The 142899-nt window shown below is 47.8% G+C and overlaps 2 protein-coding genes, 2 non-coding genes and 1 pseudogene across 5 annotated transcripts; 3 read left to right on the top strand and 2 right to left on the bottom strand.

The window, feature by feature from the left end:
• Positions 1 to 6659: 6659 nt before the first annotated feature.
• Positions 6660 to 6732, top strand: TRNAK-UUU (transfer RNA lysine (anticodon UUU)). The gene has a single exon. It is a non-coding gene; the product is annotated as a tRNA-Lys (tRNA).
• A 254-nt stretch (positions 6733 to 6986) lies between these two features.
• Positions 6987 to 7059, bottom strand: TRNAK-UUU (transfer RNA lysine (anticodon UUU)). Its single transcript has one exon. It is a non-coding gene; the product is annotated as a tRNA-Lys (tRNA).
• Positions 7060 to 13005: 5946 nt separating this feature from the next.
• LOC142424178 (protein Mdm4-like) lies at positions 13006 to 50395 on the top strand. 2 transcript variants are annotated; one of them, XM_075529291.1, is made up of 7 exons: positions 13006 to 13114; positions 26746 to 26855; positions 31348 to 31422; positions 39328 to 39461; positions 40409 to 40464; positions 46750 to 46849; positions 50366 to 50395. In XM_075529291.1, the coding sequence occupies exons 2-6, from the start codon at positions 26781 to 26783 to the stop codon at positions 46755 to 46757; spliced, it is 348 nt and encodes a 115-aa protein (XP_075385406.1). In that variant the 5' UTR covers positions 13006 to 13114; positions 26746 to 26780; the 3' UTR covers positions 46758 to 46849; positions 50366 to 50395. The 2 variants fall into 2 exon arrangements, with proteins under 2 accessions (XP_075385406.1, XP_075385399.1); XM_075529284.1 differs by lacking the exons at positions 46750 to 46849; positions 50366 to 50395 and having other exon boundaries at positions 40409 to 44489.
• Positions 44707 to 71100, top strand: LOC142424170 (protein Mdm4-like). Its single transcript, XM_075529274.1, has 6 exons — positions 44707 to 46046; positions 46750 to 46849; positions 50366 to 50526; positions 53830 to 53976; positions 55810 to 55890; positions 62565 to 71100. The coding sequence occupies exons 1-6, from the start codon at positions 46017 to 46019 to the stop codon at positions 63135 to 63137; spliced, it is 1092 nt and encodes a 363-aa protein (XP_075385389.1). The 5' UTR covers positions 44707 to 46016; the 3' UTR covers positions 63138 to 71100.
• A 19632-nt stretch (positions 71101 to 90732) lies between these two features.
• LOC142439670 (ferritin light chain 1-like) lies at positions 90733 to 91131 on the bottom strand (annotated as a pseudogene).
• Between the last annotated feature and the right edge of the window lie 51768 nt (positions 91132 to 142899).

The raw sequence follows: 142899 nt of genomic DNA on the forward strand, positions 1-142899 counted from the left end.
ACAGTGGATTCTTGCCACCACAAAGGAATGAATGCAGTCCTGCTGACACCTTGATTTGGGCCCTCGTAAAACCCACGAGGGACATAGAATATACAGACTCTCAGAGAATAAATGTGCGTTGTTTGAACTTACTGCATTTGTGGTCATTTGTTACTCTAGCAACAGACGATGACTATGCAATACCATAGAAACTCTCTCGGAGACATGATGGTGTAGCGCTGGGCTGCGATCCACAAGGTCCACCACCAGCATGCTCCCGGGGAGAAAGATGCGGCTCTCTTTCTACTCCTGTAAAGAGTCCCAGCCCCGGAAATTCACAGGGGCAGTTCTGCCCTGTCCTCTAGGGTCACTATGAATTGTCACTGACTTGATGGCTGTGAATTTGCGTTTGCTTGTTTTTTTAATAGGCATTCTCTAGAGAGCTTCTCTTGGGTACATTCAGTGAATGTGGAGGCATACCTGATGGTTTCCTGGATCGGAACACTAATCACAAGCATTGCGGTTGTTTGTTTACTTCTCTGTCTGGTTTGGGGAGTAGGCAGGAAGAAAGGGGGGGGGCAATTAGACTATAAACTCCTTAAGGACAGGGTAACCTTCATTGTGTTTGTCTGTGAATTTCTAGACCCAGCCTATTCCCTGGCCTGAAGCTGGCACTTGATATATAGTTGGTGAATGAGTGGATGAAGGACCTGAACCTAGTTTAAAGGAAGAAGGCGAGCTGAATGCTGGGAGCTTAAGATTTCAGTGGTAATGACAAGAACTAGGTGACTGGTCAGGGAGGGAGCAAGTGGCTGAAGTCATGAGGAGTTAGGTCACTGGGATCTGTTCCCCTGTGTCCTAGTCTCCAAGGGCCTTTATCCGCAATCTGGATTTGAAGACAAATGGAAAAAGACCATGTTCATAACATTTTTATTTTAAAATCCTTGGGTAGAGTTTTTGAAAGATGAATGGGTATTGGAGGTGGGGTAGGAGTACTTTACAATTATTTGGTGAGTGGATTGTGGCCTTTCATCCCAATGATTGGGTGTCAGCTTTGAAATCAGTCCCTTCTAAACTTCCTCAAGGATGCAGGCTGTGGGAGGGCTTTCTTGCTCAGATAGTATTCTTCCCAGTGTCTGAGCCCTTGGTGTCGGTCAGGCAAGGTCCTTGGCTGCCTGCCCCTCTGGATTCACAGAGAAGAGGGTGAAAGGACAGAGGTTGGAGGGGCCGTCAGAAACCAAGGCTGCTATTGGTTTGGAATAGTTGGACTGAAAACATAAATGAAAACTTTTCGTTTTAATTTTATTTAATTTATAATCCTTTCTCTCTTAAAAAATCATTTTATTGGGGGTTCTTACAGTTCTTATCCATCCATCCATCCATCCACTCATCCATCCATCCATCGTGTCAAGCACATTTGTACCTAAGTGGCCATCGCCATTTTCAAAACATTTTCTTTCTACTTGAGCCCTTGGTATCAGCTCTTCCCCCCACCCAATCACTCATAAACCCTGGATAATTTATAAATTAGTATTTTTTTCATGATTTACACTGACCGCGGTCTCCCTTCACACACGGTTTTGTTGTCCGTCCTCCTGTCCTCCTGGGAGGGGGTTATACCTCGATCTTTGTGATCAGCTCCCCCTTTCTCTCCTCACCTTCCCCTTCCCCTCCTGGACAAGGCTTTTCATAAGGATTGCTCAGACCCACTCATCTCCCCAGGCTACTGCTGACAGTTTCAACCCCAGAGATGCCAGAAGGCTGAATCCCTGAGTTGTAGGCTGACTTGAGGACCTTTGGGAAACCCCCCTTGAAGTAAACGATTTCCTCACTGGCCTAACATTCCACCGTTTGGGATGTGTTTTCTGGTTCTTCTGTATAATTATATTTGACTCACGATGACTGTATCTCCTTTTTGTTGTTCGGTTGGTTCTCAACCAGGAACCCATGTCGGGGACCACAAAGTGAGGGAAGATCCTACAGCCGAGCAGGTGCCCCCACTCGTGGGATAACGCAAGTAAGGCTTCCAAGGTGCAATGACCTAAACCAACACAGGCCAGTTGGGGAGGACGGTACCACCTGAGAGCCCTGCCACCCTGAGGGCCAGTAGGTGGGCAAGAAGGTCGGGGTGGCCGGGATTAAGCCTTCTCGCTCCACTTTTGCAAGCTCTGGTGTAGAGCTGCTGGTGGTTTCCAAAGGCAAATAGTCTAAGGAAGAGGGCAACCATTCACGTAAAAATGAGAGGGGAAAAGATACAACCAAGAAATAGAAAATCTGTGAGTTTAGCGTGCCCTCTACTGGAGAAATTAAGCCCAACAGCCGGCGTGAACCGAAAGCCTGCGGAGAGCGTTCTGGGAGCGCTGGATGCTCAACTAGGGACCAGCTAGCACACTTGCTGCTGTTTCCCCGCGCAACACAGAGGGAATTGATTCCATTCCCTTTTCTCTGGGAGAGAGTTTTGCAATGCTAGCCAGGCAAACTTTCGATAGGAGCACCTGCCCCTGCAGTGTCCTTGCAGCCCTACAGGACAGAGTGAAACGGATGGGCTTGGGAACTGCCAAATTGGGGGGGGGGGGGGCGCTGTGGTGGATTCAAAGGTTTCACCTTTCCCAGAGCGGCGGGGTGCTTTAATGGTGTGCCACCAAGGTTCTCTTAAACTTCCACTGCCTTCCGATGCATTAGTAAAATGAAATTATTCACTTTAGCCCCAAATAAGGTTGGTTGCCTCTCTCTTCTGACCTCACTCCTCTCCACCTCCCTCCATTCCAGTCAGAATCATTCACTTATTTTCGCCCAAACACAAGTATTCCACTCCTTTCAACGAATATTTCCTTTCCCTTTGTGGTTTTAGCTCACTGTGGCGGAAATATCACAACATGTTGTTTGGTTAATCTCACTCACCAATTGTAGATAATCGGTTTATTACCCGAGAAGGAATAACTGTGGAATAACAAAGCTGTTTGTCCATTTAAAAAAAGTCCAGACTCCTTTACCTATTCATTAGGGAACTCTTGACACTGTGGGTTAAGTGTTGGAAAGGTCAGAGGTTCAAACCCACTAGCGGCTTTGCAGAAGAAAGATGAGGCTGTCTGCTCTGGTAATGCTTCATGGTCCTGGAAACTCCACAGAAGAGTTCTCAACTCCTGCTTACATCACTATGAGTTTGGATCAACTGGATGGCTGTGGATTGGGTTTGGGGTTTTGGACAGATACTTCAGTGTCTCTAACATTTTTTAAAAAGTATAATTCAGTTATAATCATATAATGAAATCTGTAATGATATATTCAGTATGATATAACAATACTGTTCCACATGTCACTCATTAAAGTGTTCTTTTCTCTAGCAAAGTGAATGCTCAAGATCAAGGTTCAAATAAATAACTGAGTGTTTCTGCCACACTCACTGCCCTGCTTTCCTGCATGCCTGTGAAACAGTGCCTGGCTCCATCTCTCATCATGTGACTTCCCTGCTAAAAACCCCAGGACTTTCCACCCTCGTTTATAGCCTCTGCCTCTCAGTCTATCCTTATCTTCTGTTGCTCCTTTAATTTTCTGCATCGATTACTCTGTGACTGTGTGTTTATTTGTCCACCTTCCTGTGAGACTGTGAACAGGGGCCTGCTTGATGCACCTCTGACTCTAGAACTAGCACAGCACCTAAGCCACGGTGGTGGTGGAGGTGGTGATGGTGGTGGCGGTGGTGGTATGTGATGGCAGTGGTGGAGGTAGAGGTGGTGGTGGTGGTATGGTATGTGATGACGGTGGTGGAGGAGGAGGTGTTGATGGTGGTGGTGGAGGTGATGGTGGTGGTGGTGGAGGTGGTGGTGGTGGTATGTGATGGCGGTGGTAGAGGTGGAGGAGGAGGTGTTGATCGTGGTGGTGGTGGTGGTGGTGGTGGTGGTGGAGGTGGTGGTGGAGGAGGTGGTGGTGGTGTTAGGTGCCATCTAGTCTGTTCCAGCTCGTAGAGACCCCATGTACAACAGAAGGAAGCACTGCCCGGTCCTGACCATCCCCACACTGGTTCTTATGCTACAGCCACTGTGCCGATGTATCTCGTCCAGGGCCTTCCACTTTCCCCTGCATGCCCACTTTACCAGGCATGCTGTCCTTCTCCAGGGACCGGCCTCTCTTGACGACACATCCAAATACGTGCAACAATGTCTTGCCATCTGGCCTCTAAGGAGCATGCTGACCGTACTTTCAGATAAAAAAGTGTCCGCTGAACTTTAATCACTGCTTCATGTTGTACTTTAAAAAAGGATTTCATTTTACTTTATTTTCTCCTCCAATACTCTTCATGGCTTTAGGTAGATCTGAATTCTGACCTGTATCCTTTACGTTTTTCCAGAACTTCTTTTCATTAGAAAACTTCAAAGAAATGTTCATTTCTTGCAGGGTGATCTTCTGGTAATAAATCCATTTATGTTTGATAATATCTTTATTTCTCCTCTTTTGAAGGGTAATTTCACTAGCTATCATATTCCAGGTTGGTGCTTTATCTATTTTGTTTTGTTTTATTAAAACAATTTTCAGCACTTTTACTCCATTTTGTGCTTGTGTACATGGTTTTTGAAGCGAATCGAGTGTAATTCTTTTTTTAGAAAATAGTTTTATGGACAAAGAAGCTACACGTCCTGTAAGTCAACAGTGCAATCCCATTCAAAAGGGCTGTGCGGTCACCACCAACCGCTGACCTCGGGGCATTTCCCTCTGTCTTGTGTTCACTGTAATGCAATCCTTATCGTTGTTTCTGTGTCGACAGAGACATTTTGTTTTCTGTTGAATTTCCTTTAACAATCTCTTGCTGTTTGCTATTTTTCAGTGTGATGTGATATGCCTGAGTGCAGCCAGGACTCCACCTGCTCCCCTCCGCCCTTAAACTTATGAACTTGTTTGGTGTTCTCTGTGCCTCTTCATGCGTGGAATTTATTTGAGAAAATTCTTGGCCACTGACACTCTGAATGCTTACTCTGTTTCTTCTCCTGATGACACTCAAATTGCACGCCTGTGTAAATATTTAAAATTCTCCTGTTGTCGGATTTCCCCGCTTTATTTCTTTTCTCTTTTCATTTTAGTTTGGCTAAATTCTATCGACATAACTTCAAGTTCATGGACTCTCTAGCTGTGTCTCATCTACTGACCCCTCTTCAAAGGCATTCATTTCTGTTACCGTTTTTATGAATTCTAGCACGCCTCTTACAACCTATCTTTGAGTTCCCAGCTCTGCTTCATTACACGTCCATTTGCCCGCGTGTCCTACTGTTTCCTCTCAGAGCCCTGAGACGTCAGCATCTCGCTGTGCTTGTCAGCCCCGAGTCCTGGCACCCTTATGTAATGTCAATGCCACAAAATACTGCCTGTCCCACTTCAGTCTCAATTCTCCAGCACGCTAAAGCCCCACGTTGCCGCTGTCATGCTAACACAGCTCACGCGTCCTTGTTGGGCCTCAACTTGACCGCACGTGCTGTGTCCTCCAGCATTTGGTCCCTGGGATGACAGCCCCAAAGGAAATGAGTTGTTGAGCAGTGTGCTGTTGTCAGTCTTAAGGTTTCCCTTGGTTAATTTTTCAGAAGTAAATTGTCTGGTCACAACTTCCCCTGTGGCATCTGAGCCATTCTTTCTAATCGTACTCCCGGCCGGAGAAATAACGAGGGTGGCTAAATTTAGGCGTGTTTTTGAGATCATCACATCCACTTACCCTATGGCACGGCCCGGGCAGTGTTTTGTTCTGTTGTGCACAGGGTCACCCGCTATGGGTCAGAGCGGCCTCCAGGACGCCTAACAATAAGAACAAGAACAACAACAACATTGTTATAGGAACCCGGGCCCACTCAGGATTACACAAGCATGTTGGCCTTTGTTAAAAGAATGAGATCATAATAGGAAAAGAAAAAAAATCCTCCAAGTGAGGCTGAGATGGTTGCTGTTCATCGTGTCCAGAAACCTCAAATTCCCAGAAACAAATATGGGATTTCGTAATCCTGTCCTCCACACCCGCCATACAGCAGGGTTGATGGCACTGACATCAGGCAGAACTGGACTGGGAGATTCTAGTTCTTCGTAAGGTGCTTACTGATGGTGTTTTGGGTATTTGCCTTTGGATCCTGTCTTTCAGAGTATAGGTTGGCTGGAAGGAGGGGAAAAGCACAAATTCAATCAGAACGTGAATGAAAAGTCTAACCCCACTTGCCTACCATCCACGTTGAGAGTCGCCTTTGCACAATCCCTCCTATTTACCGAGTCGCTCCTCCACTCAGAACTGAAGGTTTCCTTCCTTTTTGTACTAAGAATGCTTATCTAACGAGCCAGCTGGCCCGGTAAGTGGGAATTTATTTTTCATAAATGGGAAAAATGGTTAATCTGCTTCAGTGGAAAAAACTAAAATTAAGCGGTCTTATCAGGGAAACGGTAGAGAATTGTAATGCGGTGTATGAATTTTGAATGTTATCTTGGATGCTCGTTATTGACTGCCAGACTTATTTTTAGAGTTTAGTGCATATTGGTCATTTATTGAGCAGGAAATATGGAGAAGTTTGAACAATATATGTCTAAGAGAAAAGCAAAAAACACGAAGAATTAGAATATAGTTTACATTGTGAGGGGACAAAAAAGTTTGAATGGACATAAGCAACTTATTAGAATTACATCAAGTAAACAGAAGAACACAGGCTTGTTTGAGTGCCCGGATAGCTCAGTCGGTAGAGCATCAGACTTTTAATCTGAGGGTCCAGGGTTCAAGTCCCTGTTCGGGTGTTTCAGGTTTTTATCTTCTCTGTGTTGCCTAAAATTGTATCACGTAACAGGAATCAACTGTTTCTTCTGGCTTTAATTTTAACGAAACGTTTTTTATCTGTTTAAAAACATGCTAGATAAACAGCTTTTCAACGAGAAAAATTAAAGGGTGAGCAATTTAGGTTAGTTTCTCGGTTATGATTAAGGATTTGCCTTGTGATTTTGCGTGGAGAAAGAATTTTTTGTGTCAACTTGAGGGGGCGAGGAAAAAGAGGCGCCCGAACAGGGACTTGAACCCTGGACCCTCAGATTAAAAGTCTGATGCTCTACCGACTGAGCTATCCGGGCTCTCAATGGATCAGAGCTGTTCTACACTCTCTTACATAAGAATGAGAACGTTTGCGCACGCGAGTCCAGCCCGCGCTTTGGGAAAGTCCTTTAAAGCGAAGAACAAGAAGTACAGGAAGGAGGAGCTGAAGATAAACCAGGAATGCAAGGTCTGCACCTTCCACCAACATTTCCGGCTAATTCACAATTGTTAGATGGATTTATCTGCTGACTAACCATTCTTAGATAGTCGCCTGATTTGTAATCAGTTCAGGATTAAGACAATGGTGACGCATCCCTGTGGTAGCGCTGTAATGACAGACATCTGGTCTATTTTACGGTGGCTAGATCTGACCCACGACAGACAAAAAGAGACTATTTGAGAGCGAGCATTCACATTCTTGTTCTGACCTTACTAGGTTTAGCGGTGTGGTGGGAAGTGGGAGGTAGCATCCTGCGAAGCGGTAGGGGGTCCCCACACCTTGAGGAAGTTGTCAGAGGCGAATTGGAGGGGAAAAGTCCCACTAAACCAGACAACCAGGTCAAAAGTCTGTAGATTAAAAAAGAAATTTTGTTGGACCTCTAATGTTTATTATTCAGCTGAAAAAAAGGGATCACTGTGCTACAACAAGCAGACAAAAAACCAATTACCAGTAGGTTAAAGTCTAAATTTGAAAAACCATTTTTAGAAGAAAACATACATGTATATCTTTACGACTCCAGAGTAGTGAGGAATCTCTTAATAATAAAAGCAAAAGATAAACATGATCGATTTGATTCCATTAAAAAAAGACTCTTAGTGAAAAGATAACATTTAAAAGTAAACTACAGAAACTTCAGATTTAAAGCTGTTATTTTAATGCATGTAACCAACTGGGATAACATCTAGATTATATAACAATTTCTATAAACTCATAAGAAAAAAAAATGGACAAACTCAGTTCCAAAGGAATTAGAAGTCAATGTTTTTGGTTTGTATAGTCGTTCCTTAAATATTATGAACTACTCCGACATTCAAAGTACAGTAGAATACATCGTTTTATCCCATATATTTAAAAAAAATTTAAACATAAGTATTTTTTAGGAATTACACACACATAGGACTCCTAAAGTCCTAGGAAGTGCATGAGGGGTAAGCACCCAGTTTAGTAGAGGAGTCCTTTAAGGTAGAAGTGCACCTGGGGAGAAGGGGATACTGGGAACTTCTTTGAAGATCAAAGAAAAGAGCCGTCAGAATGGATTACACCTAGGTGTAAAGACACCCAAAGCCTCACAAGTGAACCAATGGACCACATCAAGACAAACTGAGAAAATTGAACTTGTGAAAGATTTTATCTGACTTGAATCCACCCAAAAAGCTCACATAAGCAGCCATCAAGAAATTAAACAATGGTCTGGGAGGCTGGCCCCAGCACCATAAATGAAGTGGATTCCTGCCCCTCCCCCGAAAAGAATTTGTTCCAAAGGACTACATTGACTCTGCAGCTCCGGGAGATGGACATATCTGATCAGAGCACAAGGGAGCATATGAAGGGGCAGGAGGAGAGAGTGGAACACAGCCTGGCCCACCAGGCCATGAGGATGATGTTCCTGAGTAGAGCAGTCAGTCCACAGAGAGAACAACATGGCTGGCCCCACTATGAGACATGATGCCCCTCAGTGACTAAGGGCGATACAGGGAACAGCACCGGAGACACAGTGTGGGAATTGCACCAGACCTGATCCCACCACACCGAGGCAAAGCACTTAGGGAGTGCAGCGGAACAGCAAGGGAATGGAGTGGCAAGGTCCCCAGGGGATGCTGAAAGTGGACTTTGGGGCCAGGGCATGGTGCCCCAACAGGCTGGACTGGAAAACGCTCCTAAGGGCCAGCAAACGATCCCTGAACTAACTACAAGCTTTTCTCTTGTGAAAGTGTTCTGTTTTGTCCTTTGTCAGTGGTTTGTTTTTATTGTTTTGTTGTCATCTTATACTGTTGCTTTGTTTTCCTCTGTCTTGTTTTCGTGCATGTTAGTGTCTCCACAGGGCTGTCTGAATAGGACAGGCTGGATGAACTATCTGGAGGAAAAACAATGGGACCGACAGTTCCGGGGGGGGGGGGGGGGGGCTTGGGGTGGGGGGGGGTAAGGAAGTGGGGTTAACAAACACAGGGACAAGTGAACAACATGGGACCCCAAATGGTAGAGAGGGGGGAATGGCAGGCCTGGTGGGGAATGATCAAGGGTAAGGTTGCGTAGAGAAGAGGTATGCTTTAGCCCAGGTGGCGACGAAGCATGGTAGTAGGGCAGGAGGAAAGTCAAGGGAGATGGAGGAAAGAGCTAGGAGTCAAAGGGCATTTATGGAGGTCTAGACAAAGACAAGTACATGCAAATATATATAGGAGGATGGGGAAATCGATCGATGTGTCTATATTTATAGGTTAAGCATTAAGGTGGCGGAAGGACCTTGGGCCTCTACTCAAACACTCCCTCAATGCATGAATACTTTCTTTTATTAAATTGGAACTCTATGATGCTCACTCTCCCGACACAACGGCTGGAGCCAAAGTGGGTGAACAAGTAAATGTGGTGAAGAAAGCTGATGGTGCCCGGCTATCAAGAGAGATAGTGACTGGGGTCTTAAAGGCTTGAAGATAAACAAGCGGCCATCTAGCTCAGAAGCAACAAAGTCCACATGGAAGAACACACCAGCCTGTGTGATCGAGTGATCCCGAAGGGATCAGTTATCAGGCAACAAAGAACAAAACAATCATATCATTGACTGCTCCATGATAGGATCGCTGAAGACAAACGGGTGCATAAGCAAATGTGGTGAAGAAAACTGATGGTGCCCGGCTATCAAAAGAGATAGTGTCTGGGGTCTTAAAGGCTTGAAGGTGAACAAGCGGCCATCTAGCTCAGAAGCAAAAAAGCCCACATGGAAGAAGCACACCGGCCAGTGCGATCACGAGGTGCCAAAGGGACCAGGTATAAGGCATCATGCAAAAAAAAAAAAGATATATGTGTGTATATGTATGGATGTGTATGTATATATGTGTATATGTATGTGTGTGTGTATATATATATATAAATATATATATATATATACCATATTGAACGAAGGGGGAAGTGCAGAGTAGAGACCCAAGGCCCAAGTGTCGGCCACTGGAGATCCCCTCACAGAGGGGTTCAGGAGAGGAGATGGGTAAATTAGGGTGCAAGGTAGTACCGATGAAGAACACAGCTTTCCCCCAGATCCTGGATGCTTCCTCCCCCCAACTACCATCATCCGAATTCTACCTTGCAGGGCTGGATAGGGCAGAGGTTGTACACTGGTACATATGAGGGCTGGAGGCACAGGGAATCTAGGGTGGATGATACCTTCAGGACCAAGGATGTGAGGGGCGATGCTGGGAGAGTGGAGGGCGAGTGGGTTGGAAAGGGGGAACTGATTACAAGGATCCACATGTGACCTCCTTCCTGGGAGAGGGATGGCAGGGAAGCGGGGGAAGGGAGACTCCGGATAGGGCAAGATATGACAAAATAACGATGTATAAATTACCAAGGGCACATGAGGGAGGGGGTAGCGGGGAGGGAGGGGGAAAAAAAAAGAGGACCTGATGCAAAGGGCTTAAGTGGAGAGCAAATGCTTTGAGAATGATTGGGGCAGGGAATGTATGGATGTGCTTTATACAATTGATGTATGTATATGTATGGATTGTGATAAGAGTTGTATGAGTCCCTAATAAAATGTAAAAAAAGAAAAGAGGAGGAAAAAAAAGAAAATGATTAGGGCAAAGAATGTACAGATGTGCTTTATACAATTGATGTATGTATATGTATGGACTGTGATAAGACTTGTATGAGCCCCTGATAAATTGTTTAAAAAAAAAAGAAATTAAACAATGGATTGCCTAGGGAAATCTGCTACAGAAGACCTTGGGAGTGTTTTTAAGACTTTAAAGTGTTCAAAGACAAAGCTCTCACCTTGAGGACTAAGAGGCTCCTGTGTCTTCAATGGCGTTCTATGCACATCAGAGTTGGACTGTGAATAAGAAAGGCCACAGTCCGAATTGCTGCATCTAAATCGTGTTGGCAAAGAACACCTGAAAACTGGACAGCCTGATGGAAGAACAGTGTGTCTTGGAAGAAGTACAATCAGATTGCTTCTTAAAGCAGCAGGGATGGTGAGAACAACAACAAACTATTGTGAGTTAGACAAAAGTTTACAGAGATACACTTTCATACACATGCTGATCCAACTCATTGCAAACCCCTTCACCGGCGCACTTCCTCCCTGTGTTTCCTGTTTCTGTTCCTCCTTTACAAACCCTTGGAACTTGTCCTTGGGTAAGTAAATGCTGCTTACCCCTTCCCCACACCTCCCTTGAAGGTTATAGGGTTGATTAATGTGGGGGTGAGTTCCTTCGCAGGCCTGAAGGGCAAAGGGAGGGGATGGGTCCCACGTGGTCTCTTTTAAGATTTTGAATTCTGTTCCAGTTTTCTTCCACTCTATTTAGAACCTTCCAATGTGCCCCTTGTCAGGGTAGTTGACAGTGGCAGCCTGGCACCATCTAGTTCTTCTTGTCTCGGGTTCTGAGAAGTGATGTTTGCGAGGTCTGTAATTGTTTCTACTTGTGTTCCAATTTGCCTCTCTCTCAAAGAGCAGTAGCTGCACCTTGGATGAGCTTTTGAGCCTGCAGTCAATGCTCCCCAAAGTGGCACCTAGAACATTGCCTTTGTGACTCTCACGTGCTTTGGTCACGTTAACTGCGACTTTCCTGAAGAAGGGCATCATGCTTGGCATGGTGGAGGCTCAGCAGGAGAGAAAGACTCTCCAGACAATGGATTAGCGCAGGGGCTGCAGCAGTGGACGCAAACATAAGTAGCGAGGGTCGTGCCGGACCTGGCAGGGTTTTGTTCTGTTTTGCCCTGAGTTGCTGAGTTAGAACTGACTAGGCGGCACCTACAACAGCGCTCGAGGGCATCATGACTTCTTCTGTAATCTCCTCCTCTGAGAAAACACTGAGATGCTTTCCATTGTTTGCTAGTGCAAACAGTGTGGCTGTCCATACCCCTGTATGCCTCTCCATGAGCACTTGAAGAAACGGAATGATTAAGTCACAGGCTGTTTACATACTCAATAGTAGATCTATCTCAGGGTGTTAATATGCGTTCCTGCCCTCCTGATTCCACGTTCCTCTCTAGGCAGCCCAGTTTCTCGGATTATGTGCTCAGCACAGACTTTAATAAACACGGTGGAAGGACACATACAAGGCCAACGCACACCTGTCCTGCATTTAAAGTCCGCACTAAGCCCTGGGTCCAGGCCGGGTCCGGGTCCACGTACAGGCTCTGCCGGAGCGGAAAGAATGCCCGTCCGCAGTGCAGCTTGTCCATCTGCACGCCCAGCCCACGCTCTAGGCCTAGGCTTCCGTCGGAGTGAAGGAAGCCATGTGTTCGCTGAGGCGCTCGGTCTACGTAGGCCCTGGCAATGCGGAGCCGACGGCCCGGGAGGCTTAGCGAAGGCGCTCAGTGCTTGGAACGAGTAGGCTAAATGACGGATGGGGTGATCCTCAGCGCGCCCTGTCGCACCCGTTTTCGCACGTCTCACATCCCATCTCGTGTGCACCCTGGTCTGGTCTCAGGAGACCGAGTGTGTCACGCTGAGGCCGGGTCAACACTTTAGAACAACGCCGTTTTTCAGCGGGTTGAACGCTGCCTATGAAGATGTTCTCTCCGCCCGATTTTCTGACCTCGTGCGAGCCTATCTGTAGACACCACAACCCGCTGCGATTTCTCGCAACTTTTTTTTCTCCTTGTTGAACCCCTAACTCTTAGTCCTCCAGGTCGCGCGGTTGGCTCTCTTTCCCCGAACGAGGCTCGGCTCTATGGTAGGGGCAGGCCAGCCTTTCTAGCCCGCCAGCCCATCTCTATGGTTTCCGGACTGCGCGACCGGAAGCGCTCGTTGGCGTAGGCTCCGAGAAGCCGGAAGTTGCGCCTACTTTCCTCGCCGTTTCAAAATGCTGCCGAGGCCTTCGGCTCTGTGAGTGACGCCCCGGGCGCGGCTGGGGAGCGACTCATGGAGCAGCCGTAAGGTGTGGCTCGCGGGGGCCCTCCGCGGGCCGTCGGGAGTGTGGGGCCGGGGAGCCGCGCTCCTGCGTGGGGCGGCGGCGGCGGGCGGGCGGCGAGCGCGGCGTGGGTGGCGGGGGCGGGCGGCCGAGCGGGGCCAGGGTTCCTGCAGGGGCCGCGCGGAAGAGAAAATGGAAGTTTTAGGGACGTGCCTCTGCCGACCAGAGACACACGCAACACCCAAGGAGTTGGATGGACGCTGTGTAAGTGGGACACGCCAGGGCCTGAGCGAAAAGGATGGGAGCGCTTGAAAGGGAGACTTGATTTCGGTGCCTGGTGAATTTGGGAAACGCTTAAAAAACGCTCCCACACACATACCGCCACGGTCGATTCCGCCTCCTAACTCCCACTAACTGCCCCTGGGTTTCCGGGACGGTAGAATCCTAGACGCGGAGAGCCACATCTTTCCTCCCGGGGCCGCCGCGGATGCTCGCTTGCGGTTAGCTGCCTGCTAGGCGGTCGCTGCGCCACTAAGGCTGGCCCACGGCGTACTTGAGACTCCTGTGAAAATACCCATTTTAGGAGTCGCGTCCAGCCCCCCCGAAACAGCTGTTAAGTAGCTGGGACTCGGGAATATGGATTTGAGTCAGCACACCCCGTCATGTTTCTTGAACACCTGGAAGGTTGGAGACAGTGCCGTTCCCTTCCTGCACCACAAAGGTCCCTGTGAGTTAGGAAGTGGCAGGTGGGTGCGCGGAAGAAATAAACTGTCAAAGACGTTTGAAGCCTTTAGGTATTAACTAGTATTAACCTCTCCCCCTTGTTTCTGATATGACAAGGTAATTTAGGCATGAGTAATTACTACACAAATTTTTGATCTCACAACATTGGCTAGGATCACAACTTGTTGTATTACAGTTAAAAACCAAATAGGACATCTCTGTCGACCTCACCTTGCTTTGTCTCTGTTTGGTCAGGGGACACCTGCAGCATAAGCAAGAAGAAATGTTGAGTGACTCTGATACAGAGGCAGAAGAGGTGGTTTACCTAAACTGAGTGTGTGTGTGTACACGTGTGAGTACACGTGTATACGAGTGCGCCTTGTAAGTGAGTGGTGGGTACATTTTAAAAATGAAAACAAAACTTGTGTAAAGCCAAGAGTTTTGCTTGCCTGCTCAGACTGGCTACAGTCATTGCTTGAAGTTATAAGTCCACCTTGATTTCCTGCAGTCCCACATTTGCAAAAACCAGTGGAATCAGTTTGTTCGTGTTGTGTGTCACCTTTAGCTCAAATAACCATATCGACAGCTTTTCATTAAGTATATTCTCCTCTGATTTTTTAATTATGTAAAAAAATCCACATCCAAACACCAAGTACTCCCACATTTGCATCTCGGTGATGTTGATTACATTTTTCCTGTACCTATAACCTTTGTACCATTTTCTGTATCCTCATTCAAAACATTTCAGCTCTGCTAACAACAAAAGCGAACTCTTTTCCTTTCCCTCTACCTTTGGTTAACAGGAGTAATCTTTGGTGTCTCTAGTTTTGCGTAGTTCATATAAGCAAGATCATGCCGTGTCTCCTTTTACGGCTTATTCCATCAGTTTTCAAGGTGGATCATGTTGCAGTATGAGCACTTTCTTTTCAAGACTCGAATAGCTTTGTAATATAGAGTGTGCAACCCTTTTTCACTCATTGCCAATGCGTGAACTTTTATATGGTTTCTTGGAATTGTGTGTTTCACAAACTGCTGTAGTAAACGCTGCTGTGCACCTTTAGTAGAGATGCAGAAGGCCTAGTAAGAACTGAAACAATGAATAATAGTTTAATTTTTCAAAATAAAAAGTTGCTTTATTTCTCTTAAGTAGCTGAAAAAGAATTGAAAAAAAAAAACCAAACACAAACGAACCCCACTGCCTTTGAACTGGTTCCTACTAGCGTTTCTGGGGCTATAAATCTTTTCAGGAGTGGGCACCTCATCTTTCTCCCTCAAAGTGGCTGGTGGGTTAGAAGTCAGCCTTGTGGTTAGTAGTCCTGTGCTCACGCCACTGCGCCTTTTGTGTCACTTCCATCCCCTTACCGCTGCTGTCCATTAGCGCTGGTTTGAGAGGCCATGACACACTGTAGGAATATTTTTAAAATGAGGTCAACTGCCCTAGCGAGAACACAATGCTTAGAAACATGGTTCTGCTTTCCACTGTCGTGCTCATTTCTTTCCTTGCACGGAAACCCAGCTCATTCCGGCAGATAAGGTCTGGATTCCCCCCTGTGCTTTGTCTGTTGTAGCTGATGTCCCCAGGGGATGGGGGACACAGACAGTTAATGTGGAGGAAAACAACATACAGGCTGCACTGGAACAGATGTATTTAAAGTTAAACGGACGCAAGTCAAAACAAAGTAAACTGCTGAATGCTGCTGCCTACAAGTCAAAATATGCAGTGTTGTATAGTAAAGTTTTTAGATAGTGCAGTACAATACGTACATAAGCCAGTAAAACACACCATTCATATTTGTTTATTATTATCAAGACATATATTACATGCTTTATATATGTTTGTGTGTATATGTATATACATAAAGAGATATAAATGTGTGTGTACTGTAATGTACACCTGGCAGCACATTCTCTTTGTATACAAGAGACACAGCTACTTTTGTTTCAGTCCTTAGTGTATTCCCTATGTCCCATTTACTGGTTGGAATTTTGAACTCAGTGATAAATGAATGGAGCCAAGGCTGGACATGCAATTGATAGTACCCCTTAGCCATTATTTGACACACGACTGACTGCTATTCGTTCCTGGTCCCAACCTCCTGACCTTTCAATCACTGTGACGACGGCACACGGAATGTGATAGTAATGTACTGCCCTATTTTATCCTTCCTACCCTGTTACCTTTTCTCTGAAGTACTGGAATATTGCAGAAGTGCCTAACAGAGAGGAACGTAACAGGTGGAGGCTAGTTGACCTCAGACAGTTAGTCCCCTGCCTTTTATCCTCTTGCTAAATCCCTGTCATAATGTAGCATATTTCTGGGAAACAAACTGAAAATGAGCAGGAGGAAATATTAGAAGAGCTAACAAAAATATTTCAGCTTTTAGAATTAAAAAGATGATAGTTTCAGATCACAGTGGCCTTTAGAGTACTACAGATAAGAAATCAGGGAACATTTCACAGATGTAAGTAGAGGTTAAGTGAAAGAACAGGTCACTTACAAAAGAGCGAAAATTGAAATAGGCTATTTCAACAGTAGGACTATATGCAAAATGACAAACAGGCTGGGCTCTGAACTGATTTTTCCTGGCTCAGTCATGGCCAACATAGTGAAACCGGAGTGAATCTGTAAAATGTAGATAAACTGCAATGAAAACCAGTATGGGGAAACTTAGAGGTTGACCCCCTAATAGAAATTAATCTCCCTCTTAGAAGCTAGAGGCTGTACTTGAGTTGCTTAGATTTGACCAGCAGAGTCAAAAGTAGTGCCCTGTTCAAAAATGTGACCAACTGCAGTTTTGAATGTGTATTCTCCACCAAAAGAAACAAACCCATTGCCAACGAGTCAATTGCAGCTCACAGTGACCCACCCCATAGGCCAACGTGGGTTTCCAAGATCTTAACCCTCTCTTTTCCCCCTCCAAATTGCAGGCTTTAATGGCAGTTGTGTACAAGCTCACTCTTGTATCTTCTCAAGTGAATCTTTGTATTTACGCTTTTCCTTTCCTGCTCAGTGAGAGTTACCGTCTCTGTCCAGTTTGGAGCCTCATGATAACCACCTCGCGGGGGTGAAACCCACATGGACAGTTGTGCCGGTAGCTTGTTCTCGCTGCACCTGTTCAGTGTAGATGACCTTCTTGTAAACCTGAATCACTTTGCCAATTTGCTGACCTTTATAGTCTCCTTGTACAATCTGAACTCCATCATCCTTGCAGATGGGCATGGACCAAACATTGCATTTCTGTCTCAGTTCCGTGGAAAGAGGGAACACATAATAATCTTCCTGTAAATGTGGGAAGGTGCAGAAATGTCGTTTCCTGGTTTTGGTCCCATGTCACAAAGAGATTGAATTTCATTTTGGCTGCTGCTGCTGCTTCAGTGATGGCCCCAAAAGGGAAAAGCAGAGTTTTAACACTTAGAAATAGGAAGCTTCATCTTTCACGCACAGGACAGCTGGTGGTTTTGAACTGCTGGCCTTGCAGTGTGCCGTGCAGCTCGTAACCACTGTGCCACAAGGGCTTCTGTGAGCCGGCAAGAACCCAGTGCCGTGTGTCAGGCTCCTGGAAGGGCTGAATGTGCGCCTTCAAAGTCCCTATTCCTGGATTTCGCCTGTGCTTGCCATTCTGGTTTTAGGTTCACTTCCTTCCAAAGTGAGAATTTGTATCTTTCTGCTTCGTTGGCGGTGACTGAACACATTGGAAGCACTGCAGAGGAGTTCCCTCCCCCCAAAAAATATTGAGAAAGAATACATAGCCCAGAATTTCCTAAAACTTTATTGTGATTGGGATATATTTTGTTCCAAGTCATCTATTGCAATCTTACTGTATCGTCCATTTACTCCCTGCATTTCCTGGCTACATTCCTCCTCCTTTCCTGACACTGGCTTTTGTCCTTGGGGAAATGCTGCCCTTTTGAGTTTTTCTTTCCTTCCCTTTTTAAAAACTGCTGTGACTTAGGTAAGGTTTTCAGAGCAGATAGTGACTTTTACTTTCAACAGTTTATATACTTTTAGTTTCTCCTCATCCACTTTGATCTCCTCAGTGTACCATTTCTTATTCTACTTCCTTCCAGAGTTCTCGGTTTCATTCCTCCTCCTTTCTTAACCTTTTGTCCCTTGGTAAATGCTGCCTTTTTATTGTAAATGATTGATGATTATTACTTGGGCGCCAGTTCAGGTCCATATTTGCAAGGTGACTTAGGACCCTTGTCTTGGGAGTCTTACCAGCTATTATCCGACCTTACAGTACACCTTGTCTCTCTATATTTTGAGTTCTGTGTCACATTTTTCTCCCACTCTGTTCTGCCATCAAGTCAATGCTGATTCATAGTAACCCCCTGTGGATTTCCGAGACTAACTGTATTGAAGTAGAACCTCCCTTGGAGCCAAGCTGCTTGGTTTAGAGCTGCCAGTGATAATGGGTTGCAGCCCAACTCATAACCACTGCACTACCAGGGCTCTCCCACTCTTAAGACCATCATGCCATCCGGTGGTAGTAGCGGGACACCATCTAGTTCTTCTGGTCTCAAGATTGTGGAGACTGATGTTTTGGGGGTTCATGAGTTCCTTGGGCCAGTTGTTTCCTTATGTCCTTTGATTTTCATCACTCTTTCCTCTGGATAGGGAGACACAAGTAGTTGCACATTAGAGGACCACAGGAGCTATTTACCAAAGTAAGATGTTGAACATTGTCTCTGTGAAGTGTGTGAAGCTCATTGATCTTGGTGTACCCCTAGATAATAGTCCTGAGACCCCCCCCAGGGGCTCTTTCCCCGTAGGTGTTTGGTTATGTCTAAGAAGTTTTCATAGCTTTGTGGCTTCTGTGTTCCATCACGCTCATGGGTATGTTTGCAGTGAAAGTGAATATGCATGTACAGTTGTCCTCTGTCTGTATATACCTGGGTAAATTCCCATTTTATGTCTCACCTTCTCAGCCTGCGTGTCTATTCAAGCATCAACACAAAGATCTCCACTGTTGTAGGATTGTGTATATAACAGCATTTGCGTTTGTTACCTTTAACTTTTGCAAACCTCCCCGTGTCTTCCCTCTCCATCATTTTTTACCTACCTCCCTCTTACTTTATACCTCCTTCTCCTTCACCTATGAGATTCAAATCCAAGACATGACATATGAAGTCAGTCTACACATCTACCATTGAGTCAATTCTCTACTCGTAGCTTGACCTTGTATAGGGTTTCTCGTGCTGTAAATATGGCCAGGAACAATAGGAGAAAAAAACAAAAATGCAGAACTCCTTAGGAGGCATTGAGTTGATGTTAACAGTGGTGGGATAATTTGGGAAAGAATATCAATGGCTGCACAACCCAAAGAGTATAATCAATTATACATCTTGCAGAGTTGGAGGATATTTTGTTTTGTATATTTTTGCCACAATTAAAAAATTACACTAATTACAGTGAGTACAAGGAAAAAGAAATGTTCTAAAATTAATTCTGATAATGATCATGCAACTCTTTAATGGGATCGAACTGTTGAATTGTATATGTGGAAGAAATGCCAATAACACAAAAGACAGAATTCAAAGCGTTTTAAGACCTCTGCACTTTTAGCAAAGCAGGGTTGTGTCATTTGCATGTCATAGGTTGTTAATAAGTATGTCCTCCATTCCTGATGCCACATGCTTCATGTAATCCAATTTCTCTGATGATTGCTCAGCATACAGATTCATTAACTGTGGTGAAAGGAACCGAGCTTGCCACACACCTTTCCTGAGTTTAAACCATGCAGTATTCCTCGCAGTCCTGTTCCTTCAGCTGCCTCAACCCATGTACAGATTCCACAAGAGCACAAGGAAAGGTTCTGGAATTGCCATTCTTTTTATTTTTTTAAATCATTTTATTGGGGGCTCATATAGCTCTTATCACAATCCATCCATCCATCCATTGTGTCCAGCACATTTGCACATTTGTTGCCATCAGCATTCTCAAACCATTGTCTTTTTTTGAATTAAGTTGAACTTTCTTTTCTTTTTTTACATTTTATTAGGGACTCATACAACTCTTACCACAATCCATACATATACATACATCAATTGTATAAAGCACATCCATACATTCCCTGCCCCAATCATTCTCAAAGCATTTGCTCTCCACTTAAGCCCTTTGCATCAGGTCCTCTTTTTTTTCCCCCCTCCCTCCTCAAACCATTTTCTTTCTACTTGAGCCCTTGGTTTCAGCTCCTTGTTTTATTCCCTCCCACCCCCCTTCACTCATGAACCCTTGACAACTTATCAATTATTTTGCCACGTCTTAACAACTGTCCGACTCTTCACCCACGTTTCTGTTGTCCATCACCCAGGGAGGGGGTTATATTTAGATCCTTGTAATCAGCTCCTCCTTTCTACCCAACCTGCCCTCCACCCTCCCAGTATCGCCACTCTCAACACTGGTCCTGAGGGGTTCATCTGTCTTAGATTCCCTGTATTTCCTGCTCTGATCTGTACCAGTGTACATCCTCTGGTCTTGCCAGATTTGGGATCATGATGGCGGGGGAGCATTTAAGAATTAGAGGAAAGTTGTATGTTTCATCTTTGCTACATTGCACCCTGATTGACTCATCTGCTCCCTGAGACTCTTCTCTAAGGGGATGCCCAGTTGCCTGCAGATGGGCTTTGGGTCCCCATTCTGCATTCCCCTTCATTCACAATTATATGATTTTTTGTTCTTTGGTGCCTGATATCTGATTCCATTGACACCTTGTGATCACACAGGCTGGCATGCTTCTTCCATGTGGGCTTTGTTGCTTCTGAGCTAGATGGCCGCTTATTTATCTTCAAGCCTTTAAGACCCCAGATGCTAGCTGGGCACCATCAACTTTCTTCACCACATTTGCTTATGCACCCTCTTTGTCTTCTTCAGTGATCCTGTCGGGAAGGTGAGCATCATGGAGGAATTCCCATTCTTAAGGCTATCCATAGTTTGTTAGATCCATACAATTGAAAGTTTCGGCATAGTCAGTGAAATACAAGTAAACATCTTTGTGGTGTTCTCTGCTTAGAGCCATGATCCATCTATCATCAGCAAAGATATTCCTTGTTCTGTCTGTCCTCTTCTGAATTCTTCCTGAACCTCTGACAGCTCCCGGGTAGTGTTCTGCTGCAACCGAAGTTGGATGATCTTCAGCAAAATTATACTTGCCTGTGGTATTAATGATACTGTTCTGTAGTTATGTTTCTTTGAAATGGGCACAAATAAGGATCTTTCCCAGTCAGTTGGCCAAGTAGCTATCTTCTGAATTTCTTGGCATAGAACTGTTTCTGCCTCATCAGATGTTTAAAACATTGCATTTGGTTTTCCATCAGTTCCTGGAGCCTAGTTGTTTACTAATGCATTCAGTGCAGCTTGCACTTCTCTCAGTACTGCTGGTTCTTGCTTATGTGCTGCCTCTTGACGTTGTTGAATGGCGACTGGTCTTTTTGGTACAGTGACTGTGTGTTCATTCCATCTGCTTTTGATGCTCCCTGAATTATTATTTGCCCATAAAATTTTCCAATATTCCAACTGAGGGCTTGAGTTTTCTTTTGAGATCTTTCAGTTTAAGATATACTGAGTAGCACCCCAAATTCTATCTAGGGCCTACCCAGACAAGTCCCTGAGAGGGTAGGCAGGCTGAGGGCAAAGGGTGTCACAATTCAGGTCAGTGGTCAGAAAGAAGTCAATGGAGGTGAATCTCTGGAGACTCAAAAATGGATGTAGTGCCCTCATGCAAACTGTAGCCATCTGCAAACCTGGTGCTCAGAATTAAAACTTATATAATATGAGGTCAAAGTTAAAAGAGATACTATCAACAAAGTGCTAGCAATTTAAAAACAAAATAGAAGATGAAATAAAAAGCTTAAATAGTAATTATTGAAGAAATTGAAGAAGCAGTGATTAGCACCATTAGCAATAATGTCAGAAATATTACTTTTACAAGCAACTAGAGAGAATAATGGGACATGTTTTACAATTCCCTAAGTGAGGCCTTGGGCATCAAGACAAGACAAAAACAAGGGAAATTACAGATCTGTTCTCATTAACACAGTAGACTTTAAAACTTAAAATGTTAGTACATGAAAACCCAACAATGTAAAAAGAGAAAACCAACACTGTACAAAAAAAGGATTATTATTATTCCTTAAAGTAGTTTTTCCCATTTTACAAATGAAGAAATTGAGGCCCAGAGCGTGTCGTACTCATTCAGCTGATAATAAGTGGCAGAAGGACCAGTAGAACTGATTGGACTTTATTGAGAGATATATAATTAATAGAGGAATGTATCAAAATAACAGATTAGAAAATTTCTTGTTATAGTCAATGTCATTTCATTCCGAATCCCAGTGGGGCGCTCATGATATTTGATATACTAAAATTTTTATGGATTCAAGGGCCAAGGATATCAGGACATTTCTTAAAAAGAGTGGGGTGTGAGGACTTATTCTACCAGATACAAGACTTACTATAAGTCAGAGGAGATAAGACAGCGTGAAATTGCACAAACATGGAAAAATTGGATAATGGCATAGAATAGAGAACCCAGAAGTACTCTTGCATGTAAGGGAATTTGATACATTACACAAGTGGCTGTCTAGAAAACCATGTTTAATAATTGTGCTCTGAACACCATTTATGCATGTGAAAAAGTAAATCTCACACAGGTGTGCATGTTTGCTCGTGTAGGCACCAACATCAGATGTTTTCAGTATACCTAATGCTTTTATAGAATGCCCCCCTACACACACAGTAAAAAAGAAAGCTCGGTAGATAGAATAGGTGACTGAGAGACCTTGAGAAGTACAGGATTGCACAGATGCAGTTACTTGACTGCAAAAGAAAAGACTGATAAAAGTAAATTTGTACCAATAAGATAAAAGCACAATAGAAGTCAAGAAAACAAATGGCGGGGGAGGATAGCTGCAAGACACCCAGTTGACAAAGGGCCAGTATTCAGACTATCTGCCCTAAAGAACGAAGGAGAAATACACAACAGACATTAACTTTTCACAGAAACATGGTCAATTAGCTTATGAAGAGATATTCAGCGTCAATCAGGATTAGAGAAATGCAAAGCAAGCCCATGACTTACCCATTTGATTGGCAAGATTCAAAAAGTCTCAGGACATCAAATGTTGGAGAGGAAGTGGGTCCATAGGATTGCTTACGCATTGCTGATGGGATTGTAATTTGTTACAAATAACTCTTGAAAACTAATTTGGTGTCAGATCTTAAGTTGATTTTCTATTGTAATTATACTGAAGAGACTGTCTTGCAAAGGTCCGACAGGTGACATGTCCAGGAACGTTAAATCAGTGCACTCATCACAGTGTACAACCTGAGCAGCCACTTGAGTGCCTGGCACCAGAAAAGCAGAGGATTGAACTATGGGGAACACTGAATTGTAGTCATCAAGTGAAAAGTGAAGTAAAGTGACATAGAACCGATAAATCTATGTTAGTGAAACAAAAATCCCCCGATAAATAACCTATCTGCTTTCTAAAGGTAAAAACTAAACCAAAAAATTGGTGCTTTTTAGGACTCCCTTGTTTTAATTGTGAAAATACAAGTGAAGGTGCTTCAAAGGTTTGTGGAAAATTCATTGTTTCTTAATTGTTTTTGCCCAACAAACCCCTTCTTATAACACATTTCAAGTTCAAGATTTTTCAGGTGTACAATTCAGGGATCCATTCTGATGTTAAGTGAGCCACAGGCAGGCGAAGGAAGGAACACAGGATTCAAGGTGACGCTTGGGGGCGGAGGGAAATGGGTGTAGATATAAATGGCCTGGGTGCTTCCTGCAGGATTGAATTGCCAACATTGTGGTTAACAGCCCAATTGTGGATCACTACACACACCACCAGGGTTCCTTGACATTTGTTATTAAAATAATCAACCAAATAAAACTGGGCCATAAACAGGCGAATGAGAGTGTTTTGAATGAAGGGGTTATGGTGACTTTAAATCTGTGCACTTGAAGTATGTGACTTGAGATGTGTGTGGGGGTGAATCTTGACTCCACAACTCATTGTGTGATCTTGAGCCAATAATGAACTTCTTTGTGCTCCTCTTTGGGGCTACTTATGGGTTAAATGGGTTAATTCTTGTATATGTGACTGGTACAGAGTAAGCTCTGTAGGTATTATTTGTTTTAAATATCTATTGCTGTATAGCAAACCACTACAAAATTGAGTAAGTTAAAACATTTCATTATTTTTCATGATGCTGTTGGCTAACTGGATGTGGCTAGTTGGGTGACTCCTCTAGGCAGCTCTCACTTGGGGTCTGCCCTGCAGTAGGTCAGGTGGAGCTGGGGCTGGAGTGCCCCAAGATGCTTGATGCCTTGAGGCTATGGCTAGAAGGCTGGCTTCAGCTGGGCCTCCCCTTCTTCATGTGGTTTCCAGAGGGGTAGCTAGATTTCAAGGATTTCCCAAACTAGAATTGAAGCTGCTGGTCTTCAAGTTGACACATCGTTAACTTCTGCTGGAGGCTGTTGCTTAAAGTATGTCACAGGGCCAATTACAGGGCCCCTTGGAGCTTATGTTCTACAAAATGGATCGCTGAAGTAGTGTCAGTTCATAGTAAAGACTAAGGAAAAAAGTAAGATGAGGAAGAGGATGGGGAGTGCTGGGGCTCGTTGCTCCTTTAGAAGTTGGTGCTCCCCTGAAAAAGACCACTGGAAGGTTTTAGGTAGTTGAACTCTTCTCACTGACCTTTTCAACCGGTTCAGGTTAGACATACAGCGTTTACCCAAGAGCAAGGTAGAGAGGAAAGCCGAGAAATGGACGCTGCTCTTGCTTTTCTAGGCTCCTTTCACCGTGTCTCTAATACGGCTCATGGATGAATTGAATCAGAAGTTCAATGATTCATAATGGCTCGTTACACATACATTCCACGAGCTGATGGCCACTCGTTACTTTTCTAAAAATGCTAGGACATTTATTTAAATTTTTATTTCTTCCCTATCACTTTTTTTAAAGGATTTCTGTAAACCTTTTCAATTCACACTAGTCTTAAGTGAAAGTAGAACTCAGTACTCATGGAAAGACTGACCTCTGAATAACTAGCTACTGATGGAGGACGCTGAGAACTAGGAAAGGTACGGAAGCCAGCAAATCGTTCTTTATTTTTCATAGTTAAATTGCTTTTAAAAAGAGTTGTATTACACATCGCCACAACCGGTTCTAATGCTCCTTCCCAAGAAAGTCTTTAGGAGACTAATAAAATGATTCAGTCGAGAGGTGCTTGGCTTGATGGGAATGTTGAAAAGGGGTTGGAAAATCAAAACTGAACCCACCGCTTCCATTAAGTCCAGGTGATAGCCACATTATACAGGGTTTCTGAGGCTGTAAATCTTTACAGGGAACAGGTAGCCTCAGCTTTCTCCCATTGAGTGGCTGGTAGATTTGAACCATTGTCCTGACCTATAGAGGGGCTTCAGAAAGTTTTGGGGGAAATTCCATTATATTTGAATAACATTTTTGCATGAAGTCTCATATTAGGGGGCTATCATTTTGGCATTTGTTTATATTTGTACGGTTTGAAATGCCAGTGAAAAGTCAGTTGTTTAACTGTGGAAGTGTGTGAGAGGGGAATTTTATATGAAGAAAACTAATTTAAAAAAAGAAGCCATAGTTCATCAATGGTTATCATGGTTGAAGGAGGGAGAGCTTTTACATAGGGGGCACTGAGCTTATGTTAATAGTGGTAGGATAATTTGTAAAAGGATATCAATATTGTTTGCACAAGATGAAAAATATAATCAATGACACTGAATTATCTAGAAGTTGTTGAATTGGAGAATGTTTTGTTATGTATATTTTTGCCACAATTAAAAAAATTACAGTAATATAAGGAAGAGGAAAATGTTTTAAAATTGATTGTGGTAATGATTGTACATCTCTTCTTGATATGATTGAACTATTGTATCATATGCATACAAAGTACCAATTAAACTGTTTAAAACAACAAAAAATAGTCAATTGAAAGTTGTGTTTGTACCCTATTATATTTTCTACTTCATAGCAAGGGAAGCTGTTGGCAAGCAGGAAACAGGAGTTCATATTTTGTTAGAGTCAGTCACTAAACCTTCTCAAAAGAGTGAGAGTCTTTTAAGTGACTGCAGGCAGCCCAGCTATCTGCTCTTGCTTTTCTAGGCAATTTTCAGTGTCTCTAATATGGCTCGTTACACATACATTCCACGAGCTGATGGCCACTCGTTACTTTTCTAAAAATGCTAGGACATTTATTTAAATTTTTATTTCTTCCCTATCACTTTTTTTTGGTGGAAAAATAGGGGTAAAGAAAACAAATAGAACTATACTTGATCTTAATGTGCAGATACCTTTTTCCTGGTGATGTGTGTTCCTTCGGGTCTGACCCATTTTGGAGGTGTCACGGCTCTTTCTAGGTTTGGTACCAGCTTAAAAACTAGTTTTAAACTGATGGTTGAGAATTTAGACTCTTTTTTTTCTAGTGTCTCTTTTTTTCTAAGACATGTTGTGACATGTTGAGGTTTCCTTGTACTCTTGGAATCTTATCTTTATCTTGGTAATTCCCTTAACCTCCCACTTGTTTTCCAAGGGTGGGAGTGGTCCTCTTTAGAGAGCCAGAGATACTGAAGAACTAGTCTGTCTGCTTGGGGAGGTAAGGCTTGTGACTTGTATCTTCCACTGGCTTGATAGACACGTTCATGTCGGTGGCGGTCAGAGCATGCCCGGACGTGTTTGCTTCCAGCTTCACCTGAGGAAAGCAAGCATAGGTGATGGTGGCTCCTAGTTCACCACTTCAGTTTTGGCAGCACCTGACCTGGATGGAAAGTGACCAAGGAGGTCTTGGGAATCTGGAGTGTATTGCATTTACTTCAGCAGGTCTGCCTGCTTTTTTTAAATGCCAAAGAGAATTTTCTACTTTATGGTATAATTGATGATTTCTTTTTACTTTTTAGTTTTATCAGCAAACTTCAAGTTCTTCACTGCCAAAATGACATCACTTTCCACCTCTGCCCAGTGTTCAACTGATAGTGCTTGCAGGGTCTCTACAGACCAGATCACTCAGGTAAGTGACTGGTAGCCATTCTGATTTTTCTTCAAGTTTCAGACAGTAGGATCTTAGTGAGAAAAAAGTGACGGAAACCTATAAACAAGTACCACTGCTCAAATTTGAATTGATCATTGACTAAATTACCATAGGCTTTTAAAGATTGCCCCAAAGTATTCATCTTGAATGCTAATGTACTCTTGGTTGGGAATGACCAGTGGAGAAATTTTGGGCTGGGTTAAGTAAGTATATTTTCTGGCCCCTGGCATGGTTGTAACTAGTTTGTTTTCTTTCAATAGAAAATTTAGTCTTATGAAAAAAATCCAAACTTTCTAATATGTTGTTCTATAAAGGCTTTGTTGACCAGCTCTCTTAACACATACATATGATTATAAAAATATATAATCTTGTGTTTTCATAAGTAGTCCAGAATATGTAGGGTTCTATAAAGCCATATATGAAAATAAGGAATTTGGATTTGGTGGGGAAATGTGGCCTATATAAATAAATGGTTTGGACATAATTAGTCACACTGGAAGGAAACAAATGGCCTTAGACTTTGTAAAAAAACAAATTCCAGTTCTGAAATTGATTGTGGTGATGATTGCACAAATCTTATTAATACGATTGAACTATTAAATCGTATAGGTGAATTATATGCCACAAACTATTTTTAAAGCATCCCCTTAAATCAAAGATTTACTTAACTAGCCCCAAATGGTACTGGATAAGGAGGTGCCTTTAATGGAGAACCTTTCCTTCCTATGTGTGGCTCCCTTTTAGCATTTCTGGATGGCAGGCCAAAAAACTCACACCAGTTGGCGTGGAGTGGTTCTGAAAGGTCATAATCCCATGTATGTCAGAGTAGAATTGTGCATCCTTAGGAGGACTTTTGTGGTTGAGTGTTTAGGACTAGATCAGCACGCCTTTCTCCTGGAAGGCCCCAGGGTGGCCTTGACACTCTCTCTACCTTTTGAGTAGCAGCCCAGCACCTAGTCAGTTTCACCCTTCCCTGTTATAGGGTCACTCGGAGTAGGAATCTACTGGATAGCAGTGCGTTTGGGGTTCTTTTGGGTAGGGGTGGGGGGAGGGGTGCAGAACAGGTCTAGTGTTAGCAAATTATCCCAGTTTTTATTTCTTGAAGATTGTCTTAATTTTGCTATTATTTTTCAGTGACAATTTTTCCAAGTCTATTATTATTTTCTCCTCAGCACTTTAATCAGTTATCTCATTGCTTTTCTACCTCCCTGGTTTCTGAAAAGATAAAGATTTATACGTAAAAAAAAAAAATCAAGTCATTAAAAAAATAGTAGAAGAAATTTTAGCCATCATTTATAACACCTGAGATTGAGAGCAACCTCACACATGATGAAACCTAGTAGAGAGGCAAATATGACTATATATATTTTAAATGATGTGCCTAAAGACAGTACAAGTAGAGTCGACATATAACAAACTAAAAACAAATTTTCCCTTTTATACCCAGAACTATGCCTTGATAAGGAAAAGTGTTAGCTAGCCTGAGAGAGAAGGTGCACACTGGCTTTATTTAAAGTAGTTTGTGTTGTACTAACTATTTAGGTCAATTGTACTTCCCATGATGTCCTTTGATCCAGAGATACATTTGAACAGTGCAAATTACATGAACTAGAGTTTTCTTCCAGTATCACTTCTCTTTTATTAGAAACTGAATCGTAGGTAGTTCCCATCTGTTATCTTAAAACAGTACCAGAAATGTTACTCAAAAAAAGAAAAGAAATAAGAGTTACTGTACAGTAAATAAGGATCCTTGATGGTGTTGTGGGTTATGTGTTTAACTGTTAACCACAACGTCAGCTATTCAAGACCACCAGTCCTTCTGCAAGAGAAAGACCAGACTTTCTGCCCTGATACAGATTTGCAACTTCAGAATCCCGTAGACGTTCCACTCTGACCTGTAGGGTTGCTGGGAGTTGTAATCGACAGACTGGTAGCGAGTTTGGTACAATAGAGTTTGAAATGTTCTGTTACCCAAGATGGCTCCATTGGAGTTCAAACTCCTTTGTTAAATTTAAAATGTTCCAGTCTTGTTGTTATAAGATGACACAACTTCACCTGTGCACACAACCTCTTAGAATTTTTCTTAAAAAGAAGCTTGAAGTCAACCTCACTTCTGAAACATTTAACCTGAATTACCCATTGACTTCTATATGTTAAAATGTGTTCTTGAAATGTCTATCGCATAATTTGAGGAACAAAATTAGATCTTCTAAATATTTATGATAATTGCTATGAAGTCTTAGCATTTCAAACCTCTAAATTGCCCTCATACCTTCCATATATGTTCCTTTTCAGTTTTCTTTTTTCTTTCCCACCTTTCTCAATCTGTGTCATGGTCTTGCAGTATTCAGCTTGTCGTCTCTGTATGTATTGCACAGCCTCCCATACCAAAAAGAAAAATCCGCTGCCGTCTCGTTGATTCGAATTCACAGTGAGCCTGTACAACAGAGGAGAACAGACTCGTTACAGGCTGCAGTGAGTTCGAACCACTGACCTGAGGATTGGCACCTCAGTGTATAACCAGCTAGCCACAGTAGGTCCATATATAGTTACCCTTGGAAGTTCCAAGTATTTACCTTTTTTTTTGGTCTTATCCTCTAATTTGTTGGTCTGAATTCTCATATTTAAAACTTAGGTAATAAATTCCTATAGCTCAATAGCTGTAAATATTGTGGAACACGATATAGAAGAAATTAGAATGCCGTCCATTGAATACAGTTTTTTGAATCAGCACCCCAAAGAACCCCAGGAACAGGCTTGAAAACCACGACACCAAGGAAAAAAATTTGTTGTTATTGGGCTGTGAAATAGATGAAAGAGTGGAAGTATATTTAAGGAGAGAAAATGCCAGGGTACACTAAGCATACCCTGTGGAGATTCATATAGTGCCTTGTCAGGGCATACTGTACATAGAAAATTGTTGACTTTAAATTTGATTTGTAAAATTGTAGGTCCCCCCCCCCCAAAACCAGAATGATTTAACTGTTTGATATTTTATTGATGTCATTGACTTAATGAGATTAGATTACATAGGAAATTGCTTTTTTTATTCTTTTGCCAAAAAGAGTTAACTAATATTAAAAAACAACATTATAACAAGAATGATGAAAATGTTCAAAAACTGATTGTTTTGATGATTGCACAACTCTTGTTGCGATAGAACTAGTCAATTGTATGATACGTTAATTATATGCCAATAAAACTATTGGTGGGGAGTATATATAGCACCTCTTTGGAGACTAATATTTGAAAAAAAGATCTATGTTATGTGTTAGTCTGGGTACTTTAGAGAAACAAATCCACAGAAACTCATGTATAAGAGAATTTTATGTAAAGATTAAGTGCACATCAAGAAAACGTCCCAACCCAGTGCTGCCCAAACCCACAAGTCCATCATTAACCCATTAACCCATATGTCCAACACCAGTCCACAAAGCCCTCCTCCATCTCACAGAACATACACTATGATGCAAACTGCAGGAGGAAAGCCAAATCAGTGAACGTGTAAGCATCTCAGCGCTGGCAGGGGTCTCCACACGGCTGCTCCAGCACCCAGGGCTGCATCTGGGTAGGTCCATGTGATTTCTCCTCAGGGATGTCTTGGCAGGAAGTGAGCCTTGCCAGCTGAAGCAGGGAACTAGCTAAGGCAGCTACACCCTGATCTGACTATTGCAAAGCAAGAGACCCGAGAACTAGAAAACTGAGGCTGACCAAGCCATTTATCCCTCTGCCCTTCAATTAACCCCACATGTGTGTATCTGCCAGGTTGGCACAATAAACTAACTATATCATGTTAAAATGTGAAAACTAACACATTTAGCAGTAGCTTTTACGAATTTAGTTTTTAGAAAATACTGACCATAAATTAAGGAAAACATTTTCTCTGAATTAGGTGCTTATATGCAGTAATGCCATTTGGTGGGGAGTCGATTAAAAAGGTTTATTTATTTATTGTTAATCATTTTGGGGGGAGGCTCATACAACTCTTAATCAGAATCCATACATCCATCCATTGTGTCGAGCACATTTGTTAATAAGGTATATTTAAAATAAATATTCAAAAAAATAAATGTTCAAGAACAGTTACCAGTCACTATAATATTTACATAGTACCTATGTGCCAGGCCTGTTCTTAAAGATTTACATAAATAAACTCTTTTTTACTCCTGAGGGGGAAATTGAAGTAGGCTGTTTACCCATGTCACATGGGTAAACAGTAAGTAGCGAGACCAGGATTCATTCCTGGGCAATTTGGCTTAAAACCCTGAAAATGGGATTTTTCAGGAGGGCAACAAGTAGTATGATTGGCTGCAAAGTTACTTTATGCATTGGATTATTGGTTGTATTAGATAATAAGTAAAATGCTAGGGTTTGTTTAAAAGTTTTTTAATGACGTTCTCTTAGATGTTTAAGGTTGCCTAGGCATATCTCTGAAATGTAAATTAGAAGGTGTATTTTATGTTGGCATTAGGTACGACCCAAACTGCCACTTTTGAAGATTTTGCAAGCAGCGGGTGCACAAGGTGAAACATTCACTGTTAAAGAGGTAAGTCACCAGAGAAGGGTTTCCGGGGAGACTGTGACTAAATGTTTTAAGAACATCTGAGAAACAGAAGTGTGTCGTTCTGTACTTCAGTTGCTGATAGTGGTGTGAATCCTCTGGAGAGCTTCTTCTTTCTTCTCTGTATTCTAGCTTTTATGTTTCAGCCTAAAATCGGAAATTCTACTCCTGACTATTGGATGGCCAAGCAACTTTCCCCCCGTTTTTAAAATTGAGCTCAAGTTGAACTTAATATTTCCTTTCATTTTAAAATTTGTACTTGGTTGGTTGCTGAGATTATACACAGCAAAACATAACCAATCCCCCTGTTTCTTCAGCCGACGAATTCTAGGAGTTGTGTAACTATTCTCCCCTTACTTTGTGTTGCTGCTCCACCCTCATTCAGCATGAATTTACTGCCCTGATAGTTCCTGTTTGCTCTTTTGAGTTGCTTTTGTCAGTTTGATTCCATATAGATAGGTCTTAAAAGAGCATAATGCTCAGGGCAGACGTTGTTTACTAGTTGAGCTAGACTTTTGTTTTTAAGAAGATAAAGGGGATCTGACTAATTTAAAGTTAAAACTTAGAGCAGTTGTTGCAGGGGTTCTAATCTCTGGCTCCAGGAAATTTGGACTCTGAGAATTTGAAGATCTTTTCTGTATTTCCCTGCTTTTGGTCTGGATCCTTCTATAATCCCTTTGATTAGAATGCTCAGCAGTGGTCCCTGGGGACAGTCCAGTTCCTGTGATCTCTGGGAAGAGAAGGCCTTTGTTCCTGGAGACAATCAGCCCCACCTTCCACTTCCTCTTTTTACTCTTGCTTCTCTGCTCTGTCTGTTGCTCCGGGAAAACACACTGGATGGCCAGGCCGCAGCTTTTAAGATCCCAGGCCCTACGTGCTACCAGCTGCTGGATAGAACAGAAGCAATAAACACGGGTTTATGAAACCATGGCCCCAGACTTTCAAACCAGTGAACCAAATCCCGTGAGGGTTTTATACATAAGCAGCTTTGGGCAGCTGCTCTTTCTGGTCATTGTAAACTTATCATACAACTTTTGTTAATTCAACTCTTGACACAGCAGTTACAGTAATCAGCTGTACAACCCATACCTTAATCGACATAATATGTCCTTTGCCATTAACCTCAGTCCCTCGCCCTTTGCGCCTTGTAACAACTAATAAACTTTAGTCTCTGTGCCTGTGGTTCTGAACCTTCCTACTGCCGTGACCCTTTAATACAGTTCCCCATGTTGTGGTCACCCCTTATGTGGGCGTATCTGCATGTGGGCAGACCCCCCTGGAAGACGGATAGAGGAGAGGTGTCTCGTTCCTGAGACCATCAGAAATGTGGTCGTAGGCCACTCCTGTCATAGGGTCTTCAGTACCTTTCCCGTCTATCTTTTTATGCAGGTGAAGCCAGGCAGTATTTAGCCTTTCATTTTGCTCATCGTAAGGCCTGCATGCTCCTTCCATGCTGTTGCAGCTATCAAGACGTCATGTCTCCTGCTGATTGAGTAGTGTTCCACAGTGCCAAGTTTTGTTTGTTCATTCATCTGTGGATTGACATTTAGCTTGTTGCTGTCTTTCGGTTATTGTAGAAATAGTGCTTCAGTGAACCTTAGTCTACAAGTCTTATTGTGAGTTTCCGCTTTCAAATTTTGGGGTGTATGAGAAGCCTTCAAAAGTTTGTGGAGGAAAAAAAATCGATTATCTCTCTTTTTTAAGTTTTTGGGTTTTTTTTACAATTTCACTGGCAAACAATTCACATATCATGCACTTCAGTAGTTCAGTCACATTCTTAAGAGTTATGCAAATACTAATAATAAGCAGTAATAAAACTTCCATGATAATGCCTCTTAAAAAAAAGGTTGTGAAACCATCACCACAATCAATTCCAAGACATTTCTTCTGCCTTGTACTTGCTGTCAGCTCCCCATCTCCTGCCAGCCTCCTTGTCATGTCCCTTTGAATCTATTGAATCAGTTGTCTGTATAGGTTTACCTAGTCTGAGTCTCATATACAGAAAATCATTTAAAATTAAGACAGCACAAACGGTCCAACAATGACACTGTGAAATCAAAGAAAAACTTCAAATTGAAAACAAAGCAGAAAATATTAAAAACCAGAGCAATTATACATAAAGTGGGTCAAGAGAGACATCAGTGACGAGATGTCACATTTTGGCCCATCTACAATTATAGTAATCCACCATGCAGGGTCCCCTCTCTGGTCCATAGGCAGAAGGGAGTCTCCAGACACTTAATTTGCATGGAGGAGCCTGCAAGGGGGTTGGGGCTTGGGCTTTCACTATCATCTGCAGTCTTCTGCAAACTGTATGTTTAGAATTTAAACTCAACACCATTACCTCCTCTGGGTTTGGATTTTATTATTATTATTATTATTTTTATTTGGATTTTATTATTTAAAATTCGTGGATCACACATGCTAGTGTGCTTCTTCCATGTGGACTTAAGTCTGCGCCTCTGATGGCTGTTTAAGACAAGCCTTTAATACCCCAGATGCTATTCTTTCTGAATAGCGGGTACCATCTGCTTTCTTCACCACACTTTGCTATAGGACCCATATCTTCAGTGATCACTGAAGATCAGTGGGAGTAGGTATTGAACAGAACCATGTCATAAGAATTAGGTGTTCTTAGATTGGGGCTACAATTAAGTTAGAGGTAAAAATCTGTTTTATGCACATATGTCCCTGTTTTACTTGAAAGACATCATTATTTTATTGAAAGGTATTATAAATCATCCCTTTGGGCATATGGTAGTTTTTTTGATAATACTGTTAATTTGGCTACTGGTACAGAATTAAAACACTCAAAAAAGAAAGCATACATTATAGGAGAGTATTTTAGACTAAAATACATGGATTGGTGATTTATAAAGATTAACCGTTTAGGTCACTGGACACTATTTAATGATGAGAGTTGGAGATAGGGCAAACCTTTTAGTAATGCTCTTTCATAGCGACAGGACTGGGCTAAGCCTGTCATAAAACGGCAGAGATGGTGTGAAGTAGCACATGTGTGGTAGTCTTGAGTTGCCACTTACTGGGCACCCTCAAGGCAGTGACTTCCACCTCCGTCTCCTTGTCCTTTGCTTACTCTCACAGTGGGGCATCGAGCCTTAGGCACACGAGAGTACTGTAGTTTCTTTCATGTGTTACCGCTTTGTATGGTGTGTTTACATAGAGTCCAGTTATCTTAGTATGAGTTCTAAATGGAATCCTTCTGGTACAATCTATGAAGGTTGTGTACCCGGAAAGGACGGACTCTGAAGTCCTGGCTGTTTATAGTACATAGCACGAGTCACCAAAGGCTGAATACAGACTAGGTCAAAAGTTCCAAATGTCGTCCATGATTCAGAAAAGATCCTTTCAGACTGCTTTTCCATGAACTTAGGGTCAGGGTCAGGGTTGAAGGCCCCTTGTGCACCTAGGAGTGGAACTGGTGGTGGTTTTTGATGAACTGCTATGCTTGTACCATTTTGGATCCCCATCAGCAAGGGATAAAGATCCAATTTCCTCACGGTCTTGCTAACTTTTGCTGTTGTCTGCTTTATACATCAGCCATTTTAGTGAGAGTGGATTAGTATTTCACTGTGGTTTCGATTCGCATCTCTGATCATTAATGATGTGTTGAGCATCTTTTTATGTGTTTGGGGGTCTTTTGAATGTCTTCTCTTTGGTGCAGTGTTTATTGAGTTCGTTCTCCACTTTCTGATTAGGTTATTTGTCTTTCTTAAATTACTGAAGTTACATATATAAGAAGGAGCTTTGAAAAGTTCGGAAAAATCGAATTAAAAGATAATGAAATTTCTTCACAAAGCTTCTGAAGCTCCCTTGTATTTTGGTTGTTACATTTTTATTGTACATATGGCTTCCAAAGACATTTTCGCAGCCAGTGTTTCCACAGTTTCAGTCAAATCTTGTGATGAACACAAGCTCTTGATTTTTGTATGAGCTCCTCTTGTCACTTATTTTGCTGCTTGTGATTTTATTATTAGATAAACCCATTGTGGAAAGCTAGGGCCAGCACTGCCCTTGTGTTTCCTTCTGAAAATTTTGTGGGTTTAGTTTTTATATTTAGTTTCTTCATCCTTTTTGAGGCTTGGTGTGTGTGTGTGTGTGTGTGTGTGTGTGTGTGTGTGTGTGTGTGTGTGTGTGTGTGTGTGTGTGTGTTTGGTGTGAGGTATGAATTCTATTTCGTTTTTTCTCACGTGAAACTTAACTTAGTACTATTTATTGAAGAGACTCTTCTTTCCCTCATCAAGTAGATTTATCACCCTTGTCAGCAATCAAGGGAGTAGTTTTATTTCAGGGCTCAGTTCCTTTCCATTGGCCTGTGTGTCTGTTGTTACCCTAGGTACCAGACTGTTTTGATTGCCCCACTTCTCACTTATTAGCATGGTTAGATATCAAAGACCAGGTCATTAGGCAAGAATCAGCATGATGCAAAAATGGAGCATGATCACAGCAGATCACAAAACGGAATATGACTCCATCCTTACATAATAGCCAGGTTATGTCAGTACGTAGCTGCCAAACCACTGAGAGCCATGGTTGAAATGTGAGTCCTTCTATTTTGTTTTTCTCTTTCAAAATTGCTTTATTTGAGAGGCCTCTGGCCATTCGACATCAAGTTGAGGATTTATTTTTCCTTTTCTATAAAAAAGGCTATTAGAATTTTAATCAGGATTGTGTTGAATCTACAGATTGCTTTGGGTAGTATTGACACCTTAGCAATGTCAAGAACATAGTTGAAGAACATAGAACATCATTTTGCTAGGTCTTTGCAGTCTTTTTCGGTCTGTGATTTTCATTGTACAGCTCCGTTAGCCTCCCTGGTTAGAGTCTGAGATATTTTATTCTCTTAGGTGCTATTATAAGTGGAATTGCTTCCCTATTTTCCTTTCAGATTTTTCATTGTTGGTGTATAGAAACCCAGCCGGTAAAACTTTCCTGCACTTGAACGGTACAACTCTACTCAGCTTCTCTAATAATTTTATTTTCTTGTTGATTCTTTGAGATTGTAAGAAAAAAACGAAAACTAAACTCACTGCCATCAAGTTGATGCCAATTCATTATGACCCTATCTATAGGACAGCGAAGAACTGCCCTGTGAATTTTCAGAGATGGTAACTCTTTACAGAAGTAGAAAGCTCTGTCTTTCTCCTTTGGAGGGCCTGGTGTTTTCAAACTGCTGAGCGTGCAGTTAGCAGCCCAACTTGTAACTACTTCGCCACCAGGGACCTTGTAGAGCAGCTGTTCTCAACTCTTCACAGGATCGCCCAATCCATAACAGGAGCAAAATGACAGTGATGAAGCAGCAACGAAAATAATTTTATGGTTGGGGGATCACCACCACATGAGGAACTGTATGAAAGGGTCGTGGCATTAGGAAGATGGAGAACCACTGCTGGATAGGATCATATCTACAAATAGAGATAGTCCTCCCTTTCCAGTTTAGGTAACTTCTTTTTATTGTAGTCTAGCTCTGGCTAAGACCCCTAGTATGACATTTAAATGGTAAGAGCTGGCACTTTCTTGTTCCTAATTCTAAGAGGAAACTTCTCTGACTTTCTCATGGGGAATAATGCTAGCTCTTGTCTTTTCTATTGTATTTTGTTGAAGACTTCTGTATCTTTGCTTGTAAATGATTTTAGCCTAAGTTTTCTTTTTGTCTGATGCTTCTGTCTAGTTTTGTTGTCAGGGTTATGTTTACTTCATAGAATGAATTAGGGGATAGTACTTGATAATTCCTTTAAAGTTCCTTTTGAAATGTGTTGTCAGCATAAGTTTAACCATTAATTCATTGATCTGGAGTTAAAATGCAAAACATGTCCAAGATTAAAAAATGACACTGCCTATGATTTACTGGCTATGCTGCAGCCAAGAATTAAATGCAGTAGTTTTTCATTATAAATGTGTCAGATACTCTTGTGAGCAATATGAGTTATTTTCAACACTTATGCATTTAAATAACTTATTTAGCTTCTAAAGACTTTTTTTTAAACAAAAACAAATGGATTTTTTAAAGTGGAAAAGACTCAGTATTAAAATGTTAATCTATTGGAACTGTTTGCATTTAGTAGGGTAGAGAGCTAACCCTTCCTAAACAGAGAGAGCAAAAATTTTATTCTTAAAAAATTTTTTAAAACCTTAATACCTATCAGGATTGCCCCATTCCTTGCAACATTACCTCTCTTAAAGAAATAAGTGTGGAAACATCTAGGGTTTCTAGATTACCCATATTTCCTTTATCATTTTAGGTTAGGTGCGTAATTTTGAAGTAGGTCTGTAAAACTAATGACGAAGGCTCTTTTCATTCTTATTATGGGTTTCATCTTGCTTGGAGATGCTACCTTTCGATCGCCTGCATTGAGAAGGATTGAAGTACATGTTATCCCGGGGAATGTCTTAACTGGAACAAAGTTAGAACAAGTTATTTTATATGATTAACCCTCTGAACCTTGACCCTATCTAGTTCATAAAGGAGGATTTTTGATACTCCTTTAAACATCTTGGTTGTCAGTGTGTTGCTGAGATAATATGTAATGAAATAGTCATTTTATGTACAAATGTGGAGTAGTATCTTAGATTAGGCTCCTGTGTGGCACAGCCTGCTCCGACTGATAGCTTTATGGCGTGAACCCCTCAACTCCTGCTGGAGGAGGATGTGGGAATCCCGCCTCGGAAACTACCGACAGGGAGAAGCAATCCCTCAGCAGTACGTGTGGTTTGATGTCCGTAGAGTCCATGTATCGTTCTTTTTGGAAAATTGGACAGACATAAGAACTTTACCTGTGTCCTTTAGTAGATGCTCTTTCACGTCTAATGTTCCCCTAGGTTACTCAGTAGCTGATTAGAGATGAAAACTCAGCTAACCTCTTAGTATGGGGCCATGCTGCTAGGGCAGTAGGGAGATTGGAGAGGTGTGAGGTGGGGAAAGAATGGGGGGTAACTTAGGGGCATCATTGCTTCACGCTGGTGGGGAACATTGTTGGGAGAATCTTCTATCCAAGTATTTAATATATAAGAGGGCTTCAAAAAGTTTGTGGAAAACGGAAGTGAAAGATTATGGAAAATTTCCAGGAACTTTTCGAAGCCCCTTGGTATTCCTGAGAAGTTAGGGTCTAAAGAGTAAGTCGTTTTGTTCTGCTTATAATCTGTGATAACAGATTACATTATTAAGTGAATTTAATAAGTGTTTAAATTTGCTACCTGTGGAAAAGCATTTCTTTTCAACAGATTTCTTTTTAGTTCAGTCAAGTCTATTGTCAGAATGTAGGTACCAAACTGCATGATATAATAAAGGTTATATGAGATGCTTCATCTAGGACACAAGGCACTTTAAAATTTTTGAATTTGTCTGTGAACTTTGAGGAAAATAGCCAGATAAACTAACTTTATATTTGACAAAGACTTAGAGAGTCCTTGTTTTGTGCTCTTAAACTGTTGATGGCTATTAAACATTGTACTTTATTTGCCCCTAAATTTAACTAATATCTAAAGCACAGAGTAGTTTTTTATTGGCTCCTGGTCTTCAGAAATATTTTTACGACCCAGACAAGTTTAAATTTATGTTATTTAGAAGTAATTCTTTTTATGAGATTTGGACTGGAGAGAAAAAATTTAAAGGGAATATGAAGTATAGTTTTTCCTTTTCTCATGGCCGGGTCACTGTATTTCTTTGTTAAGAGGAATTGATACCCCAAGTAGTAATGCTATCCTGTTGAGGGTCCCTGTGCAGGTGCTCTGAATCACCAACAGCCCTGTCCGTAAGTAGGAGTTCTTTCTTCCCATCGGCAAACTAACAACATCCTTTATCTCCTCAGAATTTGTGGTTTTTTGGCAGCAGCTGGGCAGCTCTCTTCATGGCACTTTATTCTCCTGCAGGTCATGCAGTATCTAGGCCAATATATCATGATGAAACAGCTTTATGACCAGCAGCAGCAGCATATGGTGTATTGTGGGGGAGATCTGCTAGGAGAACTGCTAGGACGCCAGAGCTTCTCCGTGAAAGAGCCAAGGTAAGGAGTGAGGGTTTTTATTTCTTTTTGGTTGCCTGCCTCCAGCCATTTACTCTCATAGGCCGAGTGGTTTTACTTGTTTAGTCAACAAATGTTTCAGGGGCTGCCTGTGTCAGGTGGTTTCCGGGTGTAGAGAAAACACTGGTGAGCAACACAGACACGGTCCCGGCATGTATGGACCAGTACCTGGGAAGATGACACTAAGTGCTGCGGTTAGAGTTTGGGATCGTAGGATCCTGAAAAGAGGTCCTTGAGGAAGTGACATTTGAATTGAGAGCTGACGGATGGTTAAAGAGTGAGTTAGAAAGCTTGGTTGAAGAGAACTGTAAGCAGACTGAACTCAGTGTGTAAAGCTTGGGTAGCAGGAGCTTAATGTGGTTAGGCTGGGATTTCATGAACTACTTGGAGAGAGAGAGGGTGAGTGAGCTGGTGAGAAAAAGGGGTAGAATGACTGGGCAGTGGATAATCATGAACTTTTGTAGGATCACAGTGAAGCTGGCCCCACGGTGCCTTTCCTTGCAGCATGGGGATATGTGAGTTGGCTTATACAGTCAAAAGCCAGCCTTCTCTTTCTAGCGCTATAGCTTTGTAATAGCCTTGTTTTATCTCACTTCAGTAAAGTCCCCATTGTGCTGTTCTACATCCCATTAAAATATAAAATTAACTCTTGGAATGAAGGACTATTCTACAAAGGGGTTTCCCTATTTGGGTTCCTGTTAGCTAATGAAATGAACTGTAAACTAGTTGGTTTTTTTGATAAAGCAAAACATCACAGGAGGCTGAGTATTAGAATATTGCTATTTACGAATCTATTGGGAAAAATGCCTCTCCACACTTTAAAGAGAAAGTTGGCAAATAGCATATCAAAACTATATTTAACGTTTAATGGAAAACTATCTTCAGGGTGTGCCTTTCCGTTGTAAATTTTTGTTTTATCTCTTTAACAGCCCTCTTTATGATATGCTAAGAAAGAATCTTGACACGTTAGCCACTCCTGCTACAGGTATGTCAAATCCTATTTCTTCAGTCTGTATCATAGCTCTGAGTTTAAGGGGATGAATGGCTGGAACACAAGGCGCTGATGATGGAAATGGAATGCTCCCTTTAACACAGTGGTGAAAGATACAAACGGCTTGTTACATAGAAGGTCCTTGCTCTGCTTTTAATGGTGAACATTTCAGACTTACTGAAAATAGCATGGAGTTATTCATGCCTAACTCCTACACTTAGTAGCTGTGAATGTTTTGCCACGTTTGTTTAATTTATACACAAACATTTTTTTTTTAACAGATAAAGACCTTTTCCCTTCCAAGATAACTGCAGCGCTCCCATTGCACCCAATAAAATGAATAATAACACAAAATTAACAATTTCGTAGCACTTTTTAATAGCATTTATGTATTTTCTTCTGGTTATTTCAAAAATATCCTTTACATTTGACTTGTTTAATCAGGATCCAAAGTCCACACCTTATACTTTGGTTGATGTGTCTCTTAAAATTCTTTATCCATAAAATGTACCCCTCCTTTGCTTTTGTGTTATTTATTTGTTGAAGACATGGCTCATTTGCCGTACAGAGTCACTCATGTGGTAGAGTTGGCCCTTGTGATGTGGCTTATATACTGGGTCTCTCTCCCTTATTTTTTGTAAACTAGTAATATAGATCTCTGTGCTCAAATTGACTCTTTTTTTAATGTAAAGAAAGCACCAGAGGCGGTTCTCTGTATTTCTGCTACATCACAGCAAGTTATGTAAGGTCACCCTGCTCCACTTTTAACACAGCCCACCTGTTATGAAGGTCCCCTCAGAACCTTTCCCCCGATGCTTTTTAAACTCACTGTCTGGTCCATTTGAACCTGATGTAGCCACCCTATGGGACCGAGTGGCAGGGTGCCTTAGGGTTTCGGAGGCTGTGGTCGTAGAAGGCAGCAGACTGGTACATTCTCTCTTGGGGAGCAGCTGGTGGCTGGAAGCCACTGACCTTCCGTCGGTCGCCATGCACTTAGCCACTCCTTCACCAAGACACCCTCCAATGACTTGAACCCTCTTATGTGAGTGTCCCTTTGTTTAAACCGTTGTTTGATCCATGCCTTTTAAGCCTGGCATGAGTGTGTTAGAGATGTGCAGGAGGAGGGAGGGGAAAAAAAAAGAGGACCTGATGCAAAGGGCTTAAGTGGAGAGCAAATGCTTTGAGAATGATTGGGGCAGGGAATGTATGGATGTGCTTTATACAATTGATGTATGTATATGTATGGATTGTGATAAGAGTTGTATGAGCCCCTAATAAATTGTTTAAAAAAAAAAAAGATATGTGCAGGACACCGACTTGGAAGTCTCCGAAGTGTAGGTGGGAAGAGAGTGGATACAGTTGCCTTGTAACCTTAATCTCACACCCATTTCCACATAAGGAAAGGTTTTCCCTCATGCCACTCCTCCAGGAAGCCCCTTGGTGAGCTTCAAAGTAGCTTTTAGCTAACCATTGACCTTTGACTGAAAGCCCAAGCTTGTAATTTTTTTAAAAAACATTTTATTAGGGACTCATACAACTCTTATCACACTCCATACATATACATACATCAATTGTGTAAGGCACATCTGTACATTCTTTGCCCCAATCATTTTCAAAGCATTTGCTCTCCACTTAAGCCCTTTGCAAGCTTGTAATTTTTTAGATTGATTGCGTTTTGATAGTTTATGGAAATAAATCAAGTTGAAAGAATGCACCCCTAACAAAGACTTAAGCTTTAAAGTGAGAACAAGAGATTTCGTTCTTACGTTGAAACATGATTTTGAGCTGAAGATGCATTTTGAGCTCGTTTGGTTTTATTGAGTGTCTTGTCCGCAGTAGGAAACCTAACCTGCTGCCGGCCGCTGTTAGTTTCTGTTGGCGAAGGAACGCCTGCTGCAAACCCTGTGACAGCTTTCTTGAAATTTGCTCATGTGCGAGTGTGCTTTTCTTAGGACAGCCGCTAAAAACCTGAAGTTCACGGAAGATGTTATAATGGTCAAGCCACCCTCTCAGTGGAATTCATTTTCTGTTTCTTTTGTTCTCTTTATCTAAAGTCGGTATAGTTCTCACATTTTGTTTCTTGCACTTTGCCTACAAAAACGTATATAATATACACAAGGGAACTTCAATAACTATGGGAACATTCTATTATCTTTTAATCCATTTCTCCATGAACTTTTTGCAGGCCCCTTGTGTGTGTGTGTGTGTGTATAACTTAGAAACATAAAGTATTTATGCTTTCTATCATAGACATTCCAGCTTCCCAGTAGCTCTGAGGCTGGTCCGGAGAGAAATGAGAATTTTTCAGTGATGTGGGAGCCGCCCCCTGCTCTTTCCATTGTGTCACACGCTGAGGTCACCTTTAGCCTGGGATTGTAGTAGAATGGGTTCTTGTGTTATTTTTTTTGACACTTTTTTGTTTGTTTGCTTGTTTAAACATGAAAGACAGTTTGAAAAATTTCTAACTGGTCATTTGAAATAAGTTCAGATTTACCAAAAAATTTACAAAAATATCTTGAAGAGATCACATAAACTCACTCTCTTAAAAATGAAATATTGTATAGTTTATTACTCCTCTGGTGAAAAATCTGGACAGTCACCACAGTCCACACAAGGAACTGCAGAGCCGATGTTTCTCCTGTGACCCAGTCTCCAGCTCGGCTTTTGCCAGCACCCACACTGGCCTCTGCAGCCTCCCCCGACTTGCTTCAGTTGCCTCGCACATCCCTCTCTTGCTGTCCCTCTTCTCTTGTCAGGCATCCCTTGCAGCTCTGTGTCGCGTTCATTTCTCTTTGCACAGTCCAAGGGATCCTGACTCATGCGGAAATCAGTGAGCACTCGGCCACCAACGCATCAGGTGCTGAACGCAGAGCAGAGAAGCCCTCTGGTGTGGACTTGTGCGTTTCGGCCGGTTTCCCCAGAATTTCTGTCTTAAGCACTGCTGGCTTTCTCAAAGTGAAGGACATCAGTGACTTATTTTTCCCTGGATTAGTTGACCCGTCATGGGCTTCCTGTTTCTGACCGATGCTGTATTGTTCCTGATGGCAACCAGGGAGGAAAAGCTCCCATGTAGCTTCTTTACCCAGAATCCCCACCTGGTAACATCTGTCTGAAGCATAGAACAGTAGTTAAGACCAGGAAATTGCCCCAAGGGACTTTGAGCGTCTGCTTTGACTTGTACTCGAAGCGATGTTTGTGATTGGCTGTCTCCATTGATCTTTATGAAATTTGATTTCATGGGTTTTATTTGAGAGGCCAAATGGGAAAAATGCTTTTCCACCTCACCCAACCTCCCAGCTTTTCAAATACCAGCGCTAATCTTTTGTTTGATGGTTGAAGAAAATTGATTTAAAGCGAAGGCGCTTCTTAAACTATGTATGCTGATAAAATGGAACAGGCGTGATAGACCTTGTAGTTATTTCACATTTCCGTTGTGTACGTTGTAGTATTCCAAGAGATCATTGCTCTTTGCTTCTCTTGTAACCTAAGTAAAGGAGCAAAACTTTAGAACTACACATGATGATGGGGTTAGAGTTGGCTTTATTAAAAACTTGTCTCATTTGCATTCCATATTAATTGAATTTTGTTTTCAATACTGTGGTCAGAAAATGCTGTCTTTAGAAACTCAGTATCCCATTTATTCCTAAAATTTTTCTAGAAATAATGTTCTTTATAACATTAATTTTAAAAACATTAGCTTTGTGCAAAAAAGCTGTGCTTGATCTTTTGCATAAGCACCTTAACTTTGGACCTGGATAAACTTATGTGCTTGCTTCACCCCACCCCACTTTCATGATCCGAATTCTACCTTGCAAGTCTGGATAGAGCAGAGGTTGTACACTGGTGCAGATAGGAGCTGGAGGCACAGGGAATCCAGGGTGGATGATACCTTCAGGACCAGGGGTGTGAGGGGCGATACTGGGAGGGTAGAGGATGAGTGGGTTGGAAAGGGGGAACCGATTACAAGGATCTACATGTGACCTCCTCCTTGGGAGACAGACGGCAGAGAAGGGGGGGAAGGGAGATGCTGGATAGGGCAAGATATGACAAAATAACAATTTATAAGTTATCAAGGGCTCATGAGGGAGGGGGGAGCGGGGAGGGAAGGGGAAAAAGAGGACTTGATGCAAAGGGCTTAAGTGGAGAGCAAATGCTTTGAAAATGATTAGGGCAAAGAATGTACAGATGTGCTTTATATAATTGATGTATATACATGTATGGATTGTGATAAAGAGTTGTATGAGTCGCTAATAAGAGGTTTAAAAAAAAACAAAAAAAATTATGTGCTTGCGTCTCCAGCACATATAGTTTCATAAAGCAAGTGACTGTGGAGGTCTCTGTGACTCGTTCAATAACTGTAGCCAGTTTCCTGCTTCTCTTAGACTTGAACAATTTTTAAGTCCCCGAAATACATTAATCTCTTAGATTAACTCGGTATCTAAGAAGTCTGTCTGCTAGATTTTTGTTTTCTTTGCTCCTTTTTTATTGGCATTTAGAAAAGCTTTTTATCTGCTTTCTCTTAGGAAATGTGTATTATAACAATAGTAAGAGTAAGACCGTTTTGAGAGGTGGGGGTGGTTATCTTTAATTAGGCTGTGGGCATTTAAGCCAAGAACTTTAAAAAAAATTATTTTGCTGGGGGCTCTTACCACAATCCATACATCCATCCATTGTGTCAGGCACATTTGTATATATGTTGCCATTATTTTCAAAATATTTTCTTTCTACTTGAGTCCTTTAAACCATGAACTCTTACGTTGTTGTTTTTTTCAAACATTTTGTGAAATTAGGTGGGAGTTTGTATGTCAGACCAGTATTTCCCAAAGTGGGCGATCCTGCCCCACTGGGGTTTCTGGAACGACAAGGGAGGCGGGGCGCCTGCGAAAGAGTGGTTTCCTATTCTTTATCCTGGATTATGGGCTATAGTACAAAAGTTTTTACTTGCCATGGCACTGAGTAACATTTAAGGGTACCGTAGGCCAAATAAGTTGGGGAACCTATGATCTAAAGCATAAAATCTTAACGGACATTTAGAATATAGATTTTCATGAAAATGCTTCTGTGTTACGATGCAGGTGGGTGGGGAAACTCCAGCGTTTCAGACCTAATAGCCCTGTCTAACGTTAAACACGTAAAAAATAAATGAGAAAGGAATGTTCCTGTTTGCTCACAAGGCAAGTTAGTGAAAATTGGTAACGAACACCTACAGCAAGAGTTGAGAAAAGTCTTCCTGATTTCCTGTTTGGAGCCCTTTTTCCTACAAAAACGGAGGCAGTGTTTTGTGGGAGAACAGTGTGAGCCATTTGAATCCGGGATTTCATGGACCCCAGGTGAAAGTGTGACCATCTATTTTGAGTGTGCCCTGTTTCCCCTTTCCTGCCAGTGAGACCCTTGACCTGCCGTCAAGCTTAAGTAATCTCTGGGGACCAAACCTGGCTCCAGGGTGGTTTGCTGGAAAGAATGGTTATTACCAGGGAAGGCTTTCCTTTTGTTTTACTTGCTATCCAGATGCCGCTCAGACTCTCGCTCTCGCACAAGATCACAGTATGGATATTCCAAGCCAAGACCAACTGAAGGTAAAATCACCACATGGTGACTTCTTTTGTTGTACAGAGTGGCCCCTTCTCTGTACCTATGGACCTTGGACTCCCAAGACCTTTCCCCAGATGTGGTAAGGATCTTGGAAGTCCATAGACCAGGGACAGAGTGAACCTTCTCTGTTCTGCCCGTGTCAGAGTCCCAGTCTCTGAACCTTTCTTTGGGATGTAGCACTTCTGATCTTCAGTTCCTCCAGTTGTGTTTCCTCATGGTTTGTGTGTACCTTATAGCTATCTATCTATATGTGCCTTTGTGTGTGTGTGTGAATGAGTGTTTATGTGTGTATGTGGCTGTGCAGTTATACTGGCTTTTAAGAAAACAGCTTTTCAGAATTCAGACCATTTCTTAAAGTTTCCGCAGACCTGGGAAAACTATGATTATCTTGTTATATGTTGATGGTTTCACATGGTTTCTGGCGTATCCCTCATTCCATAGTTAGCTAGCGGCTTCAGTACTGATAGTCTGTTTGTGGCGGTAGCTCTTGGCCTTTTGTGCAGAGATAGTTCTCCCACCATGGGTTGAGAGGTGCCTTTATTTGGTGGCTGTGTGTACTGCAGGGTGACTGACCTTCTTGTGTGTAACCCATTGTGTTCACACTGACTGGGGAGCCAGATGGAACTGCTACATCCCCTGGGCTCAGTGATTTTACTGCACTGATAGACACCTCTCCCTTCTTTTCAGCCCAGTGAAGAGGCCAGTGTGACCACAAGGAAAAGCACGGAAGAAGGCAATGCTCCCGTGCTGCCTACCTCACAGCCTAACTGCAGAAATTCACGACAAGGTAGCGTTCTTGATTTGGGCCACTTAGGCTTTTCTTTTTTTGTTTTGTGACTGACAGTGATGTCCAGAAATGGCATTTACCTTTAGGACACATGAGCTGTAATTAAGACCATTGTAGACGCTTGTTATATAAAATGAAAAGGATCATCTACATTGTCTCCTCTAATGCTGTGGAAAGGGGGCGGGTGCATCTCCATTGGTTTCTCACCACAGTGACTGTTGACGAAGACAGGAGCGCTGTTTCAGAAATGAATGATTACTGAGAATGAGCAAGGCCTTCCTGTTAGCTAGCATGCTGGCTACCTGGTGAAATTGCTGTGAATGAGGGGACGTTAAGCATTTGTGGAGAAATTTCACTTCTTTCGGTTCCATTTTCCCCTGAATGCTTGAAGCCCCTTCACATGTGAACGCTTGCACCCTTGTGTATATTTGGCCCGGGTAGGATTTTTATTTTCATTTGTCTTTGTGAAGCAGAGGCTACTTCTCATGGATTTCGCAGCTTGCAAGGATGGTGACACATGCTTAGGTTTTCAGAGCCAAGAATGAGATGTCAGAAGCCTCGTTTCCTTGTACTGAACCAAGTACAAAACCCAATGCCATCAAGTTGACTCGGGCTCATAGCAACCCTACACAGGGTTTCAGAGACTAGATCTTTAACAGAGCAAGACATGCTGCTTCTCCCTCAGAGTGGCTGGTGAGTTTGAGCTGCCAATCTTTTGGCTGTAGCCCAACACTTTTCCTTAATTGCCACCAGAGCTCCTGGCACATGGGTGATAAAACCAGAAAAGTAAGCTCACTGACATCGGGTCAGCACTGACTATGGTGACCTTGTTGGACAGGTGGAACTGCCTCTGGGGTTTCTGGAACTGTAACTCTAACGGGACGAGAAAGCCCCTCTTTCTCCTGGGGGCTTCAAACTGATTAACATCAGCCGTCAGCACAGCCCTAACTGCTGTGCCACCAGGGCTCCACGTGGGCGAGAGGCACCACTTACTTGCCATTCGTACTGTAGGTATGGTAAGAGTTGGCCACATGAGTTAACCGTGGTTTTGGAAGTTGCCCTCAAATCCCGCTTTCTAAAATGTCTTTCAAAATTATGACTTTTCTTTCCTGCAAAGTTTTAGGATCATACATTCCCCAGAGGTATTTGTGCCTGGTTTATATTTCAAGAAATGGCAGACTAGGACTCCAGCCACACCCCAGAAAGTGATCTGCTGATTTTTAAAAAATGTTTAAATTAAATTGAATCAGTTTATCATGCTGGATTGTTTTCTTCAAATTGGAGTTGATTCTAAACTGAATATGGGGTTGCCTAGTCCTCTTGTAGCTATTTTACTTTGTAGGACATTAAAGGTGTAATATGGTTGTATTGGACAGGGTTCTCTAGAGAGACAAACCAGATTGCTAGTAATTATATATAAATATATTTATAAAGATAGATATATAATTCAAGAAATCGTTAAAAAATATACAGATAGATAAACAGTTAAATTATAAAGCAGTGAGACACTAGCAGTCTTTCACGTTTTGAGAGCTGCCAGCTGCCAGTCCCCTTCTGTAGAGAGAGCTGGGCTATATATACCCAGGCAGCAAACAAGCAAGGCAGGTCCCCAACTGTCATCAACTGTCAGTCCCCAGCTCCAGAGATGAACATTCCAATTGTGTGGGCTTAAAGGGACCTCAACTTACAGTGACACAATCCACAGGATAGGCATCCCACAGGTAGTGTACCCCTTTAAACTGAGGCACAGAACAACCAAGGCGAGGCTCACCGAGCCATTTATCCCTCTGCCCTTCAGTTAATCCTACTTGTGTTTATCGGCCAGACTGGCACAATAAACTATAGCAATGGTGTTCTTGTATTTTTTAAAATGAATGAGATCATTGCTTATTTTCCACTCTGGATGCTGTTTAAAATTCAAGAACAGCCAGTTCAAGAGACTTCATGTGGTTTGTGATGGAAACTTTGGCGATAACATATCTTAGGAATTTTCAAGATGATCTACAAGTAGAAAGGACATTTTTTTTTCAAGGACACAACTTTTAATTGTGGGAAAATACCTATTTTTATTTTCTTCGCAAGAAGTTGAGAACCTGAATCGATGAGGATAAATAATTTGGCATCACCTCAGGAATCTGGATTCTGATCTTCTCAGCATTAAATAAGTAAAAAGATGTTCAAGTTTCCTTTGGCACACATTATGCCTTTTAATAGACAGCGCTGGCATAATTTGTGAGCAGATCATGATGTTGTTCAGTCCCATCAAGTTGATTTCAAATCGTAATGACCTCACGTGACAGAGTTCACCTGCCCCAGAGAGTTTTCCAGGCTGTAATCTTTTGGGAGCAAATTCGGATCTTTTTTTCTCCAGCGCTATTGGGTAGTTCGCAGCGGAGCACTTAAGCCATCATGCCACTACGGCTCCTTTTGACCTCATGACAGGACTCCTTTCATTGTAGCTAGCCTTTTGATAGTATGTACCCCGGGCATGCCTAAGCAACTGTGCTTCCCTCTGGCTTCCCTCTGACTTCCCTTGGCCCTGCGAAGAGACACAGGATGAGGTAGGAAGAGAGTGCAGTAAAAGACTCGACTCTAGGCATTAGGGAATGCAGACGACAGCAAAGAATGTCATGTGGTCGCAAACTTCTGTTAGTAACTGCCAGGAATGGTATTTATATGTATAACACGGGCTCTCTTACCTGGACTTTGTGGGACTGTAATAGGTTGCGTGTGTTATAATATTTCAATATCCTAATTCCAAAAGATCGCGTGGGTCCAGAGAGGGCATAGACCCAAATCCCTTGCCTTCAATGTGATTCTGACTCAGAGGGACCGGGTAGAACAGAGTAGGTCTGCCCCATAGGGTTTCCAAGACTGCAAATCTGTGCAAGTGGACTGCCCCATCTTTCTCCTGCAGAGCAGCTGGTGGGCTACCACTGACCTTTTGATTAGCAGCCAGGCACTTCACCACTGTGCCACCGAGAGAGGATATGTGGATGTCATTTGAACAGAGTAGATCTAGCTCACTGTTTAGAAGAGTTGTTACCCACAAACATGAATTATTGAGAATGTCTTCAAGCAGATGGTGTCATTGAGACTCCTTGACAGCCTGATTGTCTGTTGTCCGCAGTGCCTCATGGGAACCTCAGGCAATCCAGTGATCAAGTCATTCAAGAGGCCATCAAGTTGTTCTTTACTTAACTAGTCTGTAGTGGCAGCCATGCTTAAAACACCAGCGCATGACCACGTACCACCCTCTGAGAACTCGGGGATGGTACTGCTGTCGCCTGAGGTTAGATGCCTTGGGGAACAATCATCTTTCTCTGGTGTGGAACCTGAACTGCGGGCGCCACCGGCCTCTGCCATGGAGACGGACACTTCGTTTCTGATTCTTACTAGGGATAGGAATTTCTTTTTATCTTATTAAGAAGTTTGTAAATATTTTAAGGAGAAACTTGGTTGGTTCTTAAGTGTTGTGTGTCCATAGTCCTCATCCTTTTCGTTTCACTTCTGTAGATGAAGACTTGATAGAAAATGTAACCCCAGCTGAGAGCTCTGTGCTGGACCTCGGGTTTGAGGAGTGGGATGTAGCTGGCCTGCCCTGGTGGTTTCTAGGAAACTTGAGAAACAACTATACACCTAGAAGTAATGGCTCAACTGATTTACAGACAAATCAGGTAAATCTCACGTTCGAAGGTGAACAAAATTGTTTTTCTTTGGAAAGAGTAGCATTGTCTGTTACTCTTGACCATGCGTTCTGTTTAAGAATTCTTGTTCAGTGCTTTGGCTCTAAATACCATCGATGTGCTTATGACGCCCAGCTGTCTCTCTGGCCTGCCTATACCACTAGAATGCCCAATTTCCAGATAGAGCTGTCTACTCAAGACCTCCCCTGAGGTGACTGCGTGCTTATCATGTTCAAAATAGAACTACTTTTGTTTCTTTGAAAAAACACCAAATATCCCTGCTCCAACCTTTCCTTTTTTATCAACGGTCCCTGTTATCTACCCAGATATTCTGGCTAAATATCAGAGAAATAACATTGATTTCTTTATCATATAGCATATCCAGGTTATCGTTCTTTATCCAAGACATAACCTATATCTAACTAACCTATTTGTAGTACTTCTACCACTGTACCCTGATTCAAGCCGTCTTCTTGTTTCATCGGCAGCCTCATGGCTGCTCTGTGTCTACCGAATAGCTCAGTCTTCTAAAAGAGTAAATTCTAGAAGCACATTCTAGAATTCTTAAAGGCACAGTGAGATCCTATTACTGGCATGTAACAAATTTTCTAATGGCGTCATGTAACAAGCAGAGGACAAATGACTCCTTCCCATAGCTGCTACTGATCTGACCCCTCCGGCCAGTCTTACTATGTGCATTCCAGACGTACAGGCCTCATACTGCTCCATCGTCCACAATGTCTTTCCTCCTCAGATGTTGTATATCTCCTTTTTCCTCTCGCTCTCTAACACTCTTCCTCAAGTCCTGGTATTACTTCCTCACACTTCGCTCAAGTGCAGTTTCCTCAGAGAGGTGATCCCTGGCCAGCAAGACTGCCATGTTGCACTGGTCCAGGAAGATCCTCTGGCTCATTATTTGAAAGGTGTGTACGTGTAAGTGGTGGTCCTGAAAAAGTCACTCCTGGTTCAAAGAGACTTCCTCTGGCTCCTCTGCTCCTATCCTCGTCTCTACTGCCTGTCTCCCTTGGTGAAGGTAGTGTTTGTGTACTGGGGTCTCTGGGTTATTCCTTACTCTGTTTCACTGCCTAACTCAGTTTACCAAAGTGGCCAGCACTGCCTCGAGGGGACACCGGAACAATTCAGGGGGGCTGCAAAAGCAGATGCCTTACACCTAACCCTGCATTATGGGCTCTGGTACAAAAATTTATAATTGCCAGGGGGTGGGTCGCTGAGTTTTGTTTTTTTTTTCTGAAAAGGGGGTGGTATGTCACGTAAGTTTGGCATCTTTTGGCTCAGCTTAAATCAGTAGCTGGCATATAATAGTTATTCAGTGAGTATCGCTTTGATAAATGAAAATGGAATAATAGTAAAATAATAAATTGTCTTAGTTAAAGAATCGCAAATGGGCTTCAAAAGTTCATGGGAATATCTTTTTTAACTCCATTTTTTCATGAGCTTTTTGTGTACCTCTATGATGTCAAAAGATGTCTAGGCATATTAAAAGAAAGACTTCATCAAAAGAGTAAACAGAAAACTCACGGATTGGGAAAAATTACTCAGTAGTAATGCATTACAAAGGTAAAGGGCTAGTATCCAAAATCTAGAAAACTACAGCATCTTAACGGGAAAAATACAAACAACCCAATAAAAAAAATGGGCACAAGACATGAATACACAATTTATCAAAAAGCTTCATCTAGGCAGCCAACAGCATAGGAAGAAATATTCATGTTCATTAGTGATAAGAGCAGTACAAATGAAAAACAAGAAGATGTCACCTCACACCGACACTTTTAGCAAAATTCAATAAAACAAAATGCTAGATGTTGGAGAAGACTCGGAGAGAGTGGAACGCTCAAACCTTGCATGTGGGCCTGTGGAATCGCACAGCCACTGTGAAACCAGAAAGGCACCTTTCAAAACAAATGCAAATCCACATACCTCCTGACCCAGCAGACTCCCTACTGGATGTCCACCCTACTGGATGTCCACCCTACTGGATTACACCCTACTGGATTACACCCTACTGGATGTCCACCCTATTGAATATACACCCTACTGGATTACACCCTACTAGATGTACACCCTAAAGAAATGGTGAATGCAACACAAATAAACATGTGCACCTATGTTAAGTGGAGCATTTCCTGTCATGGCAAAAACATGGAGATGGCCAAAAGCCCGAGTTACAGAGGAATAGATAAACTCTGGTACATTCAGACAATGGAATATTAGGCATTCAAAACAAAATAATGACAACTCTCTTAAACACCACAAGGCATGGACAGAACCAGAAAACATAATAGTAAACAGTCAATCTTACAAAGATCAACGGTTAATTACGCCATCATTATAAGGAAAAGCAAAAGGAAACGTGGTTTATCCATGAAAAGATGACACTGATGACTACATGAAGACCAAAGATGTGGAAGAAACAGTAAGAGGGAGGGATAGAGGATTGAGGAGGGAGGGAGGGTCTATAAGTAGGGAAAAAAAGAACAATATTGATGGACGGTTTAAGGGGATATTGTTTTCATTTGTTGATAGGGGCTATTTAATTATATATAGTGTGCATCTTTAAAAACAACAACAACAAAAAAATATCCCTCCAGATTTCTTGTCCCACAGATGTGAATAATTGGTCTGAGTGACTTACAAAAAAAAGTAGGAAAAGTAAAACTTTTTTTCCAACTGTTTTTATTGGCAAGTAATTTGTATGTCATAATACAGTAAGTCAGCCATGTCATGGGAAAGTAAAACTTCAATGGACTTGGAGCCTTCAGGGACAAGTTCATTTCAACCATAGAGGGGGAAAAAAGTCCAGAAGAATGCAGAAAGTAAGGAAGTTCTATATATTTAAAGTTGCGTAAGAGTTGAGACAGTGATGGGGCAGAGGGTTTTTGTTGCCATCGGTGTTTCTCTTGCTTCTTTAGTGATGAAGCACCATTGACCACCAAAGAGGGAATGTGGCGCTCAATCCAGGGACTGTTGTAGCTTCTGGATGGCCTGTGGAAAGGAACGTAGAGCATGCGTCTTACTTAGCTGAGCAACGCTGCGTCATTACCTTTAAAGCTCTCCAGTCCTGCCTACTGATGGCAGCCCTGATTGATGTTGAGAGGAGACAGAGCAGTAGCCCACGTGAGGCGTTCTTGTGCTGATCCAGTAGCGTAGACCTAGGAGGTGCCAGGCTGTGGGATGAGGGAACGTGGCCTTAGGAGATGCAGTGTGAAGGCGCTGATTCAGCTTCTCTGATAAGCCTCAAAAGGTGTAACCTTATGTCTGTTTTTCCACTAGGATGTAGGTACTGCCCTTGTTTCAGACACTACAGATGACTTGTTATTGAATGATTCCGTATCCGAGCAGTTAGGTGTTGGAATAAAAGCTGAAGCTGCTGGTACTGAACACACAAGTGAAGAAGTAGGGAAAGGGAATGAAAAAAAGGTATGTTGTGGGAAAATGTCAATCTTGATTGTATTCATGTGTGCTTTGTGTAACTTATACAGGTTTGGTGGCCTGATTTCTACCTCTTTGTACAGAAAATTACTCTCAAAAGCCCTTTTATTTTTAAATGTTTTCTCATATTCAATTTTATTTTTAAGTTCATCAAGGCTACCTCCAAAATAGGGGAGGGTTTGGTTCCGTGGGTGTCGTTCTGCCTGTTTCTCGAGGCTTACTGTGCAGAGGCGTTCGAGGGTCAGTGGCGTCATTCTAGCCTTTGATCCCCAGCCATTGTGCCTCTTGCCCTGCCACCCGCCTGTCAGTGGAGGCTTGCTTGTTGCTAGGATGTTGGACAGGTGTCAGTAGAGCTTACAGACCAATGTGGACTGGAGAGAAAGGCCTGGAAATCTCCTGGCACCTGGTGAGGACAAGCCCTATGGGTCACAATAGTCCGGTCCATCCTGGGGATGGCATAGGACTGGGCCGTGTTTTGTTCCTGTGTGTGTGGAATCACCATGGGGTCGGGGGCTGCTGACAACAACTGGAAGTCTCATTTGGGACTTTCTTTCCTTCTGGAAACCTTGCTCTCTACCAAGAGGCCAAGGTCTAAAGTGGCTTAAACTGCCTGTAGGAAGACATCCTATTTCTTAGAATTCTCTGTCGATTCCATGATAGTTTTATACCTAAAGGAAAAGGTAGATGATTACTTCGTACATCTGTTAGCGTTACAGTAGGGGAGAGGGGAGGGTGTTAGAGCCCTTGAGTACATGTGGTGTGAGGACACCAAGAGGAATCATGCAGAAAGACGTGTGCTCGGGTCAAACAGAAACTCAGCAGGTAGAAGATTCTCAGTAAGCATTCATTGAATCTATAGCAAAAAAACGCACCTAAGCTCAACTATCCTTTTTATTTGTTCACTTATGGCCTCTTCCTAGTCATGTTGGTTGCTATGGGATCTCTGGAGAAGCCTTGGGGCACTGTGGTTAAGTGCCAAGCCACAAACCAAAAGGCCGGTGATTGGAACCCACTCGCTGCTGTGTGGGAGCAAGATGTGGCCTGTCGCCAGCTCTCTCTGTCCTGTAGGGCAGCTATGAGGCGGGGCCTACTAGACAACAATAGGCTTCTGGACTAGGTAGGTGGGGAGCATTAGAAGAGAGGGAAAATGCCAAAAAAATGAAGACAGAGTGGCATTTGAAACCTTTCCCTAGAGAAAGCAGGCCTTTAAAGTACTTAAACTTTTGTGAAAAGATTGTTGAATAATAGCTCATTTGTTGGATCACAAAGCAGGCCGGCTTTTGTGGGGACTACAGCCCACACACATTACGTGGCTTTTTGTTTCTTGACCCATGAGCATGTGTTCATAGGGTGACCGGAGCAGGACATGGCTGATTTTGCTCTTGAAAGTGGAAAGTGAGTTTTGCAGGGCTTTGTTTCGTCCTTCACACCTGGCACTGTATTTTACACAGAGCTCTTCCACTCTCGCTTTCTCAACACACTCCTCCTCTATCCTTGTGGACGTCTGCCTGGAGCCAAGATAAAACTGCCCACCTGGTGGCTCTTTCACTCCGAGGGTTTTGTTTTCTTGAATACCTTGGGCCCTATCTGAATGAAGAAAGCATTTGGAAACTGGTCCAGGTCCTTGTTGATGGTTTATTTTGCTGAAGGGCTAACGGGATGTTATTGAATCATGCTTTCAACTTCAAATTTACGCCATCTCCTTTTAAGCACTGGTGATAAAACGTGAGTTTTTCCTTGAAGCTGTCTTGCCTTGTTGTTGTGTAACAACCTCATCTAAAACTGATAAACCTTACTAATAGGATGATTTTGCCTTCCCAGGTTATTGGAGGGGAAAAGAGCGACGATTTTGAGGACTCTAAGTCCTTAAGCGATGATACCGATGTAGAAGTTTCCTCTGAGGTACGGCTCTCTAGTAAACACTGCTTTGCACAGGCTGCCACTGCACACGATGTTAAAGAGTGCTGTCCGCCATGCTTTTCCCAATTGTTGAGAGATGTTGGTGTTTGCTAGTGCTGTGTGCACCAGCCACTAAAGCTAGTGATAACAGAAATTGAAGCATTTTACTAACTTCTTCAGTCTGTAATTGGTTAGACATGCAACCATGAGGCTTTGATAATTACTGGCAATTAGCATGGAAAAGTTGGGCACAAAAAAGAAGGGACAATAGTGAACTAATACGGTGTTGGTGACAGACAAAGCTGGAGATTGGTAGAATTTTTCAAGACCAATGACTTGTTCATAGCAAATACCTTTTCTCAACAACGCAAAGGGCGACTGTCCACATGGACTTCTCGGATGGAATATGCAGAAATCCGATTGCCTACACCTGCAGATAGAACGAGGCCGGCACTGACTGTGCAACAGACCATCGATTGCTCGGTTCAGGCTGAAGCTGAAGAAAATGAAAGCAAGTCCAGGAGAGCCAGAATCCTGTCCTGAGTCTCCGATCTGAATTTTCAGAACAGGTTTGATGCACTGAACACTAATGTTAGAAGGGCTGATAGCTGTGGAGGACATTAAGAACATCACTCCTGAAGAAAGCAACAGGTCCTTTCGAAGACCGGGAAGAAAGAAAAGGTCAAAGTGAGCATCCAGAGAGACTCTGAAACTTGCTCTTACCCATAAAGTAGCTAAGGCAAGTTTTGAAGGAAGGATAAAGTCAAAGAGCTGAACAGAAAATTTCAAAGAACAGTTTGAGAAGACAAAGTAAAATGTCATAGCATGTGCAAAGACCTAGAGGTAGAACACTAAAAAGGAAGAACCGCTAAGCATTTCTTCAACTGAAAGAACCAAAGGAAAAAAATTCAAGCCTCAAATCACAATATTAAAAGATTCTATGAGCAAAATATTGAACAATGCAGGAAACATTAAAAAATGAAGGATACGCAGAAGCACTGTACTAAAAAGAACTAGATATTCAGCCATTTAAAGTGGCATATGATTAAGGTGTTCTAGCTGCACTGAAGGACTCCAAGAATTGACGGGCTACCAGTGGAAATGTTTACAAGCTGATGAATCACTAGGAGCACTCTGCGCCAAGAAATCTGGAACACAGATACTTAGCCAACTGACTGGAAGAGATCCACATTTGTACTTATTCCTAAGAAAGGTGACCCCACAGAATCCTCCAATTAGGGAACATTATCGTTACTGTCACACACAAGTAGAATTTTGCTGAAGATCAGCAATGGTTGTAGCAGTGCACTGACGGACAGAGGTACAGGCTTCATTCCAAAGAGGATGTGGAACAAGGGCTATCATTTCTGACATCAGATGGGTCTTGACTGAAAGCAGGGCCTCCCAGAAAGATGTTTACTTGTGTTTCACTGACTGCAAAGGCATTCGCCTGTGGCCCATCACTAAGTGGATAGCTCGGAGAAGAATGAAAATTCCAGAGCTCCTCATTATGCTCTTAGGAAACTGTCCCTAGTTCAAGAACCAGCTGTGTGAGCAGAACTAAGGAACTCCGCATGGTTTAAAATCAAGAAAGGTGTGTGTGAGGGTTGTGTTCTCTCACCATACCCATTCCATCTGTATAAAATGAAGACCTATGGGACAGGGTAGAAATGCCCCTACGGCTTTTCTGAGACTGACTTTATGGAGTAGAAAGCCACGTCTTTCTCCCGCAGAGTGGCTGGCAGATGGTCGATTTGAACTGCTGACATTGTGGTTAACAGCCTCACATGTAACCCCACGGAGCCAATACTCAGAGAAGCTGGGTATTATGAAGAAGAATGCAGCATCCGGTTTAGAGGAAGGCTTAGTAACAACGTGTGAGATGCCGATAACACAACCTTGCTGAACATGAGGACGACCTGAACCAGTGCTGATGAAGAGCTGAGGACTGCAGCCTTCAGGGCGGATTGCAGCTCAGTGTGAAGAAGGCCGAAATCCTCCCAGCTGGACCAGCAGGTCACATCATGACAAATGGAAGAAAGGTTCAAGCCGGCCAGGATTTGGTCTTATGTCCACAATCAAATGTTCATGGCAGCAGCAGTCAGGATATGAAACAATGGGATTGCATTGGGAAAATCTGCTACACAAGACCTCTTTTAAAGTGTTGAAAAGCAGGATTGCTACCTTTCGGACTAAGATGTGCCTGACCCATGCCATATTATTTTCATTTATCTCGTGCCTATGAAAGTTGGACATTAAATAAGAGAAAAAATGGATGCATTTGCATTATGGCGCTGGTGAAGAATGGTGAAAGTACTGTGGACGCCAAAAGAGCAGAAACAAGCCTGTCTTGGAAGAGGTATCCTCAGAATGCTCCTTGGAAGTAAGGATGGTGAGACTTTGTCCCATGTACTCTGGGTGTGTTATTAGGAGAGACCAGTCCCTGGAGAAGGACTTCGTGTTTGGTAAAGTCAGAGGGGCAGGGAAAAAGAGGAAGACTCTTCACAAGATGAACTGGCGCAGTGGCTGCAACCGTGGGCTCAAACGGAACACTTGTGAGGATGGCACAATGGGCGATGCTTCCTTGTGCTGTAGATAACAAGGTCGATAGGGTCAGAACCGACTCCGTGGCACCCCACAACAAATGGTTTCTATTGGAATTTGGAAAAGGAGGGGGCTAATTGGATCTCAGACTTAGCCCTTCTCTCTGCTATCAAAACTGGTCAGGATGGTGGTATGGATGCACGGGGATTGACAATAGTCCCCTTATTGCTTTCTGCATTAAATACTTACCTGATTTCAGAGACAGACTAAAGGAGATCATAACAATATTGTACCTCTCTGATTTCAAAGACAGACCAGTTTTATAGAAGATCATAACAATACCATTTTCAATGATTTCTGAAAAAGAAACAAATACAAAGTAGCTTTACTTTCAAGCAGAGTTATATTAATGGAGGACTCTTAAGAAGACTTAGTATTAAGCTTTTGAGTAATAGGGTGTGGATTTACCATCCATTGATAATTCAGATCTAGACTCAAATGTTTATCGTTCCTTTTTATTTGTTGGCTATTTCCTAATATTTCTTGTAGTATTTCTACCATCTGACTTGCTGGGTGCAAGAATGATGGGGAAGGGTAAGAAGGTAATGTTGCTGTGTGGGGATACAATAAATTTTAGGTTGTCCCTGGGTTGCTTCAGTTGCCTATTCTACCCTGCTGTTGACCATTATGGTAATTCACTGCAAATTATCTCACTGAGCATAGCTAAGTAATAAAGTGAAATATATTGGTCCATTAAGTGTTCCTGGCCAAATACAAATAGTAAGTTTTCCCATCTTAATCAGACTTCTTTGGCTAGTTGCAGCCAGAAAAAAATCTATTAAGCAAGAAGACTATATTTCATCAATTCAGATATGCCATTGGATTTAATAAGCCATATTATTGTATACACTACAAAAAAGAAAGAGCGAAGCCAATTAAACTATGGCATGTTATCAATTAAGAATCCTAACTCATGACAAGAGGAAACTAAAAGGAAATAGAGGAAAGCGCTAGGAGGCAAAGGGCATTTATAGAGGTCCAAATAAAGGCATGTACATATGTAAATATATTTATACTTGAGGATGGGGACGTAGATCTATGTGCATGTATTTATAGGTTTAGTATTAAGGTAGCAGATGGACATTGGGCCTCCACTCAAGTATTTCCTCAATGCAAGAACACTTTGTTTTATTAAACTGGCATTCCATGATGCTCACCTTCTGGACCTGATCGCTGAAGACAAAGCGGGTGAATAAGCAAACGTGGTGGAGAAAGCTGATGGTGCATCACTATCAAAAGATAGAGCACCTGGGATCTTAAAGGCTTGAAGGTAAATAAGCAGCCTTCCAGTTCAGAAGCAACAAAGCCCACATGGAAGAAACACACCAGTCTGTGTGATCACGAGGTGCCGAAGAGATCAGTTATCAGAGATCAAAGAGCAAAAAATCATATATTGTGTGCTCACCTCCCCATACGATCGCTGAAGACAATAGTGGGCGCATAAGCAAATGTGGTGAAGAAGGCTGATGGTGCATGACTATCAAACGATATAGCAGCTGTGATTTTAAAGGCTTGAAGATAAACAAGCGGCCATCTAGATCAAAAGCAACAAAGCCCACATGGAAGAAGCACACCAGTCTGTGTGATCACGAGGTGTCGAAGGGATCAGTTATCAGGCATCAAAGAACAAAAAATCATATCATTGTGAATGAGGGGGAGTGTGGAGTGGAGACCCAAAACCCATCTGTAGGCAACTGGACATCCCCTTAAGGAAGCATAGTGGGGAGGAGACAAGCCAGTCAGAGTGCAGTGTAGCAATGAGGAAACAACTTTCCCATAGTTACTAAATGCTTCCTCCCCTACCACTATCATGATCCCAATTCTACTTTACAAAATTGACTAGACCAGAGGATGTTCACTGGTACAGATAGGAACTGGAAACACAGGGAATCCAGGATGGATGATCGCTCAGGACCAGTGGTGAGAGTGGCAATACCGGGAGGGTAGAGGTAAGGGGGGTTGGAAAGGGGGAACCGATTACAGGATCTACATGTTACCTCCTCCCTGCGGGACACAACAGAAAAGTGTGTGAAGGAAGACATTGGACAGTGGAAGATAGGACAAAATAATTTATAAATTATCAGGGGTTCATGAGAGAGGGGGGAATGGGGGGCGGGGGAATGAGCTGATGTCAGGGGCTTAAGTAGAGAGCAAATGTTTTGAGAATGACAAGGGTAACGAATGTACAAATGTGCTTTACACAATTGATGTATGTATGGATTGTGATAAGAGTTGTATGAATCCCCAATAACATGATTAAAAAAAAAGAATCCCAACTCTTTCCGGAGTTCCTTCGAGTCTTTCTATAACATTTCTGATGACATCTGAGGCTCCTGGAGACATCCCAGGTTAACTCTCAGTCTGGACAACTGACGTATGGCTTCATGATGGAGAATGATTGGCCTTCATTCTGAGAGTAATGAAGTCTGCCTGTGGCAAATTGCCAGTCCTATCAAAGCCAGGCTATTGTCAGCATTAAATATACTCTTGACTTTTTCTGGATAGCTACCTCCACATTAAGCAAGCGAAGCACTTAGAACTCATTGAGCTTTCCCGTCTCCTAGTTGGAATATGAAAAGTAGAGGGGGAGTACTTGGCATTCAAGCACAGGAATGCTCATTTTTCAGAGGGTATGATTTAGGCATATTGTTACTACCAGCATCCTGGAAGTGAGTACATTTACTAGTTTTTAAATCTCATTTTAGTACTACCTTCCTCTTTGTCCATTTTTATAACATTTGCTTCTTTGAAAGGGCAACAAAGTATTCTCTCTGTTCTTTACCAGCTTTTCTGATGAAAGACTAAATTTGTGTACAAAGACAGGATCTAGTAGTAGAGAGGCTAGGAGACTTAATTTAACTTTCTTAAAGAAAATGGTAGCGAATTTGGGTTTGAAAATGGTGTTTATAACACTATCAGTATTCATCTTCCCAAGACTTCCTTACATGTAGCTGTAAAATTTGTTAAATTCCTGAGCTAGATTTTGGAATATCTGGATGTTTGCTAGATCATTGAGGGAGTGAGTTTGACCTCCTTTCCCTTTTGCTTAGCATTGTGTTTACCAATTGTGTTAGTCTGGGTAGATTAGTGAAACAAATTCATAAGCACACATGTGTATAAGAAAGATGTTTATATACAGGAGCAATTGAATATTGAGAAAACATCCCAGCCCAGTCCAGATCAAGTCCATAAGCCCGATATTAGCCCATATGTCCGATACCAGTCTATAGTCTTCTGACTCAAGAAACACATGCAATAATACCTAATGCAGGAAGATCACAGGCCAGTGGGTGGGAAGTCTTCTGTATTCAGTGGCATTGTAAGCATCTCAGCGCTGACAGAGGTCTCACCAAGTGGCTTCTCCACCACCCAGGCCTGCATCAGGGTAGGTCTATGTGGCTTCTCAGGGATGTCTCAGAGGAAGTCAGCCTTTGTCATTAGAGTCTCCCAAGGAAGTGTGTGTGTGTGTGTGTGTGTGTGTGTGTGTGTGTGTGTGTGTGTGTGAGAGTGTGTCACTTCCAAGTGTGTGTGTGTGAGAGAGAGAGAGTGTGTGTGTGTGTGTGTGTGTCACTTCCAAGGAGGAAATACAGGAATTCCTAGGATCCTCAGGGAGGGAGGGAGGGAAAGAGAGAGAGAGAGGGTGTGTGTGTGTGTGGTGTGTGTGTGTCACTTCCAAGGAGGAAATATAGGAATTCCTAGGATCCTCGGGGGAAGGCCATGTCCAACCAGAGGCCTCATTGGCTGGCACCTGATGGACAGACTAAACTCCACCCCTTCACTCTAGTCTTCTCAAGTCCCCAATTGACACCTGATTATGTAACTACCACACCAATGAACCTGTTGTCTTTGGAGATCACAGAGCTCTCGCAGGGCAGTATAGAACTACCCCTAGGGTTTCCAAAGCTGTCTGCAGCTTTGCTGAAGCAGACAGCCTCTTCTTTCTCCTGTGTTGTAACTGGTGGGTTTGAACTGCTAGTTTTGTGCTTGGCAGCCCCCTGCTTAACCCATGCTGCTACCAGGACTCCTTGTTCACCAATGAGTGAGCATTAATCAGCTGCACTTGTATTTTATAGGATGAATGGCAGTGTACTGAGTGCAAAAAATTCAACTCTCCAAGCAAGAGGTACTGCTTTCGCTGCTGGGCCTTGAGGAAGGATTGGTATTCAGATTGTCCCAAGTTAACCCACTCTCTCTCCACCTCTGACATCACTGCCATACCCGAAAAGAAAGAAAATGAAGGAATTGACGTCCCTGATTGCCGGAGAACCATTTCCGCTCCTGTTGTTAGGCCTACAGATGCATATATAAAGGAAGAGAACGCCAAGCCTCTTGAATCCTGCAATTCAGTGGAATTCTTGGATTTGGCTCACAGTACCGAAAGCCAAGAGACCATCTCAAGCCTGGGAGAGCCCTCAGATAACCTCTATGAGCAGAGAACAGATGCAGAGAGCATGGAGCATTGCCAGACTCTCTTGAAGCCCTGTAGCGTATGTGAGAAGAGACCTCGAAATGGGAACATCATTCATGGGAGGACAGGCCATCTTGCCACTTGCTTTCACTGTGCCAGAAGATTAAAGAAGGCTGGGGCCTCTTGCCCTGTTTGCAAGAAAGAGATTCAGCTGGTTATTAAGGTTTTTCTAGCATAGCTGCATCAGTAAGCTGCAGAGAAACCGAATAGAGTCCGGTCAGGAAGGAAAGTTCCAGCACTGAGCCTCTCCCCTCCATTTGACCCATTGCCTCCATTTGTCTGCGCATATCAAGCTCTTGGCCATTTTTGCTTGTAATCCCATAGGGAAATTGAAAGGAATTCCATAGAAATAGGTGATCAATTTGGAGACTATTAACCTGAAAAATCCCTTAAGTGACTTCATCTCCCTCCAAAGATGAGGACCTAGGAAGGAGCAGCTACCAGTGAAACAAAACGCATTCATTCAGTTACCAAATTATTTGAAAACAAATCCTTTCTTTAGTTAATTTTACTCCCTTTCTTTGTCCTGTTTGGAAATACTTGTAGACATCAAAAACCCATGGCTGCTCTTAGAGAAGTGTTAAGAACAACAAAAGGAACGAACATAAGTATTGGTGGTAAAGTTAGGTGGGACTGGATCACTGCATCCTGGAGTCAGGCGCCATGAGTCTGAGCTACCAAAATGAACAAATCTTGCGATAGGAGATTTCTGAGTATGCCTAGAACAGCTATTAAAAGTTTTTTGCTAATATATCCTCAAAAGAATTTTGAAAAAGCATGTACCCCTTTGCACATCTTAAAAATTAGAGATGCTCAGCATGCAGTATAATGTTCCCTGTGTGAACTCATATTGTAGACATGTGAGTCAAGGTGAGCCAACCAAAGTGAGCTTTGCTGGGTTCCTGGCAGCCCAAGACCTCCCCTTCCCCTTTCCAGGAAGCCCTGCTCATTTCCTGACTCTGGCCTCTATGAGTTTTCCTTTTGCACATTGTTTATATCTAACTTTTAAAGATGAATATACATACATACAAAGACATTTGTAGATATTTTTTGTCTTAAGAGCCTCAAAACTATATATAGACTTGGCTGATTGAATTGATAGAAAAAGTCCTGCCGTAGATGTAAGCAAAGCTTGTCCTCATTTTAAAATCATTCAGCCAGCCCAGACTTCACTTTTGGTTAGAAAACATCTGACTTCTCATTTTTTAGTTAATAAATGGAACAGTGTAGTCTTGGGCACAGTTCTCACTTCTGAAATAGGTAGAAAAGGTACAGAATTTTCCACCCAAACTTTGACTGTCTCTATCATGACTTTGGGTGTTCTGTGGGGTGGTTTGTGTTGATTTTGTGTTTTCTTTTTCTCTTTGGTGCCTCTCGAGGTTTTTGCTCTCTGAGGTAAGGCTTCAGGGTACGTTTTCTAATAGGTCCCCTTTATTTTGTGCACAGGGAATGTGGCAGTTGTGGGAAGGGAAGCCGTCAGGGAGAAATGATAGCTCTGGGGCATGCTAATATGAAGACCATCCACGTGGGAGTGGAAGGTCCTGACATCGCTTTCTTTGTAGCTCCCATGTCTGTTCACCTTGTGGAAAAGCCCTGGTGTACCCTCCGAAGTGAGGGTGTGTTCTTTGGAAGATTGAGAGGGAGCGCAAACAATGAGAGTATCTATCCCCCCATCCCATCTGAACTTGAGCCTTACTATTGTCTGGCAGCTCCAATGTAAGTGTGTTACTCATCACAGGTTTCAGAACCTTTCTCCCACCAGGAAGGCTTTTTCCCTTCCCAGTTTGCCACTGGCTGCCAAAGTGGTCAGCACCGTGAGTCACTTACAGAACACATTGGTTTCCCATTGAACAGTTTGTATGCAGTTTCTTTTTCAACCTGCCTTCTCAGTGTTTCACTCAGTTTTTTAAATAGTAGTGTACTTGTTGAATTTGTGGGAAATGGTAACCTTACAATAGAGGCCAGCTAATAAATGGTGTTGGAGAATATGGCTTTGGGCCCAAATAGGTCTTTCCTGAGAACAGTGACTGGTAACCCTTTATCTCTTCCCCAAGAGGAAACTCAGAAATTGGACTCAATGTCGTGAGTGGTTTCTCACTCAGAAAGGGCCCAGTGCGTGTCAGACTGCCCTCAAATCCCCTCTTCCCTCTGGGAAACAAGGGAAGTGGGCAGGAGGGACCGGAACGATTTCTCTCTGACAAGCAGTACCTGCCCTTTCAGTGAAATGTTTTGGTAGAGCATGCTGAGCACTCTAAAACTTTAGAAACCGAATTTCCTTCCTGTTTCGCTGCTCCTCCCCCGCACCCTACCCCACACGCTCCCCTCCAAAAAGGGAAAAACAAAAGCGCCATAATACTTTGACAGCTCTTAAGATTATTTTGGTTAGGTGCTTTTGCAAATGATCAAGGGATGAGGATGTGGTGGGGGATCTGTCCTTCCCATCCTGTGCTCTTATGTAAAGATGCAACTTACCTAAACCTTAGAAGAATGTATGTGTGTCGACACGCCAAACCGACTGCCATCAGCTAGATTCAGACACCTGGTGGAGCCTATATAACAGAGTGGAATTGCTCCAGAGGGTTTCCAGAATGGTGAAATTTTTGTTTGTTTCTTTGTTTTGTTTTAAACTCTGTGAATCTTTCTGGGAGCAGCCGACCATGTAGCGAACGGCCCGCTTACTGTAGAACCGTCTAGGCCACCAGGCCTCTTTTATAGACATTGAGTGCTCATTTCCGTACATCCTGCCCAACAGTCCTCTGCTGGGACCCTTCCCCACCTCGTTCCCATCACCATTTCTGAGTCCTTTGGCTAGAAGAATGGGTCAGCTGCATGTTCGAGCTGAACTTCATCTTTACCTACAGGAAACTAAACCAACTTCCTGATACGTTTTTGATTTTGTTCTTTTTTCCTTGCCACTGCGGTACAGATTTATTTGTAATTTATTTTTTTATTTATTATTTTTAAAATCATTTTATTAGGGACTCATACAGCTCTTATCACAATCCAGACAGACATCCATCGTGTCAAGCACATTTGTACATTTGTTGCCATCATCATTCTCAAAACATTGTCTTTCTACTTGAGCCCTTGGTATCAGCTCCTCATTTCCTCCGCATGCCCCACCCTCCCTCATGAACCGTTGATAATTTTAAGTTGTCATATTTTCATGTCTTACACTGACCAATGTCTCCATTCACCCACTCTCCTGTTGTCCATCCCCCAGGGAAGGAATTACATGTAGATCATTGTGTTTGGTTCCCCCTCCATCCCCCCTTCTGGTATCACTACTCTAATTGGTGGCCCTGAGGGGTTGATCTGTCCTGGATTCCCTGTGTCTTCAGCTCTTATCTGTACCTGTGTCCATGCTCTGGTCTAGCCGGATTTGTAAGGTAGAATTGGGATCATGATGGGGAGGGGCACTAAAGAACTAGAGGAAGGTTTCATTGGTGGTGTGCTGCACCCTGACTTGCTCCTCTTCCTTGTGACCCTTCTGTGAGGGGATGTCCAGTTGTCTACAGATGGGCTTTGCGTCTCCACTCTGCCCTCCTCCTCATTCACAATGATAAGATTTTATGTTCTGGGTCTTTGATGCTGTATCTTTTGATAGCCAGACACCATTAACTTTCTTCTCCACATTTGCATATGCACCTGCTTTGTTTTCAGCGATCATGTTGCGAAGCTGAGCATCACAGAATGCCAGCTTAATGGAATAAAGTGTTCTTGCATTGAGGGGGTACTTGAGTAGAGACCCAATGTCAGTCTGCTACCTTGATAGTTAATATTGATATGTACATAGATCTATTTCCCCATCATTACATATAAATGTATTTACATATATACATGCCTTTATTTAGACCTGTATAAATGCCCTTTGCCTCCTAGCTCTTTCCTCTATTTCCTTTTACTTTCCTCTTGTCCCACTACCGTGTTCAGCCATCATTTGGGTTTCAGTAAATCCTCTTGATTAAATTGCCCTTGTTCATGCCCTACCCCAGGTATCTTACGCCCTCCTCACCATCAATTTTAGATCACTAATTGTTCCCTTATCCCTGAGTTTGTTAACAATCCATTTCCTTTCCCTGCCTCCCTCTCCCATGTCTGTCCCCCTCCAACTGTTGGTGTGTTGTTCTCTACTCCGGATTGTTTATCCCATCCATCTTATCTAGACAGACATGCAAACATAATATGCACAAAAACAACACAGAGCAAAACAAAGCAACAAAAGAAAAACTTCCCCCACCCACCCCAAAATAAAAAAGCCTATAAATAGTTCCAGGTTTGTTTGTTGACCTTTAGGAGTGTTTTCTTGTCGAGTCTGATGGGGTTCCAAGCCCTGGCCCCAAAGTCTCTTTTCGGTGTTCTCTGGAGGACTTCATTGCTTTGCTCCCCTTGCTGCTCTGTGGCATGCCCTTAACGTCTTCCCCCACCCCCCCACCCCCCCGAAGGTGTCACATCAGGCACAACTCTCGCACTGGTACAAATATTTTTAACTCACTGCCATCCAAGCAAAGCATGATTCGTATGTGAAGACTTCAGAACTTAACCTACTGTAAGATAAAGGGAAACAAACCTCTCTTCCCAACACTACTTACTGTTCATCTTTTAGGTGTTAAGTAGGCTGACCTTCAACTCTGGCTTTCTGGGAACAGTTGGGACCCTTGGACCAGTGGTTCTCAGTATCCTACCTGGTGGGTCTCCTTTCATCCTCCAAGGTCTTCCATTGCATGAGCAAGTTGACTGTGAAGAAGGGGCTGCCCAAGTACTTTCGGGTGGAGTTCAGCACTGCCTGCTGGACCACACCCTGAGCTCGTGAAAATGTGCTGTCATTGAGTAGCATCAGATTTCTTAGTTTAGTTTCGTTTAAGTTAATATTTATGATCGTGTAAACATGTTTAAGGGGAGAAATGGCATACTCAGAAAAAAACAAATTTCTGGAGTATAGCAAAAAAGCTTACTGTCTTAATATTAAGTCTCTTACCATGTGGTTACAGTGAGATTTTGTATTTAATACCAAAACCAGACTTTATAAACTGCTTAAGATGATGCCTCTCAACTGGCATGACCATGACCTGTCGCTGCCGTCTACCTGTGGACTTGGTTAGGGTCCCCACCTGAGGCCTGCACTCTGGATCTGACTGAGTCAACCAGCTGAGCACCACACTGCCATGGCTTGCTCTCGCAGCCGACGAATCACTGCCATGCATCTGAAGTACGTAGCAATGTTTGAGCTGGAACGTGATGTACAGTTAGATATGCGTCATGCTTTGTGAGACATTTGGTTTAAGGATTTATTGTTGAAGGCCAGCATCATCTGGCACAGATTTTTCTTTGGTGTCACCTCAGTACACTGTTGAGAAGTTATGAATGCAACTTTGAAAAGTAGTTCATGAGAAACTAGGGAACGATAGTCCTTGAGTTTAAAAGCTGTCACCATGTCACCTCTTGATCTTCTTCAGAGAAGAAATGTAATCAGTTTTTGTGCTTGCATGCGTTCATACATGTGTGTGTGTGTTTTCCCTTAAAAGCCCTGTGAACTTGTGTGTGTGTGTGTGTTGTGTGTGTTTTCCCTTAAAAGCCCTGTGAACTTTTGAAAGCACATGGCTTCAGATACTGTGACTCTGTTACCTAGTTAAATTGTTAAGTGCCATTCCTAAAGAAGATTGTGTTTGATGATCCTCCCATTTGTGGGCACACACTGCGCTATAAAATGGCTGTGGGTTCGCCCACCGTGTTTAGAATCTGTTCTGGGAGGAGAGAGGACCTGGCAAGCTTGCCTCTGCCAGAAGGAAAACGTGCAGTGTTTACAAAAGCCAGGCATTTTGCCTTGCTGCAGGGCATGCTGGGGCTCTACTCTGGGAGTTCAGCAGAGAGGGGGACCCTGAGGGAGTCAAGTGGGAAGCATCTAACGGAGTGGGTGCTTTGGCGGTCATTTTCCCTGATTGCTTTACTGTTTCCTATTGACAGCTGCCCAGCTCCCCTCCTTCCCTAATGGAGCCATCGGGTCTCTTTCTGCCATACCTGCAATCCCAGCGACCATATTGGCGAATGTGGTGGTGGTACAGGAGATAGTAAAAGGGCTTTAGTTTACTGTGCCCTCCATTAGGAGCCTGTTGAGTGATGAAAAATGCCACCCCCACCCCAGGGCCGGGGGAGAGAGGGAGGAAGCTGATTTACAGAAAGTAGTGCCTGTTTGGGGGCTCCATGCCTGAAATCACAAAGCTGCTTCCCCCTGTAGTTCATCTCATTCGGAAAGGATGGTCATTGGATGCCTTCTAGGTGCATAGCACAGCTAGTGTGGTGGGGTGCTGCCCGTTGGGCTGGGCTGCCCAGAAAAGGCCCAAGTAGAACTTAAAGTCTGCAGTTTTTATCACTCCCAGATCCTTTTGCCACCCTTCCATTGCTTTATGGGGCTTTGTTAGCTCCTTGTGGGAATTGCTTTTTACCTGAGGCCATGGGTACCCCCTTTGGGGGATGTGAGGACAGCATCGGAGGGGTAGGAGTCTCTCGTGTCCCGGCCTCCATGGGGACTTGTCTTGGATGACAGCAGAGCAGCTAGCTCCCCCGCACAGGAACGCCTGTCGCCAGAGGCCTCTTGGGCTGGGGGAGCAGCACCAAGAGACAGGCCGGCTGTCCCTCTTCCTACTGGAGGAGGATCATTCCTATTCTCAGTAATAATCAGGATCTCTTCTTGGTGGTGCTGATTTTCCTTTCGCCTTTTAAAACCAGTAGGAAGGAGTGCGTGTTCCTCCATCTCCTTTAGCGTGCAGTGCAGATACCCGGTCAGGCTCTCAGTGGGACCCTCCTTTGCCTTTGTCTGTCCTGATGTGCTGGGAAGTGCCTCCGGAGTCAAGATAAGGATGATTCTGCCCTCCTTGAGACCTAATTTAGTTCTGTTTCTTGGCCCCCACAAGCCTTCCTTTTCCTTACCTGTTGAGTGAGTGCGCATATCAGCCTTTTCTACCTCGTGGTTTATTGTTGAGGGGAGTGTGGGAGAGCAACCTACAGTGGCCTTGAATAAGCTATAAGAAGTTGTCGATGCGCTCGGCAGATCAAGCTTGGGGGTATATATCCCAAATGCAGCGTGCGGGGACACAGCGTATATACCTGCCTGCAGAGCTAGTGTTGCAGTGACAGGCTCTCAAACCCTTGCCCCAGCTCACACGTCTTTCCTGGGTGGTCAGACTCTTGGTCAGAAAATGTGGTGTTACTGGGTCTCAAGAGAAGCGTATGTAAGTTTGAATGAAAGATTCTCTGCTAATATACCTGTCCTGTCTTGATGCACAATTTTTTTTCTATATGCACTTGAGTAAACACAATTCACAGTCCAGCTACAGAAACCTTGCGGTTCTGCAAACAGCGTTTCTGCTCAGATAGTCAAAATTGTAACTGCGGTTTTATAGAGAGCAAAGGACTCTTAAAAATGAACTGTTTGAGTAGTGTGCAGCTCGGTCCCATGTGCAAATGGGTCCTCACTGTTGGCGGCCAGGAGAAATGTGTGCTCTTACCTTGGCTTCTTTGTCAGGCACCCTATCTTATCTAGTGCTGCTCTCAGAAATCGCACAAGTGGATAGCTCTAGCACGCTGAAGCCTATTTGCTTAAACTTGGAGCTAGAAGACTGACTTCAGAGCCCCAGCTCTAGGAGAAAGCTTTCTGTTGGCTCTGGAGGAATGCCCCCGTCAGTTCTGAGTTGAGTATCTTTCATGTGGCGCGGCACTTTACTTCTCTGAGTCTAAGAGCACAAGGACCCCACGTCCAAAGTAGAGTCCAGAGTCCTACTCTCTACTCTTTCTGCGTCTCTTGTAACATGGGCCAATCAATAGTGTGACTTGAGTCGCCCTCCTGTAAGGCTGTGACTCAAGATATACCCCAAACTGACAGAGCTTAGGGTACTCCACACAACACCTCACAAATGGAGGGACGCACACAATACTTGGCATGCCAAGTAGGCACATATTTTGGGGACAGCATAGTTCAGTCCATGACAATCTCGAGTTAATAAGCCTTGTATCTTTTTGTCATTTGCACTGTGTAATGCTTTTAATACCTATTGATTCTATTGTGCTATTTTTTGTGTTAAATAATTTGCATTTGCCTCTTGTGGTTTGTTTGTGTACAACAAAAAATAAAGTCTGTTCCTGTAGCAGTGCAAAGTCTGGTTTGATTGGGAAGGAGAAGAGCTTATTTCTGTCCGCAATAGCAGACACTGGACTGAAGCACCTGTAGATAGCCCTTCCCGTCCCATGAAGAGCCGCGGCCGCACAGGGGTTAAGGGCTTGGCTGCTGACTGGAAGCTTGGTGCCTTGGGGGAGAAGGGTGTGGCGGGCAGTCTGCTCCCAGAAAGGTGGCAGCCCAGGAGACCCTGTAGGGCCCTGCTGCCCCGTCCTGCAGGGTGACCATGAGTTGGGATTAGCGGGCAGGTGAATGAGGCTCGTTGTGTTTCATTTTTAGTTTCTCAGTCTGGAGGAAACAGGTTTTGTGGGGTCTTGCTTTTTTAAACATTGGGCTAAGTATCCAGGAGCCTTGAGAAGTGAGAATATAGTGTTCCCTGTCTGGTGATTTAAGTAAAGCCCTTTTTCTATTCAAGTCTGTACTTTTGGGGGCCCACCATGAACTTGCCCCCCCTCGTTGCAGTCAGGACAGTTTCACATAGATGATGCATTTTCTTGTCTGCTCATTGGGTTTCAGAGAGGTGTCAGGTACTGGGCCATTCTCTTCCTTGTAACTCAGGAGTTGGGGCTAGTGTGTGAGGGACTGACTAAGGGGTCTGTCATGGAGAAGGAGTTAAGTCAGAGTTTGCTAGGGTCTCTGGGTGTGATACTTGACCTTTGGAGGAGATACTCCTCGCCCAAGGGTTTCCGACCAATATACCCACTGCTTTTCAGTTGATTCCTATAATGGGGAAGCCATAGGGAGGAGTAGAATTGATTCTGAGGCTTTGCGACCCTGAATCTGTCCAGAGCAGGAAACTTCCTCCTATGGCACCCGGGTGGGTCCAACCACAAGTTAGCAGTCTAGCGCACCACGCCGTGTGTTAGGTTGGGTGATACAGAGAAATGGAGTCGGTGACACACACTCGTGTCGTTCCAAGAACGGTGTGTCAAGAAGCCAGCTCGAGGCTGGGATGATGTAGCCGGAGCCCTCCTCAGGCTCAGGAAACAAAGGCCGGTGGTGCAGAAAGGTGCAGCGGGACGCTGGGTGCGGTGGGAACACGGCAGGCCACTGGCAGCCTGGTCCACGGGACCCAGAGCCAGACCCAGAGAGGAGGAAAGTGGAGGGGAGGAGAATTTCTCACTGCCCTTGGTTGACAGGTTGGACTCTCCACCCCTGCACTTTCACACAGGGTTACGTTGGCATGAAATCTAACTGTCGTGCCCACTATACCACCAGGGCGCCTTACTCCAAGTCCTCAAACTTCAAGCACTCTGCCATTGAGCCAATCCTATGCAGGACTACAACACCGGAGTCTCTACAGGTATTCCTCGGAGCTGTTAGGGGGGGACGGGTGGGGGGAGAGGTGTGCCTTGTAGTTAGCAGCCCGTTGGCCGACCCACAGCCCCACCAGGGCCCCTTGGTGATTACCCTGCCCCAAATCAAGCTCCCTGCGCTGAAGTCGATTCCCACTCTCAGCAAGGCTACAGGACAGACGATTGCCGCTGTGGGCTTTCCAGATGGTGGGTTTTTGCGGGAGTAGGAAGCGTCATTGCTGCTTGGGAAGAGCTGGGGGATTTTAACTGCAGACCTCAGGTTAGCAGCCCAGCAGAAATTTTGTTTTAAAACATGTTACGTTCAATCTCGGGGGTGTCATGGTTCGCAGCCCCGATGTTTGGCGTGTGCTGCCCTCTTCCCTGAGGTGCTCTCCTGTCCATAGCGCTTCCTAGGCCGCATGCTTTCAAAGGGTCATGCACCCAGCTAGGGCCACTGGGGTGCAGGTAGCCCTGGGCATCCTCAGAAACCACGGGCTCGGTGGTCATTGCTTTTTGATTTAGGGCAGCGGTTCTCAACCTGCGGGTCACGCCCCTTTTGGGGGTCGTTACGACCCTTTTAAGGGGTCGCCTGATTCATAACAGTAGCAAAATTACAGTTAATGAAGTAGCAATGAAAGTAATTTTATGGTTGGGGAGTCACCACCACGTGGGGAACTGTATTAAGGGGCGTGGCCTGATGAGGAAGGTTGAAAACCACTGGTTTAGAGTGTTTACCTGAGTGGGGACTGCGCCACCGCATCGAGTCAAGCCGGTTGGTGTGTACTGCGCACGCTTCCTCCACAGCCCCTTTGCACCAGCTTTTCCTCCTGCCGGGTAGAGGCTCTGCCTCCCAGGCTCCACATGCCCCGCACTGCCGTGAGTCACGAGGTTTGGGGAGCACTGCTCCAAATGGAGTTGGCCTTCATGAGGAGGCCCTGGCACGGGCAGGGTGGGATTGGCCATGTGGAATAGCACTTTAGGAATGAAAAAATGAAAGACCAGAGGAACCGTAGAGACAATGGGAGGCCATTCTCTGTCGCCTTCCCCTTAGGTACTTTTCAGTGTGACGACAAGTGCATAAGGACAGTGGGGTAATGACAGCTCAGCTTTGTCTGCTGGCCCTGTGTGTCCTTCCCACCCTGAGGCCCAGGCTGAGGAGGCCTCATCTGGCGAAGGTCGTTTCGAGGAGAGGAGGCAAGCTTCCACCGTACAAGTGAGAGGCGACAGACCAGTCCCAAGGTGCCACTTGCATTCTAGAATGTGTAAATCCAGCAACGAAAGGGTTTAGTCAGCTTTAGATTTCTGAAGGGTCTAGAAAGGACGCTGGATGCAAAAATGATCTGATACGTAAATGCACTAACAACATGCTTTCTCAAGTTTTTAAATTAAAAAATCCTGTGGGGTAGTTCTACTCTGCCCCATGAGGTCTCTACAAGTCAAAATCCACTTGGCAGCCTCTAACAGCAAGGACCCTTAAAGGACGTGGGGTTTCTTTGAGGCTGATGCAAACGACAAAATAGGCAAAAGCAGCACACATGTACATTCAAAGAATGCTGTTAGAAGGCCAAGGGATGACAGGTGAAGGGATGACAGAATCCCCCGCCCTGACCTCACTTGAGAATACTTACTGCTTTTGCTTTGTTTCTGCGTCACAATAAAGAGCAGGAGTTACGCTCACCCAGTAAGCACCCTTAGTGTGAGCAGGGGGCTGTGCGGAACCAGGAACGCACTGACTGAAAGACGCTGCCTTCTTCCTCTTCCCGCAATCTGAGGTGAGCTGCCAAAAGGGCTTGTTACTTGACCCAGAAAGCCCCACGAGGTTCAAACATTCAGCACCATTTTATGAACACCCGTGGAAATGCCCAGGCCATCAAGGGTATGCCTGCCCGGAAAGCCACTAAGCATTTGAAAGACGTCCCTTTAGCAGAAGCAGCATGTGCCGTTCCGACGAGACAGTGGTGGAGTTCCTGCCGGGCCCAGGCCCAGCAGTGAGGTTGGACCCTGGGTCGGTGGCCCTAAAAGAGTGCTGAAGTTTTTCTGCACATGCTTAAACACACAGAGTCATGCTGAACTGAAGGGTTTAGATGTGGATTCTCTGGTCACTGAGCACATCCAGGTGCACACAGAACCCATGACGCACCGCCACTGCACAGCAGAGCTCTAGGACGGATCCATCCCTACAGGAACTCCCCCACCGCACTGAGATGGCATTGCTGAAAAGGAACCAGTTCTTCCTGAACATGAAGAGGAGGCTGAACGGAAGAAAACATTATCCCAGAAGAAACGGAAGAAGCAAAAACAACTCGGGAGTAAATTATGCTTAAAATAAAAACAAAATCAAACAACTACCTTCAAGTTTAACCAAGGAGTTGAAGAAGGCAATTTCTGCATAGGGACGGTCGAAAATGCTCCTAAACCAGAAAGTCACCCTGCCATCGAGTCTGTGCTGACTCACGGTGACCCTGTAGGACAGGGTAGACAACCCCGGGGAGTTTTAGAGACAAGCTCTTTACGAGAATGGAAAGGCTTGTCTTTAGAATATCACATGTCCCTTAAAAAGAGAGCAGAGCTTCCATGTAGGGTCTCCTAGGCTGCCATCCTCACAGGCGCGGGAGGCCGGGCCTTCCGCACCCCCCACCCCCAGCAGCTGCTGCTGGGTTCCAGCTACATGGAGGGGCTTTGTTCCCGACTCCCCCTGGTTACTCTGCTTCCCTGACATGAAGCGATGGTTCTAGTCTAGGGGATGATGGAGGAGGGGAGTGAGGAGGACTGGAGGGCCCTCCGAGAACTGAAAATCCTCCCAGCCAGGAAGAAGAGTGGGGTGGGAGGAGTGGGACAGGAGCCCTGAGGCCAGGCCACTGTGCTCATTCTGGTCAAAGACAGAGGTTGTGCTACAGTCTGTCTCATTGTCAAAATCCCTGCCGCTTCTCTCTGCCAGGCTGGAGAAGAAGGCCTTCCTTTGCCCGCCGACAGCAGTCCTGGCCCATGGATTTGGAGCTTCAAGGACCCCTGGGTGGGTCTGTGGTTGATTGCTCTCTGGCCCCTGCCCCTGCCCTGGGGCCAGAGTTCCCCAACATGGAGGCCGCTCCTTCTGTCAGCCGAGACCAGAGCCATAGCTGCCCTGTAACAGGCTGAGGGCAAGCTTTGGTTATTGCAAGCCATTGTCTCGTGCTGTTATCACGGCACAACAGGTGCAGAGCTAAGGGCAATTTCAAAAGAACAAGAACCCCCCACGCCCACCCCACATACAAACACACTCTCCTGGGGTCAACTCTGACTCATAGGGACCCTCTCAGAGAGGGTTTCCCAGACCAGGTCTTTATGGGGTAGAAAGCCGCAGAGCAGTTGCGGTCCCCGGTGAGGAGAATTCTCGGGCAAGGCCCAGCGTGGTGTGCAGGGGTGTTGGATGGGTCATTCATATGGACGTTGCTGTCACCCTGGGTGATGGAGGAACCCGAACTGTATCCTGGGGGAACTATCCTGTCAATTGACTGCAGTCGAAGGAGCAGAGGGAAGTGACGACCGGTCTGAGTCTCCAAAGCGCGGAGCTGTGTCGGTGTGGAGGACCAGCGGCCGGGGGCAGTCCAGGGAAGCCAGGGTGTGGGAGAAGGATCACCAAGGTTATTTGGGGGGGGGAAAGCCAGGCCTCTTTGAGGCCCCCCCAAAACCAGACCAATGGGCGAGAGAAGAGTGTGTGGGTGTGGGCAGGGGCTGTTTACTACGAGACAATTATGGAGGAGCAGTTTATCAAATTTCGGATACTTGGTCCTCGCGCCCACCAGAAAAAGGGGTCTCTATCTGAGGTGAAGTCTGAAAGTTACTGCTACAAAATCGGAGAACCCTTTACTGAACCCCAACGTCAAAACGGGGAGCTATTGCCTCTCAGAATCTCTTGGATCTAGGTGTACACACTTCGTAGGTCGGGCTGCCTCTCTGCGAGCGCCCAGTCAGCCACAGCTTGCCGGCCACGGTGCCCTTTCAAATGGAGATGGTGCCGTGGCGTCTGCTGTCCTGTGTGTTCTTGCCCTCGGTCCTGCAGCGTGGCCTTCTGACACTTTCAGGATCAGGAGATCCATGGACGTGAAACAAGCAGAATCACCCAGTGCCCTCCCACCCCCACCCCCCAGCCCGGGCGGCTTTGAATGAAAACTGGTAACCAGATCAGGTACAAGTCCGAGGGTAGGCACTGGAAGAGAACCAAGCTGGGCTTCTACAGAGTCCCTCAGTGAAGACCCGGAGCAGTTACCTAGGACCACTAGACTAGCAGTCTGTCATTCTGAGTTTAAAACGGCCCCACCGGCTCACCAGTTGAACCTGTATTGACAAACATTTGGCTTTTTCCCAGGTGTTTATGCTTCCGCATTAAGGACAACTAATACATTCGTCCTTTGGTTTGAAAAAAAATTACCTTTAATTGAACATGGATTATGTGTGATCTCAAGTTCAGTCGCTATCACACGAGTTTCTGGGCTGCCTTCATCCAGGTTGACAGCCTTTCTTTCTCTCTCCTTTCTTTCATCCTCTCTCTTTTTTTCTGTCTTTCTCTAATACTTTTATTGGAAGCTCTTACATCTCTTATCACAATCCATACATTCTTCCAGTGTGTCAAACACATGTGCACATATGCCACCATCATCATTTTCAAAGCATTCTCTTCCCACGTGTGCCCCTGATAGCCTGTCCCCATTTCTTCCCCTTCCCTCCCTCCCTCCCCAAACCCTTCCTCACAAACCCTTAATAAATTATAGATTATTTTTTCCATATCTTACATCATCCTCCGTCGCCCCTCCCCCACTTTGCGTTATTCGTCCCCCTGGGAGGGGGTTCTAGATTGATCCTTGTGATCCGTTCCTTCCCCAAGCTTTCTTACCCGTCTAAAATCTTTTATTATGTGGACAGCGTTTCTCCAAATGTGTTACAGAGCTTCAGTGACTGAGTTGGGAAGGCATCCACTTGATTTTTTATTTTAAAATTTGAGAGCAGACAACTGCAAAATCACTCCCTCTGCCCCCTCCCCCCATGGCGCAGCATGTATGCCACACACAAATCCGTTCCTGGGAAGGCTCTCTAACAAGATTAAGACAAGTGTCTTACTGGGAGAACTTGTCCGCAGCCATCCACTGATGGCAGGGAAATGCATTTTGTTGGGATAAACCCACACATGAGTGGCCTGGGGTCCTAGGAGCTATACTTTTTTAACTAACCCAAAAGTTAAATGCAAGGTTTTTGGAATTCTAAGAATCCTGCCTGAGAGAACAGTGGCTTTGAAATTGAAGCAAATGTCAGAGTCACCAGAGAGCCTCCATATCCCATTGCTGGGCTCCTAACTGGGGGGTATGGGGGGCAAGAATCTGCTTCTCTATCCAGGACCCAGGTGAGGCTGGTGTTTATTTTTAGTGTTGCTGTTATGGAAACTCCACAGGAGACCGGCAGTCTGAATTCAGGGTGCTTGGCTTCAGGGAAAGAACCTGAGTGAGGTAGTGGGTACAAGTGGGGTTGCAAGCTCAGCAGTTCCAAACCACCAGCCCCTCTGCAAGAGGGAGAGGAGGCTTTGACTCCTGTAAACAGGTAGTCTTGGCAGTTCTCCCCTACCCTCTAGGGTCACTGGGAGTCAGACTGTCTGCTCCTGTAAACAGTCACCGTTTCGGAAACCAACGGGCAGTGGGTTTGGACTCTGTGGGAAGCCTTCCTCTCGGTGCCAGCTCTGGAAGAAAGGAGGCCTTTGTCTTTCTTGAGCTCCTGATTCTGCTCCGGCAGGATCTTCATGTGGCTTGACATCTCTCTTCTCCCACCACATTCCCCCAAACACTGCTTCTCTGTAGACAGCTACCCTTTTTATGCTTCAAAAGAGACTTGACCCAAGGCACGCCCAGCACGAATCGTGCTTCACCCACAGGATGACAAGTGAGGTTACAAATGGAGCTGGGAACCCAAACCCCAATGTCAGCAGTTCAAAACCGATCAGCCTCAGAAACCCCCAGGGGCAGCCCTCCTCTGTCTTACAGGGCCACCCACTCCCAGGCAGTATGATCACAGCCGTTGGAAACGCAGGGAATTTACATGCTGGGGACATGTGGTCAGGGGAGACCAGCCCTGGGAGAAGGGCATCATTCTTGGTAAAGGTCTGTGGGGCAGCAGACAAGGAGGAAGGCCCTCGGTGAGACGGCCAGCCTCAGTGGCTGCAACCATGGGCCAAACAACAACTGAGAGGGTGGCATGGGACCGGGCGAGATTTTGCGCTCTCGCACAGTCTCTGTGGGCCAGCACTGACTTGCGTCACCTAACAAGAAGTCAGAGGAATAAGTTTTTATTTAGAAGGCATACCAGCGAGAGGACCAGAGCAGTGTACAAGAGACTGTTTGAAATCTGAATGCATAGTGTCTTTGGCTTTGGAAGTATCCCATTGGAGACTTATGTATAGATGTTTCACATGAACTCAGATTTCCAGGTAACCACGGGAAAGCACTGTTGACCACGCGCATGCACACACGGCACAATAAGCTTAAAGCTTAGCCCCATCTCAGGATGTCTTTGCTGACTGACTAAACAGGGCCCAGCTTTGAATCACTGACCAGAAAAACCAAGCTCACTGCCATTGAGTCTCCCTGCGTGGGATTCTGAGACTGACTGCTTATGGGTGTAGAAAGCCTGGGTTTTCCTCCTTGGAATTGTCTGGTGGTTTTGAACTGCTGTGTTAGTCTGGGTACATTAGAGAAATAAATCCACAGAAACTCATGTATAAGAGAGAGTTTTATATAAAAGGTAAGTGCACATCAGGTAAACATCTCAACCCAGTGCTGCCCAAGCCCACAAGTCCAACATTAGCCCATATGTCCGACACCGATCCACAAAGTCCTCCATCTCACAAAACACACGCCATGATGCCAACTGCAGGAGGAAAGCCGAGTCAGTGAATGTGTAAGCATCTCAGCGCTGGCAGGGGTCTCCACATGGCTGCTCCAGCACCCAGGGCTGCATCGAGGTAGGTCCTTGCAGCTTCTCCTTGGGGATGTCTTGCAGGAAGTGAGCCTTGCCAGCTGAAGCAAGGAACTGGCTAAGGCAGCTGCACCCTGGTCCGACCATCACAAAGCAAGAGACCTGAGAGCTGGAAAGGCGAGTCTCACTGAGACATTTATCTCTCCGCCCTTCAATTAACCCCACGTGTTTATCGGCCAGGTTGGCACAATAAGCTAACTATCTCAACTGTTGACCATGTGGCTCGCGGTCCCTAAGAGAAGACTCCTGGCACTAGCTGGGCCGTTCATGACATCTGCATCCAACCTGCCTGCTTTTGTGCAAGGTAGCGAGTTATAAAAACTCCAGATTCTGCAGGAAGCGAAGAGCCTTAGGCTGACCGCATTTTGTAAGGGGTGTTTTTCTAACAACATTAAGTAAGATGACGTGCGCTGCTGAGCCAGAGGCATTGGGGTCAGGATTCCTAGCACACCAGGGTGGCAGTTCAAGCCCCAACACTGGTCTAGGCAGCACACTCTGAGGTCCAGTGGAAGACTGGGGAGGAAGGGGAGCAGTGGGAAGTCAGAAGCATCGTGGAGATGATGGAGTCGTGTTTTCCTTCATGGGACGTGGCTTTGAGTTAGGCTGATAGTGGACTCATGTTTGCACTATACTCAAAACCCTCCAAACTCACTGCCATCGAGTGGATTCTGACTTTACAGTGGCCCCACGGAGGTTTCTGAGGCTGGTGGCTTTGAACTGCTGACCTTGCAGTTCCCAGCCCCACTTGTAACCCACCACACCACCAAGGCTCCACTTTACTGCGCAGATACCTAGAGAATCTTCCAGAAAAGAGAGGTTAGTGAGCATTCATTTCGGGTTCAGGGCAAAATGCATATTTTAAATGTTTTAAAGGTAAACCTGGCCTCGTAAAGATACTTTTCTTCCAATACCCTTACTTTATAATGAGGGGTGCTAAGCATGTGCCCGCTAATGAGCACCTGGCCTCTGAGTGGCCCATCTTGCCCTCCCCCTCCCCCCAGCTCTTTCCCCTCCTCCGTGAGGCTTTATCAGGGTCTCCGCAGGGAGGGAAGCCTCGTATTTGAATCCGGTTAAAACAGCTTTAACCCTGAGCCGTGAATCATGCAATCTTAATCTCAACCCCCAGCAAATGACATTGCTCAAAATTGAGCAAGCTGCTCTCTTAATATGGAACCTACTTTGTGGGTAATTTCAAAAGCATTTGATTATGTGCAACATAACAAACTATAGAGAGCCTTGAGGAGAATGGGGATTCTGAATCACTCCATTGTGCTCATGCGGAACCTGTACACAGAAGAAGCAGTGATGCACACAGAACAAGGGGACGCTGCGTAGTTTACAACCAGGAAAGGCATGTGCTGTGTCACCACCCTTGTTTAATCTGTGTGCTGCGCACGTCGTCAGAGAAGGATGCGGCGGCGGCAGGGCAGGAGGAAGGCTTGTTAACCTGCGGTCCACAGATGGCAACCGTGCTCGCTGAAAGTGAGGAGGACTTGGAGCACTTGCTGATGAAGCTCAAGGTTTGCAGCCTCAGTGTGGATCACAACTCCATGTGAAGAGGACCAGAATCGTCACAACTGGACCAGTATGTAACATCAGGATAAACAGGAAAACTGAACTTGTCAAGGGTTTTGTCTAGGTTGGATCCACAATCAGTGATTATGGAAGCACCCATCAAGAGATCAAAGGACAGATTGCACTGGGTAAATCTGCTGCACAAGACCTCCTTAAAGTGTTGAAAAGAAAGGATGTTGCTTTGAGGTTTAGAGGCACCTGATCCAATCCAGGGTATTTTCAGTCACCTCATAGACACGTGAAGGTTGGACATTGAATAAGAAAGACTGAAGAACTATCCATGCAGTTGAATGTTGGTGCTGGCAAAACATATCGGAAGTCCCAAGGACGGCCAAAAGGACAAACAGCTGCGTTGGAAGAAGGACAGCCAGACTGCTCTTTAGAGGCAGGGTGGTGAGACCTTGTCTCAGGTACTTTGGGACCTGTTATCAGGAGAGACCAGGCTCTGGAGAAGGGCATCATGCTGGGTGAAGCAGAGGGCAGCACAAAGGCGGAAGACCTTTGATAGGACAGACTGACACAGGGGCTGCAGCAGTGGGTTTAGACACAGGAACAAGTGTGAGCACGGTTCAGGACCAGGGGGTGTTTTCTCGGTTGCACACAGGGTCACTGTGAGTCAGACCTGATTTGATGGCACCTAACAACAACAGCAACAACAACAGCAGCAGCAGGCTTCCACTACCCTTTCATGTGCGAGTGAGTATGTGAAAGTCTTGGAAACCCACAGGGTTGCTATGAATCACAACTGACTCAATGGCAGCGCGTCTAATTTTTTGGTTTTGGTATTGAATTAGAATTGCCTGTTAGCTACTTTCTAGGTAACTGTAGACAATTCATTTAATTTCCCTTTTGAAAGATCCTCTAGGCAACATATTGAATGATGCAGGAAGCATCAAGAGCAGATGGAAAGAATCCACAGAGACACTGTACCAAAAAGAACTAGTTGACATTCTACCATTTTAGGAGGTGTGGTGAGCAAGAGATGGCGGTGCTGAAGAAAGAAGTTCAAACTGCACGGAATGCATTGGACAAAACAAGGCTTTATCTAGGCATCGGAGGATCCCCATTGAAATGTTTCAGCAAGCCAACGAAGCACTGGAAGCGTTCACTCATTATGCCAGGAAACCTGAAAGACATCTTTTTGGCCAACGGACTGGAAGAGATCCATATTTGTGCCCGTTCCAAAGAAAGGTGAGCCAACAGAATGCTCACATTATAGAACGGTATCACTGATGTCACACGCAAGCAACGTTTGACCGAAGATCATCCTACAATTGCAGCAGCATGTCGACAGGGAGCTGCCAGAGGTTCAGGCCAGATTCAGCAGAAGACTTAGAACAAGGGCTATCATTGCTGACGTCAGATGGATCTTGACTCAAAGCAGAGAATGCCAGAAAGATGTTTGTGTTTCATTGACTATGCAAAGACATTTGTGGACCTTAATAAATGGTGGATGACGTTGAGAAGAATGGGAATTCTGGAACACTTCATTGTGCTCATTTGGAATTTGTACACGGACCGAGAGGCAGTTGTGTGAACAGAACAGGACTACGGCATGGTTTCAAGTCGGGGAAGGTGCGCATCGGCTTGTATCCTCTCCGCGACTGCTTCAGTCTACATACTGAGCAAATCATCAGAGAAGCTGGATTGTATGATGAAAAACAGACAAGAGCCCAGAAGATTTAGAGCATTGGGTCAATCCGCTGCATAGGACCTCTTTAGAGCAAGGATGTTCTCTTGAGGAGCAAGGCACGTCTGACCCATACAAGGGGAGCCTGGTATTCCGCCTCACAGTGGATGCGTGTGTAAGCTGGACACTGATAAGGAAGACCATAGAGGAATAGACTCATTTGAATCGTGCTGGAGAAGGTCCCACGGACCGCTAAAAGGACAAGCTGATCTGTCTTGGAAGAAGGCCAGAGTGCTCCTTGGAGGCAAGGATGGCAAGTCTGACATCCTTTGGACATGTTGTCAGGCGAGACCAGTCCCTGGAAAAATGGAAGGGCAGCGAAAGAGAGGCAAGCCCCCAACGAGATGGCATGGCACAGTGGCTGCATCGGTTGGCTCAGGCGCAGGACCAATTGTGAGGATGGTGCCGGGCTGTGCGGTCCCATGTCATAGGGTTGCTAAGGACCGTGCTGTCTCCTAACTTAGGGTTGCTATGGGTCAGAGCTGACTCGCTGGCACCCAGCAGCAACAAGCCTCAGCTTCCTAGCCTGCATTTAGTTCCTCATTTGATGGACAAATGAAATGATGCAGGTGAGGTGTTTAACATCGAATGCTTCCTCCGCCTGTGAAGGAAGGGGGAACATGGTAGCTAAGGGTTACAGCTTCCTCAAACGAGTAACCAAGTCAAGTCTCTGGCTTCCAACCAGCCGATGGAACCTGTATCTCCCACCAGAGGGCGCCAGTAACACAATAAACCCCGTACCTTACACTGACTACAATGGATCTGCCCGAGGAGCCCGCTAGGTACAAACCTTTATTTAAATATCCTTTCTTCCAGTGTTTTGAGGAACCATTTGTGCCATTCCACAGAAGCTCAGGAGGGAAAATCAGTGGTAAGGAGGTTAGTGGGAAGGGCGCTCTGAACGCCACAGCAGCCACCAGGAGAATCATCTTTCCATTTTTCCCTTTGCCCACTCCCACCACCCCTTCTCCCTCTGCTCTCTGTAACCTAGTTACAAATTACACTCTCAGGAAGGACCGACTGCAGTGTCTTTTTTCCTGGTTTATTCAAATGAATTGAATTGCTATTTTTTTTCCCTTTGATGTACTCCCTCCTGCTTCCCATCCCTTTGACCAGCCTTTCTTAGAGCAGGCTGGGAAATGTGTGTGTGTGTGTGTGTGTGTGTGTGTGTGTGTGTGTGTGTGCGTTTCTATTTCTGAGCCTCTGTGTTTGCTAAGCCTCAGAAGCGGTTTCCTCCTGTGAGAATCCATTTGGGCCAGAGTCTCGTGACAGGCAGGGACCCACCCACCACAAGAAGCTATATTCTGTGGGGAGAAAATGCTGACTCCCCCGAAGAGAAGTTGAAACCACCAGCCACCAGAGCGGCCCGCAAAACACCCCAGACTCCCTGGCAGCCATGCTGTGCAGTGTGGGTCTGCCTGGTGCATAGTGTTTATTCTGATCCATTTTCATTTGCAATCCCTTGGGGAAGGCACCGGAGCGTTAGGCTAGCTTTCAACATTGTACCTGAGAATGCGGGCCCAGACCAAAAAAATCCTGAAAAGGCATGCAAAGAAGAGGCTCTGGATCTTATTAGAACCCAGAACCACAGACCCCAGACACCCCGCACTAGCCTTCAGTGGTCGGAGAGGTCGTGCCCCGGCAGGTGTTGCCACAGAGCCACGCACTGTGCCACTTTCTGACCAGTCACCCCCGCTCACATTTAGTGTGTGCTTCGTGTGTGTGTGTTTATGTGTGGAAGGAGCCTAGTGGTGAGCGTGGTGGGCTCCTCGGACACACACCGAGCTCACAAGATGTGCCGTCAGCGGTGGGAACTGACCAGCCATTCAGAGAGAGAGGAGGCTGCTTTCTCTCCTGCTCCTGTAACGATTTCCTGCCCAGAAACCCCCGGGGCAGTTTTGCCCTGCCCTGCAGTGTGGCTGTGGTTTGGGTGCTGATTATGAAGTGTGTGCACTTCTTTCTTTTCTCTCTTGGGCGAGCATTTTATTGTAGCTGGGGTGGAAGTTTCCAGAGCATCCAACACATTTTGTTCCATAAGATTAGTTGCAAATGCTTTCAGCATGACAGTTCCCAACCCACCCCCTCCCTGGCTATCTGTATTTGCCCATCTGGCCCGCCCCTCCCTGCCCGCTGAGCTTTGCCTGCGGGCCCAGACCCCTCGTGGTCCTGAGTGCCCGATGGCTCTGACAGGCGTGTCTGCTGCCGGCAGCACGGCGCGGTGTCTCTGGGACTGGTGCTCATCTTCTCTCAGGGAACCCTCCGGGCCCTGGAAATGCAAGTGCAGTGCGACACCAGCGGCAGCTGTTGTCCTCGTGACAGGGGTCCCGAGAAGTTAAACGCGCAATGAAGGAGAGAGAGCGAGAGTAAAAACTATTCTGTTGCGATTCCTGCTTCTCCAGCAGCTGAGTGGCATTTGGAAAGGGAGACTTGTTACCACATTTTATATAATATTTTATATCAAGGGGCTATCCCTTCCCAAGGATCCCTGGCAGCATAGTGGTTATGCATTGGGCTGCTAACCACAAGGTGTGCGGTTCAAAACCACCAGCCGCTCCACAGATGAGACTTTCGGCTCCAATAGTTACAGTCTCAGAAACCCACAGGGGCAGTTCTACCCTGTGTCTACCCTGTGCTCTGGTTCCACTCAGATGCAGTAAGTGGATCTAATCCTGCCCATTAGAGTACCACCGGCCTCTGCGCTGGAATTCACAGCGCATCCCAGAAGGGACTGTGCCTGGAAGGGTCATATTGATTGAGGACATCTGTGGGGGTGGGGAGAAGTCGCTCCTGTGCCCACTCCCCGAAGGCCCCCCGCTTTGCTTCAGGATACTAGCACTTTAGAAAGGCAAGCTGCCCAGCTCTTTTTCAGCTTGTGGGCCCCGATACCAATCCTGGAGCTGAACAACCAGGTTCCCAACCCAGCCAGCTGCTCAGCAGCACGTCTTCTCGGAACAGGTCCAGTGGAGCGGCCTCCCCCGCCCCCTTTCACCCAGCAGAAGGCAGAAGGCAGGTGCCCCCTAACAGGGGTGCTGCCCTCTACCCGCCTGGGGTGGTTAGGACGGTGAGCCCCCTGGATCCCCGTGTGCATGCTCTCCCCGACGGCTGCCTGGCCCCGGCGGGGCGGCGTGTACCGCACCGGGCTCTGCGCGCGGGGCCTGTGTCCGCCCTGGACGGACGGCTCCAAAGAGTGTTGGGTTCTCCGTCTGTCCGCCAACCTGCCTGCGCCTGCCCGGACAGAAGGACGAGCCGCAGGTGCGCAGTGACTTCCCAAAGGAGCACCGACAGGGGAGACGGGCTTCCAGGCTGCACTCCCGTCTAAGAGGCCAACTCTGCCTGCAGGCTCTTTCCCTCTCTGCGCAGCCTCTGTACCCAACGGGCTAGAGGACGTCCAGAAGGCGCCCCGGTGGCGCAATGATTTAGCCGACCCAAATGACTGTCAACAGAAAGGTTGGCGGTTCGAACCCACCACTAGCTGCTCAGTAGACAAAGCAGTGGATCCCCTCTGGTCAAGATGACTGACAGCCGAGGAGCCCCTATGGGGTGGGACCACGGTGGCACACAACAAGGGACTTCTAATGGGGAGGGGGGTGGGGGACCAGCGGGTCTTTGGAGGTTGGGTGTTACAATGGTGCTGCACTGGTTCCAGCAGTTTCCAGATTCAGACGGACTGGGAAGGAAGGCCTCTGAGCCAATCATCAGAGAAGCTGGCAGACATCACGCTGGCTGACGTGAAGACGGATGCTGCACCAGGATGGGTGGGAGGCACGCAGATGACACCACCTTGCGTGCAGAAAGGGAGGAGGACTTGAAGGACTTGCTATTGAAGATCAATGATGGCAGCCTTCATAACACAATGTGAAGAAAATAACAATCCTCACAACTGGACCGCTAGGTAACGTCATGACAAATGGAGAAAGAATTGAAGTTGTCAAGGATTTTGCCTACTTGAATCCATAATCAGTGCTCATGGAGGCAGCAGTCCAGAGATCAAAGGACAGGTTGCACTGGGTAAGTCTGATACACAAGAACTTCGGAAGCACTAAAAAGCAAGGAGGTTACTTTGCGGACTAAGGCACACCTGACCCAAGTCGCGGTGTGTACAATTGCCTCGTATGCGTGTGAAAGTTGGCCACTGATTAAGGAGGACCTAACAGGAAACCATGCATTTGCAAGATGTTGGCGGGAGATGAATTTTGAAAGTGCTCTGGACTGCTAAAAGGACAGACACATCTATCTTGGAAGAAGGACAGCCAGAATGTCCCTTAAAGGCAAGGATGGGGAGACTTTATCTCATACTTTGGGCATGTTATTAGGAAAGGCCAGTCCCTGGAGAAGGACATCATGCTTGGTAGAGGGACAGCAACAAAGAGGATGGGCGCAGTGGCTGCATCCATGGTTCAAACATCAGAGTAATCAAGGACGGCGCAGGACTGGGCAGTGTTGTACAGAGGGCCATTGACGGCCCGTAATAACAGCAAGCAAGCAGGGAAGGGAGGCCTCTCTTTCTCCTGAGGAGCCGCTACTGGTTTTGAACTGCTGTCCTTTTTGATTAGTAGCGATATAACTGGGGTCCCCGAGCCTTTAAATAGCCTGCTCTGCTGGTGCTCAAGACCACGGACAGTTTGCTCCTCCCCATGCCCCCTCCCCCTCCCCCCCTCAAGTGCTGGAAGCGTCAGCACATCACGCTAAGGAGAGCCTTTTCCACGGTGTACCCAGATCTTAAAATAGGTGCTTATTACTTCCTCTCATCAGTTCGCTTTGTGTGGGGGCTATTTTTATCCCTGATGGTGAGCAGAGCGAGAGGTTAGGTGACTCGCCCAAGGTTATCTCGCTAGGAGGTGGTTGTGCCAGGATTCACAATACATGCACTTGCCATGAAAATCACCTCGGACACAAATGCACCTGAACCCAAGAGCAGGGTGTGATCCCAGCGTTAGGGCACAACCAAGAGGGGTGCTGGGCAGATGCAAAGGGCGCTGGGTGCAGCAGGGATCTGGGGGCCTGGGCGGGGGGGCGGGACAGGGGACAAGAGGCTGGGAAAGAGAGGGGAGGAGCTGGGGAGAGTCAGCCTAGTAGGTAGGTGGGAGGGGAAAGAGGGCTTCCCCAGTGCCGTGGAGTCAATGCTGACTCATAGCGACCCTGTAGGACAGAGTAGAACTGCCCCACGGGAGCAGAAAGCCCTGTCTCTCAGGAGCACAGGTTCTAATGAGCTGCTCCCAGTGAGTAACCACAGCACCCTAGGGCTCCTCCAGGGAGCGGACAGCCTTTAGATGATGTTGTGGTCTTGGCCTGCCCTCTCCCCTCTTTGGAGAGAAGCTGGAGAAGGCACAGGGCACTAGAAGAGAAGTGTGGAGGCATCAGCAATGAAGAAGGGTCGGCGGATCCAGGAATGCTCCCCAAAGGTTAACTAGTCAAAGTCCTGTGCTCACCTGCATCAGTGGCAGGGCAGAGGATGCTCAGGAGGGCGGGGCCCAGAGGGTAGGGGGAGGAAATCTAGCCAGGCTGTGCAACCTCTCTGCCCGACAGTGGAAAAAAAGGCTAGGACACAAGGAGCCAGGTAAGTGGGTGTCTTTTGTGATGGATGGAAGTTGCTGAGTCGGCATGACCTTTCCCTCCTCCGTCTCTGGCCAGCTGGGCAGACCCAGTGGCTCCAGAGCCCACTGTCGCCTGCTGATTGCTCTGTGATTAATGCACCTGTGTTTCAGGTCCACCACCTGTACCTGCTTCAGGATCCCCTTCTGCACACAGGGAAATTACTCGGAAATTGTTGTCCCTAGGATGCTCTCAGTAGGAGGCTGAGTGCAGGCAGTAGCCAGCATGTCTGTGCGATTCCCCTGTGGGATTCTAACCAAGCACAACCAGGCCTATTACAGAATTTGGGAGAAACTTAGACCTTGGTCATGAACAGAGGCCAGAGCCAGCTCCAGGCAGAACTGGTCCGGCGGCAGCCACGCCTTCCTCTGCACAACCTCCTGGGGAGCTGAGGACAAGGAGCTCCACGGAAGGGGCTCTCTCCTGGAGGTGCCTCTGGGGGCTTTGCTCCCAGAAGGAGCAGCCTGACCCCCTTTACCTGGGACCCAGAGGACTTGAGCTGGAGGAGGATGCTCACTCTCAAATTCCCACCAGTCAGACAGAGCCTGGACTGCTGTCAGGGTGGACCCACGCGACAGTGGGGCTGCACACTGGGCTTTCCTGGGCTGCAATGGGTACAAAGCGGACAGCAGGTTTTCCCTCCTGCTGAGGTGCTGGGGGACCTCAGGGAGAATCAAGTACTTGCCTTGGGTTCCTTAAGGTGACCCTGCCCTCTACTGAGTGCACAAGACAGGGCCCCACTTGGACCCTCCAGTCTTTCTTTTCTCCAGGTGAAAAGAAACAACAACAGACGTCATCTTGACAGTTTCTGCACGTGCCACTCCGCCACCACCTTCTCACTGACCTTTCCTTGGTGATACCACCATGGTGGTTCCTAAGCCACGACACCCCCTTTCCTCCTCTCCCCCTCGCCGTTGCCATGGGCACCCCTCAGAACCTTTGCTTTCCACATCCTTTCTTATTGCACACAAGCGAGAGTGGGCAGTATTTGTCCTGTGCGACTGACTGCGTGCACGCAGCCCCAGGCCTTCACACTCCGTCAGTCCTGGCCAAGTCCCTCCTGCTCGGGAGTGGTGCTGCCGCGTTGACGGACCACCTTGCCATGATCGCGGGTCTGCGCGGCCCCGCCTCTCAGGCGTTCTCACTTTCTGGTGACCAGGCTGATGGGCGCCCACTGCTGCCGGGGCCCTCACGTCTTCACCTTGACGCAGGGATCCCCAAACAAAGGAGGCGGATGGGTGAGGCAGGAGGCTGATTTGGCTACACAGACTTTATAATTTATCAGAGCGGCAAAGACAGAATCGCACGCTGTAAATATTCATTCGTTCAACAAATATTTACTGAATACCAGACAGGAGAGGAGAGGGACTGTCTACGGTAATTGGTTGGGAAGAGCATCTCATTAATATTTTATTCTGTGTGTTCTTTCATGCGGGGATCACCCCCTGCCCCCTATAGCTCCTTACCTTCCAGTAGAGAACAAATAGAAATTGTTTTTGCCCAGTGAACCTCGCTAAGTAAAGGGGGCAGGGCATGGCCTGTTTGCCAAGGAGGCCAGAGGTGACACGGTGAGGTTACCCAATAAGCAAGGTGAGCGGATTAATCTGAGGTGCCCTGGTTCCGTGCTGAGCTGCTAACTTCAAGGTCAGTGGTTTGGAACCATCAGCTGCTCCTCGGGAGAACAATGAGGCTTCTGCTCTTGTATAAAGGGTTATAGCCAAGGGGCCCCACAAGGGCAGGCCCACCCTGTCCTTTAAGGTCGCAACAGCAGTGAGTTTGGTTTGCCTTTACGTGCTATTCTGTAGGGACGATACAATCTCACCACAGTTGAGATCGCTTACTACAGGTTAGTAAGTAAGCACAATTAAGCCTTGCTTACTGGATGTTCTCATGAATCTCAAAAGACTCCGTTCCCATCTGTGGGCTTGCGAAGCCTGGTGACATTGTTGTTAGGAGCTGGGTTAAAGTCTGAAAGGTCGGCAGTTTGAAACCACCTGCTGCTTCTCAGGAGAAAGATGAGGCTTTCTGCTCCTGTAAAGAGTCACAGTCTGGAAAAGCCACAGGGGCGGTTCTACCCCGTCTTACCGACGCGCTATGAGTCAGCACTGACTCTGTGGCAGCAAGCTCATCCGCAACCGCCCAGAGAGTTAGGTACTGGGCACAGCCTCACGTGGCAGATGAGTGAACCGAGGCACTCAAGAAAACCTCACTACCGGCGACCAAACCCAAATCCCTGCCACTGAGTCAATGCTGACTTGTGACAACCTTCCGAGAGTGTGAACTTTACGGGAGTAGAAAACCCTGTCTTTCTCCCTCAGAGCTGCTGCTGGTCTCAAACTGCCCACCATACGGATTGAAGCCCAACACATAACCATGACGCCACCATAGGAACAGGGTATGATTGGCCCTGTGAGTTTCTGAGACGGTAGCATGTTATAGGAATAGGAAGCCCTGTCTATTTTCTGTGGAACAGCTGGTGGTTGGCAACCTGGTTGAGTTTTTTCTCCAGGGCTAGGGCAGCTTCCCTGGCGTCCAGGGTTCGACGCCACTCATCTGAGGCGGCTTCTGCACATCCTGGAAGAGGGCGCGGCCGCCGCGCTGGTTCTGCAGCTTCCAGAGACGCTCGGCCCCCTCGCGCTTCTCCTTCGCCAGCTCGCGGAAGAAGTGCCCCACGCCTTCCAAGGCCACATCATCGCGGTCGAAAAAGAAGCCCAGAGAGAGGCAGGTGTCAGAGGCCTGCAGGTGCAGGTTGACCAGACGGTGGACACAGGCCTCCGCATCGGCGGAATAATTCTGACGGATCTGAGAGCTCATGATGCGTCGGTTTGGAGGTCACCACACGCCAAATAAAAGTGCCCGCTGGTCCCAAGAGGAGGGGCTGGCCGAGAAGCTGGTCCCCAAGTTACTTCCGGAAAGAAACCTGTTGCGTGGCGGAGGGTTGGTGGCAGGGAGTCCCCGGATCTGTTCCGTTCAAACATTGTTGAAGCAAGACACAGATCCACGGGACCACGGGGAGAGCTTCGAGACTGTAACTTTTTAAGGGAGGTAGAAAACATCATCTTTCCTCTGGGGAGTGGCTGGTCACCCGAGCTCTTGCAAAGACTTAGAGGCCTGGAAAGAAACCTGGCTTCAGGACAGCCCTGCTGGAAACAGGCAGGGGGCTCCTGCAATGACCTTGAGTGGCACAGAGGCAGGGAGACAGAACAAGACCCCAGAAACTAGGATGCTTTCCTTAGTCTGTGCTTTTCAGAACCCCCCCAGCCCCAAATCCTTTTCTTCATCTGTTTCTGTGGTTTGCCAAGTCTTTCTTCTTGCTGCCGGCTCCCTGGAGAGCAAAGGCTGTGGGGAGGCAGCATTGATCCAGCTCAGCTGTTACTGGAGGGGGGGGGGCGGGCAGTCTCTGGCCCAGATTGAACCTGTGGTCTGACACCTGTCCCCAGGCCTGGGGCCCTGTGAGCCCTGTTCTTAAAGACTCAACAGGAGGATGTCACTGTGCCTGCTACAGGGGGGTGGGGTGGGGTGGTTTTGGCGGGGTGGGGGGAGCATTTCATTTGGAGGGACTTGTCTTTTTAACCCCTTAACCACACCCCACACCCACCACTGCCGTTTGAAACCATGAGCTCTTCCTGACTCCATGCTGTGACCGGACTGGCTCTCCCTCCCACTTCCTCTCACTCTCCCCCACTCACCCCCAATTGGGGGCAGGGGACCTGGTGAGCTGACCAGGCTCTCTGTGAGAGGCTGCCCTGTGAGCTAGCCTTCCTGGACTCTGTCTTCACTGGGTCCAGTAGGAGGGACCACATGAGAGGAGGCTGAAGGACGAATAGGGACAGAAGAGACTCAATGACCCTGAGATGCTCAGGACAAGGTGGAGGGCTCCCCCCAAACAGAGGCTCCAGCGGCCTGGAGTCTTCAGCTACTGAGGCTGGGGGTGGAGGCAGGAGGGGAGGGGCCATGGATAACCCAGGCAGAGCAGCTTGGCAGGTGGGAGCCAAGAAGACTGGCACCCTTGGTAATGTGCTATGGATGGATCCGTTCCACCAGCTGCAATGCTGAGGGGGTGAGGGGGGATGTGGGAGACCCATGTGGGAGCTGGAGGCTGAGGGGACAGGGGTGGGGCAAAGACCAGGAAGTGTGTGTGTAGTGGTGGTGGTGGTGGGGGGGACAGGATTGGAAAGGCAAGCTAGACTAAGCAAGGACCCAGTTAGAGATGTGGCCTTACAGCCAGCCTGTCTGCTGGAGCCAGGAGCCCTGCCACAACCTTAGGAGGGGCCTCGGAGACACCGAGAGGACCTTGACGTGGTTCCCAAGTGGGGACGGGCAGCCGGAGGGAAAGGCCTTGCCCAAGGTTTCAGAGCTTGAACGCCCCAGCGCCCAGAGCTGGGCCCACCACACCCTGCGGGTGTCAGACATTTCCCATCAGCCTCTCCCACAAGGCCCTCCCCCAGAGCTGGCATCAGGTGTGGGCTCTTGCCAGGCCTCTGCCAGGTGAGTGGAGGAAGACCGGTGGGCTCCTCCTCTTACTGGGCGGGCTAGTAGGCTGGATCAAGTAAACATACCGGGTCACGGAGCTGACCAATGGGTGAGCCGGGACCCAAAGTAGGGTCAGGCTGCCTCCAAGGCCTGTGCTGGGCGCCTGCAGTTGCCCCTGCTCTGCTAGACTCGTGTGTGCAGCTGCCCAGTAGTGGGAGTGGAGGCTGGTGTCTGATTACCCAGAAAGCAATGTAAGCACAGGTTTGCTTATGCTTACTGAAGGAATCTTTCACCACATCAAAGATTCTACTTCTACGGCGGCCAGTCCCGTGTCTCTCCCAAGCCCGTGGCACCTTCCAGAACCGAAGCCTCTTTCCAAAGACGTGGTCCCTGGAACCGTGGGTCAGGCATTGCAAGTTCTGCAGTTCAAACTCCCCAGCTGCTCCCCAGGAGGAAGTTGAGAATCTCTGCTCCCATAAAATCGATAGTCTCAAAGCCCCGCGTAGTTTTGCTGCGAGTCACAACCAACCCGGTGGCAGTGGCAGAGTGGCTAGGAAGTAAAGTCTCACTTTGGCACTGCCATCGAGTCAGTGCTGACTCATGGTGGCCGGACAGGGCAGAGTAGAAGTGGCTGTGGGTTTCCAAGAACCTCTTTACGGGAGCAGGAAGCTTTGTGTTTCTCCCTCTGGGCAGCTGGTGGCTCCGCACTGCTGACCCGTCACCCGCCATTCCGCTCCCTGTAACAAGGTAAATGTGGTGTGTTAGCCCGGGCGGACTAGAGAGACAAATCCAGGGGCACCCATAGAAGTGTGTAAGAGAGAACTTTATAACAAAGATAAATCGTATATCGAGAAAACACCCCAGCCCAGTCCAGATCAAGCCCATAAGTCCTAGATTAGCCCTTATGTCCGATACCAATCTATAAAGACCTCTTCAGACTCACCCAACACATGCAATGATGCCAAATGCTGGCAAATCACAGACCTGTGGACGGGAAGTCTTGTGGATCCAGTGGCAGTGTGTGTTAGTCTGGGCAGACTAGAGAAACAAGTTCATGTGCACACACATGTGTATAAGACAGAGCTTTATATACAAGAGCAATTGAACATTGAGAAAACATCCCAGCCCAAACCAAGTCCATACATCTGATATTTGCTCATATGTCCAATACCAATCTATAAAATCCTCTTTGGACTCATGAAATACATGCAATGATGCCGAATGTAGAAGATCACAGGCCAGTGGGTAGAAAGTCGTTGGATCCAGTGGCAGTGGAAACATCTCAGCGCTGGCATCTCTGCATGGCTTCTTCAGCACCCGGGGCTGCTTCCAGGTGGGTCCATGTGTCTTGTCAGCTGCTATGTCTCCCAGGGTGTCAGCAGAGAGTCTCCCACCTCCAAGGAGGAAATACCGAAATTCCCAGAATCCTTAGGGGAAGGCTAGGCCCACACAGAAGCCTCATTGGCTATGACCTGATTGATAGGCTAGACTCCACTCCTACATGCTTAATCCTTACATAAACAATTATATAACTACTACACAGCGGCCGCATCTCCAGGGCTTTGGCTGCCATCAGCGTGGTTCATGTGGCTCTGAGAGAGTTCGTTCCCAGAATCCTCATGGGAAGGCCACGTCTATAGGGAGGGTCCAGGCTGTGACCTGATTGGCAGGCTAGACTCCGCCCCTTCATTCTATTTATCAGTTGACATGAAATTGTGTAGCTCCCACACATGTCTTTCCTTGTGTTGCCTACTAAATGCCAGTTTCACGTGGTTTTCAACACAGATCCGAGACTGTTCATTACAGATTAGTGACTAAGCACGGGTCCGCCCTTGCTTGTTGGGCTACCTGCTCTTGGGGGAGGCCGTTGGGCCAGGATTCTCTGGGTTCTGGGACCACCAGCTCTGGGAGGCTGGCCAAACTCCCCCGTGCGGGGCACCTGGAGGAGACTGGGCAGTGAGTGTACCCTGGTCTTACCAGAGCTCAAGCAAAGAGAAGGTAGTGGAAGGGCCAGCTCTATCTGAAGGTCTGGTCCTCTTGGCTTTGCCAGGGCTCCCTGATAAGGGGGTGCAAGCCACCTCCTCCTCAGGAGCCCACCCCCAAGGTCGGGGGTGGGGTGGGTGGCTCCTCATGGCACTCCCGCATGCCACCTGGGCCTCTTCAGAGCACAGATAGATGCTGACATATGTATGTTATTCCTACCTGCAGGAACTCAGGCTAAGCTGTGCTTCTCCCACATCCCCCTGCAAACTCCTCCAGGGCACAGGTGCCACCGAGACTTGCCTGCAGCCCCGGCAGAGGCCTCGCTGGCAGAGAGAGCCAGGTGATCCTTGGCTGTTATGGAGACAAGCCCCGGGGCTGGGCATGCCCAGGGCAGTAGGGCCTGGCTCCCTATGCACTCCCCTCCACACTGATGCCTGGGCTCAGCTAGTTATGGGCTTCAAAGGTCACCCCCACCCTTGTGCCCATGAAGCTAATTGGCAGGGTGGTGGCATGGTGGGGTGGCACAAACCAGTCTGCCATGCATCCATTCCGACTCCTGGTGACCGTGTGTACAGAGCAGAATGGCCCCATGGCGTTGTCAAGGCTGAGAGCGTCTGGGAGGAGGTCGCTGGTCTTTCTTTGGGGGCCCCCTGGGTGGGGTTTGCCCACCAGTCTCCTTACAGTTAGCAGTAAAGAGCTCCATCAATTGTTCCACCCGTGGGTCGTGGGGGCACAGGGGAGGTGGACTTAACATCTTAAGACAAAAACGGAAATCACAGAAAATTGCAGTACCTGTGTCAGAGCAAGCCAGCCTCTAACACCGTGGGAGCCCGCATGCACACTGTGGTTATAATATGTAAAGATCATAATTACGTCATAGAGAATAGAAGAGGTGAGCGAGATGAAATGAGGGAGTCAGACACATGTCATGGTAGCATGCTCACCTCGGCCCTCATGGTGGTCCACGTGGAGGTGCAGGAGCAAAGAGCAAAGAGGAGGCCTGCAATTTATTTCTAACCAAGGTTTTTATGTCCTTCAGAGTGTGTAAGCCCCATGATTACAGATGACCACATACGCAACAGAAAGGGGTTGTACCATAGGCCATACAAGCAAAGGGAGGGGGGTGATCTAGGGGTGTACTAGCAACAGCAAGAGGAGGGACAAGATGGGCGGGTTCTAGATTCAGCATGGCAGCCTAACCTTGGTCGTCCTTGAGTGGGTTCGACCTTGCCTCTGGGCTCTCATTCAAGGGAAAAATCCACTACCCTTATCAGAAGGGAGTAGGTCCTACTTAGGGTGGGACAGAATGTACAGTCTGATTGCTCTAGATGGCTGATAACCCTTAGGGAGAATAACCTTGCGTTCACCTCCAAGTGTACAGTTGTTTACCATGCGTAGCAAAGCAGCGCCTTAGGTTTGGCATATATGGAGACAACTTGGGAGAAATCTTTCTGTATTCCCACATACCTGCAGCTAGGGGTCAACACAGGTGCTGGGACCTGGAGGAGGGAAGGGACAGCCTGTGGGGGACAGGAGGCAGGAGGGGCCAGGCGGGGCGGGGGCATCATCCAGATGGTGGGGCGGCTCAGGCAGGGGGGCAGCGGAGTGTGTGGTGGGAGACTGCTGGAGCTCCGGGGTTCGGATGGCAGCTGGCAGCTGGGAAGGGGAGTCTGAGAAACGAGGCAGGAAGAGTGGAAATCACACCATTAATCTGAACACGGCGTTCTCTGTATTTTGAAAGCCCTTCCACATCTGTCCCCTCCGAGGAGCCTGGCAATGACAGCAGTGGCGGCGCTGATAATGTTCTCAGCGCTGAGCCCCCTCTAAGGCGTCCGCCCCGGTGGCTGTGTTACCTCAGGAAAGTCTCCCAGCCCTGTCGGGTCAGGTCAGCACTGGCCCCACCGCCCCAAGTGCGAGAGGACATCTCTGTGGCCAGAGGGCAGTGTGTGTGATTCTCACTTTTCATGGGGGTGTTAGCGAGCGAGACCCTCACCGAGACGACTCACTGAAACAGAGATGGAAACAGTAAAGCTTTATTCAGACAGATTCGAATCTGGGCTCTCACCCGCAACCAAGGCAGGCTCAGTCTGTAAGGCGAGAGCCCCGAACAACTTCAAAGCAGAAGGTATTATGTTTTTTTGTGGGGCGTCTTGCCAAGCAAGGGGAGGGGGAAGGCAAGTTCTTGTATGAAACTGGCAGAGCATTCTCAGGAAGGTGAAACAAACGGTTTTTAAGTCTAACAAAGTAAGTTCTACATTTAAGGTCAGTTTGTCCCCAGTGGTCTGCCAAAGGATACTGTAGGTAGGCTAGGCTGCTTCTTGGAGCGTAAACATCCTGGGCTGGGCTACACCTGTTTCAGGCTGCAATTTAAAAATTTTCCATTTCTGACCGGGGTGACCTGCCTGTTACTGTTACAGGACACCCATCCCTGCCCGGGCAGTAGGTGACCTGCCTGTTACTGTTACAGGACACCCATCCCTGACCGGGCGGGGGGGGGGGGGGGGCGGGGTGAGCTGCCTGTTACTGTTACAGGGCACCCATTCCTGACGGGGCAGTGGGTGACCTGCCTGTTACTGTTACAGGGCACAGTGTCACAGGGGGACATGGAAGCTCGGGGTCAAGTTGCTGTGGCTGATCCTGGGACATGTGGGACTCCGCGGACACCAGCTCAGGCCTCCTGACTCCTGGCTTGGCTCCTTCCCTTGAAGTTTCCTACCCTCCCAGGACGACCTGGAGGAGACGAGCAGGTGGGCTCTTGGTCCTGGCTGCCCTGCCACTTCTGCAGTGGTCAGCTCCTGTGTCCGCCTGGGAGGGCCTTTAGAAACCATCCCCTCTGGGTTATGGACGGCCCAGGCCTCCCGCCTGGTTCTTGCACGTAGTTTGCAAGGTGAGCCCAGTGGTCTCCTCTTTAACACTCTCTAATTCCACTTCCCTCAGGGAGCCCTCATGGCGGGCACCGTGGCCACACACTGGGCCGCCAACCAAAGGGCTGAAACCACCAGCCGCTCCGAGGGAGAAAGACGAGGCTCTCTACTGCACAGTCACAGTGTCAGAGCCCCCAGGGGCAGTCCTACCCTGTCCTGTCGGGTCGCCATGGGTCGCAATCGACTCCATGGGAGAGAACATTTCACTGCCCCCACCCTTCTGGCAGTTTCTTGTACCGGGGTGGCTCGCTATGATGCTGGAAGCCACAGCACCGGTATTTCAAATGCCAACAGAGTCACCCATGGTGGGGCAGGTTTTGACAGAATGCCCAGACTAAGACAAGGAAGAAAGGCCTGGCCGTCTACTTTTGAAAGGCAGCCAATGCCAACCTATGACTCCTTAGAGAATCTCCTTGTAGGCGTGACAGAGTAACTGGCTGTGCTGGGAGAGGCCACGTGGTGAGAAACTGTGGACAGAGTCTGGGGCTGCCCCCAACGGACACCCATTAAGAAGCTGGGGTCCTGGTCCTGTATCCCCAAGGAAATGAGTTCTGCCAACAGCGTGGGTGCAACTGGAAGTGGCTTCTTCCCACTCGAGACTCCACCAGGCTGACATCGTGAAGGCAGCTAGGCCCAGGGTTAGCCCTGCCACCGAAGCCATGAGATAACAATGCACATGACCTTGAGCCACTAGAGGTCCTTTGTTTGTTTTGATCATTTTATTGAGGGCTCTTACAACTCTTATTACAATCCATACTTCAGTTGTATCAGGAATATTTGTACATATGTTGCTATCATTCTTTTACTTATTTATTTATTTTAAATACATAATTTTACTGGGGGCTCGTATAACTCATCACAATCCATATATCCATCCATTGTGTCAAGCACATTTGTACATTTGTTGCCATCATCATTCTCAAAATGTTTTCTCTCTACTTGGGCCCTTGGTATCAGCTCCTCATTTTCCCCCTCCCACCCACTGAACCCTTGATAATTTATAAATTATTATTATTTTTCTATGCCTTACACTGCCCTACATCTCCTTTCACCCACTAATGGTTATTCGTCCCACAGAGAGGGGGTTATATGTAAATCATTGTAATCAGTTCCCCCTTTTCTAGACAGTTACTTTCTATTGGACCCTTGATATCAGTTCCCTTTTCCCCTCCCCCCAACCCTTGTGACTCCTTGATAGATTATAAACTATTATTATTTTTATATCTCACCCTGACTGGTGTCTCCCTTCCCCAAGGTTCTGTTGTTCTTCCCCCTGGAGGGGTGTGTGTGGCTGTGTGTCTATCATTATGATTGATTTCCCTTTCTTCACCCCCACCCCCTTCTCCCTACCCTTCTGGTATCACTATTCCCATTCCTGCTCCTGGGTTGCATGTGTCATGAGCTCTTATCTCTTATCTATACCTGTGTACATGCTCCTGTCTAGTCTGAAGCCTCACTGGGGTCATGATGGGGGGTGTGTGAGGAAGCCTCAAGGAACCAGAGGAATATTGTATGTTTCCATCCATGCTTTACTGTGTCCTTGTTGACTCATCCCTTCCTTGTGACCCCTCTGTGGGGGGTGTTCCATTGTCTATAGATGGGCTTTGGATCTCTGCCCTGACCCCCCTCATTCCCAACCATATGTTTCTGTTTGTTTGCTTGTTAGGAGTTTTGGGTGCCTCTTCCCTAGTCCCAGTGACACCTCATGATCTGACAGGCTGGTGTGCTTCTTTCATGTGGACTTATTTCTCTGCTGGATAGACACTTGTTTCACTTCAAACATTTAAGACCCCAGACACTGTATCTTTTTTTTTTCCTTCTGGAATGGATGTAACAGTTACTGGGTGCAGACACTGTATCTTTTAATAGCCGGGCACCATCCGCTTTCTTTACCACATTTGCTTATGCACCCATTTTATCTTCAGTGATTGTGTTGGGAGGGAGAGCATCACAGGATGCCACTTTGTTAGAACAAAGTGTTCTCGTACTGAGGGAGGATATGCGCAGAAGTCCGAAGTCCATCTGCTACCTCAATGTATTGCCATATAAATATGTGTACATGGGCCAATACCTCGATTTTTATGAATTAACATATTTACATATGGACACACCTATGCTTACACCTCTATCCATAGCTTTGCTTCCTAGATCATTCCTCTGTTTCCTTTTATCTTCCTCCTGCCCCACCCTCACCCTCGCCCTACTTCTGCCTCATAGGACTTCCCCTCAGCTAGATTGTTGTTGCTCCAGCTTCCCCAGGATCTCTATATCCTCCTTGTTATAGATTTTAATTCCCTGGTTGTTCCCCTGTCCATGGCATTGTTTGCTCACTGCACCTTTCCCCCCGCCCCCTTTTCCCCTCAAGTTGCTCCGGGACTGTTGGTTCGGTTACTCTCTCCTCCAGCATGCTTCCCATGCCTGTCTTATGTAAGTAAGCAAGCCAACCATGGCATCGACCAAACAAATAGAAAACGGATGACTGAAAAAAGAAAAGAAGTGGGGGGGAAGCATACATAATTCCAGGTCTGTCTGCTGACCTTTATGACTCCCCACTGGTCCTGGGGGAATTCTGGGAGCTGCCCCTCCTAGCCTGAAGTCTACTTTGGGGGCCCTGTAGGGGCTTTGTGGTTTTACTTTGTTCCTGTTGCTGATCTGGTATGTTCCCTTCTTGGTTTGCCCTGCTGTGGGGGGAAGTCACTAGTTGTTTTAAGCTCCCAAGCTTGGGGCGATTTGTTAGAGCAGCCAAAGAAAACTAATACTTCAGCCAAACACCAACAGCCCTGCTGCCCTGGAGAAGACCCCGATTCATGGTGTCCCCATGGGCTATGGAGCAAGCTGCTCCATGGGGCGTCTCAGCTGTTATCTTACAGAAACAGATCACCAGACCTTTCTTTCTTTTTTTATTAAACGTTTTATTAGGGGCTCATACAACTCTTATCACAATCCATACATACATCAATTATGTAAAGCACATCTGTACATTCATTGCCCTCATCATTTTCAAAGCATTTGCTCTCCATTTAAGCCCTTTGCATCAAGTCCTCTTTTTTCCCCCTGCCTCCCCGCTCCCTCCTCCCTCATGAGCCCTTGATAATTTATAAATTATTATTTTGACATATCTTGCCCTGCCCGATGTCTCCCTTCACCCCTTTTTCTGTTATCTGTCCCCCAGGGAGGAGGTCACATGTAGATCCTTGTAATTGGCTCCCTCTTTCCAACCCATTCACCCTCTACCCTCCCAGTATCGCCCCTCACACCCCTGGTTCTGAAGGTATCATCCGCCCTGGATTCCCTGTGCCTCCAGCTCCTATCTGCACCAGTGTACATCCTCTGCTCTATCCAGACTTGCATGGTAGTTGGGAGGGGAGGAAGCATTTAGGAACTGGGGTAAAGCTGTATTTTTCATCGATGCTACATTGCACCCTGACTGACTCATCTCCTCCCCTTGATCCTTTAGCAAGGGGATCTCCAATGGCTGACAAATGGGCTTTGGGTTTCCACTCTGCATTTCCCCCTTCATTCACTATGGTAAGATTTTTGTTCTGATGATGCCTTATACCTGATCCCTTCGACACCTCGTGATCGCACAGGCTGGTGTGCTTCTTCCATATGGGCTTTGTTGCTTCTGAGCTAGATGGCCGCTTGTTCACCTTCAAGCCTTTAAGACCCCAGACACTATCTCTTTTGATAGCTGGGCACCATCAGCTTTCTTCGCCACATTTGCTTATGCACCTGTTTGTCCTCGGTGATCGTATCATGGAGGTGTGCACCCAATGATATGATTTTTTGTTCTTTGATGCCTGATAACTGATCCTTTCGGGACCACGTGATCACACAAGCTGGTGTGTTCTTCCATGTGGGCTTTGTTGCTTCTGAGCTAGATGGCCGCTTGTTTATCCTCAAGCCTTTAAGGCCCCAGATGCTATCTCTTTTGATAGCCGGGCACCATCAGCTTTCTTCACCACATTTGCTTATTCACCCGCTTTGGCTTCAGCATTTGTGTCGGGAGGGTGAGCATCATAGAATGCTAATTTAATAGAAGAAAGCATTCATGTGTTGAGGGAGTGCTTGAGTAGAGGCCCAAGGTCCTTCCGCCACCTTAATACTAAACCTACAAACATAGACACATAGATCTATTTCCCCATCCTCATATATATATATATATATATTTGCATGTACATGTCTTTGTCTAGACCTCTGTAAATGCCCTTTGCCTCCTCGCTCTTTCCTCCATTTCCCTTGACTTTCCTCCTGCCTCACTATCATACTCCGTCCCTACCTGGGTTACAGCTATACCTCTTCTTTACGTTACCTTACCCTTGATAATTCCCTACCAGGCCTGCCACTGCCCCCTCACCACCAATTTGGATCCCATGTTGTTCCCTTGTCCCTGGGTTAGTTAACACCACTTCCTTACCCCCCACTTCCCCCTGTCCCAAGTCCCCCTGGAACTGTCGGTCCTGTTGTTTTTCTTCCAGATAGTTCATCCAACTCCTCATCATTTTCAAAGCATTTTCTCTCCACTTAAGCCCTTGGCATCAGGTCCTCTTTTTTCCCCCTCCCTCCCCTCTCCCCCTCCCTCATGAGCCCTTGATAATTTATAAATTATTATCTTGTCATATCTTGCCCTGTCCGACGTCTCCCTTCACCCCCTTTTCTGTTGTCTGTCCCCCAGGGAGGAGGTCACATGTAGATCCCTGTAATTGGTTCCCTCTTTCCAACCCATCCTCCCTCTACCCTCCCCGTATCGCCACTTACAGCACTGGTCCTGAAGATATCATCCGCCCTGGATTCCCTGTGCCTCCAGCTCCTATCTGCACCAGTGTACATCCTCTGCTCTATCCAGACTTGCAAGGTAGAAGTCGGATCATGATTGTGTGTGTGTGTGTGTGTGTGTGTGTGTGTGTTGGGGACGGGGGGAGCATTTAGGAACTAGAGGAAAGCTGTATTCTTTATCAGTGCTACATCGCACCCTGACTGACTCATCTCCTCCCCTAGACCCCTCAGCAAGGAGATCTCCAGTGGCCAACAAATGGGCTTTGGGTCTCCACTCTGCACTTCCCCCTTCATTAACTATGGTAAGGTTTTTTTTTGTTCTGATGATGCCTTATACCTGATCCCTTCGACACCTCGTGATCGCACAGGCTGATGTGCTTCTTCCATGTGGGCTTTGTTGCTTCTGAACTAGATGGCCACTTGTTTACCTTCAAGCCTTTAAGACCCCAGATGCTATCGCTTTTGATAGCCGGGCACCATCTGCTTCCTTTGCACCAGGCCTTTCTTCTGCGGTGTCTCTGAGAGTGTTTGAACTACCAACCTTTCAGTTAGTGGGCCACTAGTACAGTCTCACTGTCTGGTTGTGGCCAGGTTCAGACTCGTAGTGACCCTATGAACGGCAGAAGGCAACGTGCCCGGTGCTGTGCTGCCCGCATAATTGTTCTTATGTCGGAGCCCACTGCTGCAGCTGCGGTGTCTACCTACCTTGTGAGGCCTCCTGTCACCACTATCTCTGACAGTGTCCCGCTGCTCCCCGTGAGGTTGTCAGTGGCTAATTCCTGAGATGCGGACAGCCTATCAGAGCCTTCTTCCAAGTCTTAGTCCGGAAGCTCTGCTGAAACTGGTTCACTTTGGGTGACCCTGCTGGCATTTGAAATGCCAGGGACACAGTTTCCAGCATCACAGCAACAGGAAAGCCACCACAGAGTGACAAAGGACAGACAGGTGGTGACCTTGTACCACGGAGGGACTTAATACCCAGGTACCCATCCCTGAAATAATACACTTTACTATCACTGAAGAAGGAGAAACCTGCGGCTCACCGCAGAGTATTGCTGGATAAAGTACAAAAAGATGAGCCTGCCAGGCTGGAAAAACTCGTGAGGATCAAGTCCATGCCAACGCAGCAGTGCTGTAGGACTGGGGAGAACCACCCCTGTAACTCTTTATGGGAGTAGGAAGCCTCGTCTCTCCCCAATGTAGTTTTCAACAGCTGACCTGGCCGTTGGCAGACAAGAGCATAACCCCTCTGCCACCAGGGCTGCTTGGCTGGAGGGCACCACGCCATTGTCTGCCACAACAGGGCGGACATGCCAAGAAGCACGAGGGCAGTGTTTCATTCTGTCCGTGGGGTTGCTGTGAGCTGTCGCTGACTTGGCGGCAACTAACAGCAGTTTCATTTCTGGGCTATCCTTCCACACGCAGCCTGCCCCAGGCCTCTGGGCCACCAGCTGTTCCTGGGGAGCATGATGCGGCAGTCTGCTGCTGTCAAGGTCACAGCCTTGGAAACCCCGTGGGGCAATGCTATACTGTCCTATTGGAACAAACACACAGCTCACTGCCACCGAGTCGACGCTAACCGATAGCAACCCTATTGGACAGGGTAGAACTCCCTCTGTGGGTTTCCAAGACCGTAACTCTTCAGACATTTTTTTTATTAATCTTTTCATAGGGGTTCACACAGATATCATAACAGTCCACAATTCAATTAGGTCAAGAATTGTACCGTTGCTACCACCTTCCGTTTCCAAACATTTTCTTCCTTCTTGAACTTTTTGATATCAGCTCCCCTTTCTCCCCTCCCTCCCCAAGCTACCCTCGAGGACTCCTTATTGTTGTTATTATTATATATTAATTAAGTTTTTTGCCATCTTTCTTATCCCATCCAATAAACCCGTTCACCTATAATTCTGTTTTTCACTCCCCTTGTTGAGTGAGGTTATACAATCATCCTTGCTATCAGTCCCCGCCCCTTCCCATATCCTCAGGGAGTCATTGTTGCCATTACTGTTTCTAAAGGATTATCTATCATGGCTTCCATACATCCAATGATCTTATTTATACAAATGAACCTACATAGTTCTAACAAGATTAACGAGGTAAAATAGAAAGCATAATAGTAAGGGGATGAAATATTAAAGACCTAGAGGAGAGTTAAGTGTTTCATCAGTGGAGACTGTAACTCTTTAGGTGAGTAGAAAGCCTTGTCTTTCTCCCTTGGAATAGCTGGGGTTTCGAACTGCTGACCTTGAGGTTAGAAGCTGAACTCATGACCACTATGCTACCTGAGTTTAAAGTCTAAGTGGATTTGATGGCAGCTCGTTTACTTTACAAGATACATGTGTGTGACGCAGCGGGCAGCGGCCCCAGCCTGCACGATCTTTCAACCGGGTGCTCTGTAGCAAGCGGGGCCCATTTTCTATCAAAATATGGAAGAATGGAGGCGAGGTCCAGTGCGCCTGCGCTGATGGACTCAAGCTGGCAGGCAGTGCGGAGTCGAAGATCAGGAGGTGGAGAGAATGTGGCTGTCAGCTGGAGGTCCGGGCCAGAGCTCTTGCCTCCTGGCTGTGGACCCCGAGCGGCGTCGGCTTCGAGGGCATCCTCAGCCTATGGCAGCGAGGTGGTCAGACTGCCCGCCCTGGCATCCCCTTCCCACCCCAAACGTCAGCATGCAGCCTGGAGGGTAGGGGAAGGGAGGGGGAGGGGGAAATCACGGATGACTGCATAACCCCACTGAGGGGAGAGACCCACAGAATGGACTGTGAAAGGAGATGGTGGATGGAATAAGATTCGGCAGATATAAATAAGTCAATAAGGGTTCCTTGGGGGGAAGGGGGACGAGGGAGGGGATACAGGGGAGCTGACATCAAGGAGCACCAGTGGAAAGAAAGCGTTTTGAAATGGATGGTGGTAGCAATTGTCTAATACTGCTTGATGTGATTGAACTATGGAATGTTATAACTGCATGAACTCCCAATAAAATGACAAAAAATGTGTGTGTGCACACATATGCATGCAGATGCACATATTTAAAATTTTGAACTGTGCTTTGGGTGAAAGTTAGAGAGCAAACTGGGTTTCCATCGAACAGTCTGCACACGTTTTGTTCTAGGACATTGACTTCAGTCCACACCTTGTGACAGCGCTCTTTCCACGTCCTCCCTGGGCTTCCCATTTCCATGCGTCCTTCCTTCCCCTGCCTCAGCACACGCAATCTTGGGGTGTCCATTGAGCATGCTCAGAGATTCGAGCTTCCTGCAGGAAGGGGTGGTACACCTAAGTGGGTGTTACCCCTGGATTGGCCCATCTGGGCCAGGTGAATTCAATTCAGCCAATGGGGTCGACCAGGATTGTCGACCACGCCTCCCAGTGGAGGATCTGAAAAGCCAGAATCCAGAGCCTGGCGCCCCCTGGGGCTTCTCAAGCTGCTTCCTGGAGGCTGTGCAGCATCTCCCCTGGCCTCAGGACTCCACGTGGGGGTGAAGTGCCCTGAGCGTGCCTGTGTAACACCTGAAACTTCTTCCATCCTTTATAAAACTCACTAGGATCACAAGCCAGGCTTCGGAGTGAATTCTTTCTCCTGTGAAGCCAAGGACCGAGGTGTATTTCTCCCGCTGGAGAGATCTAGCACTTTGATCTCACCTGGTGGGCTGTTCTGGGGGTGTATCTCCCTGGAGTCCTTCATCCCAGAGGTCTGTCTGCTAAAGTTTGCTTGAGAGCTGAGCTGGGAAGTGAGTTCACTTCCTGGCCAAGGCGCGTTAACCTTCAGGGAGGCAGGTCGCCCGGTATTTTCCCCACGGAGACCCTGGTGGGGTCCAACCACCCACGTTGCGGTCAGCCACCGAACACTTAACCCTTGCGTCACTAGGGCCTCTTTAAAAAGTAGGGAGGCAAAAACTAGCTGTGGGCCCAGTCCCTGGAGACAGCCACCTGTAAAGCCTGGATGCGCTGCCCTGTAGTCTTTTGCTGTGCTTGTGTATATTTATGTACATTCCAGCAATGTTATGCTCTGTGAGCATTTCCCTATGTTATTAAGTAATCTTCGCAAACATAATTTTAAGTGCTACCTACGTTACTTGGTGATATGACTGCAGCATGATTTATGTAGCCAATACCCGACGGGGGCGATGTTTTTCTGTTCCCGTGTTTCACTATTGAAAAGAAACCTGCGGCGAACACCTTTCTGCATAAATCTTGATGTGCCTCCCCGAATGCGATTCCCACCCAGAAGAAGCTCTACAAAGTCAGTGGCTGGAGCAACAAGCGAACAGCTTCTGGTTCCTGCTTCTTGACAGCGATGGCGTGAATGGACCCTCCTCCCACGACCCAATGTGTGCAGGAATGGTGTCATTTAAAATGAATGGAGGCGATAGTATCATTTAAACTGAGCTTTGCTAGATGGACAAGGGCGGGCCCTGGAGGCACAGTGGTTAATGTGCCTGGCTGCTAACCAAAAGGGTCAGTGGTTTGAACCCACCTGTCACTCGGCAGGAGAAAGAAGAGGCCGTCTGTGTCCGTGAAGATGACAGCCGTGGAAACGCTGTCCTGCAGAGTCCTCAGGAGCTGGAATGAACTTGAGGGCAGTGTGCACTGGGAGAAGTAAGACACAGAGCCTGTTTTTCACGATGAGCTCCTGCCGTGGAGCCCCTGGGTGGGACACATGTTCACATGCTTGCTGCCGACTGAAAGGATGCAGCTTTGAGTCTACCTGCAAGAGCCTGGGAAGAAAGACCTGGTGGTGTACTTCTGGAAAACTCGCCACTGGACTCCCTGTGGTACACTAGAGTCCCACCTGACACTCATGGGCTCACCGTGAGTCGGGGTTGGTGAGGTGGGATCCTGCCACACGCTGACAGAAGACATCAAGTTACACCAGGGTGTTCAACCTTGGGACGATTGGCATTTTGGTCTAGATAATTTGTTATTGTTGTGGGTGGGGGTGGCATGCTTTGTGGATGCTTAGCACTAGATGCCAGGAGCATCTCTCCACTACCATAGCCAAAAATGTTTCCAGGCATCACCACAGATTTCCCTGGGGAACAAAATCCCCCGATCGGGAACCTCTGAGTTAGACTGTATTAAATATGATTTTATTGGTTGCAAGTAGCAGAAACCAACACTCAGCCAAATAGCACAAAGAAAAGGCAGCTGTGTCAGAAGGGCCGTGGGATGGAGGTCACGAACCTCCAGGGCACAGCTGCGGCTGCGTCTTCTCTTTTAGGTTTGACGTACTCTTCCCTCCTGCTGCAGAGCGCGTGCTCTGAGTCCTGGGGCCCAAGGAGGCAAGTGGCCACCATTCACAAGCCTGCAGTTTACATTCCTTTTGTCAAAGAGAAAGCCCCAGCATCTCTTGGTTCTAAATCCAAATTCTCAGGGAAGAACTCTGATTGGCTCAGCTCTGTAGGCTGCCCACAGTTAGTCCAATCAGCATGGTTGTTGGGGGAGGGGGAAGGCACAGCTGGCCGTCTGCCACATGTCTGTGCATCTGGGGAGGTTTATCAGACAGACACAACTGCACAGACACTTCACATAGGACAAGAAGACCCTTGTGTGCCTCATTGGTGGCTCCTCCAGTCTTACAGGCTTGGTGGTGACAGCGGCTTTGGTTTTAGGGGTCTTTGAAGGTGCAGAGGCCAAGTTCTCTGTGACTGACTGGCACAGTTCATTTAGGCAGCTCCAACTGAGTGACCCAACTTTAGAGTCTGGCATTTGTCAGTCCATAAAGGTGTTTATGTGGGAAATAACTGCCGGTCCTCCTTGTGAAGCTGGCTGTGGGGTGTGCAGCCAGGACCCTGCATGGTAGAGAGAGAACCAGCTGCTACCTTTAAGAAAGGACCAGGTCGGTGCATGGTTGGCATTGCTGGTGAGACGCAGCCCTGAGTTCTGCGCTGCTTTCCGCCCACAGATGCCACGAGCAGTCGGAAGAGAGCTGGACAGAAGGGCAGGGCTGACCCTCAGATATATATTCAGAGCAAGATTCATCCCATTCTGAAAGACTTCCCAGCTTACATCCCTTCCCTCACCATGCTGGGCGAGCTTGAGATTGCTTCATCGGAGATGCAAAATGCCTGCCCTTCCTCCCTTCTTCGGAGCCTCTAACAAGATAGCTGGTTGGGAACGTGCTTTAAAATGTCTGTTGCTAAAGCAGTGTGAGTCTTACTGGCATATAGGGGGTTTTTTTGTTTGTTTTTCCTTGGTTTTATTTTGTTATGGTCAGTCTTTTTTTATCTTTGTTTTTTTTATCTCTGAATAATAGGTTACTCATTCCAATGTCATATAGATTTTAGTCATCATTTTTGACTTCTTTTATTTACCCATGGGAATGATGCAGGAAGATCAAAGGAACATATAGTCACTGTGCAAAAAAAAATTGGTTGACATTGAACTGTTTCAAGATGTAGCATTTGACCGGGAACCAATGTTATCGAAGGAAGGAGTTCAAACTACATCGAAGACATTAATGAAAAAACAGGCCCCAGAAATTTATGGAAGAACACTTGAAAAAAATTTTAATAACCTGATTCAGGGCTGGAAGGATTCATTAGTCTATGCCAAGAACTTTGGAAAACAGCTACCAGGCCTGGAACTCTGGAAGAGATTTATATTTATGCCCATTCCAGAGGAAGGTGAACCAAGAGAATGTAGACATTATCACACAGTATCAGTAACATCACATGCAAGTAAAATTTTGCTGAAGATCATTCAACAACGGTAGTAGCAGTACACTGCCAGTGATTCCAACTGGACGCAGAGAAGATGTGCAACGAGGGACATCATTGCTGAGGTCAGACGGATCGTGGCCGAGAGCAGAGAAGATGAGCAACGAGGGACATCATTGCTGAGGTCAGACGGGTCGTGGCCGAGAGCAGAGAGCGCGAGAGAGATGTTTGTGTTTCCTTGGCTCTGCAGAGGCCTTCCACTGTGCGGATCATGACAAGCTGCAGGTGACACCGCGAAGAATGGGTAAAAGAAAAGCTCTCACCCAAAAGAAACAGCTTGTTTTTCATGGCTAGGAGAGGTGGGGGTTGTGAGGAGTAGGAATGCCGAGTCCTTAATTGTGCTCACGTGTAACCTGCCCACAGACTAAGAGAGAGTGATTCAAACAGAGCAATTGAACACTGCAGTTTAAAAATCAGCAAAGGTGTGTGGGGCTTTGATAGGCGCAATTGTACAGTTAATATATATATATAATATATATACTAAAGTCATAAAGAATAAGGAGAAATAGAAGAGAGATTGAAATAATGGAGTCAGACATATTTCATGGTAGCATGCTCACTTCCTGGACGGCCATGGTCTCAACAGCCAGACCCGCGCACAGCATGGACAGAGAAGGCAGGAGAGGGAGGACGAGGAAGGACATGGGGAGCGGGGACAGGGAAGAGAGCCAGGGGGAGAGGGACCGGGAACCAGGAGAGTGAGAGCTCTTTATTACTAATCAAGGTTTACATTCCTTTGGGGGGTGTGCAAGCCCCCTAATTACAGGTAAAGGCATACATCACAGGAAGAGGTTGTACTATAGGTAATACAGTAATGAGAAGGGGAGAATCTAGGGGTATACACACAATAGGAAGGGGAGGGATTGGGGTGACAAGATGGACGGATCCTAGATTCAGGATGGCAGCCTAACTCTGGATGTCACTGAGCAGGTTGGACCACTTCTCTGGCTCTCCATGGAAATAATTACAATCCTTATCAGTAGGGTGTGAGCCCCACCTACAGTGGACCAGATGCCTTCAGGGAGAATGTCTCTAAGCATCTGACCTCCCACCATGTGCTGGCAAGCAGCCTCTAATGTGTGCCTTATCTTTGGGGGTGGGGGAGACAAAGCTGGGGACAAGTCTTTTGTATTCCACAGGTGTGGATCAGGTTTGGCTTCTTTTTACCATACTCATTCAATCTATAGGTTGAGCAAATAATCTCAGAAGCTGGACGACATGAAGAACTGTTGGGCAGGCTAGCGCAGGGAGGGGGATGTCCATTAACACATGCCCAGAGAGCCAAGCATGGGAACAAAGAGCGGTGCACTGCACATGCTCAGAGGCCCAGGTTTCCCGCAGGTGGGCATGGGTGGGCGCTAAACCTGGATTGGCCCACCTGGGCCAGGTGAATTCAGTTCAGCCAATGGGGTCGATCAGGGGTCGCCCACCACGCCTCCCTGTGGAATCCTTAAAAAGGCAGGAGGCTAGAGTCGAGGGAGACAGATCTAACATAGAGTCGCAGGGAAGGGGAACTTGGTCTACGAGACGCTGAGCAGTTTCCGCCAGGCTGTATGGTCGGGAGGAGTCCTATGGGTGCCGGGTAAAACCTGAAACTTCTTCTAACTCTCATAAAACTCACTTGGATCCCGAACCAGGCTTCGGTGTGAATTATTTCTCTAGTGGAGCCAATACCCAAGGTACAACTCCGTCTCCAGAGATCTAACAGAACTCTGCATCGGGGTTAGAGGAAAATTTATTAGCAACCTGTGACATGCAGATGCTGACGGCTAGAAAGACTCGCAGCCCTTGCTGATTATAATGAAAGACAGACCGCGGCCTTCAGTACGGATTGCCACTTAAAGAAAACAAAAATCCTCACAACTGGACTGATGGGTAACATCATGGTAACTGGAGAAAAGATTGAAGTCGCCAGGGACTTCATTTTCCTGGATCCACAGTAATTGCTCATGGAAGGAGCAGTCAAGGAATCCAGTGATGCATTGCATTGCCCCAATCGGCACAAGAGCTCTCCAACGTGTTAAAGAGCAAAGGCACCCCTTGGGGGACTGACGTGTGCCTGATGCAAGCCGTGGCATTTTGGATCACCTCATATGCCGGCGAAACCCGGGCAATAACCAACAAAGAGTGAAGAATTGATGCATCTGAATTGTGGCGCTGGCGAAGAACAGTGAAAGTGCCCAAGAACAAGCAAACCAGTCTTGGAAGAAGTGCAGCCAGAATGAGCCATAGAAGCAAGGCTGACGAGACTTCACCTCACCTGCTTTGGACATGTTATTGGAAGAGATCAGCCCTGGAGAAGGACATCACGCTTGGTAAAGTAGCCATCAAAATAGAAGCCCCTCGCCAAGATGGATTGACACAGTGGCTGCAACAACGGCGAGGATGGCACAGGACCGGGCAGTGTTGTTCTGTGGTCACACAGACTCGCCATGAGTTGGAATGACTCCATGGTACCTAACAATAACAACGACACTTACCTCATGATTTCAACTCTTGTGAGGTCACGACAGCCCAAGAGAGAAGAACCGGTGACAGGGTTTGTTCCCGACTCCTTCCCTCCAGGACCTGAAGTAGGTTTCTAGAGAAGTATTTGGGCAAACGGTCTAGAACCCCAGCAATCTAAAGGTGAGTCCGACCTTGGGGATGACGTTGGTCATGTTAATCAGCCTTTCCTTCCTTTAATCTCAGCATCCATCCAATGAGCAGAACGGTAGCCTCTACCTCGCAGGTTATCCACAAGGTCAAGCAGGTGCCTGGCATACAGTGTTTGTTCTGAGTCATTTCACAACATGCCCAGCACTGAACCAGTTGTGTCCCAACATTTCCCAGTCTTTACGATGCTCTTGGTTTGCCACGGGAGACGGAGAGCTGAGATGCTATAAAGCAATGTGACAGCTCAAATGAGTGGCCCATCTGCCCCAGGGGCTGGCTTCGCCTGAGATGTTCCCCCAGGGCTACAGGGAAATATACCCCCAAAACCCTACCGCTGTGGAGTTGATGCTAACTTAGAGTGTCCCTGTAGAACCGCCCCACGATGTTTCCAAGGATATAGTCTTGGAAGACAACAGCAGCATACTGCCGCATCTTCTTCCCACGGGGGTGGTGGAGTTGAACTGGTGACCTCCTAGTCAGCAACAGAGCACTCTAGCTATGGCGCCTGGGGCTCCAGGACAGGGAGACACGAAGGGCTCTCTACTTATCTACTCAGAGGACTTAAGGGGCAGTTCTTATGGAAGGGTCCGTGTGTGGGGGTGTGGGGATGGGGGGTATCTCTTTTAAAAAGAGCAAATAGAAAAATACACACATCAATAAATAGCACAGTAGCCTCATGATCTGGTTTCCTTCCTCGGGCAATGACTGGGTACATGAGATATCATGTAGTCTGTAGAACGCATTCCACAAAGTTGGCTGACAACACGGAGAGGCCCTTATGCTGCACACTATAGAGTCTCTAAGTTCCCAGGTGGCTCCAATGGTTTATTTACTCTCGGCTACTAACCAAAGGGTTGGCTGTTCCAACCCACCCAGCAGTGCCTCGCAAGAAAGGCCTGGCTATGTGCCTTGGAAAAGCAGTCATTGACAAGCCCATGGACACCAGGAGTTGGAATCAACTTGCCAGCAGGGGTCTTGGCTTTTGTTGTTTGCTTAGATGCTTGCTTCCCAGCCCATTACAGCAGGAAGGAGTTAGCAGAGCTTGCAGGAGAAATGTCAGCTGCCTGCAAGCCAGCCAGGTACCGGTGACAAACCCACCTGCGTGGGGCCCGGGCCTTCTGTCTAGAAAGGGCAGCGCTCCTCCAGAGCTGAGAGGTCTGTGACCGGATTCTGTGGTGGGGTAGTGTGACACTGAAGAGGGGAGAAGTGAGGAGGACTCAAAGCCTGGGCTAGGCTGTGCGGTGTGTGTGTGTGTGTGTGTGTGTGTGTGTGTGTGTGTGTGTGTAGACAGAGAGAGAGAGAGAGAGAGAATGCCAGGAGGAGAAGACTAATGGTCTTGGCTGGCTGTGGGCTAGGAGTTTGTTAGATGAGGCCCAGCTTAGCTTCCATCGGCTGGTAATTGACTAGCTAATGAGTTGGAGTCTAAACCATTAGACATCCCTCGTCTTGCCAAGGTAGAGGCTCACAGAGGGGCTCACCTCTGGAGCGGGGAGACAAGCAGGAGCTAGAATTCTGTCTTCATTAAGGTTAAAATGAGGTAAAAATCATACATCATGTTTACAAGGACAGAGTGGGAATGCAAAGAAGTAGCAACAGACTTGTTCAGGAAGGAGGACAGTGGTGTGCTTCTTGGGGATTTCCGCCCCTTCATCCAAATGTATCCCGCATCTCCCGCTCCACTTACGTCCAGTTTGGTGCCTGTATTGACAGCCACATTCACACACTTACAGGGAGGAGGGAGTTGGGTGAACAGGTTTAAAATCCGGAAAGGTGCGCATCGGGGCTGTCTCCCCTCGCCAGACTTGTTCAATCCGTACGCTGAGCAGATCATCGGAGCTGCTGGACTACCCGAAAGAGAAGGCGAATGCGGTCTCAGGATCGGAGGAAGGCTGATTAACAAGCTGCAGTCTGCAGGTGGCACCATCTCTCCTGCTGAGTCGGGAAGCTATGAAGCACGTGCTTAAGCAGATCGAGGAGTACAGCCTTCAGTATGGATCACAACTCAACGCAAAGAAGACCCGAATCCTCACAACTGGACCAACAGGTAACACGATGACCAATGGAGAGAAGTTTAAAGTTGTCAGGGATTTTATCTTGCTTGGATCCCCAATCAATGCTCACGGAAGCAGCAGTCCGGAGAGCAAAGGACCCACGGGGCAAATCTTCCGCACACGACCTCTTTAAATGTTGGAAAGCAAGGATGTTCTTTTGAGGACTGAGGTGCACATGACCCGAGCCATGGTCTTTTTCACTGGCCTCACATGCATGTCAAAGCTGGACACTGGATAAGGAAGATCAAAGAAGAATCGACGCCCCTGAACGGCGGTGTTGGTGACAGGCGAAGGTTCACAGACAGATTAGCAGAGTCACGTTCAGCAATGCACACGCCTTTTGCCTCTTCTGGGTCCCGGCCCTCCCCTCCGTGGAGCCTACCCCGCCCACCTCCTCCTCCTCCTCCTCTTCTAACCCGTCTGCATTTTGTCCTCGGGAAACACCCCCCCCCTTGATCTCAAGGGTTGATGATGCTATGGTGTGCGCCCCTCAGTCACGTACTCCCCCTTTAGACCTGACTGTTGTGTAGCTGAAAATGGAGCCGCCGGGGTGAGGTCGTCAGTTCCAGACCTGACGGGTGACCACAGGCCAGAGTCTGGGGTGGGGTGGGTAGGTTTGTAACTTTACCTTCTTCAAATTAGACACCTACCAGACACCCCGTCCCTGGATGGTTTGTGTGCTTCTCTCAGTCTATCTAAGGCAAAAAGCATTTTATTAGAGGCTGCTCCTCTCTCAGGGAGTCATCTTCCAGAGCCCGAGCATCAGTGGCCCTGGGTCCTCCCAGCTCATCAGTCACCTGCTCTGGCACGGCCAGGAGGACAAGCACGTTTCCTTTGGAAGGAGCACAGCCAGCCAGACGGCTCCTTAGAAGCAAGGATGGCCAGCGTTCATCTCACGTACATCAGGAGAGACGGGTCCTTGGAAAAGGATACCATGCTTGGTAAAGTGGAGGCGTGTCAAAAACGAGGAAGATCTCCAACGAGACCGATTTACACGGCGTTCCCAGTAGCGGGCTCAAGCCCAACAGGGATGGTGCGGATGGGGCGGCCCAGGCAGTGTTTTGTTCTGTTGCCTTTTTAGGAGGCAGGATTGGACCGACGGCCTCTAACAACCACAATGAGGAGGGTTTCCTGACTCTCTGAGGCTCCTCTCGCCGTCCCCTGCGCTCCTCCCCTTGCACATTGCCATTCTCTGCTGAACCCACAAACACAGTGTCCCCTCCTCACCCTAAGCCTCTTCTCCCGTCTTCTGCTCCCTGTGGCCCCTGACAACTCCCATCCTTTGGGGACCAGCTTGGATGACACTTCCTCAGGGGGGCGTCCCCTGATTGCTCAGCTCAGCACATTCTCCTCCTCCGCCCAGCTCCATTATCTCACCCCCTCCCAGACTCCTCTCTCAGCTTGCACCCCTTTCTACTCACCACCTTGGTGAGAGGCAGCTTTCCCATTGAGATGCAAGCTCCACGAGGGCAGGGCGTATCCTTTCCTGCTTGCTCTTGCTCTTGCAGTGCCACAGTCTGGCTCTTGCCAGCGTGCTCTCCTTGACCGGGCGGAAATTGGCATTGGGGTTTGGTTGCTGTAGAGTTGGCTCAGATTCTTGGCGACCCGTGCCCACTGCCTACTGCCTGTCTGCCGGGCTGTAGTGCCTTGTGCCCTGCTCCGAGGCTGGAGGCAGCGCCACTGGTATTTCAAAGAGCGGCAGCGTACCCAGCAGCAACCAGCTGCCTTGGAGTGTCCAGGGTAGGATTCCCCACTGAAAAACCAACTCACGGCCATCGAGTCAAGGCTAACTCATAGCGACCCTATAGGACAGAGTAGAACTGCCCCTCTGGATTCCCATTTTATGGGAACATAAAGCCTCATTCCACCCACCCCACCCCCAGAGAGAGGCTGGTGGCCGGGAACTACCAAGTTTGAAGTTAGCAGGCCTTGGAAGACGGCCAAGTGAGGTTCAGAAAGCCTGATGATCTACTTCAGAAAAGTGACCGGTGAAACCATGTGGATCAGCAAGCCCTCAAGCCAGAAGGCCTTCGAAACATATTGTGGTCTCAACCACGGGCCGTGTCCTGGTGATTCGAGCATGGCCCAGGGCTGGCCAAACGTTCATTCTTTTGTATTCGGGGTGAGCAAGTCAGGATTATCTTAATAGGGAACACATGACAGCATAGAAACCTCGCAAACACCGTGACCCCCCAATCCGCACCATAGCCCTCTGAGTGAGGGGATACAGTAAATTCCCATCGTGCAAGGTACAGTCGCCGCAAATGCTAGCCATTGCTCCGAGGCTCCAGGGAGCCTCGGGCCACCTTGTGACCAGTCACGCCCAGCCTAACGGACCCTGTTCATTATGTCTCTGTTTACAGCCACCGTACGAATAGGTCTTGCTGATGAACGCACCCGGAGCTCACATCGACAGCAGCAGCTCGTGCCCACTCAGACGTTTCTTCTTACAGCATGTCCCAGCGGGGCTTGCGAGCATGCCGCAGCATGTTAGCACGACACTTGGGGGACATTTTTCATCAGCAGAATCGCCCACAAAAGGCACGAAAAGAGCGGCGCTCAGTAAACCACACAAGGGTACTTGTTTCAAGTAGGGGTCAAGTAGGATTGGTGCAAACAGTCGATGTGCTTAACTGCTAACGGAAAGGTTGGAGGTTCACGTCTATCCAGAGGCACTTCAGCCGTTCTGAGGGACACGCGAGGAATCGGGACCGGCTCCACGGCGGAGCTTGGGTTTTCAGTTAGGAGAGGTGAAACCAGAGGGCAGAGCGCTGCCTGGCTCACCCTCAGCTGGGAGCACGCTCTGCCGGCAACTTGGCATTTTTGCTGCCCTGCGCATGCCTGGAAACGACTCGCGAAGGACAGGTGCATTTGAACAGGTAGGCGAATCTGCATGGGGCGGTTGGCCATCAGCTTTGGTTAGCCTGAGTTTACGGGCAAAGGGACTGAGGTGCCAGTTGCCCAAGATTTCGCAGCTGTGCGCGGAAGTGCTGGTCAGAAAAGCTGGCTCCTGGCCAGGAGCAATCGCTGGAAGGAGAGCCGGGAACTAAGATAAGCGTAGGAGACAGTGCGGGGTTCAAGATACAGGGAATGGAATGGGCTCTTGGGGTTCAAGATACAGGGAATGGAATGGGCTCTTGGGGTTCAAGATACAGGGAATGGAATGGGCTCTTGCCTCGGAAAGGCGTCATTTTGGTTGCTTTGACTGGGGCGCAGTGATTACGCATTGGGCTGCGATCTGCATGGTCAGTAGTTCAAAACCACCAGCAGCTCCGAGGGAGAAAGACTGGGCTTTCTACTCCCAGTCTCAAAAACCCACAGTGGGGAAAGGGGGTGTCTCTATGATCAGCACTGACTCCGTGGCAGAGAGTGACTGACTGAGCAAGGAGGGTAACCCAGCCCCACCCCTACCCCCACCCCCTCCTTCCTCGGGGATGAGGGGGACGGACAGTGGGCTTCTTCACAGAGAAGGGCACGTGGAAAGGATGCCCTGGGCCACACTGGGCCCGAGCTGGCTGCAGTAGAGGCTGGGCTGCCAGTCATTACTGTGCAGATGTCGAGGACCTGGATTCAACACGTGCAGTAAGTCTGGTGGCCACACAGCAGGCTGTTCACTGCAAGGGCAACAGTTCGAAAGCACCCGCTGCTCTCGGAGCAAGAGGGGACTTTCTGCTCCTGTAACGAGTGACTATCTCGGGGACAGGCACAGTTCTGTCCTGTCCTTACAGGGCCACTAGGAGTGGCATTCACTCGATGGCAGTGAGTCATTCCTAGCAACTCTGGCTCAGTGGTGGCCCTTTCTAGGAGAGGACGCTAGGGTCAAACATTGTATCCAGTCCCTAGACCTATTGGTGGGTCTCTCTCACTGCAGCCATGGAGGGCGTGCCTTCAGCCTCCCCCAGCAACCCTGCGTCACGCCCTTTACTGTACAGTACTAGATGGACGCATACAGGCGACCTTCTCAGCCGGTAAGAACATAACCTGGCAGCCTGGGGACTGTTACACCTACATCAACAGGACTGGCTCGCTGGATGACTTCAAGGTTTCAATGGTCTCTGCTCTTTAAAGAAGAGGTGCTTGTCACTGGGGAGCCAACGGTTGGGTGGGTCTCCAGAAGGGCACACAGGCTTTGACAGAGGCATGGGGCAGGTGTTGGCTCACAGAGATGCTGAGGTAAAGCCATCTTTTCTAGGCTGCGGGCCTCTAAGAAAGCTGGAAGAGGAGTAGGGAAGAGGCTGGGTCCCCCTGAGCCACCTGGCTCCCTGCTTCCTGGAGAGAGGAAGGAGCCTGGAGGCTGGAATAAAATTCCTGAGGCTGAGATCAGCAGAGGGCAGGTGGCCAGCCTAAGAATGCTTCAGGGGCTTGCACTGTGAGGAGAGGGCAGGGGAGCGGTCCAGGAGGCTCAGAGCGTCTCCAGCCCCAGCATACTAGGGAATAAGTCTGAGAGTCTGTGGTTCACGCCCTCAGCCCCAAGAGTTGGGGCAAGCGGAAGGGGTTAGGGATTTGTATGGCTTGGGGCAGTGCTAAAGCACCAACCTTTGCTCTCCTTGGGTCAGGTCTGAACTGAAACTGGGTGGTCGGTCACTTTGTTGTGTTTGGATATTTTTTCTTCTTTTAAAAATCATTTTATTGGGAGTTCGTACAATTCTTATCACAATCCATCCATTGTGTCACGCACATTTGTACATTTATTGCCATCATCATTCTCAAAACATTTTCTTTCTACTTGGGCCTTGGGTATTAGCTTCTCATTTTTCCCCTCCCTCCCTCCCTCCGTCACCAACCTTTGATAATTTATAAACTATTATTATTTTTTCATGTCTTACACGGACTGATGTTCTCCTTCACTCACTTTTCTGTTGTCTGTTATATGTATGTAGATCATTGTGATTGGCTCCTCCTTTCTCCCCCCAACCTTCTCCTTCTCCTCCTGGTATCACTACTCTCAATATTGATCCAGAGGGGTTTATCTGTCCTGGATTCCCTGTGTTTCCAGCTCCTATCTGTACTAGTGTACATCCTCTGGTCTAGCCGGATTTGTAAGGCAGAATTGAGGGTCACAATAGTTGGTGAGGGCGAGGAAGCATTAAAGAACAAGAGAAAAGTTGTATATTTCATTGGTGCTATACTGCACCCTGACTGGCTTGTCTCCTTCTGTAAAGGGATTGCTTTGGGGCTCCACTCTGTACTCCCCCTCATTTACAATGATATGATTTTTGGTTTGGGGTCTGATACCTGATACCTAATCCTATCAACACTTTGTGATCACACAGGCTGTTGTGCTTCTTCTATGTGGGCTTTGTTGCTTCTGAGCTAGATGGCCACTTGTTTATCATCAAGCCTTTAAGACTCCAGATGCTATATCTTTTGATAGTGGGGCTCCATCAGCTTTCTTCACCACATTTGCTTATGCACCCGCTTTGTCTTCAGCGATTGTGTCTGGAAGGTGAGCATCATGGAATGCCAGTTTAATAGAACAAAGTGTTCTTGTGTTGAGGGAGTACTTGAGTAGAGGTCCAATGTCCATCTGCTACCTTAATACTAAACCTATAAATATATGTACATAGAAATGTTTCCCCATTGTCATATATAAATATATTTACGTATGTACATGCCTGTATTTAGACCTCTATAAATGGCCTTTGCCTCCTAGTTCCTTCCTCTATTTCCTTTTACTTTCCTCTTGTCCCACTATCATTTCAGCCTTCATTTGGGTTTCAGTAATTCCTCTATGTTACATTGTCCTTGATCAAGCCCTACCAGGCCTCCTACACCCTCTTAGTCATTGATTTTGTATCACTTATTGTTCCCTTGTCCCTGGGTTTGTTAAGAGCCACTTCCCCCACCTCCCCCTGTCCCATGTCCCCCCAGAACCTGTTGGTACCATTGTTTTCTCCTCCAGATTGTTTATCCCGCTATCTTATCTAGATAGACCTGCAGAGACAATAATAAGCGCAGAAACAAGGCGGAGCAAAACAAAGCAGCAAAAGAAAACAATAGCAACAAAACCAAGGACAAAAGAGAAAAACCTATACATCAGTGGTTCTCATCCTTCCTCAGGCTGCAACCCTTTCAGACAGGTCCTCATGTGGTGGGGACCCCCAACCATAACATTATTTTTGTTGCTACTTCATCACTGTCATTTTGATACTGTTATGAATTAGGCGACTCCTGTGAAAGGGTCGTTCGACCCCCAAAGAGGTTGAGACCCACGGGTTGAGAACTGCTGCTATACATAGTTCAGGGTCTGTTTGTTGACCTTTAGGAGTGTTGTCCAGTTGAGTCTGATGGGGTTCTATGCCCTGGCCCACAGTCTATTTTTGGTATTCCCTGGGGATTTCCTTGCTCTGCTCCCCTTGCTGTTCTGTTGCATACCCTTAGTGTTTTGCCTCTGTGTGGTGGAATCAGATTGGGCAGAATTTCCACACTGTGTCTCCAGTGTTGTCCCCTGTAGGGCTATAGATCTTTGAGGGACGTCTTGTCTTATAGTGGGGCCGGCGCTATAGTCCTCTCGGTGCATTGGCTGCTCTGAGCAGAAATATCATCCTCAGGGCTTGGTGGGCCAGGATGTGCTCTACTCTCTGTCCTTCCCCCTATGTTTGCTCCTGTGTGCTCTGGTCAGACATGTCCCTCTCCCTGAGTTGTACCTTCAGTGAATTCTTCGGGGGGGGGGGGGCAGTTGTTGTGTTTGGATATTTCCATGGGGACTATGTCTTTAACTTCTTACAAAAGTCTCTTTAAAAACTTGTCCTAATCATCAATGAGAAAATTGGGACAAAGTTAAGAACCTTAGCTCAGGGAATGCATGGGCTATCAGAAATCATGAAGAAATCCTCAGAGGAGGGTAAAATCGACGAGTGGGACATACTAAAGATAGAACACTTGTGTGCATCAAGAAAGTAATGAGAGAGCCCACTGACTGGGAAAAGATATTCAGCAATGACAGATCAGACAAAGGGCTTATTACTAAAATCTACATCATCCTGCAAGCTTACAACAAGAAACAAACTGAATAGCCCACTGAGGAAGTGGACAAAAGACTTGACGATTCACAAAGGAGGAAACCTGAATGCCAACAAACATATGAGAAAATGTTCCCGATCATTAGCCATCTGGGAAATGCAAATCAAAACAACCATGAGATGCCACCTAACACCCACAAGGATAGCCCAGTTCAAACAACAGAAAGCAACAGATGTTGGAGGGCTTGTGGTGAGATAGGAACTCTCATTCACTGCTAGTGGTCTTATAGATATGTCCAGCCATTGTGGAAAGCAATTTGGTGATACTTAAAGAGAGGGAAATTGAGTTCCCTTACAACCCAGCAGTTCCAGTACTTCTGGACACACACCCAGAAGAAATAAGAAACAGGCCATGACCAGACCTCTGCACTCCAACGTTCATCGCTGTGTAGTTCACAATCGCTAAAAATTGGCAACAGCTTAAATTTACAATAGACAAATGGATTAAAAATTCTGGTATATACACACAATAGAATACTACAAATCCCTTAACAATAGTGATGAAACAATGCTGAGTGAAGGCAGCCAAGTACAAAAGGCTAAGTACAACATGAGTCCACTGAGGTAAGTTCAAACAGCAGAACACACACAACACAAATGCACACAATGCACAATTCCCAGACTGAGGACCAGATACTCTGGAATGAACCAGACCAAACATGTCATAAAAACAGAGGCAGATAGCCCGGGTGCTGAAAGGCATCTCCCTCTCACCCCCCACCTCATATACCTTTAAGGCCCACAGAGGTGGCCTTAGGGTGGGGGAAGAAAAGTGACAGCAATGGGGGGGGGGGAATCAGGGCACTAACCCACCGGAGGGGAGGGTATTGTTTCTATCTCCATAGGAGAGGGAGAGTGAGACTACACTTCAGTCTGGTGTGTCCATCCTCGAGAGCGATGTTCCTGCTCAGAGCAGCTTGTTATTAGAGAGGGCTACAGGAGCTGCCTCAGCTCGAGACGTGATGTGCTCTCTTTAGATGACACCCCTGAAGATACAGTTCGGGGAGAGTGGCTGGTCTGACCTGCCCACATGGGGCAACCCAAGAGGGGGTTCAACAGACCAGGGATGAGAGTGAAGCCAGCAGAAGTAGCAGTCTACAGGTTGTGGACTTCTGACTCAGGGGGCAGCACTTGGCACCTCATCTGAACTGGTTGGGGGTTACAGGGGGCCACACTGAACGTCTAGAGCCCCCCATCCCTGACTGCAGGAATAGCAGTGGGGACTTTTAGGGTGTGTGCCTTTCAGACCTAAATGCTGAAGCTGTCTTTCTCTCTAACAGAGAGAGTCCTCTGTTCTCTGTAAGGAACCCTATTATACTTATGACTATTTTTTTTAACTCTCTCATTTTGTGTGTGTGTGTCTGTCTATACAAGACAGGCAGGATAGGCAATCAATCCTACAGAGACAGCAATGGATGGTTCCTGGGGACACAGGAGGGGAGGAGCGGTGGGGATTGGGGAGCCAATAATGACGGGTACAGGGTAATAGTAAGGGTTCTAAACTTGATAGCTTTTCTGGTAGTGTCTGATCTATCAAATTGTATATGAGAGCAATTACTGAGAGGAGAACTGTGGGTAAACATGATAGTGTGGTAGGAGGAAAGAAAAAAGAAAAATAGGAAAGAAGAAGAAAGAAAATATGTAAATCTGTAAGTGTAGGTGTATGTGTTTACATATGTGCATATATGCAAATGCAGCAAGGAAGGAGATGGACTTTGGGCCTCTACTTAAATCTTACTTCAGTACAAGAACAGTTTGTTCTCATAATGTGGCACTGTATGATACTCACTTTCTTGGCATGATCGCTGAAGACAAAGTGGGTGCATAAGCAAATGTGGTGAAGAAAGCTGATGGTGCCTGGCTATTAAAAGGTATCGCATCTGGGGTCTTACAGGCCATTTAGCAGGGAAAGCAACAAAGCCCACATGGAAGCAGCACACCAGCATGTGTGATCATGAGGTGTTGACTGGAAAAGGTATCAGAAATTCAAAAACAAGCAACCAAATCAATGTGAAGGGGTATGGATGTAGTGGAGACCCAAACCCACCTGTAAGATAATTGGACAGTCCCTCTCAGAAGCGCCTCATGGAAGGGATGCATCCAGCGTGTGGTATAGCGCTGATGAAACCCATAACTATCCTCTGGTCCTTCCCTTGCGATTATGTTTTTAGTTGACCTCATTAATCATATTAGACTTGCATATGCTCATGTGTATTATCAGGATTGCTCCACACACGAAAGCCAAGATAGATAATCCTCCAGAGACAGTAACAGGAGTAATGGTTCCCTGGGGTCCAGGGAGGGGAGAGGGGATGAAGGGGAGCTGGGAGCATTGATGACTGTATAATACCACTGGAGCGGAGCGAACAACAGAATTGTACGTGAATGCATATATTGGAGAATGTAAGATACGGCAAAATAAAGGGGCTTCTGGGGGGTTGGGTGAGGGAAGGAGGGGAATAAACGGGAACTGATATCAAGGAGTTCAAGCAGAAAGAAAATGTTTTGAAAGGGATTGTGGTAGCAATTGTACAATACTGCTTGATATGATTGAACTATGGAATGCCATGATATCTGTATGAGTTCCCAATAAAATGATTTTAAAAACCCAACAACTTGTCCTACTGTGTTGAGAGAAAGAAGCCGTTTCTATGCTGAGTTCCTTAGACCAAGTTCAGGTGCTGGCACAGTTCGTGTGCGGTGATGGGACTGGCCTCTAAGGGGAGCCCTCGGGAAACAGCCTATCTTGGGTTTGATGTTGATGAGTTGGGTGGGTATGTTCGGCTAAGCTCGTGGAACGGTACCCTTCTGATCTGTGTATTCTTGCTGAATGTTAAGGATATCTGAAGAAGGCAAATGCACAGAATGACCTGGTTGACCTTGTTGCTGTTCTCCGGGGTCAAGAGGTATCTTCACTGTAGAGAGGTGGCTGGCTGGGCTTCCTGGGAAACAGGTAGCCACGTGCAGTGGGAAGCACCTCGCTTTCAGGATCAGCTGGTCTCTGGCTCCAGCCCTCCTCTTGCCATCACCATGTGACATGGGACAAGCCGACCTCCACTTTTCTAATCACTCCCACGAGCTGGGGACTTAACTCTGATAGTTGAAAGGGTTCATACAGCACCGTGCCTGTCTCACCGCCTCCAGGAAGCCTTCCGGAGACTTCTCCAGATGGTGACAAGGCCCTTCCTTTACTTCTATCCTCCAGATGTGGCCCATGTGTAATTCACACATGTCCCGGCAGCACCACAAATCTGACAGCCAGAGCCCCTTGTGAGTGTAGTCAAATGCAAACAGTAGTCCCCAACCATGGAATCGACCGAAGCCCAGAGTTCTTGCTATTGCAGTATGCTTACCTTTCTGGCCCCCACACCGCTCTAGGCACCAGGCTGGCCAGGCCTGGGTCCTGCTCAGCGTCGTATCTCCCCAGCTGTGAAGACTCAAAAGCAAGCTCACTGCCCTCGAGTTGCTGCCGACTCACAGCGACCCTATAGGACAGGGCGGAGCTGCCCTGTGGGTTTCCGGCACCGTAAGGCTTTACTGGAACGGAGAACCGTGTCTTTCTCCCACGGAGCAGCTGGAGATTGACCATCTGGCCTTGCGATTAGCAGCCCAGCAAGTAGCCCACTACTCCGCCAGCGCCTCTCGCCTCTCAGCTACGGGGAGTGCTTACAAAATGTTCAACCAAGGAGTCTAGCCAAGAAGCGAGCTAGAGCGTGCGTGAGTGAGCCAATGAATGTGTGAGAGAAAGCATCAACCAGCGAATGAATGAGTGAGTCAATTAGTGCTCCAGCAGGGGAACAATGAATTAATGAGTGAGTAGAGAACTGAAGGAGTGAAGTAATGCATGCGGGAGTGCTGGCTTCCTTCTTTCCCAAGGGCTGTGTGGCGGTGGCAGCCAGGGGACAGCCCAGCTCCAGAGCTCAGGGAAGAGGGAGAGCTGGGGCGGCCCAGAGGGAGCACAGCTGCCGGCTTTCCACGTGCACGTTCCAGGGCTGCCTCTCCCCCTTCGGGTCACTGTCCTTCACCCCTCGCCAGAGAGACTGGTGCTCAGGGACAGGAGGCAGGAGATGCCTCTGGCCATAGACAGCCAAAGCCAGCACCGCGCACTCTCCCAACACCTCCCATCAGAAGGGAGGCCCCAGCCCTCCCCTGACACCGTGTCCTCAAGCAGATGTCTTGCCAGCCCTGTCAGGAACCGAGCGGCCTGTCAGGAGTTTGCATTATTTATCTGCTCTGTAACATTTACTGGGATTTAGTGTTTAATAACTGTCACTCCAATATATCTTTTCTTAATCCCTTCAGATCTGCTGCTGTAGCAATTTTAAATATTTATCAACGCTGCTCATGTGTTCCCTGGTTGGGTTGTGATTTTCTTGTAATTAAAGATTTACAAGACACTGCTCAAGATTTATGAAGGATCGGTAGGGATCAAAGTGACAGGGGGTGGGTAGAGGAGAGGAATCTGGTCTGGGAATCTGTTGCTTGGAATCTGTTGCAAGTTCCAGTTCATGATTGCTGGGAATGGGGATCCCCCTCCCTGGCTCCCCTCAGCCTGGTGTTTGGAGTTGTAAGGAGCAAACAGTTTCTGTGGTCCACTGCTAACAGAGGGCGTGGTGAGTAGTCCACTCAGAGGTACCTTGGCAGAAAGGCCTGGAGATCTGTTTCCTGGGGATCCACCTGTGGAGCATGGGGCTATGCTGACACACAGGGGCACCAGGAGACCTCAGTCAATCTGACGGCCACTGGGAGTGCCAGGTACAAGCCACACTGGCCCTGCCATCCTCGGAGTCCCTGCTGGTCAGGCACTGGGGGAGAGTCCAGAGCAAGACAGGAAAGGTCCCTGCTCACCTGGGTTCATGCCCCAGTGGCGAGGGCAGGCAACACACACTTCCAACCATGACTTCAGATGAAGTGCTGAAGGAAGCAGCCGATGCTGGCGGAGGGTGGGGCATCGGCACCTGAATCCCTTTCTTGCAAACAACAGGAACTTGGGACATCTCTACAACAGGGAATTTTTGGAAGGAACAAGGGGGAGTGCATAGGATCGAAGGAAAGAATAAAAGGGAAAGAAGAGAGGAGGGACCAGGGTGACTTTGGAGATCTTTGTGTCGGAGAAGAGTAGCAGACAATCGTGTGTATGTATGAGTGTGTGCATGTGCATGTGTGTATGTGCATGTATCTTGTGTGTATGTGTGAATATGTGTGTGCATGTGTATCTGTGTGCATGCATATGTGCATAGGTGTGTGTATTTGCATGAGTGTGTATAAGCGTGTCTGTGTGTGTCTGTGTATTTGTGTGCATGCCTGTGTGCATGTGCGTGCACCCGTGTGCATCCTTTGACACAGTGTCTCCCGACAGTGCCTGCTTTGGTACCCTCTGCTCCGGCTCCCGAGGCAGGAACACAGGATCAGCCGGTCCAAGGAGAGTCTGCTGGTGGGCACCGCCCCTTCATCTTTCCAGAAGGTCCTTTCCTCAGCCTCACAGGTTCTCTCAGGGGCGGGTGCTGATTTGGGCTCGAGGGCACCCTCTGCAGCCTTTCCTGCCCAGTGGGCTTTGCTGTGAAGCCCAGCTACCTGGGACCCCCAGCACAGGGAGCCCACCAGCCTCTGGCTGCTTCCCCTGCCTGCACCTGGTCTGCAACTCTTCTGGGGCAGAAACCCAGGCTCACCCATGGCATTTCCACCTCTGAGTACCCACGGTCCTTCATTGCCTGGTGTCCCATACCTGGCCCATGCTGGCTTCCTGTAGCACATACATGTTCTGGCAGTGTCGGTGGGAGAGTCAATCTGGGCTCTGTGGGAAGCTCCTCTGGATCATGGTGACCTGCTCTGCGATGCTCTGTGGCTCCTTAAGAGAACCAGAGTGGAGGCTCCACGGCTCCAAGCCCAAAGACCCAGTCTCATTACCCAAAACAGCCCAAACCCAGCCCACCGCCACTGAGTGTGTCCCACCCATCTAGGGTTTCTGAGACTGTAACTGTTCGCTGCAGCACCAGCCTCATCTTTCTCTCTTAGAGTGGTTGATGGATTTGAACCACTGACCCAATGGTTCACAGCCCAATGACTAACCCACAGCATCCTCAGGACATGGTAGTCAGGTCACCAGGGCGTGGCTTGCTGCTGGGCCCTAATGGACCCACTGGGCACCACATGACCATGCAGCCCAAGTTGTCCATACGGTGGACCAAGCCATCGATGCGGGTCTGCCCAGTAGCATTCCATCATCAAGTCCGAGGTCCTGGGCCAGGTAGGTCCTGATGCTTCCTGAAAGCTGACCTGAGCCAGTCTCTCACGTTTTGAGTTGTGCCCATTTCGATGGCACTGCCACCCTATCTTCTGTCTGCACCCATGGTCTCATGGACAATTGGCCGGGGAAGGGATGAAGCAAAACTATTTTTCTTTCTTTTTCAATTGGTAACTGGTATTATATTGATTATTTTGAGGATCAGTACAGAGAAATTATAGACAATTTATACATTCTCTTTTTGGGGGCCCAGGGTCACCCTGGCTGGGTTCTGATGTTGGGGTTGGAAGGGGATGCCAGGGCGGGCAGTTTGACCACATTGTTGCCATCGGCTGAGGGAGGGTGTCCTGGGCAGCTGATGGAAAGCAAAGGGAGATGAGAGCTCTGTTCGCGATCTCCGGCCCGCTCCGGGGTCTCCCCACACCTGCTCTCATAGCTCTTCCTGATGTGTCTATGCCCGATCCTTGACTCTTCATCCGCCCACGTTCTTAACCATCGGCTGAATCATTAGCAAAGCACACGAACTAGCCAGCCTGGCTTTCCTTCCAAGTACTGCCCAGTGAAGGACTTCTCCTCTCTGCTTCCGAGCCACTCTGCCGGGCGGTGTTTGGAACTTGCTGGATGACTTTGCTTGGAAGAAAAGCCAACCTAATTTATGTGCTTTGCTGATGATTCGGCCAGATGGCTAAGAACTTGGGAGGAGTAAGATTTAAGAGCTGATGACAAAGACACTTGGGAATGAGATAGAGGGATGGAACTTCGGGACTAAGCCCAGAATGTGACAGGATTTGTGCTCCATCTGAATAATGACTAGTTAACAAGATGGCTAAGATGGGCCGCTTTGTGGCTGTTGACTCTCCAAACTTACTGCGTACCCCCTCCCCAGGTCACCCCAAGGTTTGCTCGGTGGTCTCAGGAGCGGAGTGGCTGTGGTAGTAGAGTCACGAAGATTTCTCAGGACACCCTTTTCCAAGAGCAGAAGCCAGTCCTGAACCCCTCCTGTGCTACCCTGACCCGTGGGTGGGGGTGGGCAGGGGGTGCGGTGCCCAGGTGCTTTAAGCAGGGTTGTGACGTGCTTTCCTGGAGCGACACTGAGGACGGGTATGAAGATCCTTGCCTTCTGTAATGACGAGGTCGACAGCCCTTCTCCACCCCCCACCCCCCACCCCGGAGGAGGAGTGACTGGTGAGCTAGTCTTGTGACCAGGGATGAGTGATCAGAGGGCGCAGAGACAGCCATGGGGCAGTGCACGGGGTGAAGGCGTCCCATGCATGGAATGAGGATAGAGACAAGGAGAGAGAATGGGTTGTGTGTCCTCCCAGCTGGACGGCCTCTCTGAGATGAGCTAGTCCCACCTCTAACCTACAGGCACTTTCTGGCAGGTAGGTGGCCACTGGGCTCACTGCTCATTACGACCCAGCATCAGAAGTGTAGCTGGAAGTTGGCAAGCGCACACCATTGCGAGGCGCTCTGCTTCATCCGAGTTCACCTTGGCAGAGGCTCCCAACCCGAGCACGTAAGTGTTATTATGCTTAAGTGACAATAAAGAAAACGAACCTCCAACAACCTCCGGAAAGCCGGACAATTACTCAGCGACAGAGCTGGGAACTGGGGCCTCATGCGCCCGACGGTGCCGCTGAAGCTCTGCACCACGGTCACACGATTGGAATAGATATTTGGACAGAACCTCACCACCTCCCGGGGGAACTCACACTACCGCCAGAGAACCATGCACCTGTTTCTCCCACATGATCGACCTACACCTGTCTGCAGGGGGCTCTCATAGGCCGGAAGTGTGTGGAAGGGTCCCATCTGGACCCCCCCCCCCCCCCCCATTCTGCATACCTGGCTTCACTCATGTTCTCCTTCGTATGTGGCCCTTGGGCTGAGCATGCCGAGAGTGTCAGGCTCATTGCCTCCTGTGCAGACGCTGCACTGTCACCAATGCCGTCTCACCTTACCTTAGCTTTTTTGGCAAGAAAAATTCCTCCAGTACTCTGACCTGCTTGGCTGACTTTCTCCGAAGTTTAGCTCAAAGCAGGAAATAATGTGAGGGCAAGAACAGCGAGGTCCTCTGGGGCTGGTTCGCGTAGCAGTTGATTCTGGTTTCCAAGTCTAAGGACCAGGCTAAGGAGGGAGCAGGGAGGGCAGGCTGTACATGAGCCCAAGGCTCTCCTGGTGTGTGATGTCAGCTACCATCTCTTCCACAGTTGCAGAGCGAAGGGAGGAGGGGGGTAGTATGGGAGAGAGAGACCCGCAGGGAGATCTATTAGAACAGCCGTTGAGCCCGTCTCTGCCACATCTATCTGGACTGGCCCGTTCTTCCGTTGGCTGTAACTGAATCCCGTTTCCTCAAAGACCCATCTTCCCAACAGAACTGAGCTCTGCGGATGATCACCATTGGGCTCCGACCTCCCCTCTAAGACCCTGTGCAGATTGGGGCCAGGAGGCCTGCAAGCCCAGCTGGGGGCCATGCACCCTCCTGCTCTCCTGAGCCCCAGGTGCCTGCGTCCCCTCCAGCCTCTGCCAGTGAGCGTGCGGTCAAGGTTCCCCATTACTATGCTGCTTGCTCACTGTGCCATGCTCACAACCTCCACTCACCTCCTAATTAGGATGAAATGTGTCTCCCAGCGGACAGAAGGGGCACAAGCGTGTGAGAAGGTCTCGCACATGCTACTTGACCCTCTGTGCCCCGGTAAGGGATGGGAGAGGAAGGTGTGCACACGAGTAGGAGGAAGGACCACCCTCCCTCCCCCACCACCTGGCTCTGCCTTTCTGTCTTAAATGCAGGCCAGCCCATCTATTCCGAAGGGTCTGTCCAGGGGGCACAGCTCTTTCTGGAAGGAGGGGAGGGACTGGTGTCTTTGCAGCCGGGTGTGTCTGTGGCTGGAGGAGCAGTCGCTGTTTTGTCAGTGTGGAAGGAGGAAAGACCTGTGGTAGAGGCCCAGCTGTGTGACCTTGGGTCGACTGCCTACCCTCTCTGAGCCTCACCTTCCCCGTGCTCCGGCCACAGGGTGGTGCTGTGGTTGCGGGCAGGCCTGTGCACGGCCACGGTGCTGTCCCCCGTGGGTTTGGTGAGGAGGATGACTGTGGTGGGGTGCCTTGGAGAAGACCATGTGCCATTCCAGAAGAGGAGAAACCAAGAGCCTGTGTGTGTGCATGTGTGCCCGTGCCCGTGTGTATGTACCTTTGATGCCAGGCCACTGTGAGCTCTGGAGGGTTGGGGGCTCGAGGTGCCAGTTGAGGAGAGGGCTATAGAGTAAGGGCCCCAGTCTAGGCCTTGGGCATCCGAAGACACTGGCACCATGACTGCTTTGAAACTTGTGAGACTCTTGCCCCTGCCCCTCCCCTTGTCAGCTTGGTCCCCATGCTGAGGCTGCAGGCCTGGGAGCCAGGAGCAGAGACAACTCGGCTTTTGGAGCCCAGCCATCTGGTTCAAGGTCAGACTCTGGGCTCTCAAGGTCTCTGTTTCAACCACCCCAGACTGAGTCTGTCTCCTGGCCCCTGACCGGTCACCAGGACCAGGCACCACACCGCAGGCCTGTGGGTCTAAGACCTGGGTCCCAGGTATCCACCCTGACCCGGCCACACCCACTGAGCCTGTGTGGCTAAGGGGCTACTCCCTCCTCACCTGTGAGCCATGTTTCACCCACCTGCCCTGCAAGGAGGCGCTGGAGGTCCACAGGGCGTGGGCTCTGGAATCAGACCGACCTGGTATTGGGTGAAGTCCAATAAATGCTAGACGTGGGTTTCTTCATCAGTAAGATGGGGTTAAAACAGTCTGCTGCCTGGGGTGGTTGTGGGGACAGGGAGTGGGGACACTAATGTGTGCAGTCTCACAGGGGACACTTCCTCAGGAGTAGTACATATGCTGTTGTCCTCAGAAGGCCCTGCCCGCCCCTCGCACCCCTCGTGGGGTGGGGGCACGCAGAGAGCCAGAGGGCCGGGAGACGTAAGCGTTGGCTCTCAGGGGTCCGGCCTGCTGCTGTAGCAGTGAGTGAGGCAGCAGTGGTCATTGCACAAACTTCCCAGAATGTGTGGCTCCTGGTCCGCCCCATCCTCAGGGGGAGGGTTGCCACCTCTGGATGGACTTCCTTCCCCCCTCCCCTCCTCCCTTCTGGAGGTCTCCAGTGCAAGGGCTTGCCACTGATCAGTTGCAGAACAAAGGTGTGTGAGGTTGCCATTTTTGGCGGTCCCCACCCTCTGTGAGGAATGGCCAATTACAGCCCCACTTGAGAGAGGCATCCTGGTCACACCTGGCGCCTGGGCCTCCCAGCCAGGAGCCCGGGGGAGGGGCAGGATGGGACCACTGGTCAGAAGCTGGGAGGACAGGGAGGAGCTGGAAGAAGCCATGATCTCTTCATTATTCAGTGACCCTTTGGAACCAAGTGCTCTGAAACCGGCCACCCAGACCCAAGGGCATGCACTTCTGGGCTGCTGACCCGCCCTTCTGTTTGGCCTGTTCATTCTTCTCTCCACTGCTGGCAGAGGACAGAAGCAAAAGTGAGGCAAAGAGACGGAAGGGGTGCGGGGCTGCTGACCCAGCCCTAGGGCCAGTAGTTTGAGACCACCAGCTGTTTGTGGGAGAGAGATCGAGTCTCAGAAGCTCCCAGGGGTCAGCTGTGGGTCAGCGTCGACTCGATGGCAGTGGGTTTGTGTTTTCGGTCTGGGGAGGGAAGGGGGGTGTGTGACATCCCCTCAGCCCATTGTCAGCTCTTCTTTGTTCAGTCGTGAACAGCCTGCACTGAGCCCCTCAGTGGCAGAAGCTGTTGACCCACTCTGCTGGCCCGCAGGAGACAGGCTTGGGGCTATTCCCACGTGATCACAGTGGAGCACATCCCACAGAGCACGGTTCCCCTCTGCAGCCCACGGGTGCCCGAGTCAGAACCCCTCAGGGGCCGCAGCAGCAGCACCACCAGGCCAACAAGCCTCTCCGTACTCGGGATGAGGGGGAACAAGAGACCCTGCCCTCCTCAGGATACACAGGCAAGTCCCCAGAGGACACCCGCTCCGTGGTGTGACACACCCTGTAATGATTCTCCACAGTGCAGGAGGTCCCGGCTCCAGAATGGAAGGCAGTCATGGGAGGCTTCCTGGAGGAAGACTTGTGCGCCGAGATCTAAGGGAGACCAGAGAGGAGGGAAGGGAAGGTGGCGTGGCAAAGAGTGGTCCAAACAGAGAGCTTCCTATACACTGGGTAGGGCTGGAGGGCTGGGACGTGGCCTGAGTGCTGTGAGACAGGAGCGACCACAGTATGCTGAGGGGCTCAGGACCTGGATCCTGAGGGCTGAGGGTCACCCAGGGGTTTTCGATGTCCCTGGGAGGGCAGTGGGATTCCATCGACATTTTTGAAGCCAGGAGGTAATGAGGTCTGATCTGAATTTTTAAGAGCCCTGTGGCTGCTAACTCTTGGGCATGACTTGGAGGGAGGCATGCGTTGGGTTGCTAACCACAGGTTCGGCGGTTCAAATCCACCAGCTGCTCCTTAGGAGACAGCCGAGGCTGTTGGCTCCCGTTAAGATTTACAGGCTGGGAAGTCCTATCTAGGGTTTCTATGGGTTGTTATCAATGCTAAGTAGGGGTGTAGGGATGTGGTCAGGTGGGGGCTCATGGTTTAGTGGTGGAAGTGGGGAGACCTGGGTTTGATTTCTGGCCCATGCGCCCCGTGGCCAATTACCCCCGTCTGTCCTTGGAGGCCTGTGTTGCTACACGTGCTGCTAAGATGATGGACAGGTTTCAGCAGAGCTTCTGATGAGAGGGATAAGGAAGAAAGGCCCCAGGGATGACTTCTGAAGACCGGCCAAAGAAGCTCCCCTGTGGGTCACACCGCTCTGACCCCCAACTGCTCACAGGGAGGGCGCAGGACGGTCCATCGCATTGTTTTGTTGTGCAAGGGGGTGCTGTGAGTCGGGTGAGGAGGGCAGCTAACAATAAGGGGCGGCCTGGCCAGGAGGTGTCTTGATAGTGGAGGCAGCGAGGAGGCCTGTGCCGCCCGCACCTGCTCTCTCTAGCTTGGCCTCTCCCAGTTCATCTCCTGCCCCTGGGCTCGGGGGTCATTGGCCCCATAAGGCCAGCTCAGGAGGACGTGGTACCCACCCTCCCCCTGTCCTGTTGCTGAGCCCCCTGCAGTGGGAACAGCCACTGGAGGGCATTGGCTGTGCTCAGGCATTGAAAGCCCTCATTGTCTGCTCCTCCCAGGCTCCGGAGGGCACGCCTCCTCAGGGGCCCAGTAATTGCCCAGATTGCACCCCAAGTGGGGCTTTGGAGAAGGCCAGGGCTGTGGTCCATTGAACTAGACCGAGGCTCTGGGTTCTCAGCTCAAGGTCAGAAGAGCCAAGCCCTTGGGGAGCCCCTCATTCTGGGTAACCCCCTCTGGTAGAGCAGAGCTGGGGTGGGAGTGGCTGGGTGGGAGGCAAGGCCACAGGAAGAGAGAGAGAGAGACTAGTGTAGATTCAAACTGCCCTCACCCAGGAGGGACCCAGGGCAGGGAACTGCCTGCACCCGGACCGCTTGCTGGTGACTGTAAGCACTCTGAGTGGCAGTTGGACAGGGACACCAGGGAGAAGAAGCTGAGTGGTTAGCTGGTACCCAAATGGTCCAGAGTCAGCACTCCTGTTGCCCTAATGCACCCTCCTCTCCAGGGACATGCTTCCAGCTGCACTTCCTCCCTGGCGTGGATCTAAAGCCAGGGCCTCTGTTACGGCAGGGGCAGGCAGAGAGGCAGGAGCCATGATGCTATGGGTCCCCCGCCCATCTGGGGTGCCTCTGCCCGCCCCGCTGCATCTGTCCTGCAAACTTCAGCTGAGGTCCGGCTGGAGGCGGGCATGGTGGAATGCTAGGTGAGGAGTCTCTCGCCCTTACAGGGCCGGGAGTCAGAACGGGAGGAAGGCAGCTAGTTCTTTTCCCTGCAGGGCTAACCTCTGGCCAAGAATTTTGCTTTCTCCCTCAGATACCTGAGTCAGAATCTACAGTTTAGCCAGATCTGGAAGAATCCCCTGGGGATCTTGTGAAATGGTAGATTCTGAATCGGGATGTCTGGGAACTGGATGCCAAATTCTCAGAACGAACCTGTTCAACATCTGGTTAGATGCGGGCTGGAGTCTGAGGACCACCGAGTCGGAGAGTAGCTATTCATGAATTCCCCAACTCACGGTGACCTTGTGCACCACGAATCAGACCACTGCCCTCCTCACTGGTTGGCTTTTCAGAAGAGGATCCCCAGGCCTTTCTTCCCAGTCCATTGTAGCCTGGAAGCTCTGCTGAGACCGGTTCGACATCCTAGCGACACGTCTGCCTCTCTGGCATCAGGCAGGGCCTGTGTATGAGGTGCTTCGGCCAGGCCTCGAACTATGGCGTCCCGCTTAGAAAGTGAACCTCCGCTGCCTCCCTGGGTGGTCTTGCCCCCCCCCTTTAGAGATAAGGGTGAGGGTTAGTTAGGAACCCAAGGTCGCAGGCATAGTGACGGTCACAGCAGGTGCTGAGCTTTGATCTACACCCTCTATTTTACTGCTTGTCCTCTGTGGCCAATGCTAGATCGTGCCACACCGTTTGTTCACTGGGCGCTCTCTCTCTCTCTCTCTCTCTCTCTCTCTCTCTCTCTCTCTCTCTCTTACCCTCCCCTCCCTCGGTGCCAAATTGTAGCTCCAGCTGGAGCCCATTTGCGCTTGCCCTGGGGAAGTAAAGGGCAGAACACCCCAGGATCCATTCTAAAACAGTTTTATTAAGCGCTTAAAATAGCTTCTGGCAGATGGCGTGCGGCCTGGGGACTGGAGCAGTGCTGCGAATGACATTTGCCAAGTGGTGTGTGTGTGTATGTGCAAGCACATGTCCGGACACGTGTGCACACGGCTCGTGTGTGTGCAAAAGGAGGGTCAGCGAGGTTGCGAGAATCAGGAAAGGGGAGCACAGAAGGACCGGAGGCAGAACGGCGGGTGCTCACCTACCCCAGATAAGGAGGAGAGGGGCTGGAGACTGGTTTCCCATGGGGCCTGTGGTGGCCAGACAGACAAGGGCTGGCTGAGTCGGCTCTCAGGGTCAGGGGGCCCGTGGAGCTGGCATGGAAGGGGAGTGCCAGCCAAGTCCGAGGAAGCTTGTAGGTTTTAATAGACTGAGAACTTGGGGCATTGGTGGAGGGCATGGGGCAGTCATCGGACCCTGGATTTGCAAATGGAACCACCGAGAAGTGCTGTGCCCGTCGCCATCTAGGTGTAGTGAGGGGAGGATCATCTGCCTCGTGTCCAGCCAGGCCCTCCAATGATTGTGGGCGGCTCTCTGTTTCCCTTGGCACCTCCAGCTGCAGCCTCGAATCCTCCTGCTGCAGAAACGACCCTGGGCCCTTCTAATGCAATCATGCTGGCCTTTCAGAGTGGACTCATTTCAGAATCTTATTAAACCCAAGGTGCCCTCGCTCCAGAAAGCCCCAGCTCTGCACCCACATGGACAAATGAGCTCTCTCAATTCATCTCTGAACAGGCTCTGGCTGAAGGGCTCCTGAGGAGAGGGGGGAGCTGTTGGCCCCTCCCCTCTTCCTGTACTCTTAAACCGGCTCTGAGCTGAGTCAGGACATGTGGGCTCTAGTCTCCCCCACACCCCATGGTAAACTGAATACCAGTTGTCATCAAGTTTCCCCCAACTCCTGGGGACTCCATGTGTGCTGGAATAGAGCTCTGCACTCCGGGGGCAGGGAAGGGGGCGGTCCAACAGCTGACCGATGAAGAGTAGAGCACACGTCAATTTCCCAAGGTACCTGCGATAGTTACATAATCTGTTGTCAACTTGAGACTATTGAGAGTGAAGGGGTGGAGCCTAGCCTGTCAATCAGGCCACAGCTTGATGACCTCATTGGGAAGCACTACGGAGATAAATAGCTCACTGGAAGCCAGACCCACACTCTCTCCCTGAGAGACATTCCTGTTGACAAGCCACATGGAGCTATGCTGATGGCAGCCCAGAGCCCTGAAGCTGGAGGAGCCATGTGGAGAGCCACGCCAGTGCCGAAAAGCTTCCACCGTCGCTGGATCCACAAGGCCTTCCACCTACTGGCCTGTATCTTCCTGCAATCAGCATCATTACATGTGTTCATGAGTCTGAAGAGGAATTTGTAGACTGGTATCAGACATACGGGCTAATTTCAGACTTGATCTGGACTGGTCTGGGATGTTTTCTTAATATAAAATTACTCTTTTATATAAAGCTCTTTCTTATACACAGATGCGTGTATATGAATTTATTTCTCTAGTCAACCCAGACTAGCACAGTGTGTGTGGGTAGACTTTCTGTTAGCAGTGAGCATGTTAAGCATTTACACCAATGGGAACAATGATATCTTGGCTGTTTGAAGGCCTTTGAACTAGATGACTCCGTAAAGGCTGGGTTTAGATAAGAAGCTGGGATTTTACCAGGCCTTGGCTTTGGCATCCTGGGACTTGCCTCAGCTCACCTTCCTTGGCTATGACTTCCCTGCCTCAGTTGGTGTCACCCACCAATAGCAGCAGGTCAGTCTATGTGTTCCACTCCCGCCCATGACTCATTCACCTGCCATCAGCACACCCAGCTCCTGTCCTGCTAGTCAAAGTACGTGAACTACCTTGACGCTGTCAGGGGCTTCATGTGACTTGGACCCATCATTGATGGAGGGAAGGACTCAGACACTGTGTGGCCCTGGGCAAACGTGCTGAAAGAGAGCCCTTTCATGGGTTAGAAAGCTGGGGACCGACTAGTGTGCCTGACCCAAACCATGGCCCGCTAATCATCTTCTTTGCTTGCATAGTCTGGGCAAAGACTCTGACCACAAAGACCTGATGCATCTCCAGGATGGTGTTGGGAAGAATACTGACTGTACCACGGGCTGTTAGAAGAATGGACCATCTACACTGGAAGAAGTACAGCCAGCATGTCCCTAAGAAGCAAGGATGGCAAGTGCTGGCCTCAAGGAGGCAGAAAAGAACAGGTGTGTGTGTGTGTATGTGTGTGTGTGTTGCTTGAGTGTTGATTCCCACTTACGGTAACACCATCTGTACCAGAGCAGAACTGCGCTCCATAGGGGTCTCCGTGGCTGATGTTTTTGTTGTTGTTTGAAGTAGATCACCAGGCCTTTCTTCTGAGGAGCCTCGGGTGGTTCCAGGCGAGCACTTTTGGAAAGCAAGGCGGCTTTTTCGTGTGCATGGCTGGGGTTGGGGGACTTTAGTGATTGGCAATTTGCACAAGTAAGTTCTCGGGGTACCTAGAGTTCCTTGGCTGGATCTGGAGAAGGAATCTGGGGGCGCATGGATGGGGTACTGGAGGTGGGCTGCTGAGTCATGAATATAACAGGGCAGAGAGCAAGGCCAATTAGCAACAGACTTTGGATGGGGCTGAGCGGGTCTGGCTCAGGATGGTACCGGCCACTTGGCGAGGAGGCGGTGGGCACCATGTTGCTGACAGGTGCCGTGAAACGGGCTGCAGGCCAGCAGAAGCATGCAGGGGGCCTCCTGCTGCCCAGACGCTTGCTTGGTGCCTCACCCGACAGCACCGAGCCTCTGATGCCCGGAAGCCAAGGAGTCCCCAGACCCAGGCTTCTCTGGGTTTCATTCTGATCAACAAAGCAGCCCTGAGCGGGCCCTTCTGGAGGAAGCCACGCCAGTGTTTCAGCGTCACGCCGGCCATCAAGGGAGGCAGAGGCCGGCGGGACGGGCGCTGACATACCCACACACAGACTTCTAAAAGTCACATTTCAAACATCCGTGGAAGGGCATCCTAAGCTGGGATTCACGGGCTTCAGCAGTCCCAATGCAGTCCTGACACTGAAGTCCCAAATTATCCCGAGGTTAAAAGCAGGAGAAAAGAGGGCAGCGTCTAAAAATACCCATGGCCGCACAGGGAGCAAGCCCTCGGATGCTCCCGGAATTTCAAAGTTCTTGAAAAAGCGATGCCATGCATGTAAAGCGTGTGAATTAGACTACGGCCCGAGGTGGGCGTCTTTGGAATCTGGCAGTGTGTGGATCGGCGCTCTGCCACGTCCTAGCTGCGTGGCCTTGGATAAGTCACTTAGCCGTTCAGAGTTCTACTACCTAGACTGATTCGTGTCGATTGGCAAAGCAGCCACCCTCCCAGGCAGCCATGTGTGGAATGAAATGGCGCGCGGGCGCATGTGGACCCCCTGCTACGGTCGGTGGCTGGCATGCGGGAAGCATTCCATCAATGCCAGCCATCCTTCCCCAGCTGCCTTCAAGGGAGCTCCACCCCATGGTGACACCCCCCCCTGCCCACCCACCATTCTCCGTGGCCCCCAGGGTGTTCAGTGTTTGAGTTTTAGAAGCAGATTGCCAGAGGCACACCTGGGCAGACCGACCCCTCTGACGTGTTAGTTCGAAGTGAGTGAGCGGCTCCTTTGCACGCACCAGGACATGCCCATGGTGACCATTCCAGAAAGGAATGCCCGGAGAGCCTATTACAGAACCGGCTGCGGCTGAGAAGGAACAGGACACCTGGGTGAGCACTGCTCCAGGAAGCTGGGAGGACCGTTTGTTCGGAGACTTGTGAAGCCTCAAGGAGCACGCAGTCTCTCTTTTGTAGAATCACCAAGCAGGAAGGTAGGCGTCCCGCTCGGAACATCTGATGTGCAGTTAACAGAGGAAGGGATGGGGGTGGGGTGGGGGGCAGTGTGTCGCTCACGTCCCCGCTGCCTCTTGCAGGATGAAGTGTGTTGCTTTGGCGGCGCACAGGAACATAAGGCCACGTGAGACCATTCCTCCGCACCATCCGCGAGCCTGCTCTGTCACCGGTGCAATGGGGAGTTTGGAGAGGCAAGAGCTCCTGGGGACGACCATGGGCAGAGGGAAGGAGTCTGCAAAGGCGCCAGCGTGGCTTCAGTTTCCAAAACTGGGGGTGAGGAGAGGTTGGGAAATTACCAGGGAGTGTGGAACGCCTGGGCCTGGCAGAATTCTAGAAGAGATGATTGACTGCAGTCACCTTCTCACGGCCTCTCAGGCTCTGTCCTCAGGCACCCGCGCCCTCAGTGTCTCGTCTCCCAACCAGAGTGAGGTTTGTCAACTCAAGTCCACAGTGGCTTCTGTCTGCTCGGAATGTGCAGTGGCAGCCCTCTTACTGAAGGGAAGACCCAAAGCCAGGCCCGCTCGCTAGCCAACAGGGCCGGCACAGTCACCCAGTCTGACTGCTCACTAGACGGACCTACTACTCTCCTGGGCTTTGCTTACACACCGCCTGGCCCTTCCTGCCCCTCCACTGAAACCACGACTGCTGCTCCTCCAGGAACCCTGGATGGGTAGTGGTTACATGTCGGGCTGCTAACTGCAAGGTTGGCAGTTCTAAACCACCAGACCCACTGAGGGAAAAACTCTGGGCTTTCTACTCCCCTAAAGAGTCCCAGTCTCAGAAACCCACGGGACCAGTCCTCCTCGGCCCTGCAGTCTCTGTGAGTCGACATCGACTTGAAGGCAGTGCCCCTGGTTTGGTTTGTCGACCCTCTTCCATCTCGCTGTTTCTGCGGAGAACTTATCCCCACAAAGCAGATGCTGAACTTGTACTTACTCCTCTTGCGTGTCTGCTCCCTCCTCCCACTGAGATGCAAGGTCCCCCAACTCAGGGACTGCACCCCCAGTCCTTAGGATGATGCCTGCCATGTCGCCACGTTCCTGAAAGATCTGACAACTGGGAGGGAGGCGAGGAGCAGGAGAGATGTCCTGGCCTCCTTCAAGCTCACAGGTCTGGGTGACCACCCACCTGCCTGCCCACGTCTGAAAAGGTTCCTGAAACGTGGGACTCTCTGGGCTGAGACTGCCAAGTCCAGGGTAAACCGGGGACGAGCTGGTCAACCCTACATGAGTCTCATTTGCTTATGTGACAGCTCCCAGGAAGGCCACAAATCCACTGCATCCAGCCTCCAGCTCAGTCTCCCACAGGGGCCTTGACAGTCTGCCAGCGACCCGCAGGAATGCAAAGGAACACAGTCTAGTGAGGTGGTTGGTATAGTTGGCTGAGCGGTCAGACAGACACCCCCCTGCCAGGTTCCGCCCTCCTCCCCACCCCCTGCCACCTCCCATTCCCTGGACCAGTGTCAGGCTGGCAGAAATGGCAGAAGGCTGTGTCTTGGCCCGGTCTCCTCCACAGTGTGTGCATACCACAGAGGGGGCATGGAGGGCGGGCTGAAGCCTGCCAGTGGCACAAATTGGGAGGGAAAATTCCCATGCCCAGCCATCAGGCTGGGATTTGCAATCATCTCTAAAATAGATTGAAATGAAACGTTCAAAGTAGGAGCTTAAAAATGTAACAGAAATAAATGCTGTTTTTAAATTTAGGGCTGGAGAGAGAGAGATATTCTAAGGCTTAAGAGAGAGACCAGGCTTGAGAACTGTTTTGTTTCCTTTAAGCCTGCCGTGTTCGGTTATTCACACACCGCATCTGGTAAGAAGTGGTGACTGCAGATGTTGCTGGCGGCTGCGTTCACAGGCATTCAGAGACAGGACGGGTCAGAACACTCCTGAGCAAGGTGGCCAGTCCTGGACTCTGGAGGCAGGCCCCTCCCTCTCCTTTGCTCAGTGTCTAGCTAGCCTGGGAAGCGGCAACCTCGCCCCAGCTGGCTGTGTCCCTGTGGCAGCTTCTCTCTTTCCAGCAGACAAGAAGTCACTAGCTCCTTCCCCGAGGAACCCGAGTCGTGCAACATTTAAGTGCTCAACTGCTATCCAAAAGGCCGGCGGTCACATGCAGCCAGCGGCTCTGCGGGAGAAGGCCCTGGGGTCTGCTCTGCGAAGAGCCTGGGAACACGATGGGGCAGCTCTGCTACCGCACGGACTCACCACGTGTAATACTCCATGCCGTCCCCTGCCACCTAACATGACTTCTCTGGGGTTCCCGAGATAGATGCTCAAGACCCGGGGATTCCACGGAATGTCAGATTAAACCCCCGAGTTCCCCCAGGAGAGGGGATTCATCCTAGAAGACTTGGCAGCTGGGTGCTCCTGGGGAGCTGGCAAACAGCAGGGCAGCTAGAAACTGGGCACATGGAGCCTGGCAGCTAGAATGGCATTCCTGGGCTTGGGCGTCTTTCCCAATCACAACCAATCTCTCAGGGGTTCCTGTCTGTCCCCAGGGCTTCTGAGGGAAACGGGAGCAGGCAGAAGCCAGTGGGGGGCAAGCCTGGGGGCTGGGACCCTCATCCCCTTTCCACCTCCCAAGCTCAAGTACACATAAAAGTAATTTGACTAGAGGTCCCTAAGGCCCCGGGCACTTTACATCTGTGACGGATTGAATCTTTGTGCCCCCCATTTGGGGAAAGGGCTTTCTCCGTTATGTTAATGAGGCCAGAATTGTAGGCTGAGTCCCAAACCCAGCAGATCCCACCCAGAAGCGCAGGCAATGGAAGGCCAGTGAGCAGACGATGGCCACAGAGCCAAGAGCGGCTCGGAGCTATTGACAGTAAAGGCACTGACAGAGCTGCACCGATCCTGCCTCTAAGCCCCAGAGCTGTGAGAAATACACCTCTGTTCCTTACGACAGCACACTGGCGGTCCTGCCGCAGCAGCACTAGGGAGAGGAGACGAGAGCCAATGGGGACAACTGTCTTGATTGCTACTGACCAGCCCAGGGGAGTCCTGGTGGTGTCGTGGTTATGTGTCAGACTACCACAAGGTCAGCAGTTCAAAACTACCAGCTGCTCCGAGAGAGAACGAAGCAGCTTTCTACTCCCATGAAGAGCTGCCGTCTCAGGAACCCACAGGGAAGGTTCTACCCTGTCTTACAGACGTGCTATGAGTCAGACTCAATGTGAAGGCGGTGCCTTTGAGTTGCTTTGTTTTTGTTTTTGTTTTTAAACCAACTCTGGCTCTCTGCCTGCCGTTCTGGGGTGGGAGGGGAGGTGTTGACGGGAGGAGGTGAGGGGTTCACTTAAAGGGACAGCACTCTGATTGCTCCCTGCTGTGTGGGTCAGCCAAGAAAGGCAGCAAGGAAGGCCCTAGTGGGAAGGAGAGGCACTGTTTTCTGACTGGCCGCATCTCTGCGGAGAGTTGTGAGCATGGGCATGCCTGTCAATGACCGCAAATAGACCACGTGCCCCAGGCCAGTGACAGCAGTGTGTATGGCTGCCCAGATGATGCATCATGGGGTTTGAGGGGCATCTGTACCAGTGCCAGGAGGAGTAGAGAGCATGGGTGCTCATTTGCTGCTCCCCTGAAAACACTTCAGCCGCTCACTGGGAAGAGCAGGTGGGATGGAGCACACTGTGCTCAGAAATCAGGGCAAGGGGTGCTCATTTCAAAATGGCGCTGTGAGACGCCCCCAGTGGGTTGAGCTGCAGGCTCAGCCCCAAGCGCTCCTTCAATGCTTTTCTGGAGACTTAAGAACCTCCATACCACCTCCTTAAAGGGGGGAAAGTGCCTGGAGCAGGAGGGAGTTAAAAGTCTAGCTGCTGCAGGTCCAGCTCCCCAAAAGCCTCCTCCCAGGCGGAATCTCCGGCTGGTGTGGGCTGTCAGTGCGCTCTGCAGGTAGCCACAATGGTGGAGGTTTGAGTCTGCCCACAGGTACATGGAAAACATGCCTGGTGATCTGACCCCGAAAGACCAGCCAGTGAAAAATCCCCAGTCCACTCTCAACACACGAGGGGCCATGCTTTAAGGACGACTTTTGGTTTGCTCAGGAGGAAGGGAGGGATTCATGGCGGTGCGATGCTTAAGCACCTAGCTGCTAACCAGAGGGTCAGAGGTTTGAGCCCACCAGTGGGCAGCAGGGAGAAAAGATCTAGTGACCTGCCTCCTTGGCGGACAGCCTTGTGGGGTGGCAATGG

This window comes from Tenrec ecaudatus, chromosome 1 (assembly GCF_050624435.1).
Source record: "Tenrec ecaudatus isolate mTenEca1 chromosome 1, mTenEca1.hap1, whole genome shotgun sequence".
Lineage (NCBI taxonomy): Eukaryota > Metazoa > Chordata > Mammalia > Afrosoricida > Tenrecidae > Tenrec > Tenrec ecaudatus.

What these genes read in the sequence shown, in the direction of transcription:
- LOC142424178 (XM_075529284.1), top strand. Translation starts at nt 26,781, where the DNA reads ATGACATCACTTTCCACCTCTGCCCAGTGTTCAACTGATAGTGCTTGC. An exon ending in CTACAGACCAGATCACTCAG is followed by an intron (nt 26,856 to 31,347) that starts GTAAGTGACTGG and finishes TGTTGGCATTAG; the next exon opens with GTACGACCCAAACTGCCACT. An exon ending in AAACATTCACTGTTAAAGAG is followed by an intron (nt 31,423 to 39,327) that starts GTAAGTCACCAG and finishes ATTCTCCTGCAG; the next exon opens with GTCATGCAGTATCTAGGCCA.
- LOC142424170 (XM_075529274.1), top strand. Translation starts at nt 46,017, where the DNA reads ATGGATATTCCAAGCCAAGACCAACTGAAG. An exon ending in GGAAAGGGAATGAAAAAAAG is followed by an intron (nt 53,977 to 55,809) that starts GTATGTTGTGGG and finishes TTGCCTTCCCAG; the next exon opens with GTTATTGGAGGGGAAAAGAG. An exon ending in ATGTAGAAGTTTCCTCTGAG is followed by an intron (nt 55,891 to 62,564) that starts GTACGGCTCTCT and finishes TGTATTTTATAG; the next exon opens with GATGAATGGCAGTGTACTGA.